Source organism: Hypanus sabinus, chromosome 14, assembly GCF_030144855.1.
Source record: "Hypanus sabinus isolate sHypSab1 chromosome 14, sHypSab1.hap1, whole genome shotgun sequence".
Taxonomy (NCBI): Eukaryota; Metazoa; Chordata; class Chondrichthyes; order Myliobatiformes; family Dasyatidae; genus Hypanus; species Hypanus sabinus.
The window spans coordinates 71,535,838-71,646,993 of NC_082719.1; the positions used below are offsets into that span (position 1 = coordinate 71,535,838).

At 38.1% G+C, this 111,156-nt stretch overlaps 1 protein-coding gene across 1 annotated transcript; it reads right to left on the reverse strand.

Annotated features, from left to right (window-relative positions):
- Positions 1-9,393: 9,393 nt before the first annotated feature.
- ndufs4 (NADH:ubiquinone oxidoreductase subunit S4) lies at positions 9,394-110,194 on the reverse strand. Its single transcript, XM_059989430.1, has 5 exons — positions 109,968-110,194; positions 85,846-85,924; positions 20,794-20,966; positions 11,265-11,338; positions 9,394-9,595 (listed from the first exon to the last, which is right to left on the reverse strand). Exons 1-5 carry the CDS (start codon positions 110,177-110,179, stop codon positions 9,492-9,494), a joined length of 642 nt encoding a protein of 213 aa, XP_059845413.1. The 5' UTR covers positions 110,180-110,194; the 3' UTR covers positions 9,394-9,491.
- Between the last annotated feature and the right edge of the window lie 962 nt (positions 110,195-111,156).

Consider the following 111,156-nt stretch of genomic DNA (forward strand, 5'->3'; position numbering starts at 1 on the left):
AGACTCCTATTCAGCATCAAGTTATAATAGAGAACGCAATGCATTAAGTTTTGTTTTACAGAGGCGGACCAGAAGTCCCTGTCTCCTCATGTGTTATTTTATTGTCGATGCCGATGGCTTGGGTATTTGAGTAGGAACACAAAAGATGTGCGTTACAAGCAAGGCATTTTGTGTTTAAAAAGAAGGAAACGAAAAAGCCGAGGGCCAAATTTGATGGGGTACTAATTATTTTGTAGCTTTGGAGGACTATAGAAGCATTAAACGGTGATTCAGTGCGGTTTCCTTTTATCTGTCTTATCAATTGATGTCTATACCGACCTAGCCTGGGTCTCCCAAGCACGTCAGAATGTTTCAGATACACAAGATTAAGTAGCAAGTGACATCCCAGATCACATAGCCCACCCAACAAGTACTGAAACCAGCGAAAGGCTGTCAGAGTTTGCCTTCAATCCATTAATCTTGCTTTTCAATTCTGCCAAGTCCGATCTCCTTCAAATAGTCAAGGAGAGTTGCGGAGAGTTTCTCCGCAAAGCCGGCATTTTATCCGCCCACACCTCATTTTTATTAGCTTTCAGTGCTACTGTCCTTTTAACAAGGGTGTCTAGCACTTTATTGTCTCAGGTGAACTGCGGGCTTCACACAGAGTCCACAGCACAGGGGACCACGCGGCCTGCTGAACCTAAGCAAGCAGGAGCCATTGTCTAGAACCAATATTTTAAAACAAGTGTGGGGCTAAAGGGAGAATGATATAAAGTGGGATTGAAAGAAAACAAGACAGCGTAAGTAGCGGAAAACGAGCGAGTGCATGCCTCTACTCCCTGGAAGGGGGTTTGCTGGTCGATTTACCCTGAGAACAGGAGGAAGGCGAACCATCAAATAAAAACCTTGATCCTTTGAACAGATCTGAACTCAAATTAAGCGGCATGCCACGCATGCTTGTGTTAGTTTTTTTCTTCTTCGTGAGAACCTTTTTGGGGGTTTTATGTATCTGTCACCTCCACTCTTCGGCTCAACAATACGCGTTTCACAAGATTCCGACAATCACTTCTAGGCGTTTATGTTAACAGGTAGACTAATGACACTTCAAACCCAAACTGCTGAACGAAAATTCATTTATTCACACACCAATCACCCTTCCAGACAGTTACATTATGAGACACAGACAACACCAAGAATCATTACCTGAAAAAGTTAAGGTCGAATGTAATTATAATAGGGCGATTTGATGCGCTTTTTCGTTCTCTTAACTGATTATTCCCTACACAAATAAATTTGTTGCTTTAAAACTGATCATTAAATAAACAGGTGAAAGCAACAAGCGAAATAACAAATAACAGAGAAGTAACTTAAATGTTACTTTTGCTGATGGACGGTTAGTATCTCCTTAAGATTGTTGCAGTATGGAGAATTAAACTTCTGAAAGGATGGAAATATGGAAATCATTCACTACTGAGACAAATGTTCTTGACAACAGAAATTCCTTTTTGTGACACAGACTAAGATTGTAAATATATTCGGCTGAAATATGTTTCCTTTTACCGTTTAATGTTACGGCCTCGCGAAACAATTTCGGACAATTCTTCGAAACTGCTGCGGGGTAGGAATGTGCCCTTGAAAATAACCCGCTTTATAAAATATGCATCATTGTCGGGTCAGCTATTTTTTCAGTTCTTAGAAATATGAATTATTAACAGCAAGTACTAAATATGCAAATCTCCGAGAAAATTTGCGAATGTGATTTTTCCCACGTTATTACTAGCATTAAATACCAGAACTTTGTAATGTAATGATATAGTAAATATCAGTCTCAGACTGGTATCTATAGCGTGCAATGTTTGGATGGCAGACTAGACGTATTGCCAGCGGCATCTCGCATTGAACTTCGTGAGAATGAACTTTACACGGGATTCCAATTAAGCATGTAACGATAAGATCTGCATGCGTCCATTTGGACCCACGTGGAAAGAGCTTCACGATCAGCAGCCACTTTCCTTATTTTAACAGCATTGTACCAGGTTGACGACTGAGTTTGCTGTTTTACCAATTGTTTATCGGATTGGAAACCCCATTCCAGGCTATACCACATTTTCATGCATCTGAAATCGCGTTGCATTGATTCAGAATCTGCAACTTTATTTTTATTTTGGGCAGGACTTGGTAAGTTATAACATCAAGGTATATTAACTACAAACATTGGAGGACTTTTATTCAAATGAAAAGCGCCAAAATCTTCTCAGAGCACGACAGCTAAGCATTTTTCCACGATTTCCTCCAGTTGGAATCAGGATATCTTCCAGGCTGGCATCGTTACTGTGGTTTAGCGGCGAGCTTTTGATGCTAATCGAATTGGAACTTGCCCTTTCTCTCTCTGCGATGCCGCACCCTGCCAAACTAACGAAACTCTGACGAGTTTGACAGGCGAGTTACTAGGGCGTTTTCTAAAGCAAAGATTTGAATAAGTATGCAACGAGACTAACGCTCCCATCAGTTCCTGGGACACATTGCTGAAATAGTTTGAGTCACATTTGTACATTTAGGTGTGGGTGAGAACTTCTGATAAAGAGAACACGGAAACTGAGCACGGTATTTCAAGATTTACTCATCAGTTTCACGGGCGGGAAGAAAATTCTTCCACGGTTTTGTTTCACTAAACCTAAGCATTTACATGCACACCTCACAATGGAATTAGGGCGAATCTTAATGTGATCCATAAATTGGACGTTGAGTTTAAATCTTAGTTACAGTAAGGGTCCAGTCATTTAAAACGGGATAAAATTTTCTTCGCTGAGGGTGTTAAATATCTGGATTTATGGGCCGCAAGTGCTGACAAGATCATTAGAAACATTAAAGGTAATTTCTTTTAAAAATAGGCTATATTGAACTAATAAAGAAGAGATGTTGAGGCCAGCTAAAATGGCACGATGGGATTGAATGGCGGGGAAGGCTTGTAGGAGGCTACACTGTCCCTACTTGCTATTTGCATTCTTGTTTTCTTACTTGATTCCTTTATTTTGTGTATGATACACTGAAGAGGGTAACTTTTTTTTTGCAATTCTCCATTTGAAGGTACATTACATTGTTCATGGGTGAGATGTTTTTGTATCATGAAAGCACAACTATCTTAAAAAAAGACTGCAGCAATATGATTGCAAATGATATTTGGATTGAAAATTCAAAGGAAGAACAAGTTGCTGAATGATGACTTTCACATGGTTTACTATCAACACCAATCCAATGCAGCAGTCTTCAGGCTACACAGTAACACAATGAAAACAGAAATCAGCTTCTTGGCATCTCCATTACAGGCTGCTTACTTGGATGAGGGCTTTAGCAGATGGGTTATAATAAAGATAGAACATTGTGCCTTTACTAAAGAGAAAATTATCTTGCTTACAGATGTGATGAAACTGAAATAGACAATATAAGTAATCCTCAGTAATATGCTATGATAAATTCCGTAACTGATCAAGAACAAGGGACCTGATGCAACTATTAAAATGGTGTCAGTTTGGTTGGACATACTGGTAAAGTAACAAAAAGGCACATGGGAAAGGATGGTGGAGGACATTTGTTGTGTAGATGTTTTTTTCTCATCACTATTGAGGCTCTAATTACATTGGCTGGCTGGAAGTATGGTGGTTTCCACATCATGCTTCAGGGGAAGTGGTCCTATGTTCGAACACGGCTGGCTCCTTGCAAGCTTTCCATCCATACTGGGTTGAGTGTTGAGCTATCAACTCGGCCCTGTAATACAGACAAGCACTAAAGCAATGGCAAAATTGCCACCTGATATGCCAGTGAGGCATGGAAGGATATTAACATATTGAAAATTCAGCTAAATTATTCCTGAAATAGAGTGTTCTGTTCTGTCACACCTAGGAAAGATTCAGTCATGCACTCCAGGTTCTTTGGGGGGAAAAATGCAACATACCCACTTATTCTTGGACATCCATGACCATTCATCTTGGACCGATGAAAAATGAGGAGCTTCAAATTCATTTGTCAAGAACACAATTCAAAGTGAATGGCAGTAGAAACACATATCACAACCTACCCACCTGCTTGTGCTATCAAACCCTTCCTGTCCTTTCCTTGGAAAGTCTATGACCCCATACTAGTTCCAAGTTGGTTGCTGAGGATAGAGTGGAAGTAGGTGTTCCTCAGACCTACAGAACTCCCAGAGACTTAATAATCTACACAAGGCAGGTCTACAGTAGCAGCAAGGACAGCCTCATCCATAGATGGATCCGAAGAATGTTTCTTTCCAGTGGTGACAATGCTGACACTCTCATTAGTGATTTATCAGACCAAGTCCCAATGTACATACAGTTAGCTGAACAACATCAGAAAGTATTCTGAATATTTCACACAGCAAAACAAAAGGTTTTAGCAGATTAAATAATAGTATTATCATTCTGTCCTAATTCTCTAGACAGTAAAAAAAAGCATATTACGTAATAGAAATTTTACAAACATGATAGTATAAACCACACAACTAAAGGACAGGTAACAAAAATGCAAACATTAGTTATGTAGTGCTAAAATTACATTATATACATAATTTTAGACAGTCACAAGGAGAATTTTTATTTAGTAGGAAGGATTTATTTCTCTTCTACAGATCTGTAGTTTTCTCACTTTACCTTACATTGTTGTGATTATTATAAACATATGCATTTTGTTCAACATTTTTTTCTGATAGTGAACAATTATAGAATGTTTCATTTCATTATAAGCTTTTACTATATTGCAGGCCTTTGTTAGGTCATACCTTCGCCTGTGTTCAAGGAGGAAAGAGGATAGATTTCATACAGCATGTCTTCTTGTTTTTGGCAACAATTTTGTGATGCTGCATTGCACTTTTCATTTGATTTTATATTATTGAATGGAATCATTAAAATTCCAAACAATATTGTAAACTTGGTTTAATTTTGTTGTGATTGAAATGGCCTCCTTGCTTTTGTTTCCTAGACTGCAGATGCAAAATTAAGAGATTAATTTATATAATGGTTTATATAAATTTTATAGTGGTTTTATATATCTTATATACAAGAATTACTATTCTGCTGACACACATCAAGGGTCTTCTTTGAAAACATTAATCTTTAGTGAACTGTGATATCCATATATCATTCATTTGTCAATTAATCTAATTTCAAAGGTTGTCATAATTTTTGACAATTTGCCATACTGACAAAGAATCGTGACTGAGTTCTCTCAATTCTTAATCTCAGATTATTTATCTATATAAAAATATCCCAATTTGTAAAATGTATAAAAAAACTAATTAAAAAAAAAATCCCAAAACCAATGCATGAAACACTTTTATTCACCTTCCAACCATCTTGCTATTCACGTGACCAAATTAGTCTCCATTCCATGTGCAATTATTTTATAAGCTTCTTATCTGCTATTGGGACATCAGTCTCAACAACAGACTTGTGTCTGTTATGAAATAAAGACCGCACAGATTTCACACTAGTGTTGAAGGTGCAGTTCAGAACATTTCTTTTGCCTAATCCTCATCCTCCTTAACCTTTCAGCCTCTAATCCATTTCATCACACTATCCTTCTCCAATGCACTGCCTGCATTGTTCTTCACTATGTTTATGTTTAACCACAGATTGCTGGAGCTATCTCCAGCAATGGTTTCACATTCAGATCATATCACTGAGTCTCCTGAAAGTCTAACCTGGGCTCCCACCCTTTTCTCCTTCCTCATCTGAAAGCAGGCCCTTTATATCTGATATTTCAAGAACCCACCCGTTCTGGTGACCATTCAGTTCTTTGCCAACTGTGATGCCTTCAGTGACTCTGTGTTACTAGATCTGTCATCCATTTTGGGGCAAGTTGCACCTTCTTCCAACTAAATATCAATAATACAGTACCTGGTTCTGTCATCATCATTGATTCCATTTCTTCATCAGACACCACCAGACTGTTTGCTACTTAGGGATCTATATATACTAGAACTAACATTCCAAATTCAAAACCTTCCAATCATAGATTTCACCCACAGTATTCAGTGATTGCTTAATGAATTTATTTCCATATCACCCAACCTCTGCTTCTGCCCCAGGCTTTCTACCGTTGACAACCTTGATCCATTCCTTCATTAGCAAACTACAACTCGAATTCTAAGGCTGCTTCTCCATCACACTTCAATTTCTTGCTTAGCTATTACTCCTGACCTTGATGAATAACATTGTTCCCCATGTTTCAGATTTAAAATGGTAACACATCAGTTTAGATCCGTGCTCTTTCATCTCTAAATTCCACTTATTCTGCAGTCCTCCAAATCCAGGCGTCCCTCTGCGCTTCCCTCTTCAGTGAGTAATACCTCTTTGTTCCATTGCTCCATTGCTCCATTGTTGCCTTCAGCCACTTAGTCCTGAAATTCTTTTGGTAAATTGTCACAGCATGTCTTTTCAAATCTTTTTTTTCTTTAAAACCACTCGTCAAACTTTTGGTTACACCAATCCAATATCAATACTTGAATTTTTGTTGTGTTATATTTTGTATTATTACCTTGTACTTAAAATACAGATAACATATAATGCAAAGTGTGAAATATGCTGGAAAATTTTCAATTGTTAATAGTCTATTATTAATTTGAATGATTATAATCAAAGGATTTTCTCATGCAATATATCTTCTGTAAAATAATGGAGTGGATAATTACAGAAATTTGGGATTAGTTAATAGACTAGAAAGTTGCATTGTTTAGGTCTTAGTAAATTCTAATTTAATGGTCAGATCAAATGGAATAGCTGTAAAGATGAAATGAATGTGCACGGAAAGACATGATATTCATTCCATGTCATCATGCCTAAATCTTTCATAAGACAATAGCATAAAAATAAGCTAAGATCACGTTCAACATAGAGTACAAAGAAAGAAAGTCATATCAGAATTTAAATTTGTGTCTTCAAAATTCTATTCCCCAATTTTGGTTCACCTTTCTCTCTCAAATGCACTGACGTACTCTAGACTTTGGTTGACTTAAAGCTCATACTTCAAAATTCCAATCCACATTCTATTTCCCCATATTTTCATATCTCTGAAGGCACATTCTGCTTCATAATTTCCACTAACATATCTGCCAACCCTAATTCTACATTCTTGAGTATCCCAAATAAATGTTTGTTGTTCAAACTTAGTACTGTGACCAACACTCTTCTCAGTTATCCCTTGTTTCATTATTTCAGTTGTATTTGGCCATACTGTTTTCTGATTCATCTAGTTAAATAAAAGTGAATCCATTACCTTATACTTGTTATTGAGATCACCTGAATGAGTTTATGTTAATTCATAATATCACAGTTCCAAACTGTTCTTTCCGCATACAGTTTTATAACTGTTGTGAATACACAAGTGATTGCCTCTTGGATGGACCAGTCTAAGTGCCTGGGCCAGTTATTTATTTCTGTCTGACAGACACCAGTCAATGTGAAGAGTTTTTACATTGAGTAAGGTATTGTTTGGTACATTGAATACAGTAGTGCTAGGGAGTTTGTGAACTCTGTAGAATTTTCTCTATTTCTGCATAAATATGACCTAAGACAGGGGTCGGCAACCTTCTGACTCTGTGGGCCAGATCGCATATTAATGAGTGGACAACGGGCCAGATAAATGCCATAAAAACTTGAAATATGGGAATTATCCATTTAAATACATCTAGTTATGTTTTGCCTCAAATTAATGAAGAACACATGCTGGAAAATCACTTGTGCTTAAGGTTGCCTACCCCTGACCTAAAATGTGATCAGATCCTCATGTAAGTCCAAAAACTAGACAAAGACAACCCAATAAATAACATAAACATTATACTTGTTCATTTATTTACTGAGGAAAATGATTCAATATTACACATATTTGTTGGAAAAAGTATGTGAATCTCTGGGATAATGCCTTTTACAAAAACTATTTGAAGTCAGGTGTTCCAATCAATGAGATCAGATTGGAGGTGTGGGTTGTAGAGGTGCCTTACCCTATAAAAATCACACATAAAGTCAGGTTACATAGCCCATTCTCCTCAAGAATGATCTGTTTATGTACACCATACCTCGATCAAAACAACTTTCAGAGGACCTTAGAAGAATTGTAGGGATGCATGATGCTGGAAAAGGCTACAAAAGCATTTCTAAAGACTCAAGTGTTCATTAGTCCACAGTAAGAAATTATCTACAAATGGAGGAAAATCAGTACTATTGCTACTCTCCCTAGGAGTGGGCATCCTGCAAGTATCACACCAAGGGCACAACGTTGAATGCTGAAAAAGAACCCTAGGGTAACAGCAAAAGGCCTGCAGAGATCTCTAGAACTTGCTAAAGTCTCTGTACATGTGTCGACTATGAGAAAAACACTTCACAAGAATGATGTTCATGGAAGGACACCACAGAGGAAATCACGGCTCTCCAAAAAAAAAAAAATTGCTGCATGTCTCAAGTTTGCAAAAGACCACCTGGATGTTCTACAACATTTCTGGGACAATGTTCTGTGGACAGATGAGACAAGAGTTGAACTTTTTTGTGGAAATGCACATCGCTATGTTTGGAGAGAAAAGGGCAGTGACACCAAGACCAAAACCTCATCCCAACTGTGAAGTAAGGCGGAAGGAGCATCATGGTTTGGGGCTGCTTTGCTGACTTTGGGCCAGGACAGCTTGCGATCATTGAGGGAACAATGAATTCAAAATGGTATCAAGACAGTTTACAGGAGAATGTTAGAGTAGTTTGTCATCTGAAGCTCAACAGAAGTTGGATCAGACATTGATGCTGAAGACAAGAGTAAATCAACAGAACAGTTTAAAAAGAAGAAAATTTGAGTTTTGAAATGGCCAAGTCAAGGTCCTGACCTTAACCCTATAGAAAGGACTCGAAACAAGCAGTTCATGCAAGGAAGCCCACCAACATTCCAGAGTTGAAGCCGTTTTGTAGGGAGGAATGGCCTAAAATTCCTCCAAGCCGATGCACAGGACTGATCAACAGTTACCAGAAACATTTGGTTGAAGTTATTGCTGTACAAGGCGGTCTCACCAGTTACTGAAAGCAAAGGTTGACATACTTTTTCCAACAAATACATTTAATATTGGATCATTTTTCTCAGTAACTAAATGAACAAGTATAATGTTTTTTTTCTGTTATTTAATTGGGTTCTCTTTATATAGTTTTATGACTTTGGTGAAGATCTGATCACATTTTAGGCCATACTTACACAGAAATAAGAGAAAATTCTACAGGATTCACAAACTTTCTAATACCACTGTACTTACCCAATGACTACAGTTGCACACATTATACGGAGCCAAATGCAAATAGGAGTTGGGAGAGGAAATTAAAAAAAAAAACTGAGATTATGGAGAATATATATTTATATAAAAATACAAAAATAAGCTGTTGAAATCATATTTATTAAGAGATTACCTATAGGAACCATAACTACAGAGTTGTTTTGTTCTTAGTCAAATATACATTGTTGATGGTGTCAAATTATTTGGTTGATACCCTTGTCCTTTTGTTCCAAGAAAAGTTAGCTCCATACGACTTTGGTCTGGTCAACTTTACTTTCTTTTCTTCCACTTCATATTTCCAACCTGTCATGATGTTGAAAATTTTAATACATGAGCTTTTTGTTCCATGCATAATGGCCACAGTTTTAAAGTTGTGTACCGGATCTTTATATCACCATAAATTATGGGAGCGCATGCAATTTCAATGCAGCTTTACTATGTAGTGAAAAGAGTAAGCTCCAAACCAAGTGAAATATATATAATGAATGCTTAGATTACTGCAGGACATACCGCAGGTGTAGTTTGAGAGAGCACTACTCTGTAAGTGTTCCTGCCATATTCATCATGTGCATGTGTAATGTCTACAGAAACTGTAATTTTGGTAAATAAGTCATTAACCTAAATCATACCCTATGCTCTTTATTAATTCTCCATGCCAGCAAACAGACTCTGAAGAAGTCAATCCATCCTGTTCCCGTCTCTCTACATCCCCCTTTCCAGCTAACATCTAACCTAAGAAATAGCAGCAGGAAGAGTAGGCCATCTGGTCATTGAGCCAGCTCTGCCATTCAATAAGATAATGTCTGATCTTACTGTGGTGGACTCAACTCTGTCTTTTCCCCCATAACCCTTAATTCCTCATGCTATGCAAAAATCTATCTAACTGTTTCTTAAATATAATTAATGAGATTGTCTTTACTGCTTCCCTGGGCAGAGAATTCCACCGATTCGCTGCTCTCTGGGAAAGAAGTTTCTCTTCATCTCCATTCTAATCTATTCTGCAAACCTTGAAACTATGTTCCCTAGTTCTAGTCTCAACTACCAGTGGAAACAACTGTACTATCTTACCTTATCTATCACCTTCATAACTTTATATGGTTCTCCAATTACTCACTCATTCTTCTGAATTCCAGTGAATATAGTCCCAGGCTAACCTCCTCATCTCTGGAATCAACCTGATGAACTCGCCCTGTACTGCTTCCAAAGTTAGTACATCTTATCTCAAGTAAAGATTGAGTCAAAACTAAGTCAAGCAAGGATAAGTACTTTTGAATTTGGTACTTCTTTCCTTTCCAATGTTCCAAATCATCAGACAGATAACAGTACAGGATGACCATAAATTTGACAATTAAAAATATGTAAATCAAAGACAGATCCATAGTCTGTTTCCTTGTCACTGTCTCAATCACCTCACTGACAATATTTTGCGATGAGCATATGAAATTCAACTCCAAGTTAAGCTTCAGACCACATATTTATGACCTTACTAATGTTGTCTATTTTAACATTCACAGCATTGCTCATCAATCCCCTCATCTCAGTTTATGTTACTGAAACTCTCATTTATTCCTTTGTAATTTTCATTTAGCTACTCCAATTCCCAAATGGCTGATTTCCCTCAATCTGCTGTTTGTAAACTTAACACCATCTAAAACCTTGCTCCCCACCTCATAACTCAGTGGTAAGATATGGCAGAGTCTGATTCAGGTAATGCTTAAAGATAATTTAAAATAGATGACTGGAAACAAATTCCATCATGTTTGGAACCATGGAATATTAAAATTATAAAAACAATAATATATTCAATTAAACAAAATAAAATGGCAAACGCTTAATCTTCTTTCATGCCATCATGAACTTCATTCAAACTAACATAGTATTACAATCGTAAATGTGAAGCTAGAACACAATATGTGATAACCAAAAACTAATTTTAAAATGAATGCCCAGATTTGTAATCATAGCAAAATACCGTTCTTTTCCACAAAAGCAATCGCATCTTCTTTGCTGGTGAAAGACAAAATGGTGTTTGACAGCGGATCAGCTCTGAAACAAAAACAAAATCTTTTACAACAATCAGACCTATTATTTAAGAAGTGGACCGTTACCTAGCAAACTGAGCAGGAATATCAGATAAGTATGATCATAACCAAGTTGTGCAATATCCAGATATTGAGAAATGTTATTCCTTCAACATCACTGGGCTAACATCTTCTTTTAATATATTTTTCATGAGTTTTTACAATGCAACAAGACAAAAAAACCAGTAAGATTTATACAGTGCAAAACAAACATTTCAAAGTACAATTCATAACAATTAAGCACTTTATTGTATAAAGTTAGTTACCACCCCACCCTCTCACTACCCAACTCCAAGCCAACCTTACAATGTACAAAAAAGTTAATCAGAACTACATCACCACAGAGCTGTATTTTTAAAAAGGTACCTTGCCTACTACCTAAACTGTAATATGATTACACATAAAAAACCCCATAAATCTTAATCATAAGAAGCTGGAAGTAAGGGATTAAAATGCAAAAGAAAAAAGGGAGGGATACATCCTTAATCTAAACAGGCATTATGAAAATATTCAAGAAAAGGTCCCTACACCTTTTGGAACTTTATATCTGAATTAAGAAGTGCATAATGAATCTTGTAATTCTCTATCAAACATACCTTGTCGATACGGCAGTACTAAGTTAACAAGACTGAAGTGCTTGTTCCCAGAAATTAGTTTTGCAAAAACCTTTTGTTTAACTGCATCTGAATAATTGTAACTTGGAAATGCTCAATAGTAATTTAAAGAAAACAGGTATATACATTTTTTTGGTCTTCAGGTTACAGTGTCCTCCTTTTATGAATCTCATTTTTAGTAATTATCTTCATTAATAATATAACCACATAACAATTACAGCACAGAAACAGGCCATCTCAGCCCTTCTAGTCTGTGCCGAACGCTTACTCTCACCTAGTCCCACCTACCTACACTCAGCCCATAACCCTCCATTCCTTTCCTGTCCATATACCTATCCAATTTTTTTTTTAAATGACAAAATCGAACTTGCCTCTACCACTTCTACTGGAAGTTCATTCCACACAGCTACCACTCTCTGAGTAAAGAAGTTCCCCCTCGTGTTACCCCTAAACTTTTGCCCCCTAACTCTCATGCCCTCTTGTTAGAATCTCCCCTACTCTCAATGGAAAAAGCCTATCCACGTCAACTCTATCTATCCCCCTCATAATTTTAAATACCTCTATCAAGTCCCCCCTTAACCTTCTACACTCCAAAGAATAAAGACCTAACTTGATCAACCTTTCCCTGTAACTTAGGTGCTAAAACCCAGGTAACATTCTAGTAAATCTCCTCTGTACTCTCTCTATTTTGTTGACATCTTTCCTATAATTTGGTGACCAGAGCCGTACACAATACTCCAAATTTGGCCTCACCAATGTCTAACATTACATCCCAACTCCTATACTCAATGCTCTGATTTATAAAGGCCAGCAAACCAAAAGCTTTCTTCACCACCCTATCCACATGAGATTCCACCTTCAGGGAACTATGCACCATTATTCCTAGATCACACTGTTCCTCTGCATTCCTCAACGCCCTACCATTTACCATGTATGTCTTATTTTGATTAGTCCTACCAAAATGTAGCACCTCACACTTATCAGCATTAAACTCCATCTGCCATCTTTCAGCCCACTCTTCTAACCGGCCGAATAATCTGGGTAAAATCTGAAACCGACTATGTGGATGACAACTAATGGAATGCCCAAAGCGTAGAATATCAAGGTATTAGCCCTGCAGGCCATATAGATCAATATCCAGATGTGGAGAGAAAGACAATTATGAATTGGGTATTGTGTAATGATTCAGATTAGATTAAGGAGCTTATGGTAAAGGAACCCTTAAAGAGGTATTGATAGCAAAATGATAAAATTTGCCTGCAGCTTGAAAGAGAGAAGATAAAGTCAGATGTAGCTCTACTACAATAGAGGACAGGGAATTACAGAGACATGGGAGAGGAGTTGGCCAAAGCTGATTGAAAGGGAAAGATCATGATAGCAGATTCTGCATACCCAGGCAACTTCTTCAGTTCATCCAATTTCTCTTTTCAAGAGAGTATTTCTCATTTCAAAAGAGGCTTTCTTTTTTCAAGGTGGGTATGGATCTGTCAGAGTCTGTGATCTACAGATTTTTGTAAGTGGTGGGTTTTCGGATGGACTATGCTATCTCCAGGAATGGCCTGGAAGATGTGCCCCCTTGGGGCTGGGAGGTCGAAATCTGGGGAGCGGCCCTGTGGGTGACCTAGTCCCTCCCCTATTTTTGCCTACTGAAGCATCGTGGGAGACTGAAACACTGAGACAGCAGGTGGTGTGTTTGGTAATTATTGGCTGCTATCAGAGGAAGGCCCCTGTGCTCAAGCGATCAAGCAATTCCTCTCTCTCTTTCGATGGCGAGTGAGAACCTGTCTGTCCTGGAAATGGGGGGGAGGGGTGCTTGGAACAGTGACATGGAAGATTTAAACATTGTGACAGCGAATTGCTGCTCTCTTGATGGAGAGAGAGAGAGAGAGAGAGTTTGCCTGAGTTACTAAAGTGCTGGCTGTGGACTGTAATTTGATGGACTCTGGATCAATGGACTCTTTGGTGCTTCTGCTGTTGCAGGGGGGGTGTCAATGCTCTTTGCTGCTGCCAGTGTGAAAGGAGGGGAAGGGGAGGATTTGATGCTTCTATCATTCAATGGGGTTTCTTTGTTTCGTAGATGTTTGTGAAAAGGGCAAAATTCAGGTTGTGTACAGGATACATACTCTGATATTAAATGTACTTTGAAACCTAAACACCAACAGGGATGACAACAGAATAGCAATGGCTGGAGTTTCTGGGGATAATTTGGAAAGCACAGGATAGATACCTCCTGAAAATAAAAAAGTATTCTAAAGGGAGAATGAGGAAACTATGGATGACAAGTGAAGTCAAAGACAACGTAAAAAATCATGATAATCGTTGGGGATTTTAACATAAAATTGGATTGGGAAAACCAGGTCAGTACTGCACCTCAAGAGAAAGAATTTGTAGAAAATGTAAGGGATAGCTTTTTAGAAGAGCTTGTCCTCTAGGGGAATGGCTGTGCTGGATTGGGGTGTTGCGCAATGATCTGGAGGTGCTAAGAGAGCTTAGGGTTAAGGAACCCTTAGGGAACAGTGATCACAATATGACTGAGTTTACACTGAAATTTGTGAGGGAAAAAATAAAACCCGATGTGTCAGTATTTCAATGGCATGAGAAGGGAAATGGCTGAAGTTGACTGGAAAGAGACACTAGCAGGAAGGACAGCAGAGCAATAATGGCTGGAGTTTCTGCAACAAATGAGGGAAGTGCAAAACAGATATATTCCAAATAAGAAGAAATTTTCCAAGGGTAGAAGGACACTACCGTAACTAACAAGTGAAGCCAGAGCTAAAGTAAAAGCAAAAGAGAGGGCTCACAAGAAAGCCAGAGCGAGTGGGAAGATAGAGGATTGGGAAGCTTTTAAAAACTTGCAGAAGGAAACTAAGAAGGTCATTAGGAAGGAAAAGATGAATTATGAAAGGAAGCTGGTGACAAATATCAAAGAAGATACTAAAAGCTTTCTTAAGTATATAAAAGGTAAAAGAGAGACGAGGGTAGATATAGGATCAATACAAAATGACGCTGGAGATATTGTAATGAGAGATGCAGAGATGGCCGAGGAACTTCATGCATATTTTGCATCAGTCTTCACAGTGGAAGACGACTGCAGTATACTGGACATTCAAGAGTATCAGGGAAGTGATGTTTGTGCAGTGAAAATTACGACTGAGAAAGTGCTCAGGAAGCTTAATGATCTGAGGGTGGATAAACCCCCTGGACCTAATGAAAGTAGCTGGAGAGATTGCAGAGGCATTGGCAATGATCTTTCAAGAATCATTAGATTCTGGCATTGTACTGGATGAATGGAAAATTGCAAATGTTACTCTGCTATTTAAGAAGGGTGGGAAGGGTGGTTAGCCCGACATCAGTGGATGGGAAGTTGTTGAATCGATTATTAGGGATGAGATTATGGAGTACCTGGAGGCACATGACACAATAGGCCGAAGCCAGCATGGTTTCCTAAAAGGAAAATCCTGCCTGACAAACCTACAGCATGTCTTTGAGGAAATTACAAGCAAGGTAGACAAAGGAGATGCAGTAGATGTGGTGTACTTGGATTTTCAGAAGGTCTTTGACAAGGTGCCACACACGAGGCTGCTTAGCAAGATAAGAGCCCGTGGAATTACAGGGAATTTACTAGCATGGGTGAAGCATTGGCTGGTTGGTAGAAGACAGAGAGTCGGAATAAAGGGATCTTATTCTGGCTGTTTGCCAGTTACCAGTGGAGTTCCACAGGGGTCTATGTTGGGACTGCTGCTTTTTACAACGTATATCAATGATTTGGACTATGGTATTAATGGATTTGTGGCTAAATTTGCCGATGATACAAAGATAGGTGGAGGAGTGGGTGGTGTTGAGGAAACAGAGAGCCTGTAGAGAGACTTAGATAGTTTAGGGGAATGGGCAAAGAAGTGGCAAATGAAATACAATGTTGGAAAGTGTATGGTCATGCACTTTGGTGGAAGAATTAAATGGGCAGATTATTACTTAGATGGGGAGAGAATTCAAAATGCAGAGATGCAAAGGGACTTGGGAGACCATGTGCAAAATACCCTAAAGGTTAACCTCCAGGTTGAGTTGGTTGTGGAAAAGGTGAATGAAATGTTGGCATTCATTTCTAGAGGTATAAAAGGCAGGGGAGTGGGGATGACTAGAAGAATTGGATCAGCCCATGATTGAATGGCAGAGCAGACTCTATGGGCCGAATGGCCTACTTCTGCTCCTATACCTTATGGTCATATCTTCTTAAAAGAGAGGGCATATAATATAGCAAAATTTAGTGGGAAGTTAGAAGATTGATACATTTTAAAAACCAACAGAAAGGAACTAAAAATGCCATACTGAGAAAATAAATGAACTATGAAGTAAGCTGACCAAAATCAGAGGATACCAAATGTTTTTTCAGATATATAGAGAATAAGAGAGGTGAGAATGGATATCAGACCATTGGAAAATGAGGAAAATGACACTGCAGAGGTAATAAAGGGGGACAAAGAAATGGTGGATGGCCTTTTACAGTCGTCTTGACCATGGAATGATCCAATCACAAACAAGAGAAAATCTGCAGAAGCTGGAAATCCAAGCAACACACACAAAATGGTGGAGTAATTCAGCAGGCCAGGCAACATCTATGAAAAAGAGCACAGTCCACATTTCGGGCTGAGACCCTCCAGCAGGACTGGAGAAAAAAGATGAAGAGTAGAGTTAATAGGTGGGGAGAGGGGAGGGAGAAACACAAGGTGATAGGTGAAACCAGGAGGGGATGGGGGAATAGACTGGGAAGTTGGTTGGTGAAAGAGATGCAGGGCTGGAGAAGGGGGTATCAAATAGGAGAGGACACAGGTCATGAAAAAAAGAAAAGGGGGGAGGAGCACCAGAGACGGGCAGGCAAGGAGATAAGGTGAGAGAGGGAGAAAGGGATGGGGAATGGTGAAGAGGTGGGGGAGGGGCATTACCAGAAATCTGCAAAATCGATGTTCATGCCATCAGGTTGGAGGCTAGCTGGACAGAACATAAGATGTTGTTCCTCCAACCTGAGTGTGGCCTTAACACGACAGTAGAGGTGGCCATGCATAAACATAATCGGAATGGGAATTGGAAGTGGAAATAAATTGCGTGGCCACTAGGATATCCTGCTTTCTCTAGCAGATGGAGCACAACTGCTCAGCAAAGCAGTCTCTCAATCTACGTCAGGTCTCACCAAGATACAGGAGGACACACCAGGAACACCGGACACAGTATACGACTCCAAAAGACTCACTGGTGAAGTACAGCCTCACCTGCAAGGACTGTTTGAGGCCCTGAATGGTAGTGAGGGAAGACAATAGACAGCAGGGCAGGAGTAGGCCATTTGGCCCTTCTAGCCAGCACCGCCATTCACTGTGATCATGGCTGATCGTACACAATCAGTACCCCGTTCCTGCCCTCTCCCCATATCTATTGACCCTGCTATCTATAAGAGCTCTATCTAACTCTCTTGAAAGCATCCAGAGACTTGGCCTCCACTGCCTTCTGGGGCACATGTAGGATCTTCTGAAGAGATGATGGATCCGCTGTAGCACTTGTTCTGCTTGCAAGGATAAGTTCCAGGAGGGAGATCAGTGGGGAGGGGCGAATGGACAAGGGAGTTGCATAAGCAGCAATCCCTGCAGAACGGGAAAAATGAGGGGGGTGGGGGGTGCAGGGGAAGACGTGCTTGGTGGTAGGATCCTGTTCGAGGTGGCGGAAGTTGTCGAGAATTATGTGCTGGACGCAGAAGCTGGTGTGATGGTAGGTAAGCACAAGATGGATCCTCTCCCTGAGGATCTGGCTGGAGGGAGGATGGGGTGAGAGCATGTGTGTGTGAAATAGGAGAGAGTGCAGTTGCTATACTAACGTGGTGCTTGGGAAGCTGAAAAGTCTGAAGATAGGTAAGTCACCTGGAACAAATGGACCTCTCCCCAGGGTTCTGAAAGAGGTAGCTGAAGAGATTGTGGAGACATTATTAATGATCTCTGAAGAATCACTAGATCTGGAAAGGTACCAGAGGATTAGAAGATTGCAAAGGTCACTCCACTTTTTAAGAGGAGGAGGAGGAGGAGGAAGAAAGGAAATTATAGGCCAGTTAGTCTGACTTAAGTGGTTGGGAAGATATTGGAGTCCATTACTAAGGAAGAGGCTTCAGGATACTTAGAAGCACACAATTAAATAGGCCAAAATCAGTAAGGTTTCTTTAACGGGTAATCTTTCCCGACAAATCTGCTGAAATTCTTTGAAATTGATAGTAGATGGTTGCCTGTTATCTACATCAATGATCTGGATGATAATGTGGTTAACTGGATCAGCAAATTTGCAAATGACATCAAGGTTGGGGGTGTACAGGACAGAGAAGATTATCAAAGCTTGTAATGGGATCTGGACCAGCAGGAAAAACAGGCTGAAAAATGGCAGATGGAATTTAATGCAGACAAGTGCAGTGGGAGGACCAACCAGGATAGATCTTACACAGTGAGTGGTAGGTCACTGAAGAGTGTGGCAGAACAAAGGGATCTGGGAATAGAGGTCCATAATTCATTGAAAGCAATGTTACAAGTAGATAGAGTCATTAAGAAAGCTTTAGGTACATTGGACTTCAGAGATCAAAGTATTGAGTACAGGACTTGGGATGTTATGTTGAAATTGTACAAGATGTTGGTGAGGCCTAATTTTCAGCATTATGTGCCATGGCTATAATTGCACATGGTACTCCATTTGTGGCCTAACCAGTGTTTAGTAAAGATGTACCATAACTATCCTACTCTTTATTGTATGCTGTAACTAATAAAAGTTAGTGCCCTGAAAAATGTCACCATTTAATTCTACCCATGCTGCCACCTTCAAGGATCCTCGGACTTATACATCAAAGTCCCCCATTCTTAAATACTCTTAAGGGCTTACCATTCATTGTATATTTCTTACCCTTATCAGTCCTCCCATTGCCTCATACTGGTCAGGATTCAATTCCCTCTGCCTGCTTTACCAAATGATCAGTATCTTCTGGCAATCCATGACTATTGTTGAAGTTTCTAATTTTTGTATCCACAGAGGAGGGCAAATGGTGACAGTGCTACCTCCTGTACAAATGTTTAATGTACATGTCAAACAACAAGGATTGCAGCACTAATCCTCATGGTACATCACTGGTCAAATGCTTTCATTGACAAAAACAACCTTCACTACCTCCATGTCTTCTACTAGCAAACCAATTTTGGATCCAATTGGCCTTGGATCCCATGGGTCAAAATTTTTGGACAAGTTTCCAATAGAAACTTGGTCAAAGGTGATACTGCAGTATGCACTGCCCTTATCAACACATTTATTACCTTTATCAAATTGGTCAGACAGGATCTTCACCTAATACATCCACGCCAACTGTTTTTAAATTAATTCGTACCTTCCTGAGTGTAGATTAATCCTGTCCATTATATTTTCCAAGAACATATCTACCACTGGTGTCAGACTCACAGGCTTAATACCTCTGCAGCCTTTGAATACATTTCCAGTCAGTTAGCACTTCACCTGTAGCTAGCAAAGATTTGGAAATCAGCCAGAGCTGGAGCATCTCTTCCGTTACCAATCCCCCTCCCCACCCCACTGTACACCTCTTCCTCTCCCCCACCCCATATAGCCTAGAATACATCTCATCAGGTTCTGAAGATTTATCCACCTTTAAGCCCACTAAAATAACTAATACTTCTCAACATTCTGTTCTTCACCATCCTATTTATTTACACTTCACTTCTTCTGTGCCTTAACATTCCCTTCATTCTCCATGAAGTGTTGCAGAGACGCCTTTTTGGCTATCAGATCTCACTGTTGATCACATCCACCCAGACTGCCAGTCTGGACTTCACATGCTAGGACATGCATGCCCCTATTTTAGCAGGTATGAGGCCTGCCAGCTATCCTTACCTGGTTTAACACGACTGTTGAAGCAGTGTACCATGGTGTGGCCGCTGTCAAATGCAAACAGCTACTTGGAGCCATAGGTGAGAGCTGAGGGTCCAGAGGGGACCAAAGGTGAGTGAGGTGTCCCAGAATAGACACAACAAGCCTCTTCACCAGAGATGCCACCACTCCAAGGATGCCCCATACAATGCAGCATACATTGGATAAATTCCTCCGTTGATAACTATTAGGAACGTAGTGTGTTCGGTATTTCATTTAAATACGTAATTTGTTACTCAGTGAAATGGTAGTTTGTCTTCTTAACTTTTCCATGAACCAGCTAAATGGGGAAGTCGCTTAAATGGGCCAAAATGTACTGTCCTAATGAACTGGAACCCACTGTATACTTTTGTGGCTCTCTGACTCCAACCATTTTGCATTTTCTCAGTTACTGGCAGTCTGCAGTTGTATTAATACTTTCGTCTACAAACCTGCTCAAAACTCATAACTTTGGTTACATAGTTGGTAAGTTTTCCTGAATCTACTGCAATCACTTGTACACTCTGCTTTGAAGTACCATGGAGCATATTACTTTAAGAGCAATAAATAAATTTGTTGCTGCTGACAGAACGTACAGTGTGTAACATTTCTTTGTTGACAAATGGCCTGTTCTAAGTTAATGGCTTACTAGAAATAAACTGCCAGGCCAAATAGGTGAATTAAGTTTATTGGATGAGGCCAATATTTGAACAGCGTTTTGAACGAGCAGAAGCAAGTGTTATAAATCCTGCTCATATGTGGTTTACAAAAGGTCATGCAATATATTTTATGGGAAAACAGGTTTAAGAGAAGAAGAAATTTAACCCAAATTCATTTATACTTCATAATGCAACAAGTTATTAAATATAAAACTTACGTCGATGCCCAACCCATTAAAGGATTTTCCCAGCGTTCCCTTGTGTCAAACTCTATTTTCCATAGTTTTGTGTTGTTTGTGCCAGACTGCATTGCATTCCGTGCTGGAACAAAAATCCTCACTTTCCGTGTTCTGACTTGGTCTTCTGGAACACCAGTTATTGGACTGATATCCTACATGTTAGAAACAGAAGATGGTAAATCACAAATTCCAAATACACTGATCTTACTCTGTGAGCTCTTCTCAAAACAGGATTCTGCATCACTCAGATACAAAGGAGGTTTGTAAATCATTGCACATCCAAAGCAGCATGCAATGAATCTTTAACTATCTTATCAGGAAACTGTGATAATTATGGTATCTGTGGTATTGTTTAAACTTTTTCTACACATCAAATGAATAGCAGCTGTGTTTTAAGAATGCAAGAGTCAATATCACCACAGTCACAGCGAACATTGTATTATTTCCCATTAGTTTTAATTTTTGTTCTGTGACATTTTGGCTTCCTATCTTTTTATATCTTCTGTAGTGTTCATGTTTTGAAACTGAAACTAGCCCGACATTTTGGCTAATAACTTAATGAATTCTCACTGCAGGCTATTAAAAAGGCCAGCTATCATTGTAATGATATAAACTATTTGTAAAATATTTTCTTATTTATTTAATGCAGCCTTGATTAAGGAAATATTTTTTTTCTCAGATCTGTGCATCATGTACAAGGGGGAAGAAATTAATGGATGCTGCTTATGAGCACAAAATTCCTTCATACTTCACTACAAATTAGAACTTTCTCTGGCATTGTTGTTGATGATGGTCTTGAAAGCAGCTTCAAATTTGAAATGTCAATTAAATCATCATAACGGAGAATAATCAAGGTGAGCAGAAGGAAGGAGTCTCTTACACAGAACACCAAAGATGAGTGAAGCAAGCCTAGAAAGATGCATGATATTACTTAATCTCATATAGGTACTGGCTAAATGACAAATTAAACTATGTTTTTACCAGTTAACAGGTTAAAGAACAAAAACAGAATATAATTTCTATTACTGGATCCTTATCCAGAAGACAGGAAACATGCTTTTGTGTCTAACCACTTCAGCAGGCAGCTGGATGAGGGAGGAAGGAGAAAGATGGCAAAAATAGTTAAATTCATTTAATTACATTAAATCTGAAATATAAAAATGATTTAAACAATGAACAGTCTTTAAAACCTCTCCAGTTCACTATTGATCTTCAAAGAAGAAGGGACTTTCTTACCTGGCCCTCATATACAGTATATACAACACCAATTTCAATGATGTGATTGACTTTTAATTGCCCTCTAAAAAGGCTCAGAGACCAACTTGGGTCGGGGAGCAATTAGAGATATATAATAAATGCTAGTCTTGCCAGAAACATGCTCATCTCATGAACAAGCATTAATTAAAAAAAAAATACAGGGAGCAACTCAGGAAAAATTATCTTCTAATTTATTGCAAACAAATTATCTTTCTCATCTTTTGCTGCCAAGGCCAAATTCACAATCTCTCTTTTGCACAGGATAAAAAGATCTGTTAAATCTTATGATCCAGTGCTCATCATGAAAGTTCTTGTAGAATGAAAAAATTACCAGACTTAAACAATTAACATATGTTTAGTTTTTACTAACTGTGCCAAACATATCCTTCTCAAAATGAATAGAATGATAAAAGGTAATTGAACAAGCAACACAAATATTTTTGCTTGTCAATTTGCATATAAGAACTTCAAAATATTCTGAATACAGGTGGCCCCCATTTTCCGACACCTCGCTGATACGAAGACCTACATTAGTTACCTGTTTTCGCTATCAGAAGGTGTTTTCACTGTTACGAAAAAGCAGCCAAGCTCCTCCCCCGGAACTGTATTCTAGCCAGCATTGCTTAATCACGTGCTTGTGAGCATCTGTGCTTTATGTCGATTTATTTTGCGCATCTGTTAGCAAGATGAGTTCTAAGGTATCGGGAAAGACTGAAAGAGCTTGTAAAGGTATTACACTTAGCGTAAGACTAGACATAATTAAGTGTTTCAATCGTGGTGACCAAAGTAAGGACATTGTCTGCGTGTTGAACCAAGCACTATTTTTTACTGTTGGTTCTGCTCGTAGCAAAGTGGTCTCTCTTAGTCGACAGCCAATAATGGATAAAATGGGAAGTCTATTGCTTGAGTGGATTGATGGGTGTACAAAGTGTGGTGTTCCATTAAGTTATCTTATACTTAAGGAGAAAACAGTCATCCTTTTTAATAAGCTGAAACTGAAAGCACTGGACGATGGTGATGAAAGTGTTGCAAAAGTGGAATTTAAAGGTGGTTTTGATTGGTTTCCGAGGTGAGGGAAGCTTCATTATTTCTACTTTATATAGGCTCTGTATTTTTATGTGCTATTTGGTATGATTTGGCAGCTTCATAACTTAAAGGTTACTGGAGAGACTGCTTACACTAGCTACGTAGTGAGATTATATGCTACGTTGTTCGATTTTTGATACGCTAGAGCAATGATTTATCATATCATTCCTGCTTTTACTATATGTTACTGTTATTTTAGGTTTTATGTGTTATTTGACATGATTTTGTAGGTGATTTTTTGGGTCTGGGAACGCTCACAAACTTTTCCCATATAAATAAATGGTAATTGCTTATTCACTTTATGACATTTCGGCTTACGAACCGTTTCATTGGAATGCTCTACCTTTGGATAGCGGGGGAAACCTGTATTAATATTATTTCACTGAACTGTTCTTTATGAATATTAATACCTCACTTGTCTTTCGTACTCCCAGAGGGAATCGTTGTTTGCCAGTGAATAAACGGTTTCTTATAGAGTAACCAACCAATTAATGGAACCGATCAGAATCAGAAAAACTGTTAGGTCCGATTGATCACAGAAAAATCCTCACTTTTCAAAGGACACAACTGACTTGACTTTCCATCTATATTTATGCACACTTGTCAGATTTGCTGTCATTTATCAGTTCATTTAGCAATTTAAAAAAATTACATCTAATAAACAATAAAATTATAGGATTAAGAAATGGCACAACACATTACTAACTACTAAACATATTTGTGAGGCCCTTTTGAATGTTGACATTTCTACTGACAAGATCAACCTTTTCATTTGTGAGTTATAAATGAAAATAATATCTGAGTAGGTCAACAACTACCTTAACTACAGAATCTGAAAAGCTATACTCTCTAGCTCATTCTGTAGCTAGACTCTGGTCCCCATCATTCAATTCCACAATCTAACTGAATGAATTCAGATAAGCATCTATCCTAAATGTGTTTTGATTTCTTGCTATACAACATGAGATAAGCAAATTACCCAGTTTGTAAATATGGCGCTGACAAGAAAAATAAGTGTTCTATCTAAAATTCTCTGGAAAATTGCATGCCAGTTAATACTTGCAAAGTAAAAACAACTGCAGGTGCTGAAAAATGTTGAGCATATTCAGGCAGGCAGTATATTTGAGAGAGAGAGAGAGAGAGAGAGAGAGAGAGAGAGAGAGAGAGAGAGAGAGAGAGAGAGAGAGAGAGAGAGAGTGAGAGTGAACAAAATTCTAGTCTCAGAATACAAACAAGTTACTTTAATACCCATTGAAACTTAAAGCTTAGTTAAAATAACAAGTGAAGACATTCAAATGTCCACATCTAATATAATATAATCAGACCCACATCCACTTTTTGCCATAGATGGACTAACCCTCTCTAAAAGAAACAGTCCAATTTATAGTTATTGGTGCCATTCATGACCAGTTATGGGAAAAGCAGAACTCTCAAGCAGCAGCAGTTTTAAAAATTTATTTAATATTGATTCAGTTGACTTGAATCAATATTAATGAAGTGTCTGAATGGACTCAAGTCTCTCTGATATGGCTGGAGTTGGAAACAAGATCAAGCTCCTTCAAAAATATGAATGAATAGGCTACGATTAGATAGGATAGATTTTGCACAATTTGGTCATGCTTTGCTTGGGGGTAATTATTCCCATACAAAATTAAATCCTGTTTCAGGCAAAAAAAATTTAAAAATCAGTAAATTTTACTACTGGTATTTGCTGGAGTCCAATGTTCTGTACAAGGTTAGACAAACTCATTGTTTACTCTGGAGCACTGGAGGATGAAGGGAAGCTTGACAGACACTTACAAAATTCTGAGATGTAATAGGATACACAATCAGAATTTTTCTCCTTGGATAGAAATGTTGAATACTGGAGGTGAGAGAGAGAGAAAAAGTTTAAAGAGGATGTCTGGGGTATTTTTTTAAAAATATATTTTTAATATTTTCAGGTACCAGGATTGGTAGTGGAAACAGATATGATAGTTGAGTTCAAGAGGCTTTTTAATAGGTGCATGAACATTTATGGAATGGTGGGATATAGATTATGTGCAGAAAGAGGTTAGTTTAATTTGGTATTATAACCCAGATGTCATGTACTGTTCAGTTTGCAATACCTTCAGAATGCTACTGTAGTACCATGTTCACAACAAGCATATTGAGGTATGAGAGAGCTTCATGAAGATGCAATCTTAATGGCTTTACTTCTGCAATGCCCACCAGAAATGCTATATGAGTTACCGTCATTGAAAACACAGGTTGTATGTCTGAGCTGCTGGTCTTGCTGGAGAAGGATACAGAAGATCACAATTATAATCTTTCTTTCTTTTTCATCTTTTTATTGAATTTCATATACAAAAAACATATAATATTAAATAGGTTATGAGTGCACTAGACTTAAAGTTGAATTAGTAATAAGATAACAATATCTTATTAAAATATCAGCAAAAAAAAAGTACATTAATCAATCTAACCTATATTAATTATACATGAAGAAGAATAAGAATAATCATCAAAAGAAAAAAAAATTAAAAAAATACAAGAAAAAAGAATATATATTGAAAAAAAATTAAACCTAAACTAAACTAACATGGGCAATAATAACAGTTTATATGTATATGATAGTGTCAAAAACTCCGGAACGCCATACCAGAACAAGAATAAAAAGAGAAAAGGTCTGGAAGAGACCAAATTAATTCATATGAAAATGTCGAATGAACGGTCCCCAAGTTTCTTCAAATTTAATTGATGAGTCAAAAATAGTGCTTCTAATTTTTTCTAAGCTCAAATAAGAAATAGTTTGAGAGAACCACTGAAACGTGGTAGCAGGATTAACTTCTTTCCAATTTTGCAATATAGACCTTCTGGCCATTAATGTTGCAAAGGCGATCATTCGTCTAATTGAAGGGGAAAACCGGTTACCATCCTCATTTGGTATACCAAAAATTGCAGTAATAAAATGAGGTTGTAAATCAATATTCCAAATTGAGGAAATAATAGCAAATATGTCCTTCCAATAGTTATGTAAAGTGGGACATGACCAAAACATGTGGGTCAATGAGGCCACATCTAAATGACATCTGTCACATTGAGGGTTAATATGAGAATAGAATTGAGCAAGCTTATCTTTAGACATATGGACTCTATGTACAACCTTAAATTGTATTAAATATGTTTAGCACATATAGAAGAAGAATTAACCATTTGTATAATTTTTTCCCATTTTTCTGTTGATATATTATATTGAAGTTCTTTTTCCCATTCTTGTTTAATTCTACCTGATATATCTGGTTGTATCTTCATAATCATATTATAAATAAGAGCCACTAATCCCTTCTGACAAGGATTCAAGGTAAAAATCATATCTGAAAAATCTATCAAAGTTGAATTGGGGAAGGATGGTAGAACTTTATGTAAAAAATTTCTGATTTGTAAGTATCTAAAAAAATTAGATTTAGGTAACTTAAATTTGTTAGAAAGTTGGTCGAAAGACATCAAACTACCTTCAAAAAAAAGATCTCGAAAACATATTATACCTTTCCTTTTCCATATGCTAAAAGCTTGATCTGTCAAAGAAGGTTTAAAAAAGAAGTTAAGATAGGGCTATCAAGAACAAAGTTTTTCAGAGTAAAAAACTTACGAAATTGAAACCAAATTCGTAATGTGTGTTTGACAATAGGTTTGGATAACTGTTTATTGAATTTAACTAAATCAGCAGGAAGAGAAGAACCAAGAAGAGAGAATAGAGAATATCCTTGTGCATCATTGCATTCTAAATTTACCCACTGTGGGCACAATGGTGAATCCAAATCTAATTTCCAATATATTAAGTTTCGAATATTATTCGCCCAATAGTAAAATCTAAAGTTAGGTAAAGCTAAACCACCATCTTTTTTAGATTTTTGTAACTGCTTTTTACTTAATCTGGGGTTTTTATTTTGCCACACAAATGAGGAAATTTCTGAATCAATGTTATCAAAAAAAGATTTAAGAATAAAAATTGGTAAGGCTTGAAATAAATATAAAAATTTCGGTAAAATCATCATTTTAATAGCATTAATACGGCCAACTAATGATAAGGATAAAGGAGACCATCTTGTAGTAAGCTGTTGAATTTGATGAAGCATAGGTAAAAAATTCAATCTGAATAAATCTTTATATTTCTTGGTAATTTTTATACCTAAATAAATAAAGTTATCAGTAACAACTTTAAATGGTATCCTGTCATTCAATAAAGTTTGCGCATTTAAAGGGAATAATTCACTCTTATCTAAGTTTAGTTTATAACCAGAAAAACTACCAAATTGAATCAACAAAGATAAAATAGCGGGAATAGACCTGTCAGGATCAGAAATATATAACAACAAGTCATCAGCATAAAGTGATAACTTGTATAACTTCTCATTACAGGTAATACCAAAAATATTAGGGGATTCACGAATAGCAATGGCTAAAGGTTCTAATGCAATATTAAATAATAAAGGACTTAAGGGACAACCTTGTCTCGTACCACGAGATAATTGAAAAAAAGAGGATCTGTAATTATTTGTAAGAACAGAAGCAACAGGTTTATAATATATTAATTTAATCCATGATATAAAATTAGGACTAAAATTAAAATTTCTCAAGGCATTAAATAAGTATGTCCATTCAACTCTATCAAAAGCTTTTTCAGCATCTAATGAAATAACACATTCTGAGGTTGTGGGTGAAGAAGTGTAAATTATATTAATTAATTTTCTAACATTAAAAAAGGAATACCGGTTCCTAATAAAACCAGTTTGGTCTTCTGAAATAATTTGTGATAGTAACTTTTCTAATCTAATAGCTAAAATTTTTGTAAGAATCTTAGAGTCGACATTTAATAGCGATATAGGGCGATAAGATACACATAGAGTAGGATCCTTATCTTTTTTGAGAATTAGAGAGATAGTAGCTTCATAAAAAGACTGGGGTAGTCTCTTCTTAGTAAATGCATCATTAAAGATTTCACATAACCAAGGGGAAAGCAAAGAAGAAAAAGTTTTTAAAAATTCTATAATATAACCATCAGGACCAGGAGCTTTCCCTGAGTTCATTGATGAGATAGCCTCTCCTATTTCAGCCATAGAAATAGGAGCATCGAACAAGCTCCGATCTTCATCTGTCAGTTTAGGAATATTCAAATTGTTAAAAAAATTATCCATCATGGATAGATCACCATCAAATTCTGATTGATATAAAGATTTATAAAAATCTTGGAAAGTATTATTAATTTCTTTATGATCAGTAGTCAGATTACCGTCATGTTTACGAATTTTAATAATTTGTCGTTTAGTCAAAATAGCTTTTAATTGGTTAGCTAACAATTTACCAGTTCGATCACTATGAATATAAAATTGAGCCCTAGTCTTAATTAATTGATTCTCAATTGAAGAAGATAATAATAAACTATGTTCCATTTGAAGTTCAACTCTCTTCTTATAGTTCTTTGGTAGGAGTCACGGAATAAATCTTATCAATTTCTTTAATTTTATCCACTAATAAAGCAATATCTAAATATCTTTGTTTTCTTTTACCAACGGAATATGAGATAATTTGTCCACGGATAAAAGCCTTAAAAGAGTCCCAAAGTATTACTCTGTCAATCTTTTCGGTATAGTTTGTTGAAAAAAACAAGTCAATTTGCTGTTTTATGAAGGTGATAAATTCTGGATCTTGAAGCAAAGTGGCGTTAAGTCTCCAAGATCTAGTATTATTGAAAGAGTCCGAAATCTTGATAGATAACTTCAAAGGTGCATGATCCGAAATGGCAATAGAGTCATATTTACAATCAGTAACATCTGTTAATAAACGATGATCAATAAGGAACTAATCAATTCTAGAATAACTGTGATAAACATGTGAAAAAAACGAAAATTATCTTTAGGGTTCAAAAACTGCCATATTTCAGTAATTCCCGAATCAACCATGAAGGAATTAATAAGTAAGGCTGATCTATTCGGAAGAATTCGAATAGGTTTAGATCTATCCATCGAAGGATTCAGACAACAGTTGAAATCTCCACCCATTATCAACATATATTTATTTAGATTAGGGAGAGAAGTAAATAAACGTTTAAAAAATTCAGGGCAGTCAAAGTTTGGAGCATAAATATTAACTAGAGCCACTTTTCGATTAAAAAGTGAGCCAGTTATCAACAAAAATCTGCCCTGTGGGTCAGAAATAATTTCATGATGTGTAAACGAAATTGAGGGGTCTATAAAAATAGACACACCCCTAATTTTGGCGGTACGATTCGAGTGGAATTGTTGACCCTCCCAGAACCTAAAAAAGCGTTGATTATCCTCCCTCCTAATATGGGTCTCCTGTACAAAAATAATATTAGCATTTAGTCTATGGAATACTTTAAATATTTTTTTACGTTTAATCGGATGATTTAAACCATTAGTATTCCAAGAGATAAAGTTAATAGACTTATTCATCATGTTAATACTAATTGTATATATCATAAAAGGTTAAAAAGATACATAACCCATAATTCAAGAAGAAGGAAAAATGATTCAGGAGCAACCGGAGAACATGACACTTCAACAATATTAATAATCTAAAGTCGGCCCATAAACTAGAAGCAAAAAAATAAAAAGCAAAAGCGTGAAAAAAGATCCCTACCCCCTCCGCCAACCCCACAATAAAGAGCCAAGCGGCAGGCGCACAAACTAATACTAATATTACCCCCATTTCAAGATGGCAACTCCATGAAAAGAAAAAAAGACTATATAACACCGTGATATAAATACAGGGTTGTAAAAAGAAAGAATATATCAATCAAAATGAAAAAATAATATAATAAAGCAAAAGAACATAAATAAAAAAGGATAAACATTAAAGTTTAAAATAGTGTAATATGCCTTAAAAAAGATTCCATATTCAGATACAAGAAAATGACGTTTCAAAAACAAAGACTTATGGGAAGAAGAAATGACATTTTGAGAAAACCATATTACAGAATATAAATGTAAATTCACCAATCTATTAAAAAAAAGTCATCAAAATAGGATTAAAAAAGGATTCAATAATCACTACAATATATAAAAAAAAGGTCCAAAAATCCAAAGCATTCGTCCCATTTTCAAGTACAAGCAAATAAATGCTTACGGAAAGCAAAGTCTTATGGGAAGAAGAAACAACATCTTAAAAATTAAATCATTATTACAGAGTATTAACGTGTATATCCAATTCAGAAGAAAAAAAATTAAGAAAAAAAAATCATAGTAAAATTATAAGAGCATCTATAAACCATGATAATAAAAAAAAACCAGGTCTACAGACCAAAGTAAAAAGCTATACTGCAGCTTCATAAGTTAAAGCCCAAAACGAAATGGCATCATCTCTCCAAAAATTCTTCAACATAACACATAGTTCAACTTGTACTAGAAGGCCGATATTCTTCGACGAATTTCTTCGCTTCTTCCGGAGTATTAAAGAAGCGCTAACTGTCGTCACTCAACGTAATTCTGAGATTCGCTGGGTATCTTAAAGCTTGTTTAAGTCCAATCGAATGAATCTCTGCCATCACTGGTTTAAAAGCGATTCTCGCCTTCATCACATCAAATGAATAATCTTCAACAATACGAAACTTGTTGTTTCTGTGAGAAATCATACCTTTCTGATGAGCTAATCGGATTAAAAGCTCTTTCTCCCGAGGATAATGGAGGCGAACAATCACAGCTCGTGGCTTATCTCTCGAGATCGAAAAACTCGAAACTCTGTGGGCACGATCAATAGTAGGTTTAGCCCGCAAAGCGTCCCCACCAAAAATTTCCCACAATAAGTTAGAGAAATATTCAGTTAAGTCACCAGACTCAACATTTTCGGGAAATCCGATAATTCGCAAGTTTTGTCTGCGAGATCGGTTTTCAAGATCGGTGATTTTAAACTTACTCTGCTCCACTATTTTAGCGGTCGACCGTAACTTCTCCTCCAAAGTTTCAATAGTACGTATTTTTTCACAAATTAACTTGTCAAGAGCCGCAAACTTTTCTTCATGCCGTTCAATATCTGCTGCCTGCGATTGAAGCTTGGTATCAAACGATCTAACGACTTCTTCAAGCTCAGACATTTTCGCAGTAAGCTTATTTTCCAGACTTGCAAATTTAGTATCCAGAAGACTGGAAATTGCATCAAGAGATGGAGGGTCTTTAGACGATTTCTTAGATACAGACATTTTAAGTTTGAAAAGATTAAATCAAGTATTATTTTAAAAAAATCATGAGTATCAACCCATGTAATTAAGTACGAAAAGATTTGATTAAAGGATGATTATAGTTTAAAAAATTAAGAGCGCCTAACAGGCAGATGTCTACGTCGCCATCTTCAAACTCCGCCCCTCCCCCAATTATAATCAAGTGGGGGTTCTGGGGGTAAACTCAACATCATGAATGGCAGTGATGTTTCACTCTTAAATGAGCTCAACGCCTTTCATGCTCACTTTGAAAGGGAGAGTAGAACTACAACTATGAGGATCCCTGCAGTATCCAGTGACTCTGTGATCTCTGTCTTAGAGGCCAACGTCAGCCTATCTTTCAGGAGGGTGAACCCTCACAAGACAGCAGGCCCCGATGGATTACCATGGGTTACCCTGATGGTAAGGCTCTGAAAACTTGTGCCAAAAGCTGATGGGGCTGTTCAAAGACATTTTCAATCTCTCACTGCTACAGTCAAAAGTTTCCATCTGCTTCAAAAGGACAGTAATTATACCAGTGCTCAAGAGGAGCAAGTGTGAGCTGCCTTAATGACCACTGTCCAGCAGCACTTATGTCTACAGTGATGAAATGCTTTGAGTAGTTGGTCATGGCTAGAATCAACTCCTGCCTCAATAAAGACCTGGACCTACTGCAATTTGCCTATCACCACAATAGGTTTATGGTAGAGACAATCTCATTGGCTCCCCGTGCAGCCTTGAATCACCTGGACAATACAAATTTGTATGTCAGGACGATGATGTCTATTGACCATAGTTCAGCATTTGACACCATCACTCCTACAACCCTAGTCTACAAGATTATAAGAGGCATATAGGATGGATAGTCAGTACCTGTTTCCCAGGACACAAATAGCAAACACCAGAGGGCATATGTACAAAGTTAAGGGAGGGAGGTTTAAGGGAGACATCAAGGGTAATTTTTTTTTTTACACACAGAGGGCTGTGGGTGCCTGGAATGACTTGCCAGGGATGGTGGTGGCGGCTAAAACATTAGGGGTATTTAAGAGCCTCTCAGGCAGGCACACGGATGAAAGAAAAATAGAGGGTTACGGAGTAGTGTGGTTTAGTACTTTTTTTTAGGGAATATATGGGTCGACACAACATTGAGGGCTGAAGGGCCTGTACTGTGCTGTAGTACTCTAGTGAAAAGTTACAGAACCTGGTCCTCTACATCTCCCTCTGCAACTGGATTCTCAACTTTCTAACCGGAAGACCACAATCTGTGAGGATTGGTAATAACATCTCCAACTGCTCAGCGACAAGACCTGCATCGCATGTTGAAGGGGGACCAGCTACAGTCCATTATTAAAGATGAAATAGTGGCATATTTAGATAGCAGTGATAGGACTGGGCTGAGCCAGCATGGATTTACCAAGGGTAAATCATGCTTGACTAATCTATGCGAGTTTTTCAAGGATATAACCAGGATGTTAGACAAGGGAGATGCAGTGGATGTAGTGTATCTCGATTTTCAGAAGGCATTTGATAAGGTCCCACATAGGAGATTGATGGGTAATATCAAAGCTCATGGCATCGGGGGGAAAGACATTGACATGGATAGAAAACTGGTTGGCAAATAGAAAGCAAAGGGTAGCTGTGAATGGGTGTTTCTCGGAATGGCAGGTGGTGCCACAGGGCTCGGTATTGGGACCACAGCTGTTTACGATTTACATCAACGATTTAGATGAAGGCATTGAGAATAACATCAGCAAGTTTGCTGATGATACTAAGCTGGGTGGCAGTGTGACGTGATGAGGATGTTAGGAGAATTCAGGGTGACTTGGATAGGCTGGGTGAGCGGGCAGATACTTGGCAGATGACGTTTAATGTGAATAAGTGTGAAGTTATCCACTTTGGCAGTAAGAACAGGAAGGCAGATTAGTATCTGAATGGTGTAAAGTTAGGTAAGGGAGAAATACAAAGAGATCTAGGAGTCCTTGTTCATCAGTCACTGAAGGTGAATGAGCAAGTGCAGCAGGCAGTGAAGAAGGCAAATGGAATGTTGGCCTTTATTACAAAGGGAATTGAGTACAAGAGCAAGGAAATCCTCTTGCATTTGTACAGGGCCCTGGTGAGACCACACCTGGAGTATTGTGTACAGTTTTGGTCTCCAGGGTTAAGGAAGGACATCCTGGCTGTGGAGGAAGTGCAGCGTAGATTCACGAGGTTAATTCCTGGGATGTCAGGACTGTCTTACGCAGAGAGGTTAGAGAGACTGGGCTTGTACACGCTGGAATTAAGGAGATTGAGAGGGGATCTGATTGCAACATATAAGATTATTAAGGGATTGGACAAGATAGAGGCAGGAAATATGTTCCAGATGCTGGGAGAGTCCAGTACCAGAGGGCATAGTTTGAGAATAAGGGGTAGGTCATTTAGGACAGAGTTAAGGAAAAACTTCTTCTCCCAGAGAGTTGTGGGGGTCTGGAATGCACTGCCTCAGAAGGCAATGGAGGCTAATTCTCTGGATGCTTTCAAGAAGGAGCTAGATAGGTATCTTATGGATAGAGGAATCAAGGGAAATGGGGACAAGGCAGGAACCGGGTATTGATAGTAGATGATCAGCCATGATCTCAAAATGGCGGTGCAGGCTCGAAGGGCCGAATGGTCTACTTCTGCACCTATTGTCTATTGTCTATTGAATTGTCAGGATGGAGCTCCCAGGACTGGACATCATCTATTCCAGCAGACTCAGGAGGAAAGCAATCAGCATAACCAGAGACACCACACACCCTGGCCACTCCCTATTTGACCACTGCCGCCCAGCAAAAGGTTCAGGACACTAAAAGCCAGAACAAATTGACTGAGGAACAGCTTCTACCCCAGAGCTGTGGCCTCCATCACACCACTCCCACAGAACAATGACAAACTGTGAACATGCACATGCACACACAAGAACTCAAACACCTGCACTAACAGTACTTTGTGCATTATTATGATATTCTGGTGCTGCTGCTACTTATCTATTTAATACTTTTTTACTGTTTTGTTTTTATCTACCACTTTGTTTGATTGCCTGAGAGGAAGCCAAACAGAGCTTCATTTTACCTATGTATAATGACAATAAAGATCATTCAATTCAATTCAACTCAACTCAACTCACTGACAATCAACACTGGCACAGCTCAGGGATATGCGCTTAGGCACAACACAAATACCATCTATAAAGTTGCTAATGGTACAAGCATTGTTGACAGAATTTCAGACAGTGATGAGAGGGCATACAGGAGCGAGATATACCAGCTAGTTGAGTGGTGTTGCAGCAACAACCTTGCATTCAATGTCAGTAAGACCAAAGAACTGATTCTGGATTTCAGAAAGGGTACATCAAGAGAACGCAGACCAATCCTCAGAGGGATCATAAGTGGAAAGGGTGAGCAATTTCAAGTTCCTGGGTGTTAATATCTCTGAGAACTTAACCTGGTTCCAACATTGATGCAGCTATAAAGGCAGCAAAGACAGTGGCTATATTTCATTAGGAGAAACACTCGCATGTTTCTACTGTGATATTGTGGAGAGCATTCTCACTGGCTGCATCACCATCAATGTTCCCTCTAATTTGCAATGACCAGTGTACGCAAAAATCTTGTGCTATGCAATTTTTTGCCCAGTGACGTGTGTACTGAATAATTTTCTTCAATAAAAAATATAAATAAGCAAATTCTAAAATCTGCAGACAAACCATCGCCAGCTCAACACTGTCAACACTTTCCGCATCAGAAACTGAAAAAGGAAATGCAATATTTAACGTGCCAACGAAGTACAGGGTTACAGCCTTTTGTGCGCAGTTTTTAATTCGTTTGTGCACTAGTAGCAAAATATGTGCGTGCATGCACACATGCACAACTTAGAGAGAACATTGATCACTGCCTGGTATAGGGTGTGGGGGGTTCTACTGACATAATCAAAGTAAGGTGCAGAGAGTTGTAAAATTAGTAAGCTCCATTATGGGTATTAGCCTCTATAGTATCCAAGACATCTTCAAGGAACAGTGCCTCAAAAAGGCAGCGTGTATCATTGAGGACCCCCCACCCAGGACATGCCCCTTTTCTCATTGTTACCATCAGGAAGGAGGTACAAAAGCCTGAAGGCACAAACTCAGCAATTCAAGAACAGCTTCTTCCCCTCTGCCATCCGATTTCTGAATGGACCATGAACCCATGAACAGCACCTCACTATTTTAGTTTTATACTACTTAATTGATTTAACTATTTAATATACTGTGAGTCACGGTTTATTTTATATCTTATCATGTATCACATTGTATTGCTGTTGCAAAGTTAACAAATTTCATGACATACGCTGATGATATCAAACCTGATTCTGATTCTGCGAGCAAGAGGTAAACCCGCAAGTTAAAGACAGCCCACAAAGCTTAATTTCATAGACTGAGACATACTGAGACAGGACACCGTTAAGGATCATTAAAGCAAGACTTGCATTTGTAGCAAAGGAGAGATTCTGATGAGGGGCCTGTACAATTGATAGCATAAAAGAATTACACTCATCCACTAACATGCACATTTAGATGTCTACATGCAAAATCCCAAACAAAATCATGAAAAGATGCAATAACTAAGAGCACTCTGGAAAAGCTTTCCATTTACATTTTATCATGCAACATACATAAACGTTGATGAGGATGGGTTTTGTTACTAGCTTTCCGAAGTTATGTTTTTCTAGGATGGATGGGGAAAAAGAAGTTAGAAAGACGTAACCATTTTGCACAGTTAAATATATTTATATATGAGTTATTGCTTTAAATTTAAACAATTAATTTGTCTAGATTAACTAGCTTGTTGCAGTGATTATTTTACTGTAGAAGGTTGTTTAATTTATTCCTTTCCCTACTGATAATTTTGATAAACTTCACCTGGTTGGTGTGGAAGCAATTTTCTTTTAAAAAAAGGACTAGTTGTAGAACCAGTCAAACTGTTCACAGCTTTGGTCTATAGCCATGTCAGTGGGTCTCCTGGGAAATTAATGTCCCCTGCACCCATCTGCTTCCCAAATGTGCTGTCTACCCAGTCTAGAAATTATCTTAAGTAAATAATATGCAAGCTAGTGAATCTAGTAATGAATTGCTTGCTAAAAAACACCACCCCTGTAAATCTACCACCAGAAACCTTGCATAGATTAGGTGTCTTTATCAAGTGTGTGTGTGTTAAACAAAACTAGAGAAGGAATTCTAACCAGCTACTTGAACAGACTGACTCGAAGTGAATGACAGGGCCTTCCCTGTCAGATCTTTCCTTCACAGTAGGAAATCTTACTCCCTATTTATACTATACTGTGGATAACAATAATCCATCCCTTTATGTACTGTGCATTTGCCAAAGTCTGGAAAGGGATGCAATGGCCCTTGTTAAGGTTTGCTCTGAGCAGGTGTGTTACAGAGGAATCTCTGGTCTAAAAGCTGCTACTAGGGATGCCTACAAAGATAAACATCAGCTGGTGCTGGAAAATCTTCAACTAAGTGAAAGGTGCACTTGGGTCTGCCAGAAACCTGTTGGTCTTCTGCGTAATGAAATCTTGGTAAGTGAATGCTGCCAATTGGCACATTCTCGGATGCATGAGTATGTGTGGAAAGACAGATTGAATCTCAGTGCAGCCATTACAAAGGTTCTGTGGAGAAGGACCACAATTTAAACTCCCACCACCACTGGACACAGAGGAACTGAGTTCTGTCTAATCCAGTTTTTGAAATACTTCATACATTAAAGAACAAACATGAGTGGCATTGATGCATTGCAAATGGAATGTACTTAACTTGAACACAATGAATATGAAGATAGACACATACTAATTATTTTGTAATTCCTCTGTATATATTTCTATGAATAAAGTACATTTTTTAACATAAAAATAGCCAGAATATTGATCTCTTTATACAGAGATGCAGCCACAACGTGGATGAGAGCATCATCCATCTGGAAAGAAATGCAACAAGCATTGTTGAGAGTTACCTTGTGCAGCACACAACTTAAGACTCTATGCCCCACAGACTCCATGTTTACTGAGACTAGCAACAACTGCCATTGGATGAAAAATGTACTTTGGTCTACCCAAAACCTGCTAATCTTACAGTGCAAGAAGCAGTCAGCAACCATACCTTTCTGCATGCTGAGAAAAGTACTGAAGCTTGGTGTAGCCATTGCAAAGAAGATGGTAAAAGGACACAGATTATTGCACTCCTTTCATTTCACACTGTGGGCTTGGACCATAAGACACAAGAGTAGAATTAGCCCATTTGGCCCATTGAGTCTGCTCTGCCATTCCATCATGGCTGATTTATTATTCCCCCTAACCTCATGCTCCTGCCTTCTTCTCTGTAATTTCTCAAATTCTCTAATGTCCTCTTTCTTTCAGGATCATGGTTTCCCTTCTGGAGTCATCAAAGATGCCCTCACCCACATCTCCTCCACTTCCCACACTTCAGCCCTCAACCCATCCTCCCGTCACCACAACAGGGACAGGGTCCCCCTTGTTCTCACCTACCACCCCACCAGCCTCCGGATCCAACACATTATCCTCCGCAACTTCCGCCACCTTCAACAGGACCCCACCACCCAGCACATCTTTCCCACCCTACCCTTCTCAGCTTTTTGCAGGGATCGTTCCCTCCGCGACTACCTGGTCCACACGTCCTTCCCCACAGAACTCCCACCCGGCACTTATCCCTGTAAGCGCAAATGCTACATCTGTCCCCGCACCTCCCCCCTTACCACCATTCCAGGCTCCAGACAGTCCTTCCAGGTGGGGCAACACTTCACCTGCGAGTCTGCTGGAGTTGTCTATTGCATCCGGTGCTCCCGGTGCGGCCTCCTCTACATCGGCGAGACCTGACGCAGATTGGGGGACAGCTTCGTCGAGCACCTCTGCTCCGTCCATCACAATAGACAGGACCTCCCGGTTGCCACCCACTTCAACTCTGCCTCTCATTCCCATCTAGATATGTCCATACATGGCCTCCTCTACTGCCATGATGAGGCCAAACTCAGGCTGGAGGAGCAACCCCTCATCTACCGTCTATGAACTTTGAATTCTCCAATTTCTGGTAATTCCCTCCCCCTCCCCCTATCCCAGGTCCCTCTCTGCCTCTCTCCCCTTTCAACTTTCTGCTCCTTTTTTTCTACAGTTCTTTCATGCTTATCCCCTCCCCCCTTTATCTTTCCTCTGATTGGTTTTCCACCTGGTGCCTTTAGCCCTTCCCCCTCCCCTATCTCTATTACTGCGCTTCGGCCCTCTCTCCCCCCCCATTTCTGATGAAGGGTCTCGGCCCGAAACGTTGACTGCTCTTTTCTCACGGATGCTGCCTGGCCTGCTGAGTTCTTCCAGCATCGTGTACATATTCTTTGATCCACAGCATCTGCAGTTGTATTTTTATGTTTTTCTTCTCTGTAACTTTTGACACCTTTACTAGTCAAGAACCCATCAACGTCCACTTTAAATACAACCAATGACTTAGCCTCCACAAGTTATAAGCACCTCTGGTTTACTGATTATGTAATAAATGAAATTTGAAATCATATTGATGTAATGTAATTTATGCTAACAGATGGAACTCCATCTTGTATTTTGAATTATCACAGGAATGCATCGAATATTGCATCAGGCTAAAAAAAAGCTGCAGTGCAGTATCATGTATATGTTATAAAATGCAATTCATTAGATTATTCCACATTTATTAGAAATAGTAATTTGTTAGATTTGCAACAGAACACATTATAACATTGCTGAAAACACTTGGCAGATGCAGCAGCATCTGGCCAAAGAGAAATAAAGTTAAAGTTTTAGGTCTCAGACCATTTGTTAAAACTGGAAAAAGGATGGGTAGAACAAAAGTTATATTTCTGATAGGGTGAGATCAGATGAACTTACCTAGCAGTAAGAAGTACATCATGCTTGATTGCTTATGTCTGTATTTTCTATCTTTTCCAGTCCTGACAAAGGGTCACATCTCAGAAACTGAAATGTTACCGGTTTCTCTTTGCATCAAGGTTGCCTGGTCTGCTGAGTATTTTCAGCGTTTTCTGTTTTTTTTTTAAATTTCAGATTTCCAGCATCTGCAGTTCCTGAGGCCTCTCCAAAAGATTAAGATGCATGGGATCAATGGTAAATGGGAAGTTTGGATTCAGAACTGGCCTGCCCATAGGAGATAGAGGTGGTCAAAGAGATTTATTCTATCTTGCGGTCCCTGATTAATGGTGTTCTGCAGTGATCTGTACTGCGATCTCTGCTGTTTGTGATTATCTAAATGACCTGAATGAAAATGGGTGGGTTAGTAAGTTTGTAGATGATGGAAAAGTTGGTGGTGTTGTGGATGGCGTAGGTGACTGGCAAAAAATACAGCAGGATAGTTACAGATGTGGGTGGAGAAAAAGAAGATGGAGTTTAACTCAGTCAATTGTGAAGTGTTGCACTTTGGCATGTCAAACGTAAAGAGACAACACCCTTAACAGTGTTGATGAGCAGAGGATCTGAGAGTGGCTACACAGATTGATAGGGTCAATAAGAAGGCTTTTAGCATGCTTCCCTCTATCAGTCGTGGCACCAAGTCAGGAAGTAATGTCGCAGATTTATAAAACTCTAGTTGGTTGCATCTGGAGTACTACATGCAGTTCTGGTTGCCTCGATTACAGAAAGGATGTTGAGGCTTTGGAGAGGGTGCAGAAGATGTTTACCGGGATTCTGCCTGAATTAGAGGTTGGACAAACTTGGGTTGTTTCCTTTGGTGCGACGGAGGCTGAGGGAAGATCTAATAGAGGTTTATAAGATAATAAGAAGTATAGATAAAGCAGGCAGACTATGTTTTTCCTAGGGTTGAAATGTCTAATAACAGATGGCATGTCTAATACCAGACAACATGCATTTAAGGAAAGAAGATAACTTCAAAAGAGACGCGAAGGGCAATTTTTTTTTTAATACTCATGGAGAATGATGGGTCCCCAGAATACGTTTCCTGGGATGGTGGTAGAAGCAGATATCTTAGGGACTTTTTCAGGGATGTTTAGATAGGCACACTGAACACTGGCTCTGCAGCCTTTAGTAGGCTGCTGGTGCAGAACTGATCTGAATATTCCTGGACTTCTGGTCTGACATTGATATTCTATGTGCTATTTGCTCGCAATTTGTTCTTTCTTTACGCGTTAGGCATTTGATGTTTTTCTTCGAACAGGTTTCATAGTGTTTCTTGTTTTGTGGCTGCCTGTGGGAGGATGAATCTCAAGAGTTATATTCTGCACACGTACCTTGATTATAAATGTACTTGACTTGACATGAATGCGAGACAAATTGAAGAATATAGATATCGTGTAGGCACAGTTAGTAGGGAAGATTAGTTTAATTGGGCATTTCATTACTAATTTATTTGATTCCGCACAATATTGTAGACCAAAGGGCCTGTTCCTGTGCTGTACTGTTCTATTTTCTAAAATACATTATTTTCAACATGATTGCAGGTTCTACCTGTAAACTATAACTAGCACTAGCATCCTTCACACAGTTTTTGTTGCTTTTGTCTACATATTCAAGTGGGAAAGAAAAGAATTAAACTACAAGCCATTGTTCAATTTGCAGTAAACTTCCTTGCAATATCTGCATTGTAAGAAAGCAACACAGTTGACTAATGTCATTAGGGATGATGTACATTGGGTTCAAATCACTTTCCAATTTATGACATGAGATACTCAATAAAATGTAAATCATAAAAGCTGTGTGAATATGTAGTAGTATGGAAATGAATATAATACAATACTAATCTGCTATGCTTTTGGCTGAGTAAAATTAAGAATTTGTTACTTTGTAAGATGCAAAATAGCTGCCTAAAAGTACCAAAACTGCATCATTCAGATGACGGCTCCACGCTAGTAATCAGTGCAGTTCTGATCTGGGTGCACACGCGCGCGTCAGGATAAAATAAATAAATAAACCTCAGCGTTGTCTTATTTATTCCAGTGGAAGTAGCTACAACATATCATCCTTCTTCAAAGCTCAAGTCTCCCCTCCATAGCAAAAACAATAATCTGACATTGCTTGGCACCAATCAGTTGTTCATAAACACAAGAAGTACATTTGTTCTTCAAATGCTTCCCTCACGACCATCCAGGGACCTAAATAGCCCTCCAGATGAGGCAAAGATTGACATGCACTTCCTTAAGCTTGTCTACTCCATTTACTGCCCCCCACACAGCCACCTGTAAATCAGAGGGACCAAGCACAGCCTAGAAAACTAACTTGCAGAGCGTCTGTGTTTTGACAGCAATGGTCATCCAGAGCTCCTGGCTGCTTGACATTTTAATTCTACTTCCCATTCCCATAGTGACCTGCCCTCCCCCTTCTCCACTGTCAGGGCTGGACGCAAAAGCAAACTAGAGCAACAACATCATACTCCACCTGAATGGTCTATAACACAAAGGTGTAAACATTGAATTTCCAAATCCCGGTTGCTTTTGTTCCCGGTCTCTCCCCGCCTCACTCTTTTTCTGATCCTTCAATTTGCCCCTCACTCTTTTCCATACCTATTCCTCCATCATCCATTTTCACCTTCCACCCACCCTCACCCCCACAGTTGCATCCAATTAGATCACCTCCCCTCCGGTCTTCACCCCTCCTCTAATGGTTCATGTTATCACTTTCCTTACTTACCAGGTTCTAACACTGGTAGCTTTTATACTCAGTGGTCACTTTATTAGGTGCCCCCTGCATTTAAAGACCTGGACTCTGAATGAATGTTTAAGGTCTGCTGCTGCTATATCCCATCTAATTCAAGATTTGACGTGTTGTGTATTCAGAGATGCTCTTCTGGGCACCACTGTTGTTAACACATGGTCATTTGAGTTACTGTCAGTTTGAAACAATCTAGCCAATCTCCTCTGACTTCTCTCATTAACAAGGTGTTTTCACCCACAGAACTGCCACACACTGGATTCTTTCTGTTTTTTACATTCTCTGTAAACTCTATAGAGATTGCTGTGTGTGAAAATCCCAAGAGATCAGCAGTTTCTGAGACACTCAAACCACCCTGTCTGGCACCATCAATCATCCCAGGGTCAAAGTCACTTAGTTCATATTTCTTCCCCATTCTGATGTTTGACATGAACAACTGAACCTCTTGACCATGTCTGCATGCTTTTATGCACTGAGTTGCTGCACATGATTGGCTCAATAGATATTTACATTGAGTACATAATAAGGTGGCCTCTGAGTTTATGCTCCCACTTAACACCTTCCTACTTGTCACCAGTTGCATCCTCCCCTTCCCCACACAGATGCATTTGCCTTTTTCCTTTATCTGCCTTCATCCATTATTTAACTGCCTGTTTCTCCCAACCCTACTCCTTCCCTTCTCCAATTTGACCATGTCCCCCTTGATACATGCTGTTTTCACCCTCCATACTCAGTTCTAATGATCCAAAACATTAACAATTCCTTTCACTTTACAGTTGCTGCCTGATCTGCCACGTTCCTCCAGTGGACTGTTCTCTCAGATTCCATCATCTGCAGTCTCTTGTATCTCCCAGTATCCACAATCACACCCGGTCTCTCTGCTTTTCACTGGAGCAATTCTCGGTTTTGAATTTAAAAAAAGAATTAAAGAACTAAACAGGTATGATGCAGCTATTTTTGTGTAAATCATAAAAAACTCTCAGAAACTCAGGAGAATCTGAAGTTCCTATTCAACTCAGGGAATTAGAGTAACTTCAACGATTCTGCTGTGGGCCATGCACTTTAGCAATGATATATATTCTCATCTTGAAATACCACAGAAATTTTATCAGAAAACCAGCATATAGTTAAATAATCAGCAGAAGTTGAATAATCTTGACTTGCATTCTTTAATTGAAATGGTTGAATAGTGATCTGTTTGACATGTTTAAAATGCCAGCAGGCTTTGACTAGAGTAGTCTATTTCCTTATGAGAGGGAATCCAAAGCAAGAGGGCATAATTTTTAAATTAGGCTCTTTCGGGAATAACATCAGGAAGTACATTTCACACAAAGGGAGGTGGCACTTTGAAAATATCCCTCTCCTTATAAAGCACTTTGCTTTAATTATACTTTGAAAAATCAGAACTAAAATTTTTATTGCAAAAGCATATCAAGGGGAAAGGTTCAAATAATAGATAAAACAGATCATCCCACACACCTAGTTTTTCCATTGACTAGATGAGCCACGAATCGAGTGAATGGAAAAATAGGCATGTGGAATGATCAGCTTAGGCTTGCTACCAGAAATTCTATAATATGGCCTGAATAACTGAATATTGCTGTATCCTCATTTCCTCATTGCAAAGTTATTACTGCTTCCCTAAACCTTCATTTTATACGTATTTAATAGTCGATTGTATTATTAGTAATAAAATCGGTTACATATTAGTAAATAACTTAAATACCATAACATTATAGCGTCAATGTTTCTTCTATAAATTTGTTGCTGTGCATTTGTTGAGACTGTTTCTGTCGATGTTATTCGTTTTAGCATGCTATTACCATGACATTTTTCACCGTCATTTTCTATTGTGTTAGTATATCAAGTTTCAATCTTAACTGTTATAAATAATTAAATAGAATTTGAGACAATAAAGCAGCCCCCTTCAATTAAGGCCTGAATTCGATATGCCTATACAACAAAACTGATGCCGACCACAATGTTAAAAGTTAACCTTTAGTTACATTGGGATTTGTGCAATAAAAAGTAATGAGTCATCGAAACTAGAAGTTCCCATTCTTTCAGAAATAATTTATTGATGAATTCAGCAGTTAGAAGTTGATAACTTCGCAATGTGCTGTTAGAATTGCAGATTTCAAGCCAGTTTGAAGACAGAATCATCTTAGCTTACATCCATGGTTTCTACTTGCTGAAGGCAAGTAATGTACTGTAGCATAGCTGAGTTATTGCCAAAGTTTAAAAAAAAGCTTGGCATCTATCACATACTTGACACCTAATGGGCAAAGAAGCTCTAAATATTCCTATTCCCTGTAGGCCTAGTCAGTCTAGACAAGCTAAATTCTCAGTTTTTAAAATGCATTACAACACTCCATTGTGATCACCTCATTCTACCAACACAGACGCCATCCAGTAAAACTGGATTTGAAAATCTCCAGGAGCAATTTACAAAAAAAAGTAATTTCATAAATTATGGTCAAAGTCAATTTTTCAGAATATCATCTAAAAAAAACGATAGAAAACTGAACCAATTTCATGATTAAAAGATAAGCAGGTGTTAAGGTCCATGACGCTTTTGAACCTATAGTGCTGCTTGTCAGTTTATTGTACAATAATGTTAATGAAACAAAGCTTCTATTTAGTACCATTTCTATATTAAAATAAAACTCATTCAAACCCAAAAATGCCCCTAGGTGTGCCTTGACAATGTGGAAAGGTCAAAATGTGCATTTTTATCATATAAATGATACTTTATTAAAAAAAAACATGTACTTTTGTAGCACCTCTCAGAAAAGTTATTTCTAGCCTCTTTCTTCTACAGTAATGACTTAATAAAATGACATCAATGTCAAATAGATGAACTACATTACCTGGGTGTGCAAATTACAAAATCTCTAGCACAGGAGTCAATTTAGCAAATACACTCTAAATAACTCAATAATTTTAATGTCCTTTCCCGTTGTTTTATTCCATTACATTCACACATGTACTTTGAGGTGACTATAAGGAGGCCAGTGTGGGAACCATAGGTGGGTGAGGTGCTGGCTGATTAGGTGGGCGGTTTGTGAGGTAATGTACTCCTTTCATCACTAATGTAGAATCTCTAGGTACACTTGATACCATCCTAAAAGATCGTTGTCCCAGGTATCAGTGAGGATACTGCAGCTTTCTCTGAGGAAGATTTAAATAAACCTTGCATCTTTTCCTATGTCTGCCTGGTATTCCTTCACATAAAAGACCTCTGAATATATTGTCTGTTTCAGTCTATGGTATCAGGCTTGTGAGTGATGTTGCAAACTGAGTATAATTGAGGCCTCCATACAGGGAATGCTGGGCTGAGAAAAGGAACTGATTTGATTCAATTAACTTTCTAATGAAATTGGAGAATTTTGTTTGAGATCTTGATCTTCAAATACTTTTCCTTACTCAGCCAAAGGCTGTCCTGACACATTGAAGGCAGAAGTGAATTTCATAACTGATGTAACTCTGCCATTACATGGCTCCTGAGATATTAGAAGTGGTCCATGTCTTCCCATGTCCCATCATGAATTATTTTGTTAGATGGCAGTCTGAAAGACTGTAAAGATTCATTGTATAGGAGATGTTGAGTACCAAGGCTTTTCATTTGTACATTTTAATTCAATAGCAACAGTAGCTTGGAGTTTGGCTTTAGGTAGGTGCAAATGCAAGCACCATTTCCATACGGCAGCATTACTACTGAAATTTGGACAACCTCGTTTATAGAACTTGGTCATGATAGTTCCTCATTAATTCTGAAGATTAGCTGCACTCTGTGGGTGGGCAGTTGAAGACAAGATGCAAACGTATCAGCAAGAATGATTGAAAAAAAGTGTTAGGGGAATGACACAGCCTTGTTTGATACTGATTTTCATCACAAAATGGTTCTACTGTATATCTTCTGATTAGTGATATGGCTTGAATACTTCTGTGGAGAAAATGTCAAGATGGAAATGAATTTCTACAGGCAGCAGAATCTGAGAGGTGTACTCTGCAGGCCCTCCAAAGACTTTTGAGATTAAAGATGGCCATGTACACTGTAGTTAGTATCGTTTCCTATATCTATTATGAAGTTTTTAACATGAAGATCATGTTTACTGGATGGATGGAAATCACAATGCAAAGAGAAGCACCCAGATGGACAGTCACCATCAGGCTTCTTAACTCCACCCAGTGGCTCTGTAATCACAGTCTGAAGCTTCAATCACATTGTGTAATTGAAGGAAGTTAGCAACAAAATGAAAAGCTCATCACTGGCTGAAGTCATAGCCAAAGTATTTCATCAATGAGCTTGCTTAACTTCAACAACACCTTCTAAACACATCTACCAAGGTAAATGTAGCAGTGCATGTGAAGTCAACTACAGCTTCAAGAAAAAGTTTGTAAATCCTTTGCAAATACCTGGTTTTCTACATTAATTACTCATAAAATGTGGTCTGATAGTCAACTTAGTCACAATAACAGACAAACCAATCAGCCTAAACTAACACACAAATTATTGTACTTGTCATCAATACTGAGTACACATTTTAAGCAATCACAGTCTAGGTCCAAAAAAAGTATGTGAATCTTCTACAAATGCCTTCTACAAAAGCTATTAGGAGCTAGATGTTCCAATTAATGAGATGAAATTGATGGTGTGGGTTGTGGAGGAGCTTTGCCCTATATAAAAAAAGACACACAAATTCAGAGTACTGACAGAGTCTGCTCTTCTCAAGGAAGTTCTGCTTCTGTGCACCATGCCTCAATCAAAACAACTTTCAGAGGACCTTGGAAGAAGAGTTGTAGAGATGCATGAAACTGGAAAAGGCTACAAAAGCATTTCTAAAAACCTAAATGTTCATCAGTTCACAATCAGAGAAATTGTCTACAAATGGAGAAAACTCAGTATGGATTTTGCTTTCCCTAGGAGTGGGCATCCTGCAAAGATTACACCAAGAGCACAATGTGCAGTGCTGAAGGAGGTGAAAAACAACCCAACGGTAATAGAAAAGACCTGCAGAAATCTCTAGAACTTGCTAAAGTCTCTGTTCTTGTGTCCACTACAAGAAAAACACTGAACAAGAATGGTGCTAATGGAAGGAGATCAGAAAGGAAATCATTGCTCACCAAAAAAAAAAATTGTTGCTTGTCTCAAATTTGCAAAAGACCATCTGGAAGGTCCAGAATGCTTCTGGGACAATATTCTGTGGACAGACAAGTCAAAAATTGAACTTTTTGGCAGAAATGCACATCATTATATTTGGAGGAAAAAGGGCAATGCACACTAACACCAAAACTTTATCTCAACTGTGAAGCATGGTGGAAGGAGCATAACGGTTTGAAGCTGCTTTGCTGCCTCAGGGCTTGGACAGCTTGCAAATGTTGGGGGAGCAATGAATTCAAAGTTGTACCCAGACATTTTACACCAGAATGTCAGGGTAGGAGTCCGTCACCTGATCCTTAACAGAAGTTGGATGATGCAACAAGACGATGATCTGAAAGATGATAGTAAATTAACAACAGAATAATTTAAAAAGAAGAAAATGTATGTTTTGAAATGGCCAAGTCAGAGTCCAGACCTTAACCCAATTGAGATGCTGTGGCATGACCTGAGGAGGGCTGTTCATGCATGGTATCCTGGAAATATTGATGAATTGAAATAGTTTTGTGTGGAGGAATGGTCTAAAATTCCTCCTCACCATTATGCAAGTCTGACCAGCAGCTACAGGAAACGTTTGATGAATGTTATTGCTGCTAAAGGAGGTTCTACCTGTTATTATATACAACGGTTCACAAATTTTTTTCCGCTTGGAGTGTGAATGATTAAAAAATCTGTTCAATAAAGACATGAACATTACAATTGCTGTGTGTTATTAGTTTAGGCAGACTGTGTTTGTATATTATTGTGACTCAGATGAAGACCAGACCACATTTTATGAATAGTTATTGCAGAAAACCAGGTAATCGCAAAAGGTGCACAAACATTTTTTCAACTTTACATTCTACACTCAAAGACAATCCTTTTGGTAACATTTGGCATTTCTTCATAGACATCAAATCTAACTCTTGGAATCTCTCACTCTATAGCAGTTTGGAAGTCAGTAAACAAACAAATGTAAATATCCCCAATTACACTTGAACTACATCTTTCTCTATTCAAAGGATTTCCAACAAACAGAAATCTAGTAGAAATAACTACTACACATAAAAATTAAATTATTTATATTTCCTGGTGGTCAAACAATGCAAATAAATGCATCAGATTATAGCCAAATTATCCGAGCTAGTCTAGATTTAGCAAAAAGTGATCAAAGATATATTTGAAAGTGTAAAGATTTAATTTTAAGATTCCATTAAATGACTTGGTTTTGTTTATTTCACTTTTATTTACCAGTTTTGTATCATCAATTTATCCTCCTTCCATTAAACACAAAATTTCCTGCTCATGGCCCATCTGCAGTGTAATATTTCCTTGTTAAGACTAAATACTACAAACCCACCCAACATGGAATTATAATTACAATAAATTTAATTATTTTGGTGCAATGCCAGAAAAAAAGACAGTTTTCTTATTGTACATATATACAATTATTTGAAACTTATAGGATACTGCCTTCATTCACAAAAGGTATTTGGCAGGCATACCTTTGTTTAGAGAGGTATGAAAAACAGAGTCTGGGATCATTTACATCAAATAATTATACTAATCCATAACTGTTAGAAGTATGCACTGCTAGGTGGAGCAACTGAAAATACAACAAAAGGAGGCCACTGAATGAAGAACTGATTAATGTATTGATTCTTTCAGTTTACTGTTTGCTTTATTAATAATTGAGTAGTTTACAGCTTTGGACATCAACTCAGCAACAGCCATGGAATAAACCTTGCTGCAGCTTACCTTACTTACGTATTAAAACATCAAAGGTGGCTATTCAGCATTTGATGTACAGTACACACTGGTTTCTAACAAAGAAACCCTATCCGTCCCATTCCAGCTTCTATTGTTTCCCTGCAACTCATTACTTATTCTCTATCAAATGCTCATCAACTCTCTCTTATTCATTTGCCAATATGTTTGCTAAAGGGGAACTCACTATTGGCACTTAACCGAGCAGGAGGTGGGAGAAATCCAGAGCATCGAGTGGCAAGTCACAGACCACAGAAACAAAAGATCACGTTCAAACATGGGTCACTGGAACTGAGATGTAGTTGAGACAACTTCGTGCCATCATTGTAAAAATTTTTAGTTTTGTAAACTATTAGATTCCCTTTTACCCTTTCATAATTCTCTTGCATTTCCTTTGAAGCAGATTAGAAGTTGCTTTCATAAAGAATAGACTAAAGAGAGTTTGATGCGAGCAGGGACATACCGGGGGAAATGCTGGCAATTGATGCAGACATTAAATCTACACTGCACCATTGCTACAATTCCAATAATTTTCTAATAAGCGAGAGCCAATAACTCCATGTGGTATGCCAAATGTAACCATCACATGTAGAAATATCACTTCTTTCTCCCAATTCAGCGATCTGAAATAAGAACTGTTATTATTTTTCCCTCTATCTACATCTCAATTTTAACATTGAAATATCTCGTGTAATAATAACTGATTCACAAGGTCGACTTGCCCCCTGTAAATTGGTCAGGATAGACATACTTTACATGTTCCGGTTATCTCTAGTTATATCAGAGTCAAATATCTATCTAACCTTGTGAGCTAAGATTTTAATTGCATCCAAAGTTTCTAAATTCTTCATTTGCTTATTTTCTATTCCTTGAATAGAGTGCAACTGCCACTTAAAAAAAAAATTGGACAATAGAAATGATTGTTCTACCTTTATTATCAAGCTTACTATTTAGCATGCGTGCCACATGGACCTGGTGACTTTACAGTCTCAAATAAGGGATACCATCCTTTGTCTGAACATAGTTTGACTTCTATGGGCACTCAACATCCTCAAAGTAATGCTACCAATGTGTGCTCCTTATGTGACTATTCACCCACTGATTTAGATGATGGCAAAAAGTGTTAACACTTGTCATTGTTTTAATTGCAATTAAGCAATGCTTCCATTTAAAATTAACTGTCTTATGATCTTATTAAGGCCAGGTAACAAACAATATTTTTCAAAGATACCCTAATATTATTTCTTGGCATTGTAAAACATTATCTACGTTTTGTTTGTGTATTATGCAACATGTTTTAAATATACCATATTTTGAAACAATTTTTCTATTACTTTGTGATGTTCTTATTTAATCTTTTAATCCTTACCAAAATATATTTAATCACTAGTCTTTAAGTCCTCAGTTTTTGTTACATTTGTTTTCAACTTGAGTATAAAACTTTCAAAGACCACAAAAAAATATAATTAAATTAATAAACAAGGGAGTTCAAATGGCAAGAATAGTAGCAAGTCATTTTTCTTCCTTTCCCCACAGATCTAGTTAACTAATCTCATTCATTTAGCAGGCACGGTCATCACCTTTACTAAATAAGAAGAGTTGGTTACTATCTGTCTGTCTGTCACCAGGTGACTTTGCACTGCAGATAAAATAGAGGAAGATTAAATTCAAACAGAGATTTTTACAAATTGGCGAAAAATTTAGCAAACTGCTTTACAGTAAAGTTTCAGTACTGAGTAAAATCAACGAGTTATCACAAGGTTTCTGGCCCTTATCTGTGATATTTCAAAACTTAAAGCTTTCATGACATTGTAATTTAAAATAATCAAGTTTATCCATCAAACATTATTCTTTTTTCTAAAATTATAATTTTGAATTAATTGTGTGCAATATCCCTTAATTTTAATTTCAACATTGCATATGGCCACCATGATTTCTTGCCCTCAGAACCTTTGCTTTCAAATGTACATGGGTGGATCATCAGGAATATTGTTTGCTTAGTGGTCATATAAATCAAAGCCCATACTAAGAAATAAATTCTCAACTTTATACATAATGTAGTTTTTCAACCATAGATTTTTATATACATCACCACAGATTATGATCTAGTTATGTGAAAACGTATTCTTTTTGGAACTAAGGACATTTTAAGGAGTAGGATAACATCACTTGGTTGAGCAAGTCCATCTTTTTAAAGGATTGATCCTAGCTGTCAGGCTTTCTAAAAGATCACTTAATTCTGTCTTGCAATCAGAAATTCATCTAAGTATTTCTTTAGTTTCAATGAATCATTTAGTAATTTTGTTTCAGAAATCTGTTATGTTTTCATTAAAAACTTGCAATTTATCTTCTCAGTCCTAACTGACAATCAAGGTGTTACAACAGGCAAGGAGGATGGATCAGAACTGGAGAGATTCCATCCTTTCTGTTCCTCTTGTTGGGAATCTTGAGAATAATCTCCCAAAGGCCAGCAACCTTTCACCTCCTCCTGATTACTCCCAGACACAGGATCTCTTGAGACAAACATTAAATATATTTTCCTCCTTGAGTCACTGACCCTTGGACTACTACAAAGTGCATCATTGGCAACTGGTACCACCCCTTTCACTCCTTTGACTGTTGTTTCTGGTTTGAAAACTCTCTTTAAACTTTAATTCAGGCACTGCATGGTAGCATCATGGTCTTTCAATCAGGCTGGAATTAAGACAAGTGGCATAATTCTCTTCTTCAGCTTTGTAGTAGTGCTTTTGACACTGCTTTGAAATACTTCTTAGATTCTAGTAAGAGGCGCCATTCATTCCAGACTCTGAAAACAAGGTCTTTTATAAAGAGAAAATGACTGATCAATAAAATCCATTTCACTGTATTTTCACTATTGATCTTTAGACAGCAGAATTGGAGTATGCGCAATTCCAAAACTGTACTACAATTAACTAGCATTTAGTTAAGAAATCAGAAAAGAGAAATTACAACACACGTTGCTCGGAAAAGGAACACCTCTTCACTCTAACGACTTTCAGTTACAGCCAATTTTATTTTCTAATAGCTTAAGGATACTTACTACAATAGCATGACATTTTCTTTGAAAAATGTTGTAAACATAGTGTGCAGACAACGTTGATAAATACTGCTATTGCATTGGGATGCATATCTATCTGATTGATTCCACTGATTCTGTGTTTGACATTTCAAAGCTGAGAAACCTTTAATTAGGAGCAATTAACCATTAATTTCCAATACCAATTTATGAAACTCTCTTGCAGTTCAAACCAACTGCTCCATGAGCAAAATGGTAAACGGTCATCAGATTCAAATGCAACCATAATCAAAGGCTGCTATCAAAATTCGAATTAAACAAAACCAGAGACAAATATTTCATCACTTCTCCCCTAAAAGACAGATAAAAGCTATTCTACACATGACTACTGAAAAATAAGTTATGTACACTGATAACACTAAAAATATTTTTAAAAGTATTATCAGTAAAGGCATAGCATCTGAAATGTATCATTAACACGCAGGCTGAAAGTCAACTACATTATTTGACAGCCATCTTTTGCTAAGCTAGCAAATTGTGAATATTTAAGAAACAGAAATAAATTCTGAATATTTTCAGATAAAATCAAAAGCCAAATATGGAAGTATTTTTAAATAGGGACTGCACAAAGGTGTCTGAAAGTCATTATGATTGATCAGAAGACATACGTTCTAAGAAGCGAACAGCTCAAAACAACAATCTCCAACAGGAATGTTTCAAGTTAAATAAATTCTAACTGATACTGAGCTTTCAATTATCATATACTAAATCTACTCTAGTGCAACTTGCTGAATTTCAGGAACATTCAGATTTTTTAAGAGAATCTTGTCTATAACACCCCCCTCAATATAAAGATGATGACATACTTCGTGAGAACAAAGGCTAAGAATTGTATCTAATATGAAGATTGTCAAATGCAGCAGCTATATGATGATGAGCAATTAATAAGGAGTAAAAATACTTCCTACATGAGGTCACAACTAATCATAAATGAAAGCCATATTAAGGACAATCATTCAAACTATCAGAAAAAAGGATACACAGCCAGATGGGGGCAATTGAAGTAGAATCATCAAATTTCAATTTAAAAAATAAAATCAATACATAATGCAGCTACATTTCTAGAAAACAAATTACAAAAATTAGCAAGTTTATATACTAGAAAATATTATTTACCAAGTTTTATATGGTGTGACTATTTTTATTACAGATTAATGTATTTACATTTTTAAACTTTTGCAAGTTTAGATTCTTCCTACACGTTCATTTGCATTTATTAACAAATTTCATTAAGGTTTACATACATAATTGTGTGTTTACTAAACACTTTAATATATACAAGGAACTCTGTTTAAGCACACACAAGTAAGAGTCCGTCAGTTTATAAGGTACTCCTCGCAAAATAAATTATTGTCAGTGTCCATAAATTGAGGAAAACAGACTTAAACCACAAGTTAGAGGAACTGAATTAGACTATTCAGCCCATCAAGTCTGCTTCACTATTCCATCTTGGCTGATTTATTATCCCTCTCAAACCCATTTGCCAATCTTCTACTTGTAGCCTTTGACACCCTTACTAATCAAGAAAACATCAACCTCTGTTTTAAATATACCCTATGACTTGGCCTTCACAGCTGTCTGTGGCAATGAATTCCACAGATTCACCACCCGCTGGCTAAAGACATTCCCTCTCCTCATCCGTTTAAAGGGATGTCCCTCTATTCTGAGACTGTGCCCTCTAGTTCTAGACTCCCCCACTAATGGAATCAACTCCACATACACTGTCATTCGTAAGGCCAGTGATGTTGTGGAGGTGGAACTGGACTCTCTGACGGTGGTGTCTGAAAAGAGGATGCTGTCCAAGTTGCATGCCATCTTGGACAATGACTCCTATCCACTCCATAATGTACTGGTTAGGCACAGGGATACATTCAGCCAGACACTCATTCCACCAAGATGTAACACTGAGTGTCATAGGAAGCCATTCCTACCTGTGGCCATCAAACTTTACAACTCCTCCCTCGGAGTGTCAGACACCCTGAGCCAATAGGCTGGTTCTGGACTTATTTCCACTTGGCATGATTAACTTATTATTATTTAATTATTTATGGTTTTATATTACTATATTTCTTCACTATTCTTAGTTGGTGCGGCTGTAACAACACCCAATTTCCTTCTGGATCAATAAAGTATGTCTGTCTGTCTAAGCCTTTCAATGTTTGGTAGGGTCCAATGAGATTCCCCAATCAATCTTCTAAACTCTAGCAAGCACAGGCCAAGAACCATCGACACACCTCATACATTAACCACTAAATTCTTAGGATCATTTTTGTGAACCTTTTCTAACGTCAGCACATCCTTTTTTATATCAGGGACCCAAAACTGCTCACAATAAGTGCAGTCTAATCAAAACTTCAGCATTGCACCTTTGCTTATATTTTTCAGTCCTTGTGAAATTAATGCTAATATTGCATTTGCCTTCCTAAGCTCTGGGAACCTTCAGGAAATCCTGCACAAGGATCTTCAATTCCATTTGCATCTCTGATTTCTGAACTGACTTTCCATTTCAAAAATAGTCCATGCCTTTATTCTTTCTACCAAATTGCATGGCCACATAGTTCCCTACACTATATTCCATCTGTCACTTCTTTGCGCATTCTTCTAATCAGACCAAGTCCTTCTGCAGACTCCGCTTCCTCAGCATTTCCTGCCCCTCCACCTATCTTCGTGCCATCCACCAACATGACCATAAAGCCATCAATTCAGTCATCCAAATCACTGATGTACAACATAAAAAGCTGTTCTAACACTGAACCCCACTAGTCATCGGTAGCCAACCAAAAAATGTCCCCTTTGTTTTCACTCTCTGTCTTCTGCCAGTAACTTTCCTGTAATGCCAATTGTTTAGCAGCTTCATATATGACACCTTATCAAAGGCCTTCTGAAAAACAAGTAAATAACATCACTGAATCTAGTTTGCATATCGTGTGTCATTTCATTTCCTCATAGAATTCCAACAGATTTGTCACGCAAGATTTCCTCTTAAGGAAACAATGCTGACTTCGGCTTATTTTAACATGTATCTCTAAGTACTCCAAAATCTTATTTTTAATAATGGATTCCAACACCTTCCCAACCACTGGTTAGACTAATTAGCCTATAATTTCCTGTCCGTTGCTTCCCTCCCTTCTTAAAGAGTGAAAATTTCCTGTCTTTTGCTTCCCTCTCCTCCTAAAGAGTGAAGTGACTTTTGCAATTTTCCAGTTTTCTGGAACCGTTCAAGAAATCTAATAATCTTGAAAGATCACTACTAATGCCCCCACAATCTCATCAGCCACCAATTTCAGTCCAGCTGTAGTCCACCTGGATTCTTAGAGGTATGGAAATTATTCTTTGGCCAAGTCTTTATGCATATTTAAGGCAGAGGTTGATAGATTCTAGATTGGTCAGGGTATGAAGGGATACAGGGAGAAGGCAGGAAAATTGGGTCAGCCATACTCGATGGTCCAAATGGCCTTATTCTGCTCCTACATCTTATATTTATTTATTTGACCCTTCACTACATTTTCCCCTCCTCCAAATCCTTGTGTGTGTGTGTATGTATGTATGTATGTATGTATGTATGTATGTGTATATACAAATGACTTGGTGGCAATTCTTGACTTAACATATTTTTGCTTTCTCAGTTATGGTGTCTGTAATATTTTACACTAGAGCCCTAACAATCAGTATTTGTGGACTACTCAACTAGAAGGCGCATCACAGCAGAACTCAAATCATATTCTTATTTAAAAGTTTTGTACTTCCAGTCAGATATATTCAGAACCAGAAACCAGATCAAGACTTTCACTTATTGCTATACTGACGGAGATGAGTCAATTCAGTATGGAGATCTATGTGACTGGTTTTGCCCCTTGATTCACTGCCCCTAGCAGCTTACTCTGAGGACAGCTCAGGTCTTCACATATTCATGCAGTCAACTTACATCCCAAGTGATGGTGCCAGAAATTAATATCCATTAATTTCACTGAGTTTTCTTTAGAGGAAAATATGTCCCTTTATGATTTAAACTGCTTTTAAGTGTTTCTTGTAAAGGAAGGAAAATTACATTAAAAATAGGCAAATTAAAATAATTTCTCTTGAATGTAAGTACACTGCTTCACCAATTGTATACCATCACCCAGTTTAAATATTTTATAATGAAGAATCTTCATTCATTGGAAATAGCCACTCATTGGTGCAAAGAACATCTTAAAGTCTTCTGGTACCACATAATAGCATTGCTTTAAATTGAAAGATCTGCATTTATCACACCCCTGAAAGCATATCAAACTGATTACTTTTAGAGCGGATGACTAACTATAATTTAAAAAAATTTGTTCCCTAGACTTCAGCATTTCTGGCTAGACTAGCATTTGTTGTCCATTCCCAAATGCCCTCAAAAAGGTGATGTTATCTATTAGCTAATTTGACTTAGCCCAGAGGCCTGTCCTGGAGTCAGAGGATTGCCCGTGTGTGGGTCAGAGAGAAAAAAGCTTTCTTTATTGTTGTTGTTATTTTCTTACTGCTGTATTCTGTTTTGTTGTGGCCTGTGTTGTTCTGCTGAGCATTTTGGGCATGGTTGGCACTAGAATGTGTGGCTACACTTGCAGGTTGCTCCCCATATGTGTAGGTTGTTAACATAATCAACACACTTCACTATATATTTCGACGTATGTGTGATAAATAAATTAACCTGCATCAATTGTAGATCAATTTATACTGATACTTACACCACTTCAAATGTAGTTATGTGGATTTCAAAGCATAAAATGGAAAAAAATACATAGAACATACAGTGCATTTCAGTTAATTAGGACACATCGGGACCAGGACATTTTGGCCTAATTAAGTGGCTGCCCCAGTTACCCGGAGCTTCATGTAAATTGTTAAAAAAACAAATTACTGTTTAACTGAGTAACAAATTATGTATTTAAATGAAATACAGAACAAATTAGAACACCACTAATACTACCGATGGTTGTCCGTCATATCCAACAATGACAAAAAAGCTGTTGCAAGGGCAGTTCGACTTTTTTTGACCTCAGAGGTCCAGATCCAGTGGCACAAGTAGACATGACAACTGAGGTCTTTTCTGGTTGCTGTGGATGACCGTGACTTCTTCTGTGCCTTGCTATGGTCTTTCCTCTCCATGTAGGGTTGCAAAACTGCCTTCCTGGCCACTGGATCCCACAGTAGATCTCAGCCACCCAGACAAAAGAGCTGACTTTACACGCTAAGACAGGGATATCACTATGTCACTGGGTTACGAGATGCACCAACTACTCTCACCTGGTTTAGACCACCTGTTGAAGTGGTGTACCAGGGTGTGGCCACTGTCGTATGCAAACAGCTACTTGGAACCACAGGTGTCCGGTGAGGATCAAAAGTAACATTCAAGATGATTGTCAATAGCTTCAAATTCTTCATAGTTCCCAAAGTGTTGAAATAGTGAAATAGTTTCATTTTCACTCACGGCTATTTTTGGTATTTCCAAGTCAGAATGCTTGAAAACCGTAGTGAGCAAAGCAGTTCTGAATTGTCTTATTGCTTATTTCTCACCAGTGACAAAAATCACTGCTTTCTGAGCACAAACACAAGCAACTGATGCTATTTATAAACTGCTCACTCCAAGCATGGTGTAGTGTTTAACAGGCAAATAAATGTATGTGACTGACCCTATTTAGAAACAGTTTGGCAAAGCCTTCTTTCCCAATTAACCAACATAGTGTCCCAAATAAACAAAGGGAATACCAGCTTTTTCCTCAATAAGATTATTTTTCTTAAGGGTTGTCCAAATAAGCAGCTGCCCTGATTAACTGATGGCCCAATTAATCAGAATCCACTGTACGTATATAAAATATAGAAGAGGATTTTATGTGCATCTCTATGAGACAGGAAGTGTAATACTGATAGATATGGTTTGATTTTCCATTATGACTGCCCATACCCTTTTCATTCCATGTTCCTACACAACTGCAGGAGATACAAAACCTACTTCACCTCCTTCCAATCCATCGTTTTAAACTGTGTTCCTGAACATCCCAGTTCAGTCCAAAAGTATAATCCTAAACTTCCAGTGCTTCTTTCTTCTAACTGTTTTGTATTCACAGCTTTCTCACACAGTTCAAGTGCAAACTCCAGGAACAACATCCCATTTTCCAAACAGGCACATTATAGCCTTCCAGGTACAATAACTACATCAACTATTTCAAACAATTATTTCAAACTTCCAGTTCTTATTCCTGCTTCCTATGATATTTTCAGCTAAGTATTCTGCATATGCAGCTCTTACAATACCGACTTATAGTTACTTCAGTCTTTTCATCTCTTTCTTTCACTCGCACTCACTACTCCTTTTATAAATCCAACCAACTTTCACATTACACAAGGAACTCTGCAGATGCTGGAAATTCAAACAATAACACACACAAAATGCTGGTGGAACACAGCAGACCAGGCAGCATCTCCCTATAGCGCTTCTCCCTATAGATGCTGCCTGGCCTGCTGTGTTCCACCAGCATTTTGTGTGTTGTTGTTTCAACTTTCACATTATCACAGATCTTCCATTTCACATCTTCTAGCTCATTCATCTGTATCCTAAAACCAGTCTCCTCAAACCTTTTCCAGTTCTAATGAAAGATAAACTCGAAACAATTATTTTTTTCTCTCCACATATTCTGATTAACCTGACGAGTATTTCCATAAGTTTCTATTTATTCAAGGGTCTGCATTGTTTTAATTTTTACATTAGCACTTTTTATGCAGTTGGCAATGCATTGGAATGGTCTGGAGAAGGCCACAATCTGTGGAACAAACCATACCACAGTATAGAGCACATTGATAAACACAAGCGATTTCACAAGATGTTGGAAATCCAGAGTAACACACAACAAAATGCTGGAGGAACTCAGCAGGTCAGGCAGCATCTATGGAGTGGAATAAAAACTCGAGGTTTTGGGCTAAGAACCCTCATCAGGATAAATGAAGAGTCTCAGCCTGAAAAGTTGACACTTTATTCCTCTCTATAGAGTGCATTGTTGCTTAAAGAAATTTATAAATAAAGTATAAACTAATGACATTCAGGAAAATTTTAACAATTTGAAACACCTAGAGTTCCACACCAATAAAATAAATGTGTTTCTTTTCATTAAAACATTCCAGTTTATCTACAGTACAAACATTCATCAGGGGAAATTATTAAATTGAATGAACCTTAATTCATGTAAATATGACTGTTCATACAACATGCAAACATAACACATCCAACACCACTTATTTTTGAGGTGGTGCAAGTCAGTGATCTATTCCAAGACAATTTTTTTTCTAAATATGCCAGAAACATTTAATTTGGTGGGGAGGGGGTTGCAATTTCAGCACTGATCTTTCTGATCTTTTGATAAGTAACTAAAGCATTCTTGACAGCATCCTTTAACCCTTTGCCCTCGACGAAACTATTCTGTTCCCATACTTCTGTTCTTAAGGGGTAAAAGACAGTCTAATGTAGACAATGGGTTAATGCAATGAATTTGGAAACTCTGCAGTAAATTTTCGTATAACAGAGCCAACAGACTGCAGGTTTCTATACCAAAGTAAATTCTGGTAAATAACTGAATTTTTGAAGTGAAAAGGGTTATTTTCTCTACCTCATTATCATGAAACTAAAATGCTTACTTAAATATTCAGTATTACAATACACAAGTTAAATAAAGCACAGCAGCTTCAACAAATGAAGCAAGACACCATATTTACTTAATACAGAGTTACATTTCGGTGCTAAAAGATAAACAAATAACTTTCTGAGATTATTGAGAATGGATGAACTATAACTTAGTACACCCAGCACTAAGAAAAATTGCCAAAATTAAACACTAAATATGCTTTTCTTCATTTCTCTCATCCTGCAATTAAAATTAACCCAAACATCAGTAGCACTGCATATCAAGTTCAACCTTTCAATTTATATAACCCTGAGAGAAGCAGCTTTGGACAATTATGGCAAAATAAACATTCATGCATCTATCTTTTCCATTCAAAATCATTTAAACCTGATTTAGTGGCCCTATTTCTATTCTTCCATATGTGCCACACAAGCAAGGGAAGTCTGTGACAAAACACAGACAAACCTCCCAGCAAGCTCCCACCAGCCACCCAAGACTCTGTGTTGGGCTAGCTGCTTTCTATTCAATCCCAGAATTTCACACATTTCAATGACCATTACAACTTCAAAGAATCAAATTTTCATCATTGTCTGTCATCTGCCAGTTGATTTGTATAAAAGAGGTCTTCTATGTGCACTCTACACAAAAGGCTGCTCACTATCGTGGCTATATATCAAGTTTAAAAGTTTTGTTTGTGACAGTTGTGTCTCTGGTAAATTAAGGCAACACTGAAGAACTGCAGCTGGTCTGTCGAGACCTCTATTTGGCATCTATCCCTTTAAATTAAAATTGAATAAATAGTTTCTGCTTTCCTTTAAAAAAATCACAAAAACCAACCAGACTATTTGTAATCATTTCCGATTACCCCATTTCCTTAAGAATTATATCTTGTGGTTGCTAAATAGGGATATGAATGCCTAAAAAAGATGTTTTATTGAAAAATATTAGTATAGAAACATGATAACTTATAAATGTGCAATAAAAGTTCTAAAATGCAATTTGTTCCAAATTTCTCAACCTATTAGTCACAATATTTATTTCAAGCAGATTGGATTTACTAATTAATTCTCAAATTCAAATTTGCATGAAAAGTGAAGATGATCAACTGATCAAAATATTCTTTGGAGTATCTGGTAGTCTAGGGTTTCCCTTAAACCTAAACCTGAAATGTTTGCAAAGTTAAAATATATATTAAGAAGAATTATTGCACCTGTGCAAATTGAGAAATAAAAAGCAACTGAAGAGCACCACGGTAACATAGCGATTAGCACAGTGCTATTGCAGTTTGGAGTTCAGTTCATACGTCATCTGTAAAGGGTCTGTACATCCACCTTGTGGAATCCACGGGTTTTCTCTGGGTGCTCCAGTTTCCTCCCAAAGACATATCGGTTAGTATGTTAACTGGTAATTGTATGATTAGGCTTGTGTTAATCAGGGGTTGCTGGGTGGCATGGCTTGAAGGGCCAGGAGAGCCTATACCACACTGTATCTCAATAAATAAATAAACATTTGTCGATTTTTGTATAAATAATCCTGGCAGGAAATAGTCTACAATGTTATTCACTAGGCTACAGCAAGTCAAAGATATGTTATACAAGAATACAATTCACTATCATGTTACATTGTATGTCAACAATCTGGATGATGAAACTGATGGCTTTGTGGTCGAGTTTGAGGATGATATAAAGATAGGTGGAGGGGCAGAGTGGCTGCAGAAGGACTTGGACAGATTAGGAGAATGGGCAGATGGAATTGGACAGATTAGGAGAATGGGCAGATGGAATACGGTCTTGCAAAGTGTACGGTTATGCACTTTAGTAGAAAGGTGAAAGCACAGGCTATTTTCCAAATGAGGAGAAAATCAAAAAATCTAAGGTGCAAAGAGATTTGGGAGTCTCATGCAGTATTCCCTAAAGGTTAACTTGAAGCTTGAATTGGCGATGAGGAAGGCAAATACGATGTTAGCATTCATTTCAAGAGGACTAGAATATAAAAACACTGGATTTTAGAAGAATGGTGGTGGGGGGCGGATCTCATTGAAACCGATTGAATGTTGAAAGGCTTAGATGGAGTGGATGTGAAGAGAATACTTCCATTGGTGGGGGGAGGGGCAGAATCTAGGACCAGAGTGCAGAGCCTCAAAATAGAGGAACGTCCATTTAAAACATTGATAAGGAGGAATGTCTTGAGCCAGATGATGGTGAATCTGTGGGATTCGTTGCCACAGGTGACTGTGGAGGTAAGGTCACTGGGTGCATTTAAGGCGGAGGTTATAGTTCTTAATTAGTCAGTGTGGAAAGGCTATGGGGTGAAGGCAGGAGAATGAGGTTGAGAAGGAAGTGGATCAGCCATGATGAAATGGCAGAGCAGACTTGATAGGCCGAATAGCCCAGTTCTGCTCCTATGTCTTAGGTTGTAAATATTGTCTGAAGAAAAACATAATACACAAAAAGTAAACCAGTGTGAATTGTGTACATGGTGAGCCAAATGGAAGAACATACAGCGAAAGTCGGAAATGTTAGTAGCAAATCTGCAGACAACACAACCTGGTGTTGTTGATCATCAGAAGGGTAGGGTAAGATGAGCAGAGAACTGAGAGAATTTAATTCTTAAAATATGAAGTGATACATTTTGGAATAAGGACTAATAGTTAAAAAAAGCATAAAGATAAGATAGTAAGAAAGGGACTCTGATGTAAATATTGAGTGATACTTAAGTCAACAGCTTCCAAGTAAGGTTGATAAGGCAGCATATTGGAAGTGATAATACACTTACAAAAACCATTACTTAAGCCACAAGTGGAGTTGTGTGTGGAGTTCTGGATGCCATACTGCAGAAAGAATGATTTTGCACTGGAGGGTATACAGAGGAGATTCACCGGGATGCTATCACTTGGGATGGTGCCATCAGCTGTGACAGCAGACAGGGACATAAATTTTATTTGCTTTGAAAGCCAAGGGATTCTGATTGAGGCATACAAAATTATGAGGTGCACAGATGTGATAGCTAGTGAGAAACAACTGACTTTAGCAGGTGTTGATAACTATAAAGCATAGGTTGAAAGTAAAAGGGTACATTTAGAGGACCCTATGAAGAATTTTTTTTTCATTGAAAGTATGGTTGAAATCTGAAACTAACTCTTGAAGGGCCTTAGAATATGATGCATTCTCACATCATAGAAGACTTGAGGCTGTGCACTGGAAAATGGGACTAATATACAAAGGACCTGAATTCAGAAATTTTGATAATTATTCTAAAATACTGCCCTCCAAAAACTCAGGTCTACATAATTAATTTTTATCTTTTTATCTAAGTGATTTATTTTCCCATATGGTACCTCCAAAGGTTTTGAAACTTAGTCCTGCAAAGCCAAAAAATTATTTTGTTAAATGTAGCTTACTAGAAATTCTAAGATCATGATAAAAATGCATGCCAAAATTAAGAGAAAATAAGTCATTCTGTGCCAAAAGATACATTTGGTTGAAAAATAAGAATATTTTTAATCTTAGTATGTAACAAAGTTGAATATATGATTAAAATAAACATAAACCATATTTGCATCACTATCTACCTTCAGCAATATGAGGTATACAAGTTAATTCAAGAGAATACCTTAACTCTTAGGATGCTTCAGGTGACTAAAAAAAAGCATACCATTACGCATCCCATTTCCATTTCCTACACCATCTCTGTGAGCAAAGTTATCAATTCAGCACTGACCTCTTGTCACCTGGAAAACTCTTCCAATCCATTAGGATCATTACCACATCCAAGTCTTACAGTGAGCATAAATTTGAAAGTTAGCTTTAAGGATAGCTTTTACTTGAATAGAACTTCTCACACTAAAATTTAACATTTAATTATTTACTAATGACTGAAATATAGTTCAATAATACATTCAGCCTTGTATCAGCCATGATCTGACAGAACGACAGAGTTGGATTGATTGGCTATTCACATTCCCATTTCTTGAATAGAGAGAGAAGCAAGGGAGATGTACAAGACTGGGTGAGAGAGCAGTCCTTATTTATGTGTAGTTTTTCATAAATATTATTGTATTTCTTCTTGCAGTAAACAATTTTTCTTTCCCCCTCTCCATCTTCTGTTCTGCACACTAGCTTCTTACTCCTTCTTACCTGTCTATCACCTGTCCCTGGTGCTGCTCCTCCTTCATTTGCTCCTATGGTCCACTCTCCTCTTCTATCAGACTCTTTCATTTCCAGTCCTTTACCTTTCCCACCCACCTGGCTTCACCTATCACCTTCTAGCTATCCTCCTTCCTCTCTTCCCACTTTTTTTTTATTATAGTGTCTTCCCACTTACTTTCCAGTCCAGAAGAAGGGTCCTGGCCCAAAGTATTGACTGCTTGTTCATTTTCATGGATGCTGCCTGACTTGCTAAGTTTCTCCAGCATTCTGTGTCTGTTCTCATACATTCAATTTCTCCTTCTTAGACTGCTTGCTATTTCCAGAATGATGTGGGAACATGACTTTTTAAAAAAATGTTTGCTAGTAAGGAGGAGGAGGCAAAAGCCAGTTTTGCATTTAGAGCTATCTTCAATTCGATGAACTATCTACAAATAGCTTGTTAAAAAAGCAACATGTGAATATAGGTGAACATACATGAAGTACCTGGTTTATGCAAACTCAAACATGTCTGTAAAGACTACCAAGAGTCACACAAAATGCTACCCACTTTTTTGTTCAAAAATAAAATTAACTCTGTTCAATATTTTGTTTGAAGATTTAACAGCATTGGGGTCACGACCACTAGGAAACTGCAAATGCTTTCTAATTATTCAAAAAGGAAGCTGGCATTATAAAGTACTAATTAGCTCAAGTAAATTAGAAAATTCTGCAGAATTTTTTTATACCATGAGCAGAGCTTTCATACATTTCCGTATCCTTAAAACAATCAGCATTTGCTGTTGCCTCAGCCTTGCTACTTTTGAAACCTTCGACCTTCACTTCATTTCCAAAGCTTTATTGATCTGAGACCCAAGCTCCCATAAGCCTTGCATGATAAACCTTATCAACTTCTTTGCTGAAATCCATATACACTACATCTACTGCTCTACATTAGTCACATCCACAAAAAAATTCAATCAGGCTTGTAAGGCATGGCCTGCCTTTCACAAAGTCGTGCTGACTATTCCTAATCATATTATGCTTCTCCAAATGTTCTTAAATCCTGCCTCTCAGGATCTTCTCCATCACCTTACCAACTACTGAAATAAGACTCATTGGTCTATAACTTCCTGAGCTATCTCTACTCCTTTTCTTGAATAAGGGTACAACATCCACTAACCTCCAACCTTCTGGAACTTCTCCCATCTCCATCGATGATGCAAAGATTTTTGCCAGAGGCTCAGCAATCTCCTCCCTCACTTCCCACAGTAGCCTGGGGTATATCTCATCCAGTCCTAGTGACTTATCCAATTTGATGCTTTCCAAAAGCTCCAGCACAGCCTTTCTTAATGTCTAAATGCTCAAGCTTTTCAGTCAGCTGCAAGCCATCCCTACAATCTCTAAGATCCTTTTCCGTAGTGAATACTGAAGCAAAGTAATTCATTAAGTACCTCCGCTATCTCCTTTGGTTCCATACACACTTTTCTACGGTCACACTTGACTGGTTCTATTCTCTCACGATTTATCCTCTTGCTCTTCACATACTTGTAGAATGCTTTGGGGTTTTCCTTAATCCTGCTCGCCAAGGTCTTCTTATAGCCCCTTCTGGCTCTCCTAATTTCATTCTTAAGCTCCTTCCTGCTAGCCTTACAATATTCCAGATCTCTATTATTACCCGTTTTCTTGAACCTTTCGTAAGCTTTTTTCTTCTGCCTTTGTACACTTTGGTATCTGTACCCTACCATCCTTACCAGTGGTGTGCCTCAGGGATCTGTTCTGGGACTCCTTCTCTTTTGTGATTTTTATAAATGACCTGAATGAGGAAGAGGAGGGATGGGTTAGTAAATTTGCTGATGACGTAAAGGTTGGAGGTGTTGTGGATAGTGTCAGAGGTTACAGCGGGACACTGATAGGATGCAAAACTGGGCTGAGAAGTGGCAGATGGAGTTCAACCCAAATAAGTGTGAGGTAGTTCATTTTGGTAGGTCAAATATGATGGAAGAATGTAGGATTAATGCCAAGACTCTTGGCAGTGTGGAGAATCAGAGGGATCTTGGGGTCCAAGTCTATAGGACACTCAAAGCTGCTGCGCAGGTTGACTTTGTGGTTAAGGCGGCATATGGTGCAATGGCCTTCATCAGTTGAGGGATTGAGTTTAAGAGCCCAGAGGTAATGTTACAGCTACATAGAACACTGGTCAGACCCCACCTCAGTTCTGGTCACCTCACTACAGGAAGGATGTGTAAACTATAGAAAGGGTGCAGAAGAGATTTACCAGGATGTTGCCTGGATTGGGGAGAATACCTTATGAGAATAGGTTGAGTGAACTTGGCCTTTTCTCCTTGGAGTGACAGAGGAGGAGAGGTGACCCAATAGAAATGTATAAGTTGATGAGCAGCATTGATCATGTGGATAGTCAGAGGCTTTTTCCCCCAGGGCTGAAATGCTAACATGAGAGGACACAATTTTAATTGCTTGGAAGTAGATACAGAGGAGATGTCAGGGATAAGTTTTTTATGCAGAGAGTGGTGAGTGCATGGAATGGGCTGCAGGCGACGGTGATGAAGGCAGATACAATAGGGTCTTTTAAGAGATTCCTGGATAGGTACATGGAGCTTAGAAAAATAGAGGGCTATGGGTAACCCAAGGTACTTTCTGAAGCAGGGGTAGGCCAGATCCGGCCTGCGAAGGTATTTTGACTGGCTCATGAGCAAATATTGGGATACTATGCTTATCTGGCCCGTGAGCAATTTTTCTTTATTCTGAGTGTTTCATGCAACCACACTGATGGACATGCATGGCGTCGTTACACTGGCCCCAGGTTCCGTTTTGTTCCAAACCAAACACTGGTATATACGAATGATGGGAAGGCAGACTACCTTATTAATATGTATTAGATACTCTCCGTGCACTTGCAGGTTTTCAGATGGGATCGTTCAAATTTGTAAACAGAAATAGCGTCACTGTGTTTTAACAATAAATCCATGCTAAATATCCAGATATTTACATGTGCTATGATACTTATTGAATAACTTGCGTTTCGAAATAAAATAGAAGAAAAAAATTCCAATGGCAATGAATGAACAACACAGGAAGGTAGACACTGAGTGCCGAAACTTCCAAGACATTTGCACACTGGATTACTTCTTCATCGAGCCTCATTTGCCTAGAAAATGTTGCAGTGAACGAGGTGGCAAATATCAGGCGAGACCCGCCATAGTGAGAATTTTAACAAGTTTACTGGGCAAGGAGGAAAGATGAAGTTGAGCGAATGAAGGCTAGTTTCGGAAAACAAACATCACTTTTTGCCAAGGAAAGCAATGAAAATGAAGGAAATAATGCCAGCTACGAAGTATCAAAACATATTGCAGAAAAGATGAAGTATTTTACAGTTAGAGAGTTTGTCAAAGAATGTAGACCATGCAAAAAAGATGGCATTATTGATTGGCAGCACTTACCTGTGTAAGCAATTACATTCAAAAATGAAACACACCAAGAACCATTTGAGAACAAGATTGACTGATGCCCATCTGGATAATGTCTTGCTCTTGGCATCAACAAGTCTGACACCCAATATTGAGAAGCTTTCAAGCAGCAAACAGCATCAAGTTTCACACTGAATTATCGACTGTTTGCATTAAAATTTTCTTTTTTATTATACTTAATTTTCTACCATTCACTGCATCATGTTCATACGTTTTATGTTTAAAGATTCTTTGTGTCCTTTTAATAGATTCAAAAGATGCTTTGATTGAAATAAATTGCAACTAAACTGAGTTCTTTGATTACTAACTGGCATCCTTGGTTAAGCATGCGTTGTTCATTAATTTGAGGCAAAGCATAACTAGATGTATTTAAATGGATAATTCCCATATTTCAAGTTTTTTTTATGGCATTTATCTGGCCCACCATCCACTCCTTAATATGCGATCTGGCCCACAGATGCAAAAAAGTTGCCGACCCCTGTAAGTACATGTTTGGTACAGCATTGTGGGCTGAAGGGCCTGTAGTGTGCTATAGGTTTTCTGTGTTTCCCATCTTTCTCACACATTCCTGTCATTTCTAACTCCTCCTACACATCTCTGAGACTTGTGCTGCTGTCACTTCAGAATTCCAAATTTAAAATTTCCATACTTGTATTTATGTCCATCTTACCTTTAATCCACATACCTTGAAATATGGCCTTTTTTGTATAATTAGCTTTCACATCATCATAGGCAACTGTCCCCTACACTTGGATACTCCCACCTTACCACCCTCTACCTATCATGTTAAATTTTGGTTCTTTGAAAAAATTTCCCTTTCACTGCTCTCATCTTAACATTTTGACTGTTTTTATTGAATTATGTCTATTTTCATTTATTCATACATAAAAGTTCCACCAATTTTGCCACGTCCTCCATGAAATGCCCTCATAAAGGTGATAGTCGGCTGTCTTTCAAGTCATTGAATTCTATGTTGTATGTAGTCACAGGGCAGTAAGATACAAATTTCATGTCACATGGCAGTGATAATAAACCTAATTCTGATTCTGACATAACGTTTCAAGACTTTGCCTCAGTGATGTACTAATAGTTCAGGATATAGATGACTTGGCAAAAGGGTGTGGACAGTCTGCAGTTGATGACATTCATACACACCTGATTTATTTATTTTAGAGATACAGCACAGTACAGACCTTTCCCACCCGATGACCCATGCCGCCCAATTTGGTCATGTGACGAAATAACCTGCTTACCCATATGTCTTTGGAATGTGGGAGGAAACCAGAGCACCCCGAGGAAAACAACCTGGAGAACGTATAAATTCCTTATACAGAGGAGCAGAAATGAACCCATGTCACTGGCACTGTAATAGATATAAGCAAATTGCTACATTATTGTGCCACCAAAGGTTTTGTGTTTTAGGTGGCAGAGATTTCAGATTTGAAATAGTTTGGGGAAGATGACCTGGTGAGTAACTGTAGGCCTTTTCCAGATGCTGGATTTGAAGGAATGAATGGCATACACGAAGTCAACCGAGGGGACTATCTAAGTTTTAATTATATTGTATTTTGAACGTTCTTGGGAGTTGTACTCATAAGGTAAGAGAGTGCTCCATCACACTTCTGGCTCCCAAGAACTTAAGTATCATAGCCAGAACTAGGCCAGACTACATTAATAAATGATCATCTGTACTCACTTGATATTTATTCCCGATATCCACTCCTTGATGTTCAGAAACCTATTGCACTCCGGCTTGAATATGCTCAATAACTAATTCTCCATAACCCTTTGAGAAATAAGATCCAATGATTCACAATTCTGTGTAAAGAAATCTCTCATCTTAATCCTAAACAAATGAAGGCATGGGCCTGTATCTTCTGGAGACACCAGCCAGAAGTAGTACAGTCAGCCCTCCTTATCCGCGAGTTCCGCATGCACGAATTCAACCAACCATGAATCGAGAAAATCCGGAAGTGCTCTTCCACCACTTGTTGGTCGAGCATGTACAGACTTTTGTTTCTTGTCATTATTTCCTAAATAATACAGTATAACAACTATTTTGCATAGCATTTACATTGTATTAGGTATTACAAGTAATCTAGATATAGGAGGATGTGTGTAGGTTATCGTGGATCGGGATTTTAAAAAAATCGGATGTTCTCTTACTAAGTAAGTCAGAACTGGTACATCTGGTATTATTTAGCCTCAGTTAGTCAAACGTTTGTCTTAGTATATAGTATATATTTTACCTTTCTATGCATATAAAACACTTAAAGAATGTATGTTTCAGCGCTGGCCAAAGTTCCCGAGTTCGATCCAATGACAGATCGCTCCCAAGCTCGCTCTCCATCCATGCCTGGTTGATGTGGAGGATCAAAAACCCAAAACCCAATAATTACACTGCTGTGTTGCTTAGTAATAATTGTAGCTTTCATCGGGGCATCGCCTTTCTCACTTTATCCTTTAAAATTGTTCCAATCATTGACCGACTGCAGTCTAACACTTTTCCAATGACTGATGGCTTTATTATTTCCATTTTATTCTCAATTGTGATCGTGATTATTTTTGTGAACAGAAACACTGCGGATTCAAAGCTCTGCTGCCGAGTCCTAATGTCCACCGCACTGAGACAGGTTAAATAAGGTCTGGTGTTCTGCTGGGTCCTAAGGTCCACTGCATTTAGACAGGTTGAATAAGGAACTTGAGCATCTGAGTTTTTTTGAGGGGTCCCAGAACCAATCTTTTACGGATAAGGAGGGCCGACTGTACCTTCTCAACCAGCTTATTAGTCCCATTTGGAAATATATACATTTCAGTGAGATCACCTATCATTCTTCAAAACTGTACTAAGTTTTAGCAATATGCAATCTGTTTTCAAAGCAATCCATTTATTTCAGCAATCACTGCTGTAAAGTCTTTGTTGCACTGCTTCCAAGACAAGTTTATTCTCACTTAGGTACCAATAACAATGGCTAGATGTTGCATCTCAATCATTCAGCTTTCATCTTACTGGCGAATGTAATGTGGTACTCATCAGTCTGCACACAAATGTGACCCCTATCTTGCTATACATAGCGAGGGACTACTTCATTTTTCAAGAAGTTTGTTAATAGAACAGAATACTAATCAATCATTAACGGACATCCACACCCATGACTTTTACGAAGGAGTGTCATCACAAAAGTCGAGGACATTACTCTGAAGAACTGCACTGATGTCAACTCTTCCTGTCACTGTGAAGTCAAATTCATCAAGCTCTTGATTGCTCACTCATTGATAGGGTGATGCACCATCAATAACTCTCGGAGACGTGAGTCGAGATGGGCTTTTATTAGCTGGAAGAAAGCAGCGTCAGCAGCCAGAGCCCACCACACAACATCCTGGAGACTGAGGGAGAAGCAGTGCCTCCAATCGCCTTTATACCGGGGTCTGTGGGAGCAGCCACAGGAGCAGTCAGCGGGGGGGGCGTGTCCAGACAGGTAAATGTAGTTCACCACATAGGGAATGTGAACTGTGATTAACCTGTCATGAGACTGGTTAGTTTTACCCTACTGATATGTGTTGTAGCAAAAATAATCCTAATGTATATGAAAGGAATCACAGAAATGGACATTTGATGTACGTGTGAGGCTGAGGAGCTAATGATGCAAAGCCACCAGCTGCAGGATAAAGATTGGAAGTCATCAAATCAGAATTCTACCTGTACATCCTATGGATCCTCTTACATTACTCCTTTGAGATGCTTCCCTTTTAAAAACCACAACCACCTCGCCTTGCGTTCAGTATGATTTTAGCCTATGGAAAGTGTCACCACTAGAAATAAATTATATCTATTTTCTTCGGTGTTTGATGGCACATTGTGCCAATATAGTGCCTTGATGAAAGGAGTCATTTCATGTTAGTCTGACTTCAATTTCTTTTTCCCCATGTTTGGATCAAAGCTATATTGTGCAGAGCCAAGTTATATTGGCAGAATCAAACTGAGTATCAGCAAATAGATTATTAGTAACTGCTAGTAGGGCAGCATGGTAGTGCAGTAGTTCTCTGACCATAGATTATGAACGTTTCTCTGACTAGCTGAATGTTTCTGTTACTTAGTATTTACTTCAGATTTCCAGCATCTGCAGTTTTTGCTCTACAATTTGCAGTCAAGAATACCCATCTTAAAGAAACTCTGCACTTCTCTAACGACTGAAGGATTGAAGAGGTTGAGAGGTGACAATAAGTACAGTTAAGTGTCATTAGTAAACAAATTATTAAATCTGTTTGGTTCCAACTGTCCCTTTTCAGATTCATCACCTGAAGATCCTAGATCCTATTTTGTATAGTAAGTGAACGTTTCTGTCCTCTTTCAATATCCTGTTTGCATTACGGGACTCAAAACTATTCCAGGTATGGCTTCAACAACACCCACTACAAATGTAACAAAATTTCTTAAACACCAACTCCTTTGCAGTAACGGTTAACATCCATATGCCTTCTTGTTGGACCGGTCTGCTAATCTAGTGATTCATTAGAATACTTGGATTCCTTTGAACACCACTCATTTGTTTAATTCAAAACAACTACTAAATACGGCATAGCAGATGAGCAACAAATTAAATATATTTGAAAACTTCCTGTAATGCCCCCCTACCTTTTCCCTCTCTTACATTACTTCCTTACCCACCCACCGCCTTCCTCTGTTGCTCGTCTCCACTTTTCTTTCTTCCATGGCCTCCTGTCCTCTAACAGACTCCCCATTCTCCAGCCCGGTATCTCTTTCACCAATCAACTTCCCAGTTCATTACATCATCCCACCACTTTTAGGTTTCACATATCACCTTGTGTTTCTCTTCTTTTAAATCTACTCCTCAGCTTTTTTTCTTCAGTCCTGCTGAAGGGTCTCGGCCTGAAAAGTCAACTGTACTTCTTCCCCACACGTGCTGCCTGGCCTGCTGAGTTCCTCCAGTACTGTGTGCGCGCTGCTTGGATTTTCAGCATCTGCAGATTTTCTCTAGTTTGTGATTGAAAATTATACAGCCCACCCACTCTTTCATATTTCAAGTTGCTAAAATCATGAGGGGTCTATAGAGCAAACAGTGAGAAATCTTTCTTCGGTAGGAGTGTCTATAACTAGGGGACACAGGTTAAGGGACAGGACATTTAAAAGGGATTTAAAGAATATTTTTTCTATCCAGAAGATGGTTGAAATCTGAAACACACTGCCTGAGGAGCTGGAGGAGGTAGAGACTCTCAAACATTTAAGTATTTAGAAGACCACTTGAAACATGATGGCTTGTAAGACCTAAGCTAACGGCTGAATGGTGAAAAATGGATTAGAATAGACAGTTATTTGATTGCCAATAATGGAGGAATGATGGCATGATATTATACTGTATGATCCTTTAACTAAATTAAACAATGATGATAAAGCAGTTTTAAAATGCATTTGGATGTTCAAGAAAATATTTTTAAATATCTGTAAATTGAAAAAAGTCTGTTAGGAAAATTACTCTATTCCTACTTAAACAACATGTCAGTGATAATAAACTTGATTCTGATTCTGCATACTGCAGCACGTTTGTTCGACCAAATGTGATATTCCAGAAGAAAATGTGGAAGTTTCATATAAAAGTCACGCACAATTTTGGTACAGGATGAGTATCCCATTTCAAAATGCTTGGGGACAGAAGTGTTTTGGATTTTGGAACGATCATCGTCATTGCCATAATTTCCAACTCAGAATTTATGTGCTACTGGTAAGCAGTCTTTGTGTAACACTTGTTCATCACACATACAGTATGTACTTGAGTATGTAATTAATTCATACCATTAATATAATGTGTGCAGGGTAACAAAAGCAGTGCAGCAACATTGGAATACCTGAATCAGCTGTTGAACAACAAGCAACAGCAGGCTTTCAGTCTCTACCTATGATGCCATGTTTTGATTAAAAGGTTACAGTACACTGTATTTGTAAATGACTTTTTTTAAAAGATTTATGTAAAGTATAAAAACAATCTGCATTGTGGTCTTGTTCTGATGCTAGATTTTCGTGATCAGCAGACTCTTTAAACATGTAATGTTGTGCTTTTTCTTTAATTTCTACAACCAGGCTGCTGAATAATCACAATCACCTTCAATTTTCAGTTTATTATGATAGATCTTTGCTTGTTTCATGATCAGCATATATTTAAGTGGTATATGTTCACTGACACTGACGATACATGATTGAGATCTTCATTTTTTGCTTTTTGCAGTGTTTTTCTATTTTTCATTAACCTGTCCATTGCGTATGTGAGATCACTTCTCAGAACTGTCTGTGGTGCACAGACGCCTGTGCATCACCTGAGAACCTTCCCAGCGTTTTGTGGAATTTTCCATTTGTGATGTTATGTCAGCTGCTAAAAAAATGGAATTCAGAGGTTATCAGATACTGGAATTTCAGATAAGGGGAACTCAATCTATATATCAATTGTTTGCAATTTTTTAAAAAAGGATTTTTCTTTTTTAAAGATAGCTCTGGGATGTTAATATCAATATAGTTTTGCCAAATGGATATGGAGCAATTGTGTCAAATGTTCAATCAAGAAGAGGCTGCCAATCCAAGATTCTCCAATGGAATAGAAGTATCTACTTCAGTCATCTTGTATGTTCTTATCACAATGGCAAGTTTCTGACAGATCTGTGTAGTTTTCCAATTAGATATACAGAAGTGTCATGACTTGTAAGTATCAGATGACCATACTGTGGATCAACCAAATCAAAACATTACTTCACTGCTTAAAAAGATGCACTCTTTCTGCTTGTTAATGTTATCTGTTCAAGTAGTTTAAGGAGGTACTGGAAGGTATCTGAGTACTTTCCCCAAAGGTGCCTGTATTTCAATGTTTTACAACTATTTTAATAAGATTGATGTCTTACACAAACAGCATAACACATGTTAGTCTAAAACCATCTGGACTATAACCATTTGAACATGTGTTAAGTATTTCATAAAGCTTACATTCTCTACGCTGGATTATTTATAGGTACAAGCAGTATGGAAAGGACAGGATAGAAGGCAAGAAAAAAATCATGAATCTTTCATGAAGGGAAGCAAAAGAGTTGTCCCTCTGCAATCTTTAATTCAAAATTATTTTTTAAATCAACAAATATGTCATTTTTTCCTTATCCCAGTGTAACTAGCTAGCTAAAAGCTTAGATTTCTCCAGGTCCAAAGTAATGCAACAATATCTGCCTGCAGACTGGAAAATAAGCTGTTTCCTCTAACAGTATCAAATTCCTAGTAAGAAGCAAGATAAAATGGACCCCAAAATATTATCCAAATAGACCAGGCTATGCATGACTAATCTTCAGCAGGCAGATTTGTATTTGATAATGCAAAAAAAAGGTATTTCTTCTTACTTAAATGGAAAAGGATATTTTCTCCTACCACAATACTTCTCTCCTTTTTTAAAAAAAATCTTTTATTACATTGAAATGTTATTTCCAGTGTTAATGAAGATAACTTCAATTTACTCTTGTAGTAAATAACATCTTTATTTACTTCATCTGAGAGAGGATATACTTTTCTGATAGGATTAATTACAACTACTAAATTTATACAACATTTCTTCGATAAATCAGATCTATACATATATGGGATCTGTTCCAATTGCAACTGCCAAAATAAACATGATTATTAAGATAATGAGACCATTGCTAGTAATGTAAAAGAAGCCAAGAAACATTGAACAATCACTGGGAATATGAAAATACCTTAGGGGTAAAGAGAAAATAGGTCAAAGTCATGCAAGCCATCCATTTGTGGCAGCTGTACTGTGCATCAGGCAACAGAGTATTGCAAAATGCATATACTGCTGTCTGCTAGGCAAGACCATTTTTCTGCCAATTGAGATGTTTCACTACTTTATTTACTAGCTCTGGCAAAACCTACATGATCAGTCAGTGCTCAGATTCAAATTTTTATTGCAGTGTGTTGAGTGGCTATCAATATACAGAAATTAAACCATTCAGTTTCAGACAAATTAATGTGACAGTCCTCCTGCTCACAGTTGGCTGGAAATTATTTGTATTATTTTCATAGTCGTGCCCTTCCCATTTATTTCTACTAAAAGCAAATTCTCCATTGCTAACTTTTGATAGACTTTGTTTTGATGTCGAAGGGGACAATAACGATGTTAGCACATCACTTGACCCCTTCTTTAGCGTTATACTCAGTCCTGATATAAAAATAATCCCTGCTGCAAATATGTTAGTATAATTCCTGGATAGTTTCTTTGGTTGCCAGAACCATCCTTTTGAGAAATAGGTTTGTTCACAATTTTATGCAGTATCAGATTGGGAAGGGCTATTATGGCTTCTGTTTAATATGCTCTCAATAAATAGAGAATGTATTCTGAAAAACTAAACATTTTATATGCTCAATATATCCCACTCAGCTTAAGGGAAATTTCATTTATGACATTTATTTAGCAGAAAACTGCCATATGCCATCATGTGGCTTACATGCCAATGATGTTCTATAGCTCTTCCCAAACTCTCACTTGTAAGAATGCTGTCTCCCTCTCTCACTTCCCCTGCCTGTTCTCAGGATGAGGTTGTCCATTCCCGGAAATTTGTTGATTAGTTACTGCCTGTTATACCGCTGGCATTTAGAGTAGCTTTTGCTGTTTCTTTAACAATTTTCTTTTGAATAGTCCAGGTTGTTAGCCCTGAGCTGAACCCCCAAACCTGGAGGACTGGTTTGACCTGTTTGGCATAGGTGACCCTACCAAGAATCAAAGCACAACGGCCTAACTCCAGCCAACATAGCTCTCTGTGTTATTGAGGCATGCAAGCCTCCAATCCCTTCAAAAAGTTGTGGTCCTCTTGGAGGAGGACATCAAAGGTATCCCACTTTTTCTTTCAGAAAACAGGGTTTATCTTCCAACACCATCAATGATACACTAAACCTGTATGCCCTCCATTTCCCACATATGTGCCCTCACCCATCATCCCACATGCCTCCCCCCCACACCCCAACGTAACAGGAACAGGGTTCCCTTTGTCCTCACCTACCACCCCAGGAACCTCCACTTCGAAAATATCATTCTCTGCAACTTCCACCATATCCAACAAGATCCTACTACCAGTCACATTTTTCTGTTCCTCCTTTTTCAACTACAGACAAGTGTGAGGTATTGGACTTTTGAAGGAAAAACCAAGGTAGAACATACAAGGTAAATGGTAGGGCACTGAGGAGTGCAGTAGAACAGAGGGATCTAGGAATACAGATACAAAATTCCCTAAAAGTGGCATCGCAGGTAGATAGGGTAGTAAAGAGAGCTTTTGGTATTTTGGCCTTTATAAATCAAAGTATTGAGTATAAGAGTTGGAATGTTATAGTGAGGTTGTCTAAGGCATTAGTGAGGCCGAATTTGGAGTATTGTGTGCAATTTTGGTCACCGAATTACAGGAAGGATATTAATAAGTTTGAAAGAGTGCAGAGAAGGTTTACAAGGATGTTGCTGGGACTTGAGAAACTGAGTTACAGAGAAAGGTTGAATAGGTTAGGACTTTATTCCCAGGAGCGTAGAAGAATGAGGGGAGACTTAATAGAGGTATAAAAAATTATGATGGGTATAGATAGAGTGAATGCAAGTAGGCTTTTTCCACTGAGGCTAGGGGAGAAAAAAAACAGAGGACATGGGTTAAGTGTGAAGGTGGGAGTGTGGAATGAGCTGCCAGATGAAGTGATAAATGCAGGGTTCACTTTTAATGTTTAAGAAAAACTGGGACAGGTACATGGATGAGAGGTGTTTGGAGGGATATGGGCCAGGTGCAGGTCAGTGGGACTAGGCAGAAAAATGGTTCGGCACAGCCAGTAAGAGCCAAAAGGCCTGTTTCTGTGCTGTAATGTTCTATAGTTCTGCAAGAATTGCTCTCTCCACAACTCCCTTCTTCAGCCCTTTGCCTATTCCACCTATCACCTCTTAGCTTCTCAGATTATTCCCTTTTATCCCCCGATTATTCTACATCAGAAAGGATTCTCAAAGAACCGTAAAAGATAAATCCAAGACTTGGATCTCTAGACTACAGGAAGGTATTTACAGAACTAATATTGCTTCCCTTGAAGGAAAATATTGGAAGAGGAAAGATCTACAAAACGCTGAGGAGCACAAATACTTGCAGATCAATATGGGGCGCCACATTAGCCTGACACTTTTATAGCTTGGGGGGGGAGTTCAGAGTTCAATTCCAATGTTGCATGCAAGGAGTCTGCAAATCCTCCCTGTGAAATGTGCGAGTTTCTCCACAGTCCAAAGGCGTACTGTCTGAAAGGTTAATTGGACATTGTAAATTTCCCCATTATTAGGCTAGGGTTGAATCAGGGGTTGGTGGGGTGGTGCAGCTTGATGGATCAGAAGGGTCTACTCCGTGTTGTAGCTCAAAATAAGTAATTAAAATAGTTACACTTGACTTAATTGGAGAATCAGGATTACAAATCCTGAAGCACTTCAGGTTCAAAAAGGTTTATATGACACAACCATATGGGTGTCCCACTATGTTTTTCAGCCATAGGTTTTCTTTAAATACAGTTGACAATTACAGGAATCGCTAAGCACCCCCAAACAGTAATATAACCAAGGCATGGGGATCATTTCTACTGGGTATTCAAAACACAGTCCTAAAAACATTGGGGAAAGCTTGTGGCAACAAGAAATATAATGAATAGGCCACTGGCACCTACTGCTTTCCAGTTACTTGCTTTTCCTTTTAATGCTATTTACACACTCTATAATTTTTAATACTTCAATAATCACTTCTTCTGTTTCAAGTGTACTTGATATATTCAGTGGTCACTTTATTAGATATACCCACTTGATGATGCAAATATCTAACCAGCCACTCAGATGGCAGGAAAGTCAATGCATAAACGCATGCAAACATGGTCAAGAGGTTCAGTTGTTGTTTAAAGCAAACATCAGAATGGGGAAGAAATGTGATCTAAGTGACTTCGACCGTGGAATGATTGTTGGTGCCAGATGAAGTGGTTTTAGTTCCTTTCAGTAACTGCTGATCTTCTGGGATTTTCACATACAAGTTTCTAGAGTTTACAGAGAATGGTGTGAAAAACAAAATAAAAAAATCCAGTGAGCAGCAGTTCTGTGAATGAAAGCAGCTTGTTAATGAGAGTGATCAGAAGAGAATAGCCAGACTAGTTCAAGCTGACAGGAAGGCAAATGTAGGTCAAATAATTAACACATACAGACAAGCTGGAGGAACTCAGCAGGTTGGGCAGAATCAGTTGAAACAAGCAGTCAACGTTTCGGGCCGGGACCCTTCGTTTCAACAGATGCTGCCCAACCTGCTGAGTTCCTCCAGCTTGTTTGCACTTGTTGATTTGACCACAGTATTTACAGTGTACTTTGTGTTTAGCTCAAATAATTGTGTGTTACAGGAGTATATCCGTCATTTTCCATTCTCCATCCAAGCACTTTTTTTTAAAAGAAAAAGCAATGTCTTTTTTTTGTCTATCTCCATCTTCAACAGGTAGATTTCAGAACATGCATGCCCTCTTGTCACATCTGCAGTCAATCCAGTAGCTTTATCTTTAACATTTGGGCAGTACAGTCTGTGCTGGTACCATTGTGCTGACCTATCTTCTTCATCATTGCCCTGATCCTAGTCGTAGATGTTGAATACACTGAACCATTGTTATTCATCGAGGGTTTCGGCCCGAAATGTCAACTATTTACACTTTCCATTGATGCTGCATGGCCCGCTGAGTTCTTCCAGCATTTTGCGTGTGTTGCTTGGATTCTAGGCATCTGCAGATTTTCTTGCGTTTGTAATACATTGCTACTTGCTTACTGCAATGTTTGCTGCTCATGATATTCAACACAACATCGCTCATTCATCACCAGAGGCAGGGTTATATCTATACTGTGATCATTAGGCGTTTTATTTAAAAACGGTGTTTGGCATAGTGCTCAGACTTCATGGGGTCTGGAATCAATGCTAATGACTTCCAGGCCTCTTCTATCCTATATCCTCACTACTTTCTTTTAATTTTGCACTACTTATTTAATTCAACTATTTAAAAATACACACACACACACACACACACAGAGTAATTCATGATTTTTTCCTAATATTATGTATTACATTGTACTGCTGCCTGAAAGACAACAAATTTTATGACATATGTTGGTGATATTAAATCTGATGCTGATTCTATTGCACTACTTCAGCTGACAGTAATACAGGACATATCTAAGAATTGTATTGCAGGGGACTGAGACTTTAAAAAACTAATTCAAGATTATGAATGTAACAGGATAGCGCTTACTGGGGAAGCTCCTTCAATAAAGCACATTGCTTCAAACATTATATCTTTGGACTAACAGTGTAGTATTTTCCACATCCAAATTATGTGATTAACTTAGTTCCAGATGACCAGCCTGTTGATACAAGTGAGTGGCTTGCTTGGTCATTTTACAAGGTAGTTAAGAGTCAAACATGAAAATAAAAAGTTGCTGATGTTGGAAAGCCAAAATAGAAACAGAAAACTATATAAACATTCAGCATGTTAGGCCGCCTCTATGTAAAAGAGAAACAGTTAACCTATTACTCCAGGGACCTTTTATCAAAGGTGGGGAAGAGAAAAAAAATAAGTTAGCTTTACATGGCAGGGCAAGTTAAAAGAACTAGCCTCTGATTGGGAAAGACCAAATGGCAATGTGACAGTTATGGATTAAGGGAGAATGAGCAAGATACCCAAAATTTGGAAATTTAACACAGGGTCCTGAAGTCTGCAAAACAGAAATGAGGTGCTGTTTCTCAAGCCCACGTCAGGTCTTGTTGTAACAGAACACAAGGCAACAAATGGAGAGATCAGAATGGGAGTGGGGTGGTGAATTAAAACATCAAGCAATGGAAGGTCAGGGTCACTCCTGTAGACTGAATACTGGTGCTTTGCAGATAAATAGCTGTGGTTCTGAGATTGAATTGGGCCAAGCCTATATCTTCCATAAACTGAATGTTTTTTTTTCTAACAAGCCAATAGCTTCAAGATATAACATTTTTATTTTAGATTGTTAATTTAAATTCTCTGCTTGCATAGGTGAGGTGCAACCAAAGATTTAGGTCATCAATTCATGCGTTTGGATACTTGTCTATCATTACTAGCCTTTTATCACATGAAGTGCAACTATTATAGAAAGAACTTTCAGTTGAGTAGTGTCTATCACTCAGTAATTGTTACGCCATAAAAGCACTTGAACCCATAGAAATTCCTTTAAGTATAATGATTGTGATAGTGCAGGAGTAAGAGTCATTAGATTTCAGTCTGCCCTAATTCACAGTACAGCAAACAACCAGATAAACAACAAGCTTTTGGGTGAAAAGATAAACCTAATTAAGGCATGGTACTTTATAAATCCATTTCGGAGTTTAGATAGGGCCTTGGTTAAATAACAGTACCTTCAGCAGTGCAGTATCTTAAATGACAGGCTCAGGCCTCTGCTCACTTACAATATGTTAGTCCACACAATGCAAGGAATATAAGACTGATAGTACATTCAGCATTCCATTAAAAGGTTTAGAATATAAAACTAGATAGAATTAATGTTACAATTATAAAAACTACAGTTTAGCCAACCCAGTGTGTTTACAATTAAATCAAAGGAAGAGACTTATAAAGTTGTGAGAAACAATAATAAGCCATGGATTAATGGCATTTTTGAACCCAAAGGAGGATCACAAAAATGATAAAGGAATGCAAGATAGAACATGAGAACAAACCAAGGGAAATAAACTAAAAGGACTTTTATTGGTACATAAAATGGAGGGCAAATGTTAGCCACACACAGGACAGAAGAATTTATAATGAAAAATAAGCAAATAACAGGGGAACTAAACAATTATCTTGCATGTGTCTTGACAGAAGGCACAAAAATAATGACAGATATATTGGAAATTCAAGTATTAACAAGATGAGGAACTGAAGAAATGTTAGCAAGAAAAATAAAGGTACCAGACATTTTGAAATCGATTCTCATTACCTTAGAAAGGTTGCATTTGCCATAGGAGTACAACAAAGATTCAACAGATGCCAAAGGATAATGGATTTACCATAGTAAGAGATCAATTAGTCTGGGACTACATTTTCCTGAATTTGGAATAATGGCAAGAGATCTCATCAAAAATTAAAAGGGCTTGACAGTTAGATGGCAGGACATATTTCTGCCGACTGAGAAGACTAGGGCCAATGGCCACAGTTCGAGAATAAGGCTGGGTTGGGAAATGAAACCTCAAAAGGGAAATGAAGCTTTAGCCTTTGATAAAGAAGTAGAAGAGAAACTACTCCTCGAAAGGGGTTGATTATTGGTGCCAGACAAATAACTTCTTCCTCAATGTCAACAAGGCAAAGAAGATGGTTATGGTTATCAGCTTCAGGAGAACGTGCACCATTCACACCCCCTACATCGGCAGAACAACAGTGGAAACTACAGGCAGTTTCAAACACCTGGGAGTGCAGATCTCAATCAACTCTCATGGGCCCAGAACGCGTTATACACAATCAGGAAAGCTCACCAACACCTCTACTTTCTGAGGAGGCTGAAGAGAGAAGGACTATACATATCTATGCTCATGTCATTCTACAGTAGAACACATCGTAACAAGCTGCATCACTGCATGATATGGAAACTGCCCTCATACTTTCAGGAAGTCTCTACAAAGGGTAGCCATAACTGTCCAACACATCACAGACCCCAGCCTACCCACTAAAAAAAAATATATGGAGAGGTGCCAGAAAAGAACCAGTAATATCATGGAGGATCCCACCCTGCTCAAGAACTATTTGCTCCACTCCCATTAGGGAGGAGACTATGTTGCATCCACACCAGGGCCACCAGATTCAGAAACCGTTACTTTCCCCAAGCAGTAAGGCTGATCAACACCTCCAGCCACTAACCCATCCCTCTACAACCCAGGCACCACTACATAATTTCCTATCACATTCCCCTTATGTACAGACACTCCTGTGTCTAGTGTAACTTTACGGGCATACAATCAATGTACATAAGCTATTGTATGTATTTATTATGTTCAATAATTACTATGCTATCTTACTGTGATCTTTTTGTACTTCATCAGATCCACAAAAACAATTATTAAATCTACCTTAAAATTTGCTTGACTAATCAGAAACAATTAAAAGAGACTAATAGATTTTTAATGGAAAATGTATCAGCTGAGTTGGTAAAATGTAGCTGTGGATCAGCAATGAACATAGTGCAGCAGTGGAACCGACACTTTGCCCCTCTCACTTAAAGTCATGCCCTATAGTATTTGAGATGGAAAAAGATTTTAGATATCTGCCTCCTCTATGCTTCCAATAACTTTACAAACTTCAATAAGATCTCCTTTAACATTTTAGTTAAGTAAAGTCTGTTGTCCCAAGCCTTATAGGTTCATCAGGCCAGTGCTTATACTAGTTTCCGTGGCATGAAGCAACTGAGAGTCCTCTGTTCCAAAAGATTTAGCAGATTTTTCATTTTAAAAAAATCAGGCTTTATTGTGCTTATGAGGATTAAAACTGGTAGACAGAAACAACTTGTGTGCCAGCCATAACATAATTGAAAAGCAAATCAAAATTGAGGAGCTAATCGGCCTTAGTTTTTATTCCTTTGAGTAGAGTTCTGCTGAAAACTTCTAAAACATTTGATTTTCTTTTTGCATGTAGAAAGGCAAAAGGACTGTAGTCTTTCCCTATCAATAGGGAGACATCAATCACTTGGACCTGTTCTATATACACGTGTGGCTTAATGCCTAAGTATCCAAAAATGTGCACATGAAATGATTTGGGAAATTTTCCCCATGTTGAAAAACTACTGCACTAATTCAAGTTGCTACAACCCAAAAATATTCAATTGACAATTTCAGAGAAAGACAATGCTCCAATACATAGCTGACAGATTTGCTAATGAATAGTTCCATCCAAATTAGATTTTAAAAAATAAACTGGGAATACCATCTGATCGAGAGGTAATTTACATTGATGTATTTCAATTTTTTTTGGATTTAAGCCACAGTAACGAGACTTAATTTAAAATATAAACATAGTATTGCAATCAGAAAATGTCAGTTCTCAGTTAAAATACTACACTTAATATAACACACTCATGTATAAAAAAACAATCTGCGTCAATCAATAAAGAATAGCTTTGCATTTTTATAGTGAAGATTGATTTCTCAATTTGTATTTTGATCATCTTAACTTGCATAGCAAGTTGCAGCAAAACTGCACACTGAGTGAGGGAAAAACCTGGGAAAGTCACAAGCACAAGGAATGAGGGATCGGGTAGGGTTGGGGGTTGGGGGTTGGAGGCTGGCTTGGAAGCTTTGGGCCAGCATGGGAACCCAGCAGAGAGGGAAGGGGTGATAGTGATATTAAGGCATACTGAATTATGGATATTAAGACGCATTAATTTAGAGTCATAGTTAGAGGACAAAGAGTTCAAAGCAATATAGGAATAAAAAAGGGATTTTTTTTCATAAATTCTATTCACTCATACAAGTAAACCCTCATTCTATTTAGCTAGCATGCATTTACAATCTGTAAATAGAGCATTTTCCATCACTACTTCCAGCATCATTAAACAAACATCTTAAGAACATTTGCTGTCATTTTCCTGCATCAAATACTGTAAATCCTGACTAGCTTTTAAATTTAAAAACTAAATAGTAAATTAATTCTATTTGCAAGGCTGCGATTTCTTTACCCTTTTTAAGAACTTGAATTTTTGTAGAGAAAAGTATAGTATACTTCTCACAAAATGAGTATTTTCAATACAGTTATGGCTGCTTATAGATCAAAAACAGCCACTGGCTTAATCCATTAATATATCTTTTAAGTGAAGAGTTTTAGAGAAAGCTAAACTAAAATATCAGATATGAATTACATTTCTAGACATTTTTATTCCAAATTGACTTCTATAGAGAAGTGATTGGAATTGGATTACATAGCTATTAATACATTTTCCATTGCTTTGAAAATACAACCGCTTATCAATAAATTCCACTAAAGTATCAGGGCTCCAGGACAAACCCATCAAATACACCCTCACATATGACATCAGTAATGTTCTCTTCCACATCTATGGGTCACTGAAACAAGCTTTTACCATTTTTGCCAAGTCTGTTTCATTGTGACTGAAAGACAACAATGGCCCTGGCAGATCGCAGATCAGTACTGATAACACAATTCAAATGGCCCCCTAGAGAAAGCAGGTAGCCAGAATTCCCTGTCCTTTATCTCAGAGGATTTTATTTTGTAATGAATAAATTCTTGCGAGTGATGGCTTACCAGCTGCCTTGAATTTGGCTCAATGGAATTGGACAGGACAAGACCTGCTAGAAGTGCACTATCAACATATCAGAATCTATGGTGTGGGGGGGGCAGAGAAGAAACAAGCACATGGACAGTGGCCCTCATTCTAACATATCTCTGTATGCGTCTGCATCAGGCTGTGTTGACAGCTAGGGTACACAGGAACATGGTACATGGGCAGCATTCAAATAATGGTTTTCACAGAACACTCCATTCAGTTAGATCATACTGCACTAGCAAACAATCGCAGAAAAATATTTTGCAGTAAACTCCCTTGACAACAATAATAAATGCAGAAAATGCTGGAAATTCTAAGCAGGTTACATAATAAGCTTTCCTCTATGTAAAAATGTCTCTGCTGCTTTGACATTTGGTAACTACCGAATTTATATAATCCTTTCACATGCATGTACATGCACACAAAGTTGAAAATGCACGAGTAGATTCAACACAAAGTATTTGGCACCATGAGCTAAATGTACACAGCCTTTTAGTTCCCTTGAAGTTCACACCAAAGACCGACCTATTACATTTTTACTGCTCATCTGTGTGGGGTTCTCATTGAAAACCATTTTGAAAAAGCCAGTCAATAGAAAGCACATAGGGAATAGTGCTCTCATACAGAGATTATAAGCAAATCACAGTTTAAAAGAGAAAAAATAATTAGGATTGTTTAAATAAAATTAATGTAGGGAGAAAACAATACTGATATTTAAGGCCAACATCATTTTTGCAGTTAAGTGATTCATGTACAAAACTGAGAATGGTTTAAGTAATGAAGATGTTCTGATAATTAGATAGCTTTATTATATTTACTATTTACAGCATTAGCATTTTAACTAAATTTTTTAAAAAGCATACTGAACTTGTCATAAATATAATGGAATAATTAATGTTTTTCATTAAATTATATACACAGCAATCTCAGTTTCCCTTTGTACATGGGCATAAACAGTCTGTGATTGCTTTTAGAAGGATCTTAAGAAGTTAGTTATTGCCTCAGTGCATAACACTGAAATCTCAGCTGTTCTGATATTTGACCTTGGATGCTTGACGGTAATCCTTTTGTGTACTTTTCCTCGAAGTATATAACATAGTGAAATGTCTGCTATTGAACAGACATAGCCTCCAGGCACTGGAGTATGGCAATTAAAAATCCTTACCAATTTTTCATCAACTGTTATGAGTTGTGTGTCCCGAGTTTGAGTCTGAGCCAGCTGCCATGTCGAAGTGCTCAATGACCTGCAATGCAAGACAGTAGAAAGCATTTCATTCAACAACACACACACAGAAGCAACAGAAACAAATTGGTTATTAACATATGTCTTAAAAAACAGACCGAAAGGATATATAAAAATGCTGAAATTTTATTTCTCCCGGATTGTTGAGTTCACGTCAGAATCTCATTCAGCTTTTAACAAAACACTGCACTCACTTTACTACATCCGACAGGCTTTAGGTCACAGAAATTGACAGTGGACACAGCTATACTATAAAAGTGTGTGAATGTAGCTGGCTTGTCACGAATAAAAACACTGCAAGCAGACAGCAGCTAAAATTTCTTACGGCAAGCTTTTGTTAAATATCCAGCATAATTTAGACTTGAGAATCGGAATCAGATTTAATATCACTGGCCTATGTTGTGAAATTTGTTGTTTTGCAGCAACAGTTCAATGCAGCGCCTAATAAGGTAAAGACACACACAGACACAGACACACAGAGGCTGAGTACCCCTTACCGGAAATGCTTGGGGCCAGAAGTGTTTCGCATTTTGGATTTTTTGGGGTTTTAGAATATATGAGGTAGCTTGGGATCGCCATAATTTCCAATTCTGAATTTGTATGCTACCATTAAGCAGTCTTTGTTTTACACTGTTCATTACACATATGTACTCAACAGCAGAAAAAATTTACACACCATTAATATAATGATTTCATGTGTGCAGGTTAACAAAAGCAGCACAGCATACCTGAATCAGCTGTTGAAAAACAACAATGGCAGGTTTTCAGTCTCAACCTATGATGCCATGTTTTGATTAAAAGGTTGCTGTACACTGTCTTTGTATATTACCTTTTAAGGTTTTATACACAAGGTATAAAAACAATCAGCATTGTAGACTTGTTCTGGTGTTAAGAGTTTCATCAGTGATTATCTGATGATCTTGCAGTGAAGGATATAAGAAATAAAGTAAATTAAAATTCAAATTTTGGCAAACTAATCAATGAACTTCTCTGCTGCTTCATGATCAGCAGATGCTTTATTACTATAAGTATTTAAAAATATAATGTCAAGTCTTTACTTAAATTTTTGCAACCATCTTGTTGAATATTCACAATTACCTTCAATTTTCAATTCATCATGATAGATCGTTGCTTGTTTCGTGCTCAGCATAGCACTAAGTGAAACATGTTCAGTCCAATGCTAACAAATCCACTTTCAATACACTATTGAGATCTACACACACACACAGTACGTAAAAATAAATAGTGCAAAACAAGAGCAAAAAAAGAAAACAGTGAGGTGGTGTACATGGATTCATTATCCATTCAGACACGAGGGTAGAGGGTAAGAAGCCGTTCCTGAAACAGGCTCCTGTACCTCCTCCTTGAAGATAGCAATGAAAAGCGGGCATGTCCTAGGTCAGTGGTCCCTAACCACTGGGCCGCAAAGCATGTACTACCGGACCATGAGGAAACGATATGATGTGCACTGCAGCTGACTCATATCATTTCATACTGCCAAATCATATCATTTCCTTGTGGCCCGGTGGCACATGCTTTGCAGCCCGGTGGTTGGGGACCACTGTCCTAGGTGATGGTTGTCCTTAATAATGGATGATTACTTTTTGAAGTAACGCCTTATGAAGATGTTCTTGATGCTAGGGAGACAAGTGCCCACTTTACACAACTTAAAAGAAACTTGCAAAACTAACAAAACCCAATACAGTGGATTCTGGTTAATTGGGACTCATTGGGACCAGTACATTTTGGCCCAATAAAGCAGCTGCCCCAATTAGCCAAAGTTTCATGGAAACAGTTTAGAAGTATAAGAAAGACAAATTACCATTTAACTGAGTTACAATGTATCTAAATGAAATGCAGAACAAATGAGAAAACTAGCAATACCTATACAATTCTCTAAAACTGTGCATTAGTTCCTAAAAGTTATCCACAGAGGAATTTATTTGTGTTCTTATGATTCATTGTAAAGGAACAAAATCAGCACAGACATCCTGTGCAGGCAATGGACTGTCTTCATACAAAGCTTTTTTTCGACTGCAAGCTTATCTTCATTTTCATTGTAACATTCAGGATACCTTCAAATACTTTGTAATTCTTAACTTGGTAGTGAAATCATTTCATTTTCACTCCTCACACACAAAATGCTGGTGGAACACAGCAGGCCAGGCAGCATCTATAAGGAGAAGCACTGTCGATGTTTCGGGCCGAGACCCTTCACTCCTGGCCATTTCTGGCATCTCTAAGCCTAAAATATTTGAAACCGCAGTGAGCAAAATAGTTCAGAATTGTCTTATTTCCTGTCAACTATCAGAACAAAAATCACTGCATTTTGAATACAAAACACACACTATTGATGCTACATAGCATGAAGCATTGTGTAGTGTACAATGGCCATACAGGTACATGCAACCTGTGGGTGTCTGTGCTGTTCCGTCTGGGTTCAATAAGGTATGTCTGTCTGTGCAACTGACATGAGATAAAAACTTCTCAGTAAGTCTGCTGCCCCAATTAAGCAGCATGGTGTTCCAAATAAACAAAGGAATCCTAACTATTTTCTTGATTTATTTGTTGTTCTTTAAGAGTTGACCCAAATGAATGGCTGCCCAATTTAACCAGAAACTACTGTATTTCTAAAAAGAAAATTGGATTTTACATCTAAAATACTCACCAATAATTATAATCACTGGTAGAACATTCTGCAGTTCTTCATTATTAATACATTTTGGCATTATGATTCTAAGACACTAACATTCCATCCTCCAGTGCAGCACTAATTCTTAACTTTGTATTATAATATTCATCTGACTAAATAGCTATATACTGTAATACAAAGTTGAAATTCATTTTCAAAACAACTTAGCCCAATTTTCAGAATCAGAATCGGGTTTATTATCACTGACATGTGTTGTGAAAGTTGTTAACTTAGCAGCAACAGTTCAACATAACATAGAAGAAAAAATAATAATAAATAAGTTAAGCAATCACAGTATACACTAGATAATGGGGTGACCCATTGGGGCACCCTTTTAGAGAATTGAAATAGAGCTGCCCTGCCCTGCTGCTCCGCTTGGTGTTGCTGCTGAGGCTGGCCGTGCACATGCATCGTGGTGTCGCATCCCAATTTCCATGATGGTGGATCGGCTCTCAGCTGAAAGCGAGGCTGTTGATTTTGGCAAATGAGCAATTTTATACAAATATATAACCCTGAACTTTGCCTGCATTCTTTAAGTTAGCGCATTTTAAGTCGATTTAGCCAAAAAAAAGTGCCCTGTAATGCACCGTTTGTGCTAATTGGAGGTCAAAGACAGACAGAGCACGAGACCTTTAGTAGTATATAGATATATAGAATAGATTAAAAATAATGCAAAAAACAGAAATAACATACATTTAAAAAGTGAGGTAGAGTCCAAGGGTTCAATGTCTATTTAGGAATCGGATGGCAGAGGGGAAGAAGCTGTTCCTGAATTGCTGAGTGTGTGCCTTCAGGTTTCTGTACCTCCTACCTGATGGTCAGTGAGAAAAGGGCATGCCCTGGGTTCTGGAGGTCATTAATAATGGATGCTGCCTTTCTGAGACACCACTCTTTGAAGATATCCTGGATACTTTGTAGGCTAGTACCCAAGATGGAGCTGACTAAATTTACAACCTTCTGCAGCTTCTTTTGGTCCTGTGCAGTGGCTCCACCCCCCCCATACCAGACTGATGCAGACGGTCAGAACACTTTGCATACTACATCTATAGAAGTCTTTGAGTGTATTTTTTGACATACCAAATCTCTTCAAACTCCTAATGAAATACAGTTGCTGTCTTGCCTTCTTTATAACTGCATCGATATGTTGGGACCAGGTTAAATCCTCAGAGATCTTGACACTCAGGAACGTGAAACTGCTCTCTCTCTCCACTTCTGATCCCTCAATGAGGATTGGTATGTGTTCCTTCGTCTTACTCTTCCTGAAGTCCACAATCAGCTCTTTCGTCATACTAACGTTGAATGCCAGGTTGTTGCTGCGCCACCACTCCACTTGTTGGCATATCTTGCTCCTGTACGCCTTCTCATCTCCATCTGAGATTCTACCAACAATGGTTGTATCATCAGCAAATTTACAGATGGTACTTCAGCTATGCCTAGCCACACAATCATGGGTATAGAGAGAATAGAGCAGTGGGCTGAGCACACACCCCTGAGGTGCACCAGTGTTGAGAGTCAGCGAGGAGGAAATATTATCACCAAGCTGCACAGATTGTGGCCTGCCAGTTAAGAAGTCGAGGATCCAATTGCAGAGGGAGGTATAGAGGCCAGGATCTGTAACTTCTCAATCAGGATTGTGGGAATGATGGTATTAAATGCTGAGCTATTGTCGACGAACAGCATTTTAGAAGATTATAAGGTTACTAGGAAGGAGCTTAAGAAGAAAATTAGGAGAGCCAGAAGGGGCCATGAGAAGGCCTTGGTGGGCAGAATTAAGGAAAATCCCAAGGCATTCTTCAAGTACGTGAAGAGCAAGTGGATAGGACAAGAAAGAATAGGACCTATCAAATGTGACAGTGGGAAAATGTGTGTGGAACCGGAGGAAATAGCAGAGGTACCTAATGAGTACTTTACTTCAGTATTCACTACGGAAAATGACCTTCATGATTGTAGGATGACTTGCAGCAGACTAAAAAGCTTGAGCATGTAGATATCAAGAAAGAGGATGTGCTGGAGCTTTTGGAAAGCATCAAGTTGGATAAGTCGCCAGCACCGGATGAAATGTACCCCAGGCTATATGTTGAGGCTATATATAACATATGCTGAGTTGGTGGTAAGGAAGGAAAATGCAATGTTAGCATTCATTTTGAGAGAATTAGAATATAAAAGTAAAGATGTAATGGTGAGGCTTTATAAGGCTTTGGTCACATTGCACAGAGTACAGCGATGAGTTTTGGGCCCCTTATAAGAACATAAAAGAAAGCAGGAGTAGGCCATCTAGCCCATTGAGCCTGCTCTACCAATCAATAACATCATGGCTGATCTGGCCATGGACTCATCTCCACCTACCTGCCTTTTCTCCATAACCCTCAATTCCTCTACTATGCAAAAATCTATCCAACCTTGTCTTAAATACATTTACTGAGGTAGCCCTCACTGCTTCATTGGGCAGAGAATTCCACAGATTCACCACATTCTGGGAAAAGCTGTTCCTCCTCAACTCCGTCCTAAATCTACTCCCCCAAATCTTGAGGCTATATTCCCTAGTTCTAGGCTCACCTATCTGTGGAAACAACTTTCCTGCCTCTATCTTATCTATCACTTTCATAATTTTATATGTTTCTGTAAGATCTCCTCATATTCTTTTGAATTCCGGAGAGTACAGACCCAGGTGACTCAATCTCTCCTCATAGTCTAACCCCCTCATATCTGGAATCAACCTGGTGAATCTCGTCTGCACCACAAAGCTAGTATATCCTTCCTCAAGTAAGGAGACCAGAACTGCACACAGTACTCCAGGTGAGGCCTCACCAGTACCCTGTACAGTTGCAGCATAATCTCCCTGCTCTTAAATCCAATCCCTCTGGCCCTGAAGGCCAATACCACATTTGCCTTCTTCATGGCCTGCTGCACCTGCAAACCAACCTTCTATGATTCATGCACAAGCACTCCCAAGTCCCTCTGCACAGCAGCATGCTGCAATTTTGTACCATTTAAATAGTAATCTGCTCTTCCATTTTTCCTTCTAAAGTGGACAACGTCGCATTTACCAACATTGTATTCCACCTGCTAGACCCCTGCCCACTCACTTAACCTATCTATATCTCTCTGCAGACCCTCCGTATCTATCGCACAATTTTCTTTTCCACTCAATTTAGTATATCAGCAAACTTAGATACACTACGCTACACTTTATCTAAGAAAGGATGTGCTGGCATTGGAGAGATCCAAAGAAGGTTCACAAGAATGATCCCAAAAATAAAAGGGATAATGTATGAGGAATGTTTGATGGCACTGGGCTTTTAGACTTGCTGGAGTTTAGAAGAATGAGGGGGAGAACTCATTGAAATGATCAAATATTGAAAGGCTTAGAGAAAGGGTGTTTAGTGGGGAACTCTTCAATCAGAAGACAAAGCTTCAGAATAGAAAGACGTCCTTTTAGAACATAGATAAGGGGATATTTCTCTAACCAGAGGTGTGGTGAATCTGTGGAATTCATTGCCATAGATGCCTATGGAGGCAAGTTATTGGGTATATTTACAGCAAAGGTTAATAGGTTCTTGATTAGTAAGGGTAATGGGGAGAAGACAGGAGAATTGGGTTGAGAGTGCAAAAAGAGATTCCTGACAATTATAGCAGATGAGAGACAGAAGAGTCACAATCAGCAGAGAAATGAGTAAAGGTCCTCTGAGATGATTACTCCTCCTGATTTACAGAGAGAGACTGCTATAAAATGCACCTAATTTTGTGAGACTAGTACCCTTTTGATTTCCCAAATCCTATTAAATTCACATGACAGCTGCTGAGTTTAATAAGGCTTCAAATAGAATCAAGAGCTTAACGTGAATTGCCTCACCACAATGTAACACTCATGCCTTAAAATCCACTGTCGTGAATATTGCAAGGCAGTTGCATATTCTACATTTTAACCTTGGTTATTATCCTGCCTATTAGTCTTCATTACACCCTTACACCCAACATCAATAAACTAACTTTAGGGCTGTCAACAACACAGTATTTCAAATAAGCATAGTGATTTAACTTAAAAAATTAACAAAATGCCAGAGTAATAAATTTTGTAGAATAAGTAATTGGACAGAATAAATACATTCTAAATACAGTTCAATTGGGAACAAAGGTGCCAGGAGATAACAACACAGCAGATGGTCATCACCCAGCCTGAAGTACAAGGACACACTAATATTTCCAATCCAGATTAATGTTTAGACAATATACTGAACAGGTAGAAATATTACATACAGGAACAAGGAACCATTTGAGATAACCGATACAGTGCCAATGTACAGGGATGATTATGTAAAACCTTTGAAACCAAATCTTAATGCCAAGGAAATTTGCTGCTGTATTTGATGCTGCCCAAATCTTAGTGTACCAAATGCATTTAATTATTCAAAACATAACTTTCAGAATGTAGAGGTAACCTACACAATTTACACTGTGTTCAATATTTAAGCTACCATAGATAATGCAAACTTGGATTGTTTCTTTCCAGAAAAATGCTTCCTCTTAAAAGGACTTTGAGCTAACTTATTGAAAAATTAATTATGAATGAGCTGACTGGGTTAATCCTAGAAAATTAGTCAAATTTCACAGACAGACATACTTTATTGATCCCGAGGGAAATTGGGTTTTGTTACAGTTGCACCAACCAAGAATAGTGTAGAAATATAGCAATATAAAACAATAAATAATTAAATAATAATAAGTAAATAATGCCCCGTGGAAATTAGTCCAGGACCAGCCTATTGGCTCAGGGTGTCCGACACTCCGAGGGAGAAGTTGTAAAGTTCAATGGCCATAGGCAGGAATGACTTCCTATGACGCTCAGAGTTGCATCTCGGTGGAATGAGTCTCTGGCTGAATGTACTCCTGTGCCTAACCAGTACATTATGGAGATGGCATGCAACTTGGACAGCATCCTCTTTTCAGACACCACCATCAGAGAGTCCAGTTCCACCCCCACAACATCACTGGCCTTACGAATGACATTTGGTTTCACATAAAACAATTAAAACTTAAGCAAGTAAGACTAAGGAGTATTTACTCTTTATTACTTCAAAGACATGGGTAAACCCAAGATTAAATCAATTAATCAGAGATTGCTTTCTTAAGAGGGAAGACAAACAAGAAGGTAGATACTTCAAGGTTTGTCTTGCAGGTTCCGATTTATCACATTTGCTGGCATTTATACTTAAAATATCAAACCTGATATAATGAACATCTGTAAAAACATAACTAAACTGCTCATGAAATTTTGGTCTTTATCCTGAGATGTAGGAACACAAAAGGTAAAGAGTTACATAATTTTCTGGGTAAACTATATTTTATTTTGGAAATTTGTATTTTTGAAAGAATATATTGGCTCTAGAGAATGGGCATTGCAGTTTCACCAGAACAATACCAGGACTAAAATATCATCCCTAATTATTAATAATCATTTACTAACTGGGCCTCTGAGGTCCCCTCTGCAACTGGATCTTCAACTTCCTTATCAGGAGACCACATTCAGAATGGATTGGGAATAACAATTCCTCTTTGTTGACAATCACAGGAGTACCTCAAGGATGTGTCTGAATGCATGACACCATCTACAAAATTTGTAGATGACACAAATGCTGTTAGTATAATATCCAATGGTGAAGAAGCTTGTAGGACTGAGACAGGCTGACTAGCTGAGTGGTGTTGGTCAGGGGAACACACACCATTTGTATTTACTCAGGAGATAGACGCTGAATCTGTAGAAGTAAGGCCAAAAGACATCAACTTCATGGACTCTACACAGATTAGAGGAGGAGATGTTGCCATCTTAAAGCAGATCTGTTCCAGTCATGAAATCTTTTAAGAGGCTGATCATGGCTAGAATAAACACCTGTCTCAGGAAGAAGGACTTGGACCTGCTGCAATTTGCCTATTGCCAAAACAGGTCTACAGCAGATGCAATCTCAATGACTCTCTATGGGGCCCTGGATTACCCAGACAATGCAAAAACCTAGGTGTTTTTGACTACACCTTAGCATTTAACACCACCATTCCTGCAGTTCTAATTGAAAAGCTAAAGAACCTAGGCGGCCTCTGTACCTCCCTCTGCATCTGGATCCTGGACTTCCTAACTGAAAGACCACAATCTGTGTGGATTCGAAACAAAGGGGTATGTGCTTAGCCCATTGCTCTACTCTCTCTACACCAGTGACTGTGTGGCTCGCTCAAATGCCATCTATAAACTTGCTGATGATACAACCATTGCTGGCAGAATTTCAGATGGTGACAAAAGGACGTAGAGGGGCGAAATATACCAGTTACTTGAGTGGTGTTGCAACAACAATCTTTCATTCAATGTCAGCAAGATCAAAGAGCCAACTGTGGACTTCAGAAAGGGTAAGAAGACAGAACACAAACACATCCACAGAGGGATCAAAAATGGAGAGAGTGAGCAATTTCAAGTTCCTGGGTGTCAATATCACTGAGGAACTAACCTGGATGCACCTATAAAGAAGGCAAGGCAGCAGCTATATTTCATTAAGAATCTGAGGAGATTTGGTTTGTAAAACACATGAACACTTCTACAAATGTATCATGGAGAGCATTCCTACTGGCTGCATCACAGACTGGTATGGAACAGTCTGGGTTCAGGAACAATTCTTCCCTTCTGCCATCCCATTTTTAAATGGACATTGAACCCATGAACATTACTTCACTACTTTTTTTATTTCTGTTTTTCTTTGTGCTCCTTATTTTTAACTTAACTATTTAATAGACATACACATACTTAGTGTAACTCAGTTCCTTTCCTCTGTATTTATTTATCATGTATTTCATTGTACTGCTTTCACGACATATGCCGGTAACATTAAACCTGATTCTGGTTCTGTTTAAAAAAAGACTCTAAAAATTAACAAGGAAATTATAGGCCAGTGAGCCTAACATTAGTAGTGGGCAAGTTATTGGAAGGTATGCTAAGGGACCAGATACAAGAGTATTTGGACAGATATGGACTGACTAAGAATAGTCTGCATGGCTTTGTGGGTAGTAGGTCATGTCTAACCAATCTTAATCGAGTTTTTCGAGGGAGTTATCAGGAAAGATGATGAAAGCAAGGCAGTGGATAGTGTCTACAGGACTTTAGCAAGGTATTTGACAAGGTTTGCTTGGGAAATTAGTCACAAAGGTTCAGTCGCTTGGCATTCAAGATGAGGTAGTAAACTGGATTAGACATTGGCTTTGTGGGAGAAGCCAGAGAGTGGTTGTAGATGGGTGCATCTCAGGCCTGTGACTAGTGGAGTGCCACAGGGTTTGGTGCTGCTGCATTGTTGTTTGTCATCTATATCAAAGATCCAGATGATAATGTTGTTAACTGGATGAGCAAATTTGCAGATGACACCACAGTTGGGAGAGTAGTGAACAGCGAAGAAGGCTATCATGGCCTACAACAGGATCTGGACCAGCTGGAAAAATAGGCTAAAAAATGACAGATGGAATTTAATTAAGTCTGAGGTGTTAAACTTCAGTAAGATGGGTAGGCCTTACACAGTGAATGGAAGGGCACAGAGCAGTGTGGTAGACAAAGAGATCTTGGAATACAGGTCAATAAATCATTGAAACTGGTGTCACGGATCTTGAGGATCATTAAGAAAACTTTTGGCACTTTGGCCATAAATCAAAGTATTAAGTACAGGAGATATATTGAAGTTGTATAAGACATTGGTGAGGCCTAATTTGGAGTATTGTGGGCAGTTCTGGTCACCAACCTACAGGAATGATGCAAGTAAGGTTGAAAGAGTACAGAGAAAACTTACAAGGATATTGCCGGGTCTGGGGGACCTAAGTTATATGGAAAGATTGAATAAGTTAGGGCTTTATTCCTTGGAACACTAGAGAATGAGACAAGAATTAATTGAGGTACTGTAAACAAAATTAGGAGGGGTATAGATAAGGTAAATGCAAACAGGCTTTTTCCACTGAGGTTATGTGGGACTACAATCAGAGGTCATGGGTTAAGGATGAAAGGTGAAAAGTTTAAGGGGAATATGAAGGGAAACTTCATTCAGAGGGTCTTGGGAGTAAGAAACAAAGTGCCAGTGCAAGTGGGACATGCAAGCTCAATTTCAACATTTAAGAGATGTTTGGATAGGTGCATGGATGGTAGGGTATGGAGGTTAAAGTCCCAGTGCAAGACAACAGTTTAAATGGATCGGCACAGACTCGATGGACCGAAGGCCTGTTTCTGTGCTGTACTTTTCTTTGATTCTATGACCAGTCTCCATTGAGGGATCAGCAATGGGAAGTGTGAGCAATTTCAAGTTCCTGGGTGTCAACATCTAGGAGGATCTATCCAGGGCCCAACATATTGATGCAATCACAAAGACAACTCTACTTCATTAAGAGTTTGAGGAGATTTGATATGTCACCAAAGACGCTTGCAAATAACAACAGATGTATATTGGGGAGCATTCTGACTGGTTGCATCACAGCATGGTATAGAGGTTCCAATGTACAGTATTGCAAGAGGCTGCAGTGGGATGCAGAGTCAACCAGCTCCATCACAGGCACACCACTCTCCACTTCAAAAGGTGGTATCTGCTGAAGATAACATCTATCACTAAAGACCCTCACTATCAGTAACATGCCCTTTTCTTGTTACTACTATCAATCAGGGTGCTAGTCCAGGAGCCTGAAGACCCACATTCAATGATTCAGAAAGAGCTTCCTTCCCTCTGCCATCAGATTTCTGAATGGTCCATGAACAGTACCTCATTACTCCATTTTTGCACTGTACCTCTGAACTGCTGCTGCAAAACAACTAATTTCACATCATCCAGGTCAGTGATAATAAACCTGATTCTGAAGTTACAACAAATATAAGTCCAGTGAGTTTGAAAAGCAAGATTTAATTTCGATGTCGCAGTAACTAAAAAATGTTGATACAGTCAAAAGAAAATTACTATCACTTCTGATTGGGGAGAGGATGGTAAAGAAAGAGTCAAGAAAAAAGAGAAATAAACTTAAAATTGGTGTTAGGTTGTTCAGGGTAATGTAGCATGTACTTAGCATAGGTAATGGAATTAATCTGGATCTGTCTCTTGCAAACAGCCTTGATCAAACTAAATTTCAGAATAGGCCTGAGAGGCAGAATGGCCTTCTGCATTTAATTCAAAACAATTTCCCCTGCATCATTGAAACAAACAGTGCCTTTTATATGGTGTTCATTCAGATTTTGATCAGACCAGCAAATAACTTCCAAAAAAAAACCCTCCACATTCTATTTACCTCTTTAAATTAGAAAGCTTTTTTTATGACTGGATTTGGAGGTGAAGATTTTCCTTAGGAAAAAAAGACGAAGGAAGATTATATGAAATAGTCTCTTTCCCACATGGATTATAACTCTGTAGTACTCTTAAGACGAAAAGGATACAGGGCTTTGAAAGAATCTAACATTGTTCTCAGAATTTTAAAAATTCCTGTTTTGCAGACAAGTCCAAACACTAATTTTGTAAAAGTATGAGGTTACAACAAACAGCAGCTTTGTAGATGTCATCTAATGTTACACCCTTGATATTCGCTAAAGATGCAGTCACTGCTCTAACAGAATGACCTCTGATATTCTCTGAATGTTGTCTCCATGCCAAATTAATAAAACAATACAAAATGCACTCTACTAACCAGTCTGCAATTCACTGTTTGAAATAGGTTTACCAAAGTTCAAGGATGAGACAAACAGCTGTCTAGACTTGCGAAAAGGCTTTGTTCTGTCTGCAGTGCAACAAAGAGTGCATTTAGCACCCATATACTGAAAGCGCCATTCAATCTGTGACATATGAAGAGGTGAACAAAGAAACTGCATTTTTTTTTGCAAAGTATCAGACAACCTTGCAGAGAAACCTAGTACTAAGCTTTAGAATAGTCCTGTTTTCACATCAGACAAGATGTGGTTGGTCCACAACTGTGAACTGGAGTTCATTCTGCCTAAAACCATTGGGATACAACTATTTTGTTTGATAGATTATAAATAACAGCAACACCATTTAGCTAGTATAAGAAAGCTAGGTAACACCTTAGGTTATACCTCCTCTCACACTAGTGAGGTATAAATTCTCTGTAACCTTTTAAAATGTATTGTCAATTGATTTGAAAAAAAATCTGTAAATTTTCTAGAAAAAGCTTTCTAGATGCCTTCTAGATCTAAATCCAGTCTTCATTTAGCCACAGTATAGAAAGGTTATTAAAGAATGGACATGCCAAAATTGCAAATTAGCTTTGATTCACAAGTTGTTAAAGTAAATCATGAAATAGTTTATATCAGTGCATCAATAGTAAGGCAAAGAATACTGAAGAAGTTACTGACAGCATGGTTTTACATTTGCTCCTAAGTGGTTTCTTATTGACTCATGAAACAGTGTCAGGAGCTTGCCGACTTTTAAAGAAAAAATTAACCCTTTTCTCTCAATTTAAGGTTGAACAAGTACAAATAGAATATTAATGAAAGAATAGCAAATTCAGCTATAAACTTTTGCATAACTATTAATTGGAGCCTTGTTGCATAGTGCTTAAATTAATACCCAATCTATGATCCATCATAGAGTAAGTGACACCACTTCACATTCAGTATTCTAAATAATTGTGGTCTGCATTTAAACCACTAAGTGTTGAAACAAAATCAGGTTTATTGACACTGACATTAGTTGAGAAGTTTGCTGTTTTGATATTGTAATGCAGTTCGGGTGTAACATTAACTATGACATACAATGAAAATAAATAAACAGTGCAAAAGAGGAACAGCAAGGTAGTGTTCATGAACCGCTCAGAATCTGATAGTGATGGGGTGGGGGGCAGGGGAGGAGATGTTGTTCCTAAAAAGTTGAATGTGGGTCTTCAGGCCCATGTACCTCCTCTCTGATGGTAGGAAGGAAAAGAGGGCATGCCCCAGACAGTGAGGGAGGGGTCCTTAGTGTTGGATGCTGACTTCTTAAGGCATAGTTTTTAAAAAATGTCTGCAACAATAGGGAGGCTTGTACACATGATGGAGATGGCTGAATATACAACCTTCTGAAGCCTCCTATGATCCTGTGCATTGGTGCCACCATATCAGGTAGTATTGCACCCAATCAAAATGCTCTCCTTGATACATCTGTAGAAATTTGCTAGTCTTTCATGACATCTTCTCAAATTCCTAATGAAGTATAGCTACTGGCATGCCTTGATCTAAGACGTTGATGCCCAGGAACTTGAAACTGCACATCCTTTCCACCATTGACTCCTCAATAAAGATTGGTGTGTGTTCTTCTGACTGACTCCTGAGGTTAGTCAGGATTAACCATGATCATACTGAATGGCAGAGCAAGCTTGAAAGGGTACTTTTACTCCTATTTTACTGAGTTCTAAACTCTAAAAAGCCTCTTAAACCATACTTAACGTTAACTATGCTTAAAATGAACAGTTTCCAAGGGGTTTTTCTGCTTCTTCCTCAGCCAAATTAGTATGACTTAATAACTATGTGTGGCATTTAATCTTCTTTGTCTAAGTGGACTATCTTAATTTAACAAACGGACTTTGAAAATCAGTCAGCATATTGCTGAGGTTTCCAGTTTATTTTTAGAATGCCATTTCAATGGGGGTTGAAGTTGTAAATTTATAATCACCGTCTTTCAGAATCAATATTGAGGAATATTTTGTAGATCTCAAGTTTATTCTTGTTTAGCGATATTAACATTTTGCCAGGCCATGAGCATGCAATTGCCTGAATCCATTTCATCAGCCTTTGAGCATGGGTGCACTAATTGGAATTTATTGCAATTATAGAGAGCATTATTATGAACATATCTGGATTACAGTGTACAATTTTGATTCCTTATCAAGGAAGGATAAACTCACGTCAGAGCGTGTACTCCAAATTCTTGCCAAATGGAGATTCAGAGAATTATGTTGCTATAAGGCAAATTAAATAGGCCAAGTCTTTATTCCCTTTTGAATGAGGGAGGATCTCACTAAGTCATTGACATTTGAGAAGTATGATCCTGGGAGTATGTCTTCCTCCAAGATAAAAAGCTGATCTGCAAATCGCAGTTTCAATAAATGGTGACATAATTATGACAAAGAGGAGGAGAAATTTTTACAAACTGTTATCAGTTTTGGAATTCTCTGCCTTAACGAACCGTTCAGTTATATTATACATTCAAGACTGAAATTGTTTGATTCTCAAAATACTGAGGGAATTAAGGGATTTCAGTAAATAAAAAATCTGGGGTACAAGATCAGCCATGATCTCATTGAATGACAGCTGACCTGCTTATGTTAAGACCATCCTTGTGAATACTGAGAAGCAACTATTCAAAATATTTAATGATTTCTGCTTCAAGTTAAGCTCATTTGCACATTTTATAGTCTTCACCAGCTCTGCCTGTTCTGTGGTGCAGAAAGCCTTGGCACACAATTTGCTGATCTACCTTTGCCCCGCATCTTCCTAATGCATTTCTGCTATTTTCTTGTATTATTATCAGTGAATTACTTCTGTGTCATACATGTAATTTAATTCAAATTGCTCTAACTAATGCTGACAGCCTGTAATTAACAGTATTTCACCCTTATTACGTCTACACAGTTCAATTACTGGTCTCCATACAAAACAAATTTGTAGGGGCAAAATCAGTTATTGTGCTGTTTATCCTGAATATTCATTCTTGGGAATAAGACCGTGATCCAAGTTTAGGTTAGAGAGATGGAAGGATGTGGAAAATCAAGAAGACTTGGGCATACTTAGTTATGCATTAACAAATAGGGCGCCATGGTAGCTCAGCAGTTAGTGTGACACTATTACAGTTCAGGGCGCCGGAGTTCATCAATTCTGGTGCCATCTGTAAGGAGTTCAATATTCTCCCTGTGACTACGTGGGTTTCCTCTGGGTGCTTGATTTTCCTCCCACAGTCCAAAGATATACTGTTTGGTAGGTTAATTGAACATTGTAAATTACCCTGTGAATCTGCTTTTGTTAAATAAGTGGTTTGCTTAGGGATGGGGGTGCAGCTCTTTGGGTCAGAAGGACCTATTCCACCCAGTATCTCTACTTCTAAATAAATAAACACATACATAAAATTCAAGCTGTCAAAACCACAATTTGTAAACTCCATTAACCATAAAATCCAAAGCAGATACTGAAAAGAAAAATTAGAAGTGGAAAAGGGAAAGGAAATCATCTTATGCTAATACAGGGGCGGTGAACCTTTCTGAGTGCGTGGCTCCAAACTGATGAAAATCTTACAAGAAATTCTGCAAGCAAAGGAGTTGCCGTTAGATGCCATTAATCCTATGTGTGCCATGGTAATTTTGAACAGAAATTATCACTATTAATGAATTAATAACAATGATGGACTTAAGGAAAAAGGGTGAGACCTGTTGCTAATTTACATGTATTCACTCTATTACTATTAATAAAAGTATAACAGACACAGAATGAAATAAAGCATTTTAGAAAGCCTGTTCAAAAATTATTACTTTCAAAATAACTGTTGAAAAATAACATCATACCTCAACCAGTGTTCTACGATATCTAATCTGATGCAAGCTAAGAATAAATACACTTAGAAAAGCTATTTAAGTAATAACTTAATGTTACTCCCAAAACAAAATACACGTTAACATAAATAGAAGTCAATGCAGGCCACTCAGCCCCTCCCGCCTGCTCAGCAATTTAATATATGCAATATATAAGTTGATAGAACCTTCTATAATATTTCACTATGGTCAAAGACCTCTCCATCAGTATGAAAAATATTCAAAGACTTCATTTCCGTGGCATTCGGAAAGAGAATGAAGAAAATCCAAAAGGGTCAAGAAACTCAGCTCACAAAGAAAATATCCTTAGGCTTAAATAGGTAGCACATTTGTAAAGAGAGATTATTGAATACGGACTATCGAACAAGAGAAAATATCTTCCTCACATCAAACTACTTCAATATTATGTTACAATATACACCTACTTCAATCAGGCTTCAACTATACTGGTGCCTAAGAACAATGTAGTAACCTGCCTCAATCACTATTGTCCAGCAAAACTTCCATTCACAGTGATGAAGTATTTTGAAAGGTTGGTGATGAAACATATCAACTGCCTACGAAGCGACTTGGATCTGCTCCAATTTGCTTACCAGTGCAAAAGGTCCACAGCAGATGTCACTTCATTAGCTCTCTACTCAACCCTAAAACATCTGGACAGCAAAGATGCATACATCAGGATGCTCTTTATCAACTACAGCTTGGCATTCAATACTATCATCCCCTCAAAACTTCAATAAGCTTTAAGAACTTGACCTCAATACCTCCTTGTGCAATTGGATCCTCGATTTCCTCACTTGCAGACCCCAATCAGTTCAGACTAGAAACATCCCCTCCACAATCTCAGTCAGCACAGTTGCACAACAAGGCTGTGTAACGGTTGCTCTTCTTACTTCACAGTTATGACTGTGTGGCTAAACACAGCACCAAAACCATCAGACCGTTGTCATAAGTTGAATCAAAAGTGGTAACAAATCAGCAAATTTAAATTCCTTTATGTTATCATTTCAAAGGATCCGTCCTGGGCCCAGCATACAAGTGCAATCACAAAGAAAGCATGGCAGCACCTCCGCTCCCTTAAGAGTTTGCAAAGATTCGGCACGTCATCTAAAACATTCACCTTTTAACTACCAAATATAGCAGTGATTGATAAATGGTGAAAACTCCAGAGTGCATCTGCTTACATGAGAATTAATTAAATCAGTTACTTCTGAATCAGGCTGCAATGTTTCTGCAAAACATAATCAGTTTCACAAGAAGTTTCCCAATTATTTCTACAATCTAAGTTTTCAAGAACAAAGGGAAGTGACTGTAAAATCAAGTTACAGCTTTATCAAACAGATGATACATATTGTCATCTAACAAGATATTATAAAGTTTGAACTCTTGCAGAAATTAGAGATTTCTGTTCAATTTTGAATAAATAAGTGACATCTTTCCATGCTTTTTTGTAATCAGTTAAAGCAGATCCGGCAATCCTAATGGTATCAGATGCCTTTGAGCAGAAAAATGGTTAGACAGGAAAATAGAATTACAAACCTTATGACAGATCATCAGCCAACATTTTTTTCCAGCCGGAGGCCTGATTTGGTTGATCAGAACCAGTAATCCAGACTTTCAACACTATCTTTGGTACTTTTTTCCCGCTGACCAGCCATACAGACTTACCATATAAAGAATATAATTCAACTCAATCATCCATAAGGCATTAAGGATATTATAAAGGACATAAATGAACAAACATATGGGGACAGAGAAAGAAGCAAATTAGAAATTGAGTGACTGCATCTACTAAAGAGTGCCTGGGGATTTACAAGTTCCTCTTCAGAACTTTGCAGCAAAAATTAAGCCATTAGAATGTGAAAATGGATTCCATGCAACAGCCCATGGATGAGACTTTTAACAAAGGAATGTTCTAAATTGTCACAAATGATAAAGAGATATTAATGTCAAATCTCCAAAGTAACTCACATTTCCAGTAAGAGTCAGAACTTTTAAAAATAGCAATTATTTTAACTCATATTTAACTGGGTGCTTGGAACATGAAGGCCAAAGCTCACAATCTCAATATAGCTCATTAGAACAGCAGAGTACCAGGATATATAGAGCTGCTCTCTCATGGCCCATAATCTCCCACCTGCTTTTTTGTTTTAGTCTCTTGCGCATTCTTACCTTTGTGTTTCTTTGAATTGACTGCAAATGGTTCAGAGTGACAAGGTAAGGAGCTACCAAGCAGGCTGCCTTTCCTGTCCAGTTTTAGAAATACAGCCTTAATAGCCATCACTACCATTTCTTCATCCGGCTTTTAATTTTGTCTTTAACTCACTCCTCATGCATCCTCATGATCATTTCACCAAATCCTCTTCAGGGAGCAGTGACTCAGAAAGGCAACATCCATTATTAAGGACCTCCAGCACCTAGGGCATGCCTTTTTCTCACTGTTATCATCAGGTAGGAGGTACAGAAGCCTGAAGGCACACACTCGGCAATTCAGGAACAGCCTCTTCCCCTCTGCCATCCGATTCCTAAATGAACATTGAAGCTTTGGACACTACCTCACTTTTTAAAAAAATATACAGTATTTCTGTTTTTTGCACATTAAAAAAATCTGTTCAATATACATAATTGATTTACTTGTTTATTTATTATGTTTTATTTTATTTATTGTCATTATTTTTTTCTCTCTCTGCTAGATTATGTTTTGCATTGAACCGCTGCTGCTAAGTTAACAAATTTCATGTCACATGCCGGTGATAATAAACTTGATTCTGATTCTGAATATTCTTTCATTCATTCGTTAGGAACTTTTGCAGTTTCCCTTCCCAATGTCACTCACCTCAATCTTCAACATGGATCCACCCACTTTATAATTAGATGGTGCTTACATGAAATCCAAATAAGATATTAACAACTTTTCATATTCTATTAGGTATATGGCATCAGTGGAAAATGTTACATCATCAGCATTAGCAAATTTTAACAAAACTGTTTCAGGTCAATGACCTAAATGATCATCTCTACTTCATACTCCAGAAATACCGCTTGACCTGCCGAGCATTTCCAGAATTCTTTTTTTCTGTTCACTGCAGCTGTTCCAACAGTCTACACAAAAGTCTGCCCGTAAACAGTTATTTTTGATATGCATCTTTAAATCCTTTTTTCCACCCCTCCCCAATTCTACACGTTTAAATCTGGTACGTACCAATAAAAAAACCTTGAAGCAAATGGATCCCTGGATCAGTTATACCGTTGGACAAAGTAAACGAAGAGCTTGACATCATTTGCGACCACTGTCCATGCTCCTGAGTAATTTTGCTTCAGAGAAAGCTGTCTCATATACAAAATCGTACATCATGACTTCAATTAGATTTTGCATCGCTCAATTTTTATTGTTCTGTGCATTTCTATCAGAAGGAAACTACTCCATTTTTTAATAAATATAGATTCTTATTCTTAGACTCCCAGCTGAAGTAAGTTTTCCTTCATCTAGCCAATAAGTGTCTTGAAAACTCCAAACAAATTCAATGCTATGCAATCCTCTTTCCATGCTTTAACTCTTGGGGGAAATTTACTCATCTGATATATCCACAATATCAAGAATTGTTCATGATTCCTTATTTTTAAACAATTCTATGATGGAATGTAGGAATTCCTGGTTGGGCCAGCATACAGGATCCATCTTAAATGGGCCCACAGCCAACATTGTTCTTGGATTGTTAAAATCAATTATTGTGCTGTTTCTGGACTGAACTTTACAAGAATGACAGGTGCCCTTCCACTACAGACATTGGAGAATTGGGTGAAGCTTTTCAATAATTTATTCAGAGCTTTGTCACCAGGAAAAGATCACAAAACAAATAGAAAAAACAATTCTTAAAGACTCCTTGAAAAAAACTGCAATATCCCTAACACAAGAGGCTTGAGACTCTTATCTTATAAAGATGTATTGGCACATTGGAGAGGGCCCAGAGCAGGTTCATGAGAATGCTCCCTGGAACGAAAGGGTTAATACTTGAGGAGCATTTGATGGTTCTGGACCAGTACTTACGGGAGTTTAGAAGAATGAGGGGGATTTCACTGAAACCTATCAAATATTGAAAAGCCTAGGTAGAGTGTATGTGGAAAGTAAGTACAAAGTACACTGCAGATGCTGTGGTCAAATCAACACATACAAACAAGCTGGATGAACTCAGCAGGTCGGGTAGCATCCATTGAAATCTCTGCCCGAAACATTGACTGCTCATTTCAATGGATGCTGCCTGACCTGCTGAGTTCATCCAGCTTGTTTGTATGTGTATGTGGAAAGAATGTTTCCTGTAGTGGGTCTAGGACCAGAGGGCACAATCTCAGAAGTGAAGATGAGAATAGAGCAGCGGGTGGTGAGTCTATGGAACTCATTGCCACAGACTGCTTTGGAGGCCAAGTCATTGAGCATATTTAAAGAGGAGGTGATAAGTTTTTAATTGGTAAGGGTGTCAGAGGTTATGGGGAGAAAGCAAGAAACTGAACTTGAGAGGGATAATGAATCAGCCAGGACTGAATGGTGGAGCATACTTGATGGATCGAATGGTCTAATTCTGTTTCTATGTCTTATGGTCTAACACCTGAACAACACACACAAATTGCTGGAGGAACTCAACAAGATGCTGACTGAATTTCACAGATTCGCTACACTCTGGTTAAAGAAATTCCTCATTATCTCTGTTCTCAGGTATGCCTTTCTATTCTGAGGCTGTGCCCTCTGGTCCTAGACTCCCCTACTATAGGAAATATCCTGTCCATGTCCACTCTATCTAGGCCTTTCAATATTAGATAGGTTTCAACAAGATCCCTCCTCATTCTCAACACCAGCAAGTACAGGCCCAGAATCATCTACTGCTCATGTGTTAATCCTTTTAATTCCCACGATAATTCTCATGAACCTCCTCTGGACCCTCTCCAATGCCAGCAGTTCCTTTCTTAGATAAGGTGCTCAAAACTGTTCACCATACTCTAATCACAGTCTGACAAAACCTTATAAACTCTCAGCATTACATCCTTCCTTTAATATTCTACTTCTCTCAAAATTAATGTTAACATTTCATTTGCCTTTCTTACCACCAACTCAACACACATCAACATTTAGGGAAACCCACACCAGGACTCCCAAGTCCCTTTACCCTTCTGATTTCTGTATTTATACAGAAATACAGAAAATAGTCTACGCCTTTATTCCTTCTCCCAAAGTGCATGACCATACACTTCCCCACGCTATATTCAAACTGTCACTTCTTTGCCCATTCTCCTAATCGAAGACCTTTTACAGACTCCCTGCTTCCTCAACACTATCTGCCCTTCCACCTATCTTTGTATCATGCTCAAAATTATCCACAAAGCCATCATCCAAATCATAGACATATAACATGAAAAGAAGCTGCTCCAACATCCACCACTACAGAACACAACTAGTCACCGGTAGACAACCAGAAAAGGCCCCTTTTATTTCCACCCTTTGCCATTGCTACACAACCGCCAAAAACTTCTAATGAGCTAACCCCAGCCGACACTTCAGTAAATCATACCTCCAGGCTGTGCTCCTTCTCTATGTAGAAAACAAGAACTGAAACATGAGGAGTCAGTAGTGGAAGTTGTACAGTACTGGTGTTACAAAATAGATCAGTTGCCCTCCAACTGCTTTGAGTTAGTAAACTGGTCCATATTCAAAGACTCAGCAGCCAATCTCGATGAGAATATTACCACTGTCACAGACTTTACCTGCAAGTGTTTAGAGGATTGTGTTGTAAAGAGGTAAATCTAGAAATAATGGATGAACGAGCAGATCCACTCCCTAGGTCTAGTACTGCAACGTTCAAATCAGGTAACTGTAATCTATAACAGAAATCAAGATATAACCTTCATAAAGCTATCAAGGATGCCAAAAGACAATACCAGTGCAAAAATTAAGTTTCAGACCAGCTGCCAGCTGTGGCAGAGCTTACACAACATATGCATGTTACAAAATAGACAGCATCACTGACAACAGCACATCCCTTCCTGATAAGCTCAAATCATTCTTTGCCTGTTTTTAACAGAAGGGGGACTGATATGTCACTATCCATGTCCAATAAGCTGTAATGCACCTGAACTACCATCACAGTTACAGACATGAGATCAGTGAAAAAAAGCATCTGGCTTGGATGGTGTCCCTGGCGTGTGTCCTTAGATACTGCACAGATCAGCTAGTGGGGGGTTATTTATTGACATGTTTAACCTCTCCCTACTTCATATGCTTAAGAAGGCCACTGTCATCCATGGTGGATGCCATCTCGCTGCCCCACACTAACCTACGAAGCATCTGGACAATGAAGATGTCAGTGGTAAAATATCGTTTATTGACTACAGTTTCAACTTCATTACTATAGGAGGGAGACTGAAAATCTGGCCAAATGGTGCCACTACGAGAACTTTTCACTCAATGTCAGCAAAACCAAAGAACTGATTATCGACTAGAGGAGGAGGAAAATCCCAGAGTGGATAACTTCACTCACCCCAACAATGAACTGATTCCACAACCTGTGGACTCACTGTCAAGGACTCTACAATTCATGTTCACAATATTTATTATTTTGTTTCTTTTTCTTATTAGCACAATTTGTCTTTTGCACATTGGTTTGTCTGTCTTTGTTGTCTGTAGTTTGGCATTGATTTTAAAGGGTTTCTTGTATTTACTGTGAATACCCACAAGAAAATGAGTCTCAGGGTAGTATATGGTGACATATATGTACCTTAATTACAAATTCACTTTAAATTATAATTGCACAAATTCATCTACAAACTCCTAGACCTGCAACACAACACCACCCTTCCCAACTGCATGCTTGACTTCCTGACCAACAGTCCACAATCTGTAAGGGCAGTGAACAATACCTCCACCATGAAGATTCTCAAAACCGGTACCCCATAAAGTTGTGGGCGTCTGTGTCCTACTCCACTCCCTATTCATTCATGACTGCGAGGTCAGATTCTGCTCCATTTCCATCTGCAAGCTTGCCGATGATACCATAATAGTAGGCTGAACCTCAAATAATGACGAGTCAGAGAACATGAAGGAAATAGAGTACCTAGTGACATGATCTTATGACAACAACTTCAGGAAGGTGGTGGTGGGATACACATGCTCCTGTTTACATCAACAATGCTAAACTAATTCTTACACTTTGACAACATACCCCTGAACAGGCCATCTAGTGAAACAAAAAGTTTTGAAAATGAGTTTTAGCAGCAGATGCACTTGGCTAGAGATGATTAGTATCCACATGGATTGTGCGTCTTTCAGCTGTTCAACAAAAGAAATCTTCCTCTCAAAATAGGAAAAATATAAAAATGCCAACCCCCAAAAAACTTACTTTTGTAAAATATATTCTCATTTCAAATAACACGTCACTCGAGGTTATGCAGCACTTTCAATAAAAACAACTTAATCCAAAAGTCATTTATTTGCCCACATTGCTCAGCAACAAGAAGCGTGCATGCGCCAAGAGCAGCGCCTTGTAGGTGGAGCTTCCATTGGACAGATTCACAGCCTTTTGAACCCAACAGGTATTTACGTGAAAAGCAGTAAACAACTATGACACACCACTGACTGAGATTTAAAATATTTTAAAAAAACAAAGATACAACAGCTCCTACGCTTGGGATATTTTGCATCAGCTGCGACATTGAACTGTGGTGAACGGATTCACCATTAAACTGTACAACGGTCCTAGCTTTAACGGTGGTAGCCATATGTCGGCGAGTGTAAAGAAACCTTTACCTGCTGTAACTCGGCAAACACCGGGACAGAGCTCGCAACAGACCGACCTGCTTCAGACGCACTGACATTGAGGCGGCCATTTTCGACTCGATAACAATCGACGGCGAGCACCGAGGTTCTTGACGTCCGTCAGATACACATCCCATAAATGCGACCGCATCTCGAAATAAAGTACCCCCAGGACTTCGTGCGCTGGTCCAAATTTCCAACATCTAGTCTCTCTTGTGTCTTGAAATAAGTTTACTCCTCGCAACTGCCCCACTTTTCTGCTCCAAAGCAAATAAAATATCTTAATGTAGACTGAGCAACACACAGAAGCAGATTTTTTTTAGGAGACTTTTAGAAAGGTACATGGAGCTTAGTAAAATAGAGGGCTATAGGTAAGCCTAGTAATTTTTAAGGTAGGGACATGTTCAGCACAACTTTGTGGGCCGAAGGGCCTGTATTGTGCTGTAGGTTTTCTATGTCTCTATTTCCAGCATCTGCAGAATTATGTGTGTCTCTGTCCTAATGTGGATTTATTGTGGTGAACAAATCATTTAGCTTATTTAAGAAATATACCACTGTGGTCCATTTTAACGATGAAATGTAAAATCTTAATCTACTCATCCCTTTTTTAAAATAACGTGTTGTTTTGAAGACCTTCCAAAGCATTTTATATATATGGAAGTTTTTTTTTGTGTGTTGTCTGAATTGGACTATTAGAATGAGGGTATCCAATGTACATACAGGTAATCAACAATGAGTGACAGTCTGTACAGAGTACAGTGTGTGTAACAAGAAACAAACTGTTCAACAGGTCATCGGCCTGGAACACTAATCCATAAATTTCTAATGCAAGGGGCTGTGGTGGGGGAGGATTATCATATATTATTACTTGGTTCCTTTTTTTGTTATAACATACAATATTTCATTGAGTTAGAGCTACACAGGTTATTTGATACAATTCACCTGTGCCTTCCTGAGCTAGTTCAGTTTGACTGCATTCGGCCCGTAGCCCTCTAAGCCTTTCCAGTCCGAATATCTTTTAAGTATTGTAACTGTACCCACCTCTACCACGTTATCTGACTGCTCATTCCATTTGCCTACCAATTTCTGTGTGAAAAACTTGTCTCTTTGCTCCCATGTAAATCTTTCTCCTTCCACCTTGAAACCATTCCTCTAGATTTAGACTTCCTTATCTAGGGAA

Coding starts and splice junctions, on each gene's coding strand:
- ndufs4 (XM_059989430.1), bottom strand. CDS start 110,179: ATGTTGGAAATTTGGACCAGCGCACGAAGTCCTGGGGGTACTTTATTT. Junction 20,967..85,845: donor TAACAGTTGATGAAAAATTG/GTAAGGATTTTT, acceptor TCTAACATGTAG/GATATCAGTCCAATAACTGG. Junction 11,339..20,793: donor TTAATGGGTTGGGCATCGAC/GTAAGTTTTATA, acceptor TTTTTGTTTCAG/AGCTGATCCGCTGTCAAACA.